We start from the raw sequence: 140,944 nt of genomic DNA on the forward strand, positions 1-140,944 counted from the left end.
GGAGTAGCGCCTGGCCCACAAGGGATGTATGATTGTCCCCTCTGCGGCCGGGAACAGGGGCGAGGAGGAGCAGGAGAGGCTGGGGTGTCCGATGACCCCTTTGCGGGCCTGCGTATATAAACGCATGATAGCATACCATGTACTCCATTGCCTAGAAGTACTGCCTCCCTCCGTACAAGAAGGAATCACCAACTCATAGGGCCCAAAACGACCCGATTCGAACTTCGACCATCGATAACGACCAAAAATTTCTGGTGGCCCTGTATGCCGCTAAATGTGCTAAATTTTTTTCAGTGGTCACATAGAGTACCCATGATTTCAGCACCAATGTCACACAGTTTTTCAATACTAAATTGAATAAATTATTAGAGTATATACTATATATGGGCTTCACAGACCTTCAGTCCCCTGTAACTATCTCTCTTCTCTTTGTCCCCCAAATACACATTTCTATCATTTATCCCCTGCCTACCTATTTCAACAAGTTAAACAAAGACTAAAACATATATCCTCTTTACTGCTATGGTATATTCACTAGAGTGGCTTAAGACTTTTTTTAAGGCAAATGTTCCAATCACAAGCTATTGAACAAAATATACAGAAGCAGTATCTGTTACAGTATTTCAATTTTTTTGAACATCTGTTTCTGCACTAAAGTTCCCCAGTGGGGAAGGCACAACAAACATATTACATATGCACTATGGGGGTGAGGAAATCATTACAATAGTATAGTATATAATAAAAGCATTATCCAGAATCTTACAATTCTCTTTCTTTTCTCTTTCCTTTTTGGGAGAATGTTTTGTTTAATTCCTTTGGGAAACCACAAACACTAATACCAAGCTGCCCAAGATGGCAAGAACATACTTTACAGCCTGAACAGAATTCATTGAAGTATAACATTTGAATTGCAAAAATACATAGAGATCTGTTACCTCCCAATGTACTTGAGCTCTAGATATCTTGCAGGAACACTATACAGTTTAATATCAGTCATTTCCCTTAGCAAAACTGGTACTTACAAAATAATCCCTGCAAACACTCCTGACAGCTCAAACCCAATATCACCTCCAAATGGATTGGCCTCCCCACCAACCAGGGCACCAAGCTTTCCAGTATACCATGCTTGCACCATACCCATTGCTGTGCCAAGGGCACCAAACAGAAAGGCAGCACCAGCTGCAAGCCCAAGGGGTACACGATCCTGGCAGTTCCAAGTCTCTACAACATTGTACGAGCTGTAGGTGCCATGCCGGAAAAGGAAGTGTTCAATGAGGACAACCACCACAAAGATAGAGAGCCAGTAAGACAGCACATTCATAAAGTTCTCCAGTGAGATTGCAAAGGAGTTGGCCCCTGCAATGGAGATGGGCATGTAGATTGCTGTGATAACAAGTGGCCAGATTAATCGAGGGACTTTAGCAATCCAGACTCCGAGCACAGAGATAGACATGCCCATGGAGTAGACATCTAAGTGAGAAGCAAATGAACCAGAAATGAAGGAGTTTAGAAAAACTCACTAATGATATTGTTGCTCACAACACTCAGCACAAGCAAGACCATGCAGAACTTCCCAAAGTTGCCAACCACAGGGTCGAGTACAGCTCCAAGCAGTCCACCCAGCTCGTCAGTATTGAAAGCATTAGCCCAGGCATCATTGGAGGGGGCTTTCCCCGTTGCTACACATCCAATGGCAGCGCCAAGGCACTGAAGGAGCGTCATGGGAAGGACCAGTCCACCATAAGTCCAGATGAAGGTCTTCCAGGCAGGGGTGTCAGCTGGCTGGTAGACATTGTAGTCACTTGCATAAGAGACCCAGCCGGCTGAGAACCCGTAGATGACGCCCATGAACGAGAGAACGTTGGAGGCTTCCGCCTGGCCACTGATTTGTAGTTAACACAAGACTGGACAAAGGGATTAGATGACGCACACTCCCATCGGGACATTGACGAAATGTTTCGCCGAACATCCGAGGACGACAACGTACGCAAAGGCGGTGGGTATCCAGGACCACTTCTCGTAGAGGTGGACATACTTGTAGCCCAGCATCCCAAACGCAAGCGTGAGTATCGCGAGTATAACTACGCCTACTGCACCAGAGATCTTGTCGTCTGCTACAACACGGAGGGTCTGGGCGCCCGCGATGGCGTTCACGGTGCTGTATATCCCTCTGTGTGAACCTCGGCAAAAGGGAGGGGGAAAACAGCGCACCTCCACCCAACACAGGCTATGCACTGCAATAGTGCGACCAGCTTGGCGCCGTGCCATCCCCAGGAGTATCGGGCCGACGTCATCTGGCGGAGTCCGAGTTTCGGGCCAAAGGTGGACATGTATGCCGGAAGGATGGTGGTGAAGACATTGGTGAGGATTATCACGAGCAGACTGTCCCCAAGCCCAAGGGAATACGTTCCGGGGCCAAGCACCCCGACGCCAAACGTGGCGACCGATGTATTCGCCGCAATCCATCTGCGGAAAACCCGAGGTGAGAAGCGGAAGGAACTGAATCGATTGATCGCGCGCGCACATGAAGAAGTTCTCGCTTGGGTCGCCGAACCGCTCGTCCTCGGGCACGTGTTCGATTCCGCGTGCCTCGATCCCGATTTTGCGCTCAAGGATGGCCGTGAGCGCAAGGATGCGGCCCCAGAACGATTTCGTCGCCTCTGGCGTCTCAAGCGTGTTCGAACCGTCTGCGGGACTTGGTAAGAAGGTGTTCGGGAGTGTGGAACCTCCGTTATCTCCGGCGCCACGGGCGGGCACAGATAAGCGGCCCGAAGTCAAGCAGCTCGTCCGGAGGAAACGACGAACGACTCACCCACCCGCTCGTTGCTGTCCTCGCCCACTACCTCCAGCACGACTGCTTGTTTCTCCAAGTCGGCGTTCGCGCTGTCGTTGCCGCTCTTTTCGCTTTTGATGGATGACATCTGCGGTTGTAAGTGGAATCGTCCGGGTAACGGTAAGGGACGAGAAAGCACACACCACAGCACAGAGGCGGCATACTTTATAGCACGGCCACACACGATAAGGGGCATCACATGAGCATCGGTTGCTTCTCGTGGGGCGGAGAAGACGTCGATGACGTGCGGCAGCGTGGGGTAGAGGAGATACGGCTACCGTCGAAGTGGATTCCATGCCAGCTCCATGAGTAATCAAGAGGTGGCAAATTCGGGCGTCCAGCCTACCCGAGATCAAACGTAAATTTGATGGCGGCCGGGACCGACAGTCCTGATTTGGGGCTGCCGGAGCTCAAAAAAGAAGGATATCGTTTGGATCAGCTTGAGGAGCAGACAACATACAAGACATTAGTATTCTAATAGTAACCTTGCACATACTTGGGCCTAAATCACGCATTTGGTTGCTGCAATGGGTTAACTGGTGTGGTGCGCCGGCGAGGCCGACGCGCTGGCACGTGCCTGACGCCGACCGGTTCGCATTTTGATGGCGCGAAGATTGGCGGGTCCAACGTTCGTGATGGCGCGCTGTCCTTAGAGACACCCGCGGGTCGCCTATGCGCAGACGCATTCTAACCCTATCGCACAGCAGATGCTTCGCCTCGACGCCGAGTATAAGATATGTGCATTCATTTCCCAGCACCAACATGGCCGTAACTTCTTCAAGCGCATCCTTCGTCTCCTCAACACGCATCGCGTCGACATCATCGCTGAACACATCCCAGTCGACGACATCAATTTCCACGTCAGCCGCTCCCGCCCCAACCATCTATGTCCCGCAAAAATGTGTATCTGAGCCATTCGGCGGCAGCACTTCCGCGGTAAACGTTTCGTCCTCCTCGGTGTCAGCCGAACTGAAGTCTCCTGGAGGTTGCCGCACCGGAAACATCACCCTGGCTTCTTTCTGCTGCACTCGCGTCGGCAGCACGGGTCCCCCACGACGGGCCGGCCGAGCGTAGGGCGTTGGGTGGTGTGGCGGATCGTGACGGGCTTGGTATGTGCGGCAATATCTATTGCCCTGATATGCTGCATCTATTTTGGCGTCGGGATATTCGGTGTCGTAGGGAAGTGGTGGCGGGGACGGGGAAGAAGGTCGCGGGTGTCGATGACGACGGGAACGGAGGGGGAAAGGAGAAGGGTGGACAATTGAAATATATTCACTGTATTAACGAAACAACGTTATGAACATACTCGTGGGGATGACAAGAGACGCACTTTAGCCTTCCCGGGATGGTCCTTCAGCCACCGCTTCACCACGCTCTCCATCGGACACGACGCACTCTCCACTTTTTTCCCCTTCCCCGCGTCGGCTGCATCGTACATCCGCTGACAGCAAGCGTATAGCGCCCTCACACGCTCCTCGCACTTCTCCGGTGCATATGTGTTCTTGTTCAGACATGTCTGCAAGGCGCAAGCTATGCGTCGTCGTAAGCACTTGGTGTCGTACCGACTCCCGGAAACAGGAAACGCCTACCTTCGGTATGGCAGGGCTGCAACGACGTTAGCTTCATCTCTCATGACCACGGCGAGCTAGACCAGCATACCTCGGGCATCCGCGTCGACTGCGTCAGTAGCCGTGGTCGTGGTCGGGAAGCAAAGGAAGAGGCTGACGTCACTGTTGATTAATCGCACGTGCGGTGTGGAGTTGACGGTTTGATCGGCAGAAGACGGTGAAATCTTACAAGTTACGACTGCCGTTCCTGAATGAATATGCCAAGTAGCATACAGCTTTAGATTTCAATGGGGAAGACTGACAGCTTAGAGCCTGAAAACAGACTAGTGGGGACAGGGACCCTCAATAAGCCGGAGAAGGTCTTGTCTGATTGTAATCAAATTGTAATCTTGCTTGGGTCTATGTACTTGGCATATATATTGTATATGATCACTCGGAGCACTCCTTCTCTAGGCAGTAATTTTCCCTACCAAGCACATACAAAGAAAGTCTTGGAAATGTTATAAAAAGTGGTCCAACAACAGAAGGATTTCTGAATCATGTCGGCCTCTACTGTCTCTGATGAAGCTTCAGTTGCTTCCTCTGTCCTCGGAATCCTAGGCCCAATGCCCAAACCACTCATATATGGGATTCTCATTGCATTGTCTCTGACTGCATTTATCATGGTCTTGATCAGACTGGCTTCCCCAACAAGAAGAAGTGAGGGGCTTAGAATTGCAATAATCAGACTGGAGCTGGCCTACTGGGATCTAATAGAGCTGGGTATTCCTGAAAAGGAGCAAGAGACCCTGAAAGAAGATATCTTTAGGTAAGGCTTTTATATATTTTTGATATGATGCTGATACTATTTTTATGCAGGCTGCAACAAAAAGCCACAAGACTGAGAGGGAAATTAGTCAACTCATGCTATAGCTGTTATGGGATGCTTTGGATCATGTTGAATGGACATTGGATATGGATGATGTGCTGCCAAAAGGAGGTTGATCACCTGAGGATGAAGATAGAGGCAAGTTACCCAGTCAAATCTCAGTCAACCTCTGTTGATTATAGGAAGTGTAGATTCTAGAGGAGCAGCTGTCTGCCAAAAGCCTTAGCATAAGAAAGCCTAGGGTGTTTATCATAGAAGCACTTATTAGGTTTGTAGAAAAATCCTGAATGATTAGAGCTTATTAGCAGCGCAAAAAAATCCCTCGCTTAGGCTTGCTTAAGGCCTCTCAACCAATCAGAGGGCCAGAAAAACGCTAAGCAAGCATTTTTTTGGAGTTGCTAATAAGCTCTATTAGACTGTTTAGATATACTATGCTGTGATTGGCCCAATTCATCTTATAATTGTGGTAGGTTATAATTTTTTTTTCCCCTGATAAATGACCATATCACTGGGATGTTTGCATAATTTTCCTTTATGAACAATTATATAAAAAAGATTAAAATTCTTAAATGATATTTCTTTTCCTTTTTTTCAGGTGATTTGTTTTTTTTGCAATTTTCCTAAACCAAAAATGATATAAACAATTGAGGGCTTTTATATAGTGATTATCAACAAAATGTTGGAGATAGTACCTTCATAGGTCAACAGCATTGAGGTGAAATTCGATGTGAACCAGTGCCTCACCTTCATAAAAATTCTTCAAAATCACTGTAACATTCCTAAACAAGTTTGAAACAAGTTGCTAAAGCCAGTAAGTAACGCAGAATCAAATGGAATCAACCAGCGCGGCGATACGTAATCTACCTCGCGCCATCATCAACACGTGGCGTGGCGCTCTTCTTTTCTTCCTGAGCTTTAATCGGGCCAACCGCCGTCCGTTATGCCTCGCGCACCCTCCCCCAGCGACCACCAAGCTTGCCTGTACTGTCCCACCACTTCTCGCCCGTGGAGACCGCCCAAGCAACAGCCGTGCTATGTCTGTCGATGCAGTGGCAGGCGCGTGAAACGCGACGCATCACCGACGTCGCTTCTTAACACGAGAAGCCCCATTGCGGGCAGGTCGTGTGACGCGGACCATGAGATACGGTTGCCGAGTGCCGATCAGCCCGCATAAAACGCCTGCCCCATGGCCCCGCGTCTGTCTCCACCTTTTCTGCCCTGCCAGCGTGCCTGGAAGAGGAACGAGCCTAACGGCTTTTACGACCGACCATGACCCACGACGAGAAGACCACAAAGACTGTCAACGAAGGAGGGGGAGGGCCGCTGCACTTTGACGAGGCACATAAGCTGGGGAAGGGCGATGAGGCGACGAGGGAGATGATTCGGAATGCGAAGGTGAGCACTTTTTCGGGTTTGCTGTTTCTTTCTGTCGATTGAATCTTCGCGTCCATTGCTCTGCTCTCTGCCTCCCGGGCCCGCGCCGCACGATCCAGCTAACGAGTCATAGGTAGCGACGGATAAAGAGCACGCCATGTCGCTCTTGGACGGGGTCCGGCTGTACCCCAAGGCCATCGCCTGGAGCATCCTCATCTCTACCTGCATCTGCATGGAGGGCTACGACGTCTGCCTCCTCTCAAACTTCTGTGCGTCAAGCCACCGGTCCTTCCCCGTTCCTTTGAACTCATAACCCCAGACGCTTTCCCGCAGTTCAACCAAAAATACGGTGTCCAAGGCGCGGATGGAACATACCAAGTGCCGGCGCGGTGGCAAGCGGGGCTGTCCAACGGTGCAAACGTCGGCGAAATCATTGGGCTCTTCCTTAACGGTTGGGTGTCGGAGCGCTATGGCTACCGTTACACGGTCATGACTTGCCTCGTCGCAATCGCGGCCTTCACCGCGATCTTCTTCACCGCCAAGGACGTCATCGCGCTCCAGGTTGCAGAGATTCTATGTGGGATTCCGTGGGGTGTTTTCCAAACCTGTGGGTGGTCGTTTTTCCGCCCGTTCGGTGCTGACGAATGACAGTGACGATTACATACGCCTCCGAAGTCTGCCCCGTCGCGCTGCGCGGGTACCTCACCACCTATGTCAACTTCTGCTGGGGCATCGGCCAGGTCATCGGCATTGGCGTGATCAAGTCGATGCTCGGGCGGACAGACGAGTGGGCATACCGCATCCCGTATGCTTTGCAGTGGATGTGGCCGTTGCCACTATTTGTCGGTGTATTATTGGCGCCAGAGAGCCCGTGGTGGCTCGTGCGCAAAGGCCGGATGGAGGAGGCGCGGAAGGCTTTGCTGCGGCTAACGAGTGTGGAGAAAGAGACGGACTTCGACGCGGACGAGACACTTGCGATGATGAAGCACACAACACAGTTAGAGGAGAAACTCACGAGCGGGGCGACGTATTGGGACTGCTTCAAAGGGACGGATCTGCGGAGGACCGAGGTGTGTCTACTGTTTCCTTTCCCTTTTCAGCTAATCACTAACGCAGATCGTCTGCATGTGCTGGGCGATGCAAAATCTGGCGGGCAACGCCTTCACCGGGTACTCCACCTACTTCCTGGAGCAGGCTGGGCTCGAGCCGTCTAAGTCATACGACTTCGCGCTCGGGCAATATGGCATCAACTGCGCGGGCGTCTTCGGCGCATGGTTCCTCATGTCGCGCGGCGTCGGCCGGCGCTCGCTCTACCTCTACGGCCTGATGGGCCTGTGCACTATCCTGATGTGTCTCGGGTTTTTGGCGCTCGTGCCGGAGCGACATCGGGACCAGGCGGCGCTGGCGACGGGGAGTTTGATGCTCGTGTGGGCGTTGATATACCAGTGCACTGTGGGCACGGTGTGTTATTCGCTCGTTGGCGAGCTGAGCACGCGGCGACTGTCGATAAAGACGGTTGTGTTGGGCCGGAATCTGTAGTGCGTCTTTCCGCTTATTTTATTCTTCGCGTCGAGTTAATTTGCGTGCAACAGCAACGTCGTGGGCATCATCACCTCCGTGCTGACGCCGTACATGCTGAACCCAACAGCGTGGGACTGGAGCAACTACACCGGCTTCTTCTGGGGCGGGATCTGCTTCTGCTGCATCATATACACGTATTTCCGCGTACCCGAGGTCTGTTCATCGTCGGGCTTGTACGGCGGAACACTGAAAATTCGCGGCAGCCACAAAACCGCACCTTTGCGGAGCTTGACCTGCTGTTCGAGAAGGGCGTGCCCGCACGCCAGTTTGCAAGCACGCGTGTGGACGTGTTTGACGACGCACGCTCGGAGCAGACCGCCGTGGCGGATCGCGATGTCGACGAGAAGCGCGGCGAGGAGAAGGTCGAGGAGAACGAAAAGGTCTGAGAAGTTTATGGCGCAAAACTGCATGAATGGATTGTTTCTGATATCTCTCCGGCTACTGCGGCAACAGTATCCACGATTTATTCTGATCTCCTTCCCGATCAAGACCCGCGCTGTAGAGTTATTTATGATAATTCTCAATGTAAACTGTGCGCCAATCTGCCAATCCATCCGCACCCGGCATTGCACCGATATGAGCGGTCGATTACGCAACTTTGCCCCACCCTTGCCCAGTTGCACAGCATTCAAGTTGTGTTTCTTGCCTTTCCCCCTCATGTCGCCGCCCCCCAAAGCCCTATCCCATGGTCAAAAGCAGAACCCTCCTCAGACAAATTCATAGTTACAGTCATCTGACAAGTCACAAGCTTCAACACACGATAGTAGAGTCAAAATGGTTTCTTATGCACAAATGCAGGAGGGTCCTCCAACATTGTTCAAGAATGTGCAGCACATCTCAGGCGGAAATTTCACGCAAGTTATGGGGAACTATACACAAGTTTTCAGCTCTTCGTCTGCAAAGCTAGTCCCCAACTTTGAAGACCCTGAAAATGGTATAACAAATCATAAAAACTCAAGAACACATTATACTAATGGATTTCATGAGCATTTGACAACATCGAATGGGGATATATTAATCCAGGTCCTGTGCTTGCCAGACTTGACATCCTCCAAAGCTCTAGCAAACAGAATGGCAAGGTCAAAGTAATCAAGACTGGTGAAATGACAAGTATATATGAAAAAAGTAGGAGTAGGACTGGCTGCATAGGACTCAGTCCCATGGAATAGGACTCAATCCTATGGAATAGGACTCAGTCCTATTGATTACAACACTCCGCTGTCAGATATTGATAATTAAATCAATCAACAAATGTTGTCAACAGCAATCAATGATTATATCAGACTCAATACTGATATTATATTACTCTCTAACCATTCTTACCCCTTATCCAAACCCTAACCAAACCCTAACAAGTTATAGCATTGACTCAGCACTTTCCCCAACAGCATATATATACGTTCCTTGCCCCTACCCGAACCCTAACTAACTGAACCCTAACTAACGGAACCCTAACCAACCCTAACCAAACCCTAACCAAACACTAACAAACACATACTAACACTAATTATAACAAAATATTTATTGTTGCAATCAATTTATCATCATACTATGATGGCATTATCATGATATCAAGTGTCATACATTTGATATGCCGCTTCCACACAGGACTGAGTCCTACTAGAATGGGACTGAGTCCTACTCCATAGGATTCCCCCGGTCCTACTCCTACTCTTTGTGCCATTCCTCTGAAATGACTGTCCACCATGAAACTGTATTTCCAAGCTCAGAGAAGTTTACAATTGTACAATATATAGTTGATGACTTTGTGAAGGTATGGCCCCACATGCATAGCATGATTACCGGCTAATATCCCAATCATGATCAGAGGAGAAAATCTGCTGTAGAATATCAGGACATTGGGTAAGGATCTGGTATGCATGCCAAAATAACTTGATATAAGCTTAGCTAACACGTTCTTAAGCATGTAGGTATTAAAACATCAATCCTTATATGTCTTAAAGCTTGCAGTCCTTATCAAAGATACCCACCTTGATCTGTATTTACTGGAAAGCTGGGACCCTGACCAAATTGGGGGAACCTTTATGTTAGATGCCTGCACTCCAGAAATATTTCTGATTTTGAATGAACTTAAACCTGAAATAGAGGATAATATGTGCTCTGTACCAATTCCTGCTACAAAAAATCTCTCTATTTCTGGTCATGGAGCTCTGATGGAAAGTCCCCCCTCTTGGCAGAGGAAGTAGAGACATATATTCATCATGATGTTGCTGTCATATATGTGGTTTTTGGGAATGTCATAGTGCAAAACAATTTCATTAATTTTAGACTAGACAGGCTGGGGCTATGCCCCAGCTTCAAATGTTGTTTCACAATTTTTTGCAGACTGAATATGCCAATTTTATTCATGAGTTTATGAAATATCAAGGTCTACATGCCCTCTATACTAATATTACAGCCAACAACAACATCACAAATAGCCTTAGATTGGACTTGTTTATGGTACTTGATGTAAAATCTTGATTTTACAGCTTTATGTCCCAATTAGACTTTACAGCTTTTCTTACCAAATTAGGGTTTCAACAGCAGTGGTCCCAAAAGTGGAAATGTGGAGTAAATAAATTGCTAAAGCTGATGCCAAACATGTGCATACATTCACACGACATCTGCTTAATATAAGAGTAATCTGTCATTTCATCACAAGACTTTGTCTATCATGGTCATATGGCTCCTTGCTCACTTCCCAATCAATTTGAATGGAGTGAACATGATTCTAAATTCAAACCAACCCTTACTGAAGACAGTTACAATGAGGTAGAAACTCAGAACGTGATTATGAACCTTACTGCTGCGTTACATTACTGTTAATAGAAATTTATAGTACAGCCAGCCAAAGTACAATATCTCGTATATCAATCATAAGTCTAGGTTAAACTTCAGAATTTCCATATAAAAGACTGATTGTAGTCATGTGGATGCAAAGCACATGCCCGAGAACTTGGCAGACGAAGCACTTCGGGGAAGACCGGCCCTACCGGAAGCTGGCTTGGTGTGTTTCTAGGCCACGAGTGTCTACTTTGAACTGAATTACAGGCTATCAAGGGTAATTAGTCCATGATATCCCTGGAATCTGGCCAGAAGAAGACAAAATCGGTTAAATCCATTGTGAAATTAAATGTCTGATGGCCCATCAGCCATTGACCTGTAGCGACGGTAACGGCCGTATTCTTATAGGGATTACGGGTCCAAACTATCCCATAACCATGCTGTCGCAGCGATTCGCTGGATTGCCGACAGCACGGTAATGGGCACCTGTTGACGGGTGCCGTAGACCCGGGGCTATGGCTCTGGGTGGCATCCCTAGCAGTATATAGCTCAGCTATCTAGCAGGCTGACCCTTAGAATTTCTTCTCTTTGGATCCTCCCCTGCTTGCTAGGACCCTGATCTCGGGCCTCTGGGGTTGCCCTTACAATAGAATAAACTCTCTATGGGATTAACTGGAAAAGATTGCCAGGTTCAGCACTGACTCAGGCGCGTAGAACAAGTCCAACTTCCACTCATCACTGTCACTGCCTGTCCCCTCCTTTTTTGTCACTCCTGTGGTCCGCACACCCATCATGCCTTCCGGAGCTGCTCCTGATGCAGATGCTCGGTTGGACTCATTCAAGGCAAAAATCAATAGCCTAACTGACACCAGGGGCAATGCTAGCGTCAGTTGGCTAATGGCAGACCTAGCGGCAGTTGGGCAAAGACAAAGGTTTCTTTGTTTTTAACAAAGCAAAAAAATTGCCTTGCAAACTGCCAGCAAACTGCCATATGCTATCTGCCGCTAGCTTTGCCCCTGGTGTGAGGCCCTTGCTTTTCTCACCACCCAGGCTTCCACTGCTGCTGCTGCTGCTAACACAGCTGGCGCACCCCAACCACCACCACTGAGATGTCAATTCCGACTCTGACTCTGGTTTCAGGCATTTTCAATGCTTTCTTTGGCGACATCAACCTTGCCTCAAAATTGGTCCCCTCCTTCACCTTTAACGATGATAAGAAACGTGGCCATGTGTTCCTGTACACAGTCAAAACCTATGCCCGCCTCATGCCTAAGGCCTCCACGGTCAACAGAGAGGTGAGCAAGGAAAAGCCATACCCTCTCCTGCCCCCACTTCGACTTCTACTCTGACTCCGTCACGGTCTTTGTCCCCAGTTACCCACATCCGTCGCCTCACTACCTGCAAAAAGAAGCTCCTCAAATCATGTTATATCATATTGTCAGGGGAACCTCCCTTTCGGCCCGGAGACGCGCCCGATTCCGGTCCGACTCCGGTTCCGACTCTGGTCCAGCCCTCCATCTCGCCCGCACAATCACCGATCCGTCAATGCCCTCCCGGCGGTCGCCCTGGGACCTCGCCTGCGACGCCGCCCAAGCCTTCTGTGCCCGACAGCGGCAGCTACGGACAAGCAGTATATAGTCAGCTACCTAGCAGGCGGACCCTCAGAGTTTCTTCTCTTTGGATCCTCCCCTGCTAGGTCAGCTTCATTTGTATTCGCTTACCAATGTTCACGCTTTGGATCCTCCCCTGCTAGGACCTTGATCTCAGGCCTCCGGGGTTGCCCTTACAGCAGAAGAAACTCTCTACGGGATCAACCGGACAAGATTGCCAGGTTCGGCGCTGACTCAGGCTCGGAGTACAAGTCCGTTCCGCCCTCGTCATGGACTCACTCGAGGCGAAAATCGATAGCCTAACTGAGGCCCTTGCTTTACTCACCAACCAGGCTTCCGCTGCCGCTGCCGCCGCTAATAATGCTGGCGGACCCCAAACACCTTCGCCGGAGACGTCGATTCCGACTCCGACTCCGGTCCAGGGCGACTCCGAAGCCCTTTTTGGCGACATCAACCTTGCCTCAAAATTGGTCTTGCGACCAAACCCCCCGTTCACCTTCAACGGCGACCGGAAACGTGGCCGCGCGTTCCTCTACGCGGTCCGCACCTACGCCCGCCTTGCCCCTGAGGCCTTCGTGGTCAACGGAGAGGCGAGCGAGGAAAAGGCCGTCCGCTATGCCATGTCGTTCATGGCAGAAGGACCCGCTCAGCAATGGGCGGAGCGCCACGGAAGCAAAGCCCCGTTTCCGTTTCCGTCCTGGGGCTCGTTCGTTTCCGAGTTTCGACTCCGGTTTGTCGAGGAGAACGAGCAAGATCACGCTCTCTCCAAGCTGGAGACTTCCGCCTATCACATGGGCACAAAGGATGTCTACCAGTACACTGACGACTTCGAGGACCTGATGGACCTTGCCGGATTCGAAGACGCGCTGGTCAAGGTGACCAAGTTCCACCACGGACTTGACCCCTTGATCAACAACGGAATCACGTCCTCGAACAACCCCCCGGACCTCCGGGACTACCTTAGCTGGCGCACCCGGGCCTTCCGTCAATACGAGGCCCTGGTCCGGGCCAAGCTGATCAAGTCAGCCGCCCCTAAGACGCCCGGCAGTTTGATTCGGACTCCGTTTCCGGTCAACTGTATCCCGGCTCCGGCCCCTTTCCACCCGGTGGCTCCGGTCGTGCCACCCGCGGCCCGCGCCCCCGCTCCGGCGCCTCCAGCTCCCGTCCCTATGGAATTCGATCCCACCAGGGCTCGGGGTGCCCCTCGCCGCGCCTGCTTCAGCTGTGGCGACCCAAACCATCTCACCCGGGATTGCCCCCTCCCCGCCGATGTCCGCTCGATGGACATCCTCGACGAGGTGATCCAACAACTCGGTGACGAGATGTTAGCGGAGTTGATCGCCCGCTACACAGACACAGCTGCCCTGCCGGAGACGGCAGCGGAGTCGATGGCCGGAGAGGATTTTGTCCCCCGCGACGAGTGACTGGTGTGCCCTCGTTCACGTCTATAAATCGTTTTGCCTCTTTGTATGATGAATGCAGTTCCTTGCCCTACAATGAGCCCGAAACGAAAGACACACCCTCTCCTGCCCCCACCTCGACTCTGTCTCCGACTCCGGCCCGCGACTCCGGTCATCGTCCTTCGCCGCCTCACTGCCTGGGAAAAGAAACTGCCCAAGCAGTACACTGTTGCCGCTGCCCCTGGGGCGAACTCCCTCCACCTCCCGTTGGAGCTAGAGTCCACCACCAGTGCGTTGAACCTCTCGCTCTCTGGGCTTGTCGACTGTGGTGCCACCTCTGACTTCATCGACACGAACTATGTTGCTCGGAATGGCATTCCGGTCCGCACTCTTGATCAGCCGATCCCGGTCTTCAATGTCGACGGCACCCCTAATGACGCCCGGCTCCATCAAACAGATCGCGGACTTGGTCCTGCGCTACAGAGGCCATGCCGAACAAGTTCAACTGGCCGTCACCCATCTTGGCAAGCAAGACCTCATAGGGAATGGCACGGGTATCCGAGGGCATACCCGTACCCATACCCGCACAGCCACCTACCCGCGGATGGTCATACACTGAACGGAAAGTGTTAGCAACAAGGGGGAAAGAAGGCAGGATAAAAAGGCAGAAAAGCACCCGAGTCGAACCGAGAGCCTCGCGAAGGCACAGAAGAATCAACAACCGTGAAAACCAGCTGAGTCATGAAGCCACGGATTTGGCGAGCGCTGACCCGCACCCGTACCCGCACGGGTAAAACCCGCATACCCGCGCGGGTTTGGCCTACCCGTGCTATTGCCTAAGACCTCATCCTGGGGTACTCCTGGTTGCGGAAACACAACCCAGAGATCAATTGGGAAACCAAGGAGGTCAAGATGACACGGTGTCCCCGCAATTGCTCGACCTGCCGCGAGGAGGAATGTGTCAAACGGACCCAGTTGCGGCCACTCCGGTTGCTTCAGAAACGTCTCCGCTCCGGCCCGTTCCCCTCGGCTTGCACTATGGACCTCTCTGGCCCTGAGGACGGAGATGATTCTGATTCCGGTCTCGATTCCGACCTGCCCGATCTGACACCGGACTCGGACTCGGATGACGAAGATGACCAGCTCGAAGATGGTGACCGCATCTTCTACACCTCGTTTCATCCCTCGGAGGAGATACGCGCAGGTAGCACCGTTTCGCAGCGCCTGGCCGAAGCCTTTGCCAGGAACTCCGCCCCTCCGCCCTCCGAGATCCCGGACTGGGCTAAGGAGTTCCAGGACGTCTTAAACAAGGAGTCCTTCGATACGCTCCCAGAACGGAGAGCCTGGGACCACGCCATTGAACTCGTCCCCGACGCTAACACTGCGGGCAATGGAGCATATTCCGCCCTGGAACATGTTGAGAATATTATGAATATTCCAGGCTGTATTCATTCTATTTTCTAGGCTGGAATATGACAGGAATATCCGTGGAATATTCTCAATTTTCTCACCATCTGCCAAGCATATGACAGCCCGGAAAATGTTGGGCAGATCCGTAGAATATTCTCAATCTGCCACATGTTTTCATTCAATATTCCGGCCTGGAATATATCACATGTTCCAGCCTGGAATATTGTGACCAGATTCTGGGACTATCATTGATTGGGATTCTGATTGGGATTCTATGATTAACTCCATTTAAGCAACCACATACTACATTCTTAGTATGTACTTAGGTACCATGAAAATTAACCTAACCACCTCCCAATATGTAACAAATCAAAGCCAAAGCTGCGTGACATGATCATTTGCCCTCCACGCTTCCTATTAACCGCATGCTTCTCGCGCTTTGGCAGACGGGTCCAAAGAAACACTGCTTGGAAGCCATCTCCATCTTTACCCATGGCTGCGCCTGCACCCCGATCAGCCCCGCCACTTGCACGATGAAGGAAGCCCAGAACAAGGTGGCACTCGCGGAACTCGCGAAGACAAGGATTTGTACTGAGCTCGACGACACGTCTGGACAGCAACGCTGGGTGATGAGACACAGCCAGCAGACACCGACTGGCGGCGCGGGCTCCGTTACCGCCGGACATCGCCTGGGTAAGTGCCTCGCGCACACTGTCCGGCACTCTGGCTTTCCCAGCCAGAACTTGGCCGGACTCCGCTGCGCACTAACCACCAGCCCTATTTCGTGCACTTGTTGGGTTGTGGTAAAGGCGTCCGCCAGTTGTGGCAAGCCTCTGGTTCGGACCGGCCGGCCGGAGCCCGTGGGAAATGCCACGCTGGCGTCTTCTCTGCGCCTCCCCACTGTGCATGCGGGCCGGCGGAGGCGGTTGGTGCGGAGTCAGCATGTTTCGAGATGAAAGCGGTAGTTCCGCGATGAAGTAAGGCGACGGGGGAGCACTCAGGCTGGCACGTGAGGTCGACGCGCCAGATGTCGACACTACCGAGCTGGGCAGCGCGTATGGCGGGCTAAATGACGGCGTACGCGTGCGTCAGGCGCGCACACTTTGGGCCCGACCCAAGTTGTGAGTGGCTCTGCGTTCTGCTCGCTCGGCTGTCGCTCACTGGCACCGCTTTCCCAGCTTGCCCGTGGCCGGAAAGAGTGTGCACCGGAGTTAAAGTCGCGTTCTTCGCCTGGGGGTCACGCGAGAAGAGGGTGAGGAGATGATGAGAGACTTGGGGTTGGGCGGGACGGCGATGTTCTCGAGGAGTAGTCCCGAGGGCGACTGGTACAGCACCGCTCAAAGTCGCACCTTGCACCGGACTCTCCACTGTCCCCGGCCACCCTGGGGTCGTCTTCGCGGCTGAGTCCGCTTGCAGCGACGGGCAAGACAGGACACGGCTGTCTTGTCCGCTGCGAGCAAGCTCGTCGGGGATGGCGGAGGCGGGAGAAGTTGGTAAGCGACACGGCGTGCGGGCGTCGGGTTACGGCCCCGAAATACTTGTCGTTGTCGCTTACGCTCACAACCCTGAGCCTTTGCGCTGGCGTTGCCTACTGGCGAGCCCGCCTCGGTTTTGCACTCCGGGTCATCTCAGCGGTAGCGGAGGCTTCGGAGCGCGCGTCAGGTAGGTGTTGCTGAGCGCTGGCTTAGTCTTACTCACTGTTCAAGTTGTTGACAGGCCAAAGGGGAGTGTCGAGTCGCTCCTCATTACTATTGAACTAGGTGAGTCTTGTCATCACTCTTGTATAAGCTACTCACTTACGTGGTAGACCATAACAAGATGCAATGGTTGCTCACTATCCTGAGCGGGCTGACGCTGGCATTGTCCGCTGGCGAGCCTGTCTTGGGTATGGACCGCGAGACCGACTTCAAGTTCTGGTGTTGGCGCGTCAGCAAACTGGTATGTGCTGCTTTACATTTCATTGTCTTGCCCACAATTGTTGACAGGCCCAGGGTAGCGACGCATGGTTCAGTTCTCCGAGATCCGCGCATGCGTGCAGCTGCTGTGCAGCCGCTGTTTTGCGACTGCCCCCAGAAAATACGGCATTGTTGACGACGAGCAGCTGAGCGTGGAGGTGGGGAAGAAGAGAAGAACGTGGGAAAGCAACCGGCGTCGTCGGCGCCGGGACCGGGACCGGGCACGTGCTGCTGATCAACGAGCGCCTCTTTCCTTCCTCCCGCCCCGCAGGACCGCCACGCGCACCACTCTAGCCGTTGAGCAGGATCTGGGCACGTGCTGTGCTCCTCCAACTTTGCTCAACGCCCAGGCAGCGTGCTTCGGACCTGGCATATGTCGCTGACACGCTGTCTTAAGCTTCCCGACCCTCCCACTCTGCCACGTCTCCCCGCCTCAAGCAAGACAGCCGCGACATCTACACTGCAGTGCCCCGCAGGGTGGCCGCCAGTCCTCAAATCGACGCGACTTGAAACGGTACGAACTCTTATAGAAGGCTGTTGTCGTTGCAGAGGCCGCTTGCACCGTTGTCTTGATAGCAGCATCAACCAAGTCGCACTGTGGTCGTTGTTGGAGTTGATTGGCGGTGGCCCGTGGGAGTCTGTCCCCCATTTTGAGTTGCTTTCGGGCCGAGCTCCTGTGGTAGGAAATGTGATCGTCATCGGTCGTGATGAGAGACAGGTCCATCTTTAGGATTAGTGAGCATGTTGGTCTACCGAATTGCACACATAACTTACGTGATTCAAGCATCGTTGGAATTGGAGGCACGTCGTTGTTGCGCATGAGATTAGTAGCAACTGGGGAGGTGATTTGGGATGATGTGGAAGGATCCCTTCTGTAGTTAGTGTATCTGCCTGCATGACATAGATTTTACAGGTTACCTGTGGTCAAGTTTGTTGGTAGAGCTATAAAGGGCTAAAAAGTGAATCAGATGAGGAAATATGTGGAAGCTGAGAAACTTGCTAGAGAAGTTTGAATAGGCCAGGCCGTCTGCAATACATGATCAAGTACTGAGGCAATTGCGGTCGTGCCAAGGCGAGCCCGTATATAACCAGACTGTCGGTCGTGCTGTGGAAAAGCCTCCTACAACCAGCAAGAGCGGTCGTGCTGAGGCAAGTCCATATACAACCAGACTGTCGGTCATGCTGGGGAAAGCCCTCTACAACCAGCAAGGGAGCGGTCGTGCCAAGGCGAGCCCGTATATAACCAGACTGTCGGTCGTGCTGTGGAAAAGCCTCCTACAACCAGCAAGAGCGGTCGTGCTGAGGCCAGTCCATATACAACCAGACTGTCGGTCATGCTGGGGAAAGCCCTCTACAACCAGCAAGGGAGCGGTCGTGCTGAGGCGATCCCGTATATAACCAGACTGTCGGTCGTGCTGTGGAAAGGCCCTCTACAACCAGCAAAAGCGGTCATGCTGAGGCAAGTCCATATACAACCAGACTGTCAGTCATGCTGGGAAACACCCTCTACAACCAGCAAGGAAGCCACAGAAACACTAGAGCATTAAATAAGCATTGGCTATATATATTATCTTACTCACAGTTTATCCTTACTTGCTTGTGCTGAGCCCATCCCGCTGCCAGAGGCATGCGCGGCAGTGGTGCACATGATGACCAGCAGTACACGTGACAGCCAGCAGTCACGTGACAGCCAGCAGATGTGGCTGTGAAGGTGGCGGCTTTGCGGGTGAGTTAGAGTTCCGACAAATGTACACCTCAAGTAAGGGTCAGAACAATAAAAGCAAGCCAGGATAGCATATGTACCTTGCCACTGACAGTACCAGATGTGAGCAGGCTTGTCAGGTTGGGGGTAACTGACAAGTGGTGAGTTTCTTCACCAAACTCCAAAAAATCTGGACAAACCTGAGAGTTGTAGCTGCCAATGTCGCCCAAACCAGCCTAGCAAGTGCTGCTGAATGCAGAAAAAGGCATTTGCAGCACTAACTACTGGTGAGTTTCCTTATCAAAATCAGATAATCTGGGTACTAGTATATCTGACCATGAGAGTCCCGCCAGCCCCAACCAGCCCCGCAAGTGCAGCTGAACCTCTCCAGAGGCAATAAGTGGTGTGTCGTGAAATGATGCCGCTGCAAAGACTGTCAGCAAGCCAATTTGCAAGATGGAATGGTGGTCTTGTGCTTACCAGCCAGAGTCGGAGAACCAGAAGGCAAGGCCTATGGCCCGGGACAGACATGCGGATCCCATTGGGCATCGCGGCATCCATCATCCGCTCTCCCTAGCTTGTTGTCCGGCTCGTGTCAAGGTCGTGGGTGTAGACAGTGTGACCGGCGCTGTGACCCGACGAGTGATTTGTCAGAGTCTTGCTGGGAAGACTCTGACTAAGCATCTCACGTTCAGTCAGGCAAAAAAGTCACTTTTCGCGACTACAAAACCCAGCGCGGTCTGCGCACTCTGCAAGAGCCATGCTTCGAGTCAGTTATGACCTCAAGATTCAAAACGGCTTTGTAGAGCCCACCACCGGACCCAATTTCATTGATTTACGACCAACAACTTGTCTTCAAGTTGTAGCATTGGTTCTGACCCGGCAGTACACGACGGCCCGGGCAGCGCCGCAGCATCATACCCCGCGGCTGCACCAGACCCGCTCCCGCTCCCGCCTCCTGACACAGGGCACCAGCGCTTATCCCTCCAGTGCTGGCAATGATTCATACTGAATCATACACCTAATGCCTCCCCACCTGCACCCCACGGCCATATCCCGGGCTTCCTTGCAGCGCCCACCACCTCCGCCAGAACCGCCCCCGCGATCTTGTGGACTCCGTGGCGTTATCGATCACGCTGAGCACCATCCCGCGGGGCTGCTCGACGACACTCTCGTATGTTATCCCCACGAAAGTGTATGGCCGCCATACACGCCCGTCTCCGGGCCAGCCTCTTCATAGCCCCAAATGTCAACCGGATTAACATTCTCCGGGCCCTACAGCGGTCTCAAAGGTGAACCCGGCGCCAAGGATGCGCACGTGCGGGTTATACTCCGGGCGTCAGAATCCTCGTGCCAGCCTTGAAAAGAGTCAGGGCAAGGTATCCAGCAATCGTTTCCTGACCTTCTAGCGAGTGGTTTCACCATGCGAAAGATGTGAATGTCGCAGAGCCCGCCCTCAGGGCCAAGGAGGCAAGTGTCACAGAGTATTATACAGACGCGACAGCAGGCACAGAACAGATGCGACTCTGTGCCTGCTGTCGCGTCTGATTTCGATGGCACAGGTGCGACACCACAAGGTGTCGCATCTGTTCTGCCCCTATTCATGCTGTTTGCAGCTGCGGAGCTGCTTGGCGACGATTCGGCGCTTGTGACCACCGTGACATCGTCTTTTTCATCCTTCCCTCACCTCCCCCTCTCCCAGCACGAGCGCCGCCGCTCCCGACGCTATGCCGCCCCCCGACTCGCTCTACCTACGACGAGGCCAAGACGAGGCGCCACGCCTTCCACCGGCAAGTCAATCTTTCGACTCTGCAAGGGCCAAATTGGTCAACAAACTGGCCGATAACGACAAGACGACTTACGCGGGAGGGACCGGGCGAGCGGGAGGCATTAGGCGGGTCGGCGCTGACGCGGAGGGCGATTCTGACTGCTAGAATAAGGTCAGTGTGCTCAACGAGCTCCAGGACAAAGAACTAACCTTGTTTCTCGATGTTGAAGCTAACGGGCAGCGGTTTGGCGTCGCTGAAGGAAACGGACAACGGGCTTGGGCTATGGGGAAGGATAACACACGTCTGAGACGAGGTAAGCGCGGTCAACGACGTCCTCGACGATAAATTGACCATTTGTGCAGCGAACGGCCACGGCCTGTCAAAATCTTGGTTCGGGCAACGCCTGGACTGAGGCTGTCCCAGCATTGAATCGAATGGAGACGAGCGCGAGAGCTTCGGTCCGACTAGCGGGAACGTCTGGCGCAAATCTCGACAGCCGAGTTTGCGAAAGAGACTCACTACTCGACAGCTACTGGGCCAAGTCCGTTGCCCGGCCTATTCGGTGCCGCCCGCCTCGCCTCCTGCTTTGGGGGACGCTTCGGCAGCTTCTGCTGGCTTCGACGCAAGCGCGCCTATCTGAGTTGACACCAAAACTCACCCAAACAATCAGCTGCAACGACGGCAGCGGGATCCGGTCTTGAAATCGCAGGAATCAACAATGTGCATAAGCCAACACAAATATGGTTTCGCGACTCACCTGTTTTCCAGATTCGTTCCTGTCGGACTCGATAGCCAACTGAACCAAAAACAACTCACCTTCAGAACACTGAGAACAGGCGGCTCGAATCGAATTCGCTCAGGAGCTGGGGCCGGTAAGTCGACTCGTTCAATCCAGGGAGTTAAGACTCACATTTCTTCAATTGCCATTCTTGCGACGAACGACTATCCGCCCAAGGTCCCGCGATCGCCCAAAGTCCCGATCGACATTCTCGAATCGTCAACGCTGACGGTGTCGTTGTCGAAGGCGACTAATGGAGCGATATGGTCGCTCTCTGAAGCGTGTCAGGAAACAAGTCGCAGTAAGAGAACGACTCACACAGCCCAGTTATCTGAATATGTGCAGTTCTTCTGAGAAGACAGCGGACGCGGATTTCTGGACCAACGGATAGCTAAACAACTGGGTAAGATATTTGCATAGTTGCTTTAACCAGCCGACTGACGCGAATGTGGAGTTTCTGTGGAAGCGGCGCTGCCGAATTGAAGCGCGATCGCAACTTGGTACTTGGGTACGGTCTGTGTTTGTCCTGTTTGTCCAAACGGAGACTTACATGTTTCAGTTTCGCAGGGCTGACTCGGAAGATTGAAGGTCGTTATATCTGGACTTGTATTAGCGCGCTCACCGTTGCAGCTCAAGCTATTGACGACGAGGTAAATGACCAGGTCAAAGTATATGGATTACCAACTTACTGGCCTTCAGTTTCGCTTGAGCAGCGAAAGTCAGCGTGAACACTAACAACGAGCCACACTTGTAGATTTGTTTCCGAGGTCTTCGGCGGCGACAAATGAAGCTATTCGATAACGAGGTAAGTCAGAATTGGAAGTAGATGAATTGCTAACTCACTTACCTTTACTTGCGGGATCAGAGTTCAACGCTAGTCAAGCGCATACACCTTGATATTCTGGCAAACGTGCCGCGTCACTAAGAACAAGGTAAGCCCGATGAATTGAAGGACAACAAACTTACTTGGCTTTAGTGTTGCTTCCGGGCTCGACGTGGAACAGTATTCGCGCTCGACTACAACAAGGTAAGCAGGATGAATAATCAAAGTTAAGAATGACTTATCTTCAGTCAGCTAGAATGGCGGGCATGTTCAGCAGGACAGTATAGTAGAATATATGTCAGTACCCTGCTGTATTAAGTAGAAGAAACAACAAGATATTTGCTCACCTTTTGCGCGTGCCGTCACATACTCGTGACTCGTACCTCTTCCTCTTGTCCTTCATCCCGATTACTTGCGGTGACGGCCTCTTCAACGACCATAGCCTTCCACAAACGGGCATACCCGCCTCAAATTTCGGGACAGCGGGATGTAAGAGAGAAACGGCAATAGGGCAGCGGCGGATCGTGATGAGTCCGGCGACTCCGGCCCAGCACGCCCGTCATCCCTAGCGATCACACTACCACCAGGCTACACTTAACGCTCGACAGCGACTTGGCAACACCTACCACACGCTCTCCGGCCCAAACGGCAGCATTTCGCCGCCACCAGAACTTGTGCCGGCGCCTATCCGGCTTCCCCTTCCCCTCTGGCAACTCACGACAGACTACTGACTACGCCCTGGGCCGGCACGCTGTCCGAATCGTTGCACTGCCCCGGTCCGCCCGGTTTCTTCCAAACGGCTGGGGTCGGCACGCCTTTCGCGGCAGCAACTTGGGAGTGGCCGCCCAGACAACGTTGACGCGTTAGCCCCGACCCACGCCCCCGCTTTCCCCTCGTCTCTGACAATGGCCCGGCTGTGTCGACTGCCAACGCCAGCGACGACGACAAACCCACCGAATCAACCCTGCAAAGCCATCTTGGTCAGCAGGCCGGGCAGCAACGGGCAAATGCCAGTGGCTTACGGGGGGAGGCAGCGCAAACGCGGTTCCTCGGTGTTGAAGGCGACGGGCAGCGATTTGGTGTCGGTGAAGAGAACGGGCATCGGGCAGAGCGGTTGAGGGCTGGAACGAGGTCAATGGGACAAACGACGTTTTGTGTGAAACTGACTATTTCTACAGCAAACGCTGCAGAAAATCTCAGTCCGCGCAATGCCCAAACCGAGACCAGACTCAATAGGTCTGCAACGAGGTCAGTGGGCCCAACGCCGTGGTCAACGCGAAACTGACTATTTCTCGGTGTGCGCAACTCAGAAACTGAGTTTAGTAGGAGAACGCGATGAGGAGGAGTTGTTTGGGGTTTGAAGCAGGTGGGGAACAATGCAGGGTCGGGAGGCGGCTTTGGAACGAGGTAAGCAGGAAAGCTTAATCGACGACGGCGACTCACCTTTAGTGAATCGCGAGCGACGGGCTCGTCTTCGTCGCCAACAACAACAACCGGTTCCATGCAGTCAACAACCACGACACCCTCGTAATCGCATCCAACGACCGGCCCACCTCCGACCTGTAAATCCGCACGCAACGGTATCAGGTTCAACGAGCCAAAATCAGCAACAGCAAGCTCAATCAACAACGAAACTTGCGCTTCAATATCGCGAGCCCGCCTCCTTCGACAACGTCAAAGAGAATCCGTCGCAAGGCCAGGCAGCACTTTTGTTGGCCACTGCAGCTACAACAAGCACGAGTCAGCAGCAAGGTAATCAATCAGCAACTTCAACGCACCTCAGTCAATCGTCTCGCAAGAAGGCATCTGCAAGAATGTGAGTATGGAACGACTTGTCAAGCCCGAGACTGACTAGCACCAGGCTATGAGCCAATATGGACATTTGCGAGCGGCAATTGGCGCGGTTGTTGCGGGACTTGAGTGGTGGTCGTTTCAGGTGAGTCGCTGCAGGACATTTTGATAGGGAGGGTATTGCTCGCTCGAGTCAACGCAACAACAAGGTAAGCACGGACAACAGCAGATGACACTTACTTGCCTTCATGACCGGATGAGCTCTGGAACAAGGTAAGCCTGATAAAGTCAAAGTCGAGGAATGTAGCGCTGACTTACGTGAAGTAGACCGCAAACGCGCAAGTCCGAGAGACGATGCGCGTAAGCTATTGGGTAAGCAGGGTGATGCAGTGGAGCAGACGGAGGTGAACGACGAGGAAGGCAGAAGAAGTAGGAGATAGGAAAATAGAGATTTAGTCGCGAAGTAAATATAACGTTGGGGAACAACGAAGTGGGGAGAGCACTGTGAACGGAGAACCGCCTGAATTTCATGTGAAGGCGAAAAAAGGACATGAAATGTTCAATTTTTACCATGAAATTGAAAATATTATTTTCTTGAGTAGATTCCAAAAATATGGGTGCATGAATTTCATTTGAACTTTGGGTGGAATGGTTAATTTTTCCCCTGAAATTCATACTGGTTTGGGTTGAATTTCACTTTTTCGTGACTACCTGAAATTCATGTGGTATTCTTTCCATAGTGGAGTTGAGAATGAAGTCAAAGTGAAGGGTGTGGGTGGGAAGTAAGGAGAGTTTGCGCGTAATTTGATGTCGACCAGCTTGCTTTTACAGGTCACTCGACCGCGGAAGAGACCACGAGCGTGTTGAAGGCTAATTAGAAGGCGGGACCTGGACACTTGTCAGGTTGTCTCAACAGCAGCCACACTGGACATGGAGCCGTGCTGGAGAGCAAGTTGCGGCGTTCGGCGCCAGCAATTTCGGCCCATGCACGTGCTCAGACGGGCCAGCGCGGAACACATAGGCATTCAGGGCAACTGGGCGTCGCGAGCAGCGTGGCGTGGCATGTGCTGAAGGCCCAAAGCTTCAAGTATTTCGGCAATAGTACCTGCTGGATATATTCTTAAGGACTAGAAATTGTTTGGCAAGTAGATTAACCTGTGTAGTATGCAAATCGTCAATAATATGTCCAGAACTGAAGATACTAGATGATTTTATTGTGGTCGTGTGACTATCCGAGTCTTGCTGTCATCACACTGCCATACTCCCGACTTGGACCAACGTGGCGCTCACTTGGAGCGTGCAGCATGGCAAACGGGATCGTGTTGAAGAAGTTGAGGCAGGACAGCTTGCTGAGGGTGCCGTCAGTGGGCGGTGTGCATAGGCCGGTGAGGTCACCTTTTGCTTCACGAGACCACTATGCTCAGACTGCCCGCCCGCCAGTGTCCCTCGGGCATGTCCGGGGAGGCTCGAACACCATCTCCCAACTCGTTCGGCGCGTCTCGGCGCTTGTCGGCGGGCCGCATCGGCCGGTTGGCGGCGTTGTGGGCAAGACCGGTGAGCGCTGGGCTCAATTCGTGCCCGTTCTGGCTGAGAGTTCAACCACAGGTAGCGCCATTGTGGTGTTCCCCCTCCTGAAGATTGCAAGGCCAGCAGCCCAGCGGCTGCGGCTGCAGACGCCCGCGGCTGGTTGTCTCTCGGCGCGCATGTCAGCACAAGTGCGTGTTTCTGCTGTCTCTGGCTTCTTTTCTGCTAAATCCTTGCTCTTCCAGTCAATGCAACCCGCCATCTGCACAACCTTTCCAAGGCGCGTGTTGAGCTTGAACAAGGGCGGGAAGCGCTGAAGGAGAAGGAGGCTGCGAGGAGGGAACGGGCGGAGGCCCTAGTGAACGAGCTTCAGATCGTGTCAGAGAGGGAAGTTGCGAGAAGGGTCATCCAATCTGTGTTCACAGATGATGACGAGGAGAAGCACCATGTAAAAAGGCAGCAGAGCTTCTTGGTGTGCAAGTCTTGCTCTTCACTCTGTCTTTACTCTGATCACGAATTTGTTCAGTTTTTGAAAGACTCGCTGACGGAGGCTCTTGAAGATGATGTATTTCTTCCTCGAAGTCTACCCAAGGAAGAACCCGCGACGCCGACCCCCATTGTAAACAATACCAGTGCTTAGACCTCCCCTTCTGTCGAGTTCCCGACTAGCGACGATCCAACAACAACTAGCGACAACTCCAATCATACAACTGTTAGGCCCCGTCCCGACAGACCTTCTATGGGCGAATGGGTTGGCACGTGGTGGACCAAAAGTCGTCCGCGGTCCGTCTCAAAGCCCGCCATCCCCCCTCCCCTCGAATCCCCTCCGAAAAGCAACTCATCTGTCGAAACAGACGATTCTACTGTTGGTGCTACTGCCGTTCCACGAGCGCCTACCGCAAACCCTATCAACGGCAACCGCAGAAGGACAGTGCGAAGCGTATTTGGCACATTGAGCTTGTCGATGGGGAGTTCAAGCCGACAAAGTGTTGTATTATCCGACAATGCTTCTATTCATTCCACGGCTTTAGGTGCCAACCCGCCCGCCTCAATGGTGTCACCTCCCTTTTCGCCTGTAATCGCGGCTGCTCCACATTTAACGACAATACTCGATAGTTCAGATGGTACCTCGACAACCGGGGTATCTACGGCATAGACAAGAGAGTCAGATGCTCCTTCTACTCCACTCATTCAAGGCTCCGCAATAAGAGCTGTTGTAAACGCCACTCGTGTCATGACAGCGGAACCATCAAGCAATCTTGTTGACGGCGGACAAGACACAGAGCCGCTCATTGCGAGACTGGCGCTGGAGCTAGTCAGAAATGCTCGTGATGAGGGTCTCGTTTGGCGGGATCCCACAAAGGAACGGCGGGATCGGGAACGACGGGCTGCTACAGAAGTGGATACCTCTGCTGATGGCCCGATCGCAGTTCTCAGTCCACCGCTGACTTCACCTGCAGAGGCAATTCAGTCGGGCGCTGGGCAGTGCGGGAATTGCGAGCCAGGCGGGGTTTCGGGGCAAGACAAGCGGGAGTGGCAAATGGCGGCTGCAATTATGGCCAACGCAGCTAATCCTGCCCCGCTCTTTGCTGGTCTTATGTCTGCCCAAACCCAATCGGCTACTTCTGCGGCAACGGAACAGGCTCCAGAAGGGCACCTTCAGTACCGCTCGAATCAATCATCCCGCAAATGGCAAAACCACCCACACAATATTTTTCCCGGACATACACTCCGCTTACAGCACGCGATTTTCGCTTCTCGATCCCAATTCCGTCTGCTGCTGCTGCACGGTCTGCGCCTACTGCGAACGGGTGGAAGAGCCGTTGACAGATCGATATGGTTTCGTCTATGACATTGCACAGTACGATGTCCTTTTGCTCATACGAGCGAAAGAGTGTGGCTGTGCGCACCAGCTTGCTTCACGGGGGTCAAGATTGCAGACCGTGTTGAGGACGACGATGACGAGATGGAGGACGGGCGGGGCATTGAGATAGTGAGGACGGAATGCGATTGTGGCGGGGAGGACAACGGCTCGTTGAACAGCAACTCGCCGGACAACATGAGTGTCAAATCCAAGACTTCGGCAAAGTCAAAACGACTTTCGATCGTTTCGGCAACGGCAACAACACCCGTGCCGCAACCGAGCTTTGCGATATTAGCTGTAACGGCAGATTCTCCGCGCCATCCATGTGCAGCTACTGTCCGTCGATTGCTTGATGCACTCACAACATTGCATGACGAGCGGCAAACGTTACAAAGACGGGAGTAGGATGTGTTTGTCAAACAGTGTGGCCGGGCATGGGCAACGGCACAGTAGTCAAAGCCGCTGCAACAATTCTTGGACTGGGTACCTCTGACGAGGCGGATGAGCTTGCTCAGACTGAAGGTCTGATCGGATTTGCACAACTGGCCAACCGCGACTCGCCGACTTGTCTCCCAATCCAGAAGTCAACGCGCACGGCTCATCTTGCTTGTGCAGTTCAACAAGGTGCACACCGCAGCGACCGCGCACGCACTCGCCGCAGAGTTTCTGCGTGACCACGGTGTGTGGATGCTGCGGGTGCATTTTGAGGGCAGGGACATCAGGAACGACTACTCGGAGACGATAATTGATAAGTCGGAGCTATCGGAGGATGGCGACTATAGCGACGAGTGCCCGAAAACGGGCGAGGAAATTGAAAGGTTTATCAGCGACGAGGTCGTGAGGCTGGGAAGCAGATCTATCCTCGCTGGACCTAGTTGCGTCTCAATCCCCGTAGATCCAGTCCAACACCAACATGTACTAGTCGCGCACAACGGATCTAGAAATGTGAATGTCACCTGCAGCAGTAGAACCATTGTACTCCAAGCAGATCCACCTCAATTTTGGCCAGCAACAATCTGTGTGTTAAAATAGATAGTGCTCGTTGACAATCCTGAATATGAATATGAGAATCTTCCTTTGATTTGTTTTAGGTTAGTCTTTACAGTATGTACTAGTCAATATGTGGGTGATTATATAGTGGTATATCACGCTTTTATAGAATCCTAATCAGAATCCCAATCAATGATAGTCTCAGAATCTGATCACAATATTCCAGGCTGGAACATGTGATATATTCCAGGCCGGAATACAGAATGAAAACATGAGGCATATTGAGAATATTCCACGGATCTGCCCAACATTTTCCGGGCTGTCATATACATGGCAGATGGTGAGAAAATTGAGAATATTCCACGGATATTCCTGTCATATTCCAGCCTAGAAAATGGAATGAATACACCCTGTAATATTCAGAATATTCTCAACATATTCCAGGGCGGAATATGCTCCATTGCCCGCAGTGTAAGCCCACCAACTGCAAGGTGTACCCCATCTCGCCCCTCGAGCAACGCGAGCTCGACGCGTTCATCGAGGAAGGGCTTTCGACGGGCCGGATTCGCCCCTCTAAGTCTCCGATGGCGTCTCCGGTCTTCTTCGTCAAGAAGAAGGATGGCGGACTCCGCTTCGTCCAGGACTACCGTGCTCTCAACGCGATGACTGTCAAAAACCGGTACCCCCTTCCGCTGATCAACGACCTCATCAACCGGCTCAAAGGCGCTCGTTACTTCACCAAACTCGATGTCCGCTGGGGGTTCAACAACGTCCGGATCAAGGAAGGTGACGAGTGGAAAGCGGCTTTCCGGACTAACCGAGGCCTGTTCGAGCCCTTGGTGATGTATTTCGGCCTGACAAACTCTCCCGTGACGTTCCAAACGATGATGAATGACATTTTCCAGGACCTCATCCTCTCCAGAGACGTCATGATCTACCTTGACAACATCCTGATCGCCCATTCCGACCTCCGGAAACACCGGCAGATTGTTCAGGAGGTCTTGCGGCGACTCCGAGAGCACAAATTGTACCTCTGAGCGGAGAAGTGTGACTTTGAAAAATCGTCAATCGAGTACCTCGGAGTCATCATCTCCCATAACCATGTCGAAATGGACCCCGTCAAGGTCGCAGGCGTCTCCGCTTGGCCGACTCCGGAAAACAAGAAGGACATTCAGCAGTTCCTTGGGTTCGCTAATTTCTACCGCAGGTTCATTCGGGACTTCTCAACCCTCGCGCGCCCTCTTTTCGTGCTCACCAAGAAGGACCAGCAGTGGACTTGGGGCGACGCGGAGGCCTCCGCGTTCCAAGCGATCAAGGACGCGGTCACCTCGGAACCGGTCCTGGTGATTCCGGACGACGCAGGGCCTTTCCGACTTGAGGCGGACAGCTCTGATTATGCGACGGGGGCGGTTCTTTCACAATCCGCCCCGGACGGGAAGTGGCACCCTGTAGCATTCTATTCCAAAAGCTTAAATGATGTCCAACGCAACTACGAAATCCACGACAAGGAGATGCTCGCGATCATCCGCGCACTCGAGGAGTATAGACACTTCCTCGAGGGCGCCGCGCACCCTGTCGAGATTTGGACTGACCATAAGAATTTGGAGTACTTCAGGAAGACGCAGCACCTCAACCGGAGACAGGCCCGGTGGTCTCTGTACCTCTCCCGGTTCGACTTCACGCTGCACCACAAGCCTGGCCGCGATATGGGTCGGCCTGACGCCCTCTCCCGGAGACCCGACCACGGAGTCGATTCCGACAACTCCGATGTCGTCCTTCTGCGGCCTGAACTCTTCCACGTCCGCGCACTCGAGGGCGTTTCCGTTTCCGGTCCCGGCTCTGAACTCCTCCGTGACATCCGTGATGCCCTCTCCGGTGAGCCTGACCTGGAGGAGCCCGTCGCACTAGCGGCCCGGCAACTTCTTAAGGTTCAAGGTCAAGCTCGAGGCCCCCCGCTCCTCACGTTCTGACGAATGGGCCGTCTCCGGCGGTCTTCTCCATTTCCGAGGAAAGATCGTCGTACCAAAAGACAAGGACCTCCGGAGACGCATCATCGAGCTCTGCCATGACACCCGAGTCGCCGGACACGCAGGTCGTTTCAAGACCCTGGAGTTGGTCTCCCGGAACTACTGGTGGCCTCAGATGTCTCGCCATATCGGCCGGTATGTTGCGACCTGTGACTTGTGCTGTCGCACCAAAGCACTCCGGAGACTGCCCCACTGGAGAGCTGCACCCGACGGAAACGCCCCCAGAGCGTTGGCATACCGTCTCCGTCGACTTCATCGTCGAGCTTCCGGAGGCCCATGGGTACGACGCGATCATGGTCGTCGTCGACACCCTTGGGAAGCGTGCCCACTTCTCGGAGTGTCACACCACGGTCGACGCAGTAGGGGCGGCTCGCCTCTACTACCGGAATGTCTGGCGCCATCACGGGACTCCGGAGAAGTACGTCTCCGACCGCGGCTCGCAGTTCATCGCGGACTTCACCCGAGAACTTTGGCGTCTGATCGGCATCAAGCCCGCCACGTCCACCGCGTACCACCCGCAGACAGACGGTCAGACAGAGCGCGTCAACCAGGAGCTGGAGCAGTACTTGCGGATCTTCACCAACTATCAGCAGGACGACTGGGATGAGCTGATTCCGGCTGCGGAGTTTGCCTACAATAACCACGTTCACTCCTCCATGCAACAAGTCCCGTTCATGACGGACTCCGGCCGGCTCCCACGCATGGGCTTCGAACCCGGAGTCCGCTCCGCCATGGAGTCAGTGAATGAGTTCCGCGACTGGATCGCCACTGGTGTTGCCGAAGCAAAGGCCGCGCTCACAAAGGCCAAAGAGGAGTACAAGCGCTACTACGACCGGAGATGCACTCCGTCTCCGGAGTTTAAGGTTGGCAACCGTGTTTGGCTGGATGCCTCTGACATCAGGACGACTCGCCCCTCGGAAAAGTTCTCCCATCGCCGCCTCAGACCGTTCAAGATAGTCGCGGAGATCAGCAAAGGTGCCTACAAGCCCAACCTCCCTCCGCGCTACTTGAAGCTCCACCCGGTCTTCCCCGTCGTCAAGCTCGAGCTCGCCCAGGACGACCCCTTCGACGGACGCCCCGGCTACGACCAGCCCCCTCCGGACCTCGAGGACGGAGTCCCGGAGTGGGAAGTAGAGGAAATCTTGGACGCAAGGGTGAGGTATAAACGGCTGAACTACTTCGTCAGATGGAAAGGCTACGACGCATCACAAGACCAGTGGGTCCGCTTCGACCGTGTCTTCGCCCCGGAGAAAATTGCGGAGTTCTATCGTAAGTACCCTGGCAAGCCACGACACATCGCCTCCGCGACCTTCGACTCGATTCCGTTCCGGTCTATGCGTCGAGACGCCGCATTCAAAGGGGGGGGTGATGTCAGGGGAACCTCCCTTTCGGCCCGGAGACGCGCCCGATTCCGGTCCGATTCCGGTTCCGACTCTGGTCCGGCCCTCCATCTCGCCCGCACAATCACCGATCCGTCAACGCCCTCCCGACGGTCGCCCTGGGACCTCGCCTGCGACGCCGCCCAAGCCTTCTGTGCCCGACAGCGGCAGCTACGGACAAGCAGTATATAGTCAGCTACCTAGCAGGCGGACCCTCAGAGTTTCTTCTCTTTGGATCCTCCCCTGCTAGGTCAGCTTCATTTGTATTCGCTTACCAATGTTCACGCTTTGGATCCTCCCCTGCTAGGACCTTGATCTCAGGCCTCCGGGGTTGCCCTTACACATATATGATAATCATACTTATTGATATTTAGGATTTAGGGAGGGCAATATTATAATCCTAGTATTCAGAATATATTATATATTTTTTCAAAGATACTTATTTAGGGCCCGCACTAAACACCGCTGTCATCACAATAAAAAATGAATACATGTGTAAGTTATTTGATTCATCATCTCCCAATATACTTCAACTCAAGATATCGTGCTGGAACGAAAACAACCCCCGCAAACGCCGCCGCGAGCTCGAACCCGATGTCCCCGCCGAACGGATTCGCCGCCCCGCCGACGAGCGCGCCGATCTTGCCGATATACCACACCTGCGCCATGCCCATCGCCGTGCCGAGCGCGCCGAAGAGGAACGCAGCGCCGGCGGCGATCCCGACGGGCGTGCGGTCCTGCCGGTTCCACGTGTGCGCGACGTCATACGACGCGTACGCCCCGCGCCGGAAGAGGAAGTGCTCGAGGAGGACGACGGTCACAAAAATCGAGAGCCAGTACCCGAGCACGTTCATGAAGTCCTCGAGCGAGGTCGAGAACGAGTCCGCGCCGGCGATGGCGATCGGAATGTAGATCGCGGTGATGACGACGGGCCAGATGAGGCGCGGGATCTTGGCGAGCCAGACGCCGATGACGGAGATGGACATGCCCATCGAGTAGACGTCTACCCGAAGGTGAGGTCGATACGGAGAAAGAAATGGAGCGTACTGATGATGTTGTTTGCGACCACGCTGAGAACTAGTAATACCATGCAGAACTTGCCAAACTTGCCCACGACGGGGACGAGTACTGCCCCGAGTAGGCCACCAAGCTCATTGTTAGTGTAAGCCGTCGCCCAGACGTCGTTTGACGGCGCTTTTCCCGTTGCAACACAGGCGATTGCCGCCCCGAGCCATTCTAGAAGGACTAGAGGGAAGATGAGGCCGGCGTATGTCCATGCGAAGGTCTTCCAGGCCGGTGTCTCGGCGGGCTGGTAGACGTTGTAGTCGCTGGCCAGGGAGACCCACCCGATACAGAACCCGAATATGACACCCATGAAGGACAGCACGTTGGAGGCCTCGGCCTGGCCGCTGCAAACAATCAACTCGTGAGCGCGAAGACAGCAGAATGACGCACGTTCCCATGGGCACGTTCACGAGGTACTTCGCGGAGCATCCCAGGACGATGAAGAAGGTGATGGCGGTGGGTATCCAGGACCACTTTTCGTAGATGTGGACGTATTTATAGCCGAGCATGCCGAGCGCGAGGGTAATTATAGCGATGATGACTACGCCCGCAGCGTCAGAGATCGTCTCATCGGCAACGACACGCAGCGTCTGCGCGCCAGCGATGGAGTTTATGGCACTATAAATCAATCAGTGGGAGAACAGCATTTAGCACAGAAAAGCACCTCCAGCCAACACAGGCAATGCAGTTCAGCAATGCGACAATTTTAGCACCGTGCCAGCCCCACGAGTACCGCGCTGAGGTCATCTGGCGAAGGCCGAGTTTCGGGCCGAAAGTGGCCATGTACGCGGGGAGGATGGCGGTAAAGACATTAGTGAAGAAGATGGCGAGCATGCTGTCGCCGAGTCCGAGGAAGAATATCGCGGGGCCCAGGACTCCGATGCCGAATGTTGACAACACGGTATTTGCCGCTATCCATCTGGGAGCAATTCAGAATATTGAAATGCAAAAAGTTGGTGCAACACACATAAAGAAATTCGCACTCGGGCCGCCAAACCGCTGATCTTCCGGCACCCGTTGTATTCCGCGGGCCTCGATGCCGACTTTGCGCTCAAGCGTGGCGCTGAGCGCAAGGGTGCGGCCCCAGAAGGAAGTCGGGTCAACGGAGGTGGGTGAGGCGTCGAGTGTGTTGAGGTTGTCTGTGTGGACGCGTGAGAATGGAAACGGAGAGTGGTGGGAAATAGAGTGGGCATAAATGGTTAGTCTCCGCAATCTCCGTTTTACGTAGCGCGACAAAAGGCAAAGGGCAGGAACGGTGGCTCCCTAGACCGAGGCTAGTCTGGATGGACCAAACCAGGGACTGTGGACTCCACAGCGCCAAAGCCAACAGAATGCGAGAGAAGGGGGGGAAGGACAACTCACCTATCCTCTCATCGACGCCCTCGACCTCCTGCACACCCGCCTGCTTCTCCAAGTCGGGGCTGGCGCTGTCTTGCCCGCTCTTTCCGCTCTTGATGGACGACATCTTCTCCGTTGCTCGTAAACACGCCGCAGGTAGGACGGGGGAGGGGGGGTAAGGGTGGACGAACGGCACACGACGCGGCCTAGCTCGCAGCGGTTTGGTTTATATTCCGGGCAAAGAGACACAAGCGCGGGGCCGTGATGGATGGGGCCACGCTGTGCGATAAGTGGGCCCATGCGTCGCATGGAGCGAGCGATCCAAGATTAGCATGACAGGCCATGGGGTGGGCTTCCGCTGCTTCGCGAAGAAGAAGCACCGGGGCCATGGTAAGTCGCGACGGGACAAGCGTGTCATTGCGATGGCCAGGGCAAACATCGTGAGGTCCCAGCCAGGGAGGAAAGTGAGCTGGCTGTGAAGAAAGTCGATGACGTGGCGGTCGGGAGATAACGAGCAAAAAAAAAAGTGTGGGAATCGGCCGCTTCGGAGGTATCGGGTCGATTGCTCCGCCCTGATAACTGATCTGATCCGGGATGGGCAGCAAGTCGGCACCGAAAATATCTCTGCTTAGCAGCGGCGAACAGGTATGCGACAGGCATGCGGACGCCCACAACGGCGTCGGCCAACACATTCTGCTCCACGACGTGGGCATGAAAGATGTGTCTGCGAAGGTTCAGTCGCAGCGCCATCGCAACTGCCTTGTTGTCGAGATGGTAGGTGGGTGTGTATTTTTGAAGCGCTCACTAGTTGTTCGCTTCGCGCAAATCATCCAATGTGATCGTTGGCGTTTGAAAGCTTCGGATTTAGCCAAGGATTTAGCTCAGGGTGTTTCAAGCGTCCTAACTCCGAGTTTCATGATGGTGACATTCACCACCCTCCACCGGCACTGAGGCTCTAGATGCAGTACTACTTTGACGATTTGAATAGAAGACAGGCAAACTTGAGGTCTAGCAAGATTCCAAGTTGTTGACAAATTGATGGAGGGAATGCTGACGTCATATCCATTTGATGCTGACACGTCAACCCACTTCTCTCGCCAAACGTCCATGAGCTCGACGTCGGGGCTCAAGATCCCGCTGCTCCTGGCCGTCGCGGCTGGCGCACACGTCACAATGACGCCGCCCAACCCTCCCCCCGCCGAGAAGGACCGGCTGCCCCCGAGCGGGCTTGAGCATGCTGCGCCGCGGCTGTTCCCGCTGCTCCTCAAGGTCGGTCGAGTTGGGCATCTGTGCGTCCATGTACTGCCTCAATCTACTTTGCCAAGTAAATAGCCGGACTCAACGAAACTTCAGGGCTTCTTCTGGACCTGCGGGATAGCGGAGATTGCTCTGCTCGCGGCCGAGCACTTATCCGGCTCTCTATTGTCTGCCGACACAGCAACACAGATACTCCGACGTCTCGACCCTCTAAATGCTTCCGGTAAGCTCTCACTCACCACGCCCTTCCTCATTGGCGCGGCATTCAACCTCCTCGGCTCTGCGCTTCGCCTCCACTGCTACGCCCGATTGCGGCACTTTTTCACCTTCGAGCTGGCGCTGCATCCCGAACAGCATCTTGTAACCAACGGTGTCTACGGGCTGGTGCGCCACCCAAGCTATACTGGCGCGCTCCTATCTGGCGTCGGCGTTGCCCTCTGCACGCTCACGCCCGGTTCATGGGCGGTGGAGTGCCTGTTGGGCCCGAAGCGAGGGGCACTGAGTACTCTTTGGATCTCTGGAATCGGGCTCGCGTGTGTCGGGCTGCGCTCGCGGATGAAGAAGGAGGACCAGATGCTAAAAGATCGATTCGAGAAGGAATGGGATGACTGGGCGCGGAAGGTGCCTTATTGGATAGTCCCCTGCCTTTATTGACGGCCCAGGCTCCCCGAGGCCTTGCTGTACATCGGGAAACTTGAATTTTCAGGTTTCTGAGATTCAAGTTTCGCAAAAAAAAACTCTCGTTCAAGCCAAGCTGATGGCCCTGGAAAGAATTTCATCCGATCAATTCCTAGACTAGAATCGGGTCATGTGCACATTCTCTCCTTTCCTTTTAACCACCACTTCCTCCAAGTCGATGGATTCAGAAGGACGAACACGCTCCACAAGCCCACCGCCACGCCCCTTCAAACGCTCCAGGGACGGCCCCGGGCCGCAACGTCATCCAACACTCTATCTAGATGCGGCTGATCTTTGCGTCATCCGGGTCAAGCAAACACTATTCAAGGTGCTTACAAGTACTAGTCGTTCCTTTTGGGTTGATGTTGACGCCGAGTAGATTCATCGCAGCTTCCTACTAAACATGCAGGCGGTTCCAGAGTTCTCTGTCCTCTTCGAACGCCAGGGCACAACTGACGACGATCCTGTCGACCTTCTAGACGATGCGCCGGAAGACTTTGCGGCTTTGCTGAAATTTGTTTGTCGTGGGTACGCCAAACTTTGAGCCATTTTCCTTCCTCCTTACCCCGGTGCTTCGCTTTCAGTCCCCACCCTCAGTATACCACCCCGCCATTCTCCGAACTAAGCGATGTGTTTGGCATCGGCCGACTTGCAATCAAGTACGACATGCCCGACTGGAAAACCTGGGTGTCCACCGCCATCTATGTCTTCGCTTGTAATCACAAGGATGAACTCACCTCCAGCAACTTCGTCACGTCTTTCGACATCGCACATGGTATCAAGAGCGAACACGTCCAGGGCGCAATTGTCGAGGCATGGCTGCCTCGCCTATCTTCTGGGAATCTTCCCATCGGTCCGGCTCTGAAGGCAGCCGCAAAGCATAACAACCGGCCATTCCTGGCCGCGCTGTACGAAAACGAGCTCAAAAAGTTGTCCGCTGCGCCGCTCGACCAGTGGAGTCTGAGTGGCATGGACAACGTTCATCAGAAACGCATCTTGGCGGGATACTATTCACTCAGCACCAGGTGGACAGCCTTCTCTGCAATGCCGCTCACCGGCAGCCTGCCCATCGCGAAGGCCGCTTGCAGACCGCCGGAGCCTGGACAGCACAGCGCAACATGCCTCTCGAGCTTCACCGCGGCCTGGAACGAGGCGCTTGGAACCGCGGTAGAGGCGTATCCACGGGTGCACCAAATGCGCGAACGTGTCGCGCAACTCCAGAGGACGCTGGAGGAGACGTCCAAGAGCCAGTCGCGGCGCGGCATCTGTCGGTACTCCAAAACGGAGAACGATGCGCTGAGCAAGGAATGTGAAAAGCTGACAAGTTATGAGCGCTATTTCTTTGGTGAGTTTCGAGATGTATGCCTGAAAGATGCTGAGTGCTCTAGCCATGCGTTAAATCTTGCAACTTCTTCCGGACCAATTCCGGACTGTCGAGATTAGCGTTTTCGAGATTTTTGCTATAATGCTCTTAAACAGTGCTGGCCATGAATAAATACCTTTTGAATAAACATTGACTATATATTCTGAATGTTATGGATATAATATGATATCAGTATAGACCTCGAATATTGATATACCTGAATATAATATAACTAGACAGGGCTTCCCAGCTTTGAACTTGAATGTTGCTTAAATAACATGAATTTCTAAATTAAGAACATTGCCGCTGACCATAGAATGGCACACAGATGCTCCATAGCCTTCTTAAATATCTCTTGTTGAGTGCAACCAAAGTCCACTAACATTTGTGATTATTTATCAATTTGTGGGCAATTTGAGAATATTTACTTGTAAAGAACCTTAAGCAAGGGGGGTTCAAGTCTCGAATCATGGATATAGGGCCGGAAAGTTTTTTTCCCGACCCCTGGGGGACCCCCCCCCTCCCCCCTCCTGCCATATCGGATAATATGTTCCTACGATTCGCATCATGTGACCACTGATGTGATCAAAAAGTGGGATAGAAAATTCAATCTTTGTGAAACGTTTTTTTGTAAAATTTTTTATATATGTGTATGTGTATATGTGTATGTATGTACCTGAAACCTTCAAACTGTAAGGGCAACCCGCAGCAGCAGCCACGGAGGTTGCAGGCAAGGTCCCAGGGCCACTGTCGGGAGGGCGTTGACGGATCAGCGATTGTGCAGGCGAGATGGAGGGCTCGACCGGAGTCGGAACCGGAATCGGACCGGAATCGGACACGTCTCCGAGGGGCCGAAAGGGGGCTTTCCCTGATACAAACACACATGGTAGGCCATATCAACTCTTCAATATGTTCACCTCTCATCAATTACCTGTCTATGGACCTATGACAGAGTGGGCTATCCAAGCTCATGGGCCTGAAAGTATATAGATATAAGTATGAGAGTTGTGAACTATAGAAATTGGAGTGTATGCACTATATTTTTAACCCATATAAGGCTAAATCTTTTATATACAAAAAGTTTTTTTACCCCCCTGGGACCCCCCGCCCCCCCTCCCCCTGCCCCATGTGCCTGATAAGGATCTTGAACCCCCTTGACCTTAAGAACAACTAGTAAGTTGTTCACAGTACTGGGTGCAAGGCATGACTTACAGCTCTGCATTTCAATTAGGATTGGTCACATTTTACAGCTTTTCTTACCAATTTAGGACTTTAACAGCAGTGACCCCAAAAATGGAAGTGTGGAGCAAATCAAGTATCAAAAGCTAATGCCAAAATATATAAGAGTAATAATATATTATGATGGGGGATAAGGTAAAGTCTGAACTTTAAAATTGTTTCCTATACTATTTAATAGCAACACTACTGTACTTACTATTTCAATCAATTTAGCATGTTGCAATTATACCCAAATTTTGGAAACCCGGAAATGTTTTTTTTCCCATTTTTTTAAGGATTTTTGGGCAACATTTGATACCATTTTTTTTTAAAAAAAACAGTGATGCAGCTCAATATCTCACTGATTACATGTTGGGCCCACATAAGTAATCAACACAGTCAAGTCATGAAATTTATAATCATCTAACAGTTACATTTTTTTTGGTAATTTCTGTTGGTTTTTTTTTTTTTTTTTTTTTTATTTCCCGTTATTTGGCCTCTACAAACAATGTATGGTAGCCATTATCAATCACCTCCAGAACTACTTTGTCTCTCCTCTCGTGTGTGCTTTCCTTGTCAGGGGAACCTCCCTTTCGGCCCCTCGGAGACGCCTCCGATTCCGGTCCGACTCCGGTTCCGTCTCCGGTCCGGCCCTCCATCTCGCCCGCACAATCACCGATCCGTCAACGCCCTCCCGACGGTCGCCCTGGGACCTCGCCTGCGACGCCGCCCAAGCCTTCTGTGCCCGACAGCGGCAGCTACGGACAAGCAGTATATAGTCAGCTACTGACGAGCCTCCGAGGCTCATCAGTGTTGCTTAGTCAGCATTGATCCGTCGGTCCCGCCTTTCCGGACTCGTTCCTAGTTCCTGTTCCTTTCATTCAGTTCTCTCCTGTATGCTTTAGTATAAAAGGCATGTAGTAGAGTAGCATTTGACCATCATATTCTCTTCCTTCTCTTTCTCTTGAGCTGTTAGCTCTAGTTGCTGTTGGAGCCCTTTGAAGGACTCTGGCATTTTCTTGTCTTTTCTCACTGTTGTGAGAAAGCATGTCATTTGGAGCCCACCGCGAGGGTACTTTAAATCGCATCTGACGCACTCCACTGACAGCTCTACATGCTATCGACACCCACTTGCGTTGATCGCCAATTCTATTGATTCCTTCTCTTGCCATATACATCCGCCAAAGCTGATCTCGACGTCTACGACATCCGCGCATCCCCTCTTCGACACCACCCCATCTGCTTCGCCCCCCGACATATGCAGGCAACCACCTCGCACGACAAATTCGATCTCTTCACGCCCTCTCGGCCCGTTCCAATTCCATCGGTGCTCCTCTGTGGCCTCGCACCACCGTGGTTTTTTTTTGCAACGTCTTGCGCTGGAAATACTGCTCAGCACTCGGCATATTTGCCAAACGAGCACTTACCAAGGATTTTCTCTCGTCTCCATCATCAGCAAAGGAGCCGCACCACGTCAACCTGCTCCCGGCAAGCTCGTCCCACCCCGCCGCATTCGTGTCCCTGTTGCGGCTGGTCAACTCACCCAGTCCTGCACATCTCTCGCCGTCCATTCGCTCGGCTGGGACAACGGCCTCTGTCGTCTCTCCATTTGCGCTACATCCGCACGCACAATTCAGCGCGCCGTGCCCGCCAATAGTTGGACTAGCACTCACCTGGTCTGCGCGGACCCTCGCCCTTCAAAACTCAGTCCCCTCGGCCACTACTCGACCCACTCGAGCTTTGTCGCTCTGCCGAGCCGCTGGGCTGTTATCCATGGTATCTTGCCATTTAGTAAGCGACAGCGCTCGCGGACGGCCCTGTTTTGGACCATAGTCTCAGTTTGGGTTCGTTCTCAATGATCACCACGTACCTTTGTCGTTTCGCCCGCGAAAAGCGCACTACTTGACTGACGAACCCGAGTCCTTGCCGTTCCTTGGCAGCTGTCCATTCCTCGTTCCTCTACTCCTCTGCCGGCCCTCCGTTTCGCATCCAACAACAACGGCGCAGGGGCATTCATTTCATGCACTTAGCCCGCCGTCAAAGCCGCCGAAGACGTTCGCCGCCGCCCTGTGGCAGTCCCGGTGCCAAAGCGGACTGCTTCTGGCCCGTTTCTGCGACTGCAGCCTCAGTATTAGCTCTCTCGTCACTGAGGACCACTCACCTTCGCCGTTCCCGCGCCAATTCGCACCGCCTCCACGATCAGCCCCCTCTCGCTCAATTCCTCGACTCCCTCCTCATTCTCGACTCCCTCCTCATTCTCGACCCCTCTGCACCTCCCGTCGACCTCAGTCGAACATTCTTTCGCTTCCCAGCCGTTCTAGTCGTCGTCTTGGGCACAATTAACCGGGTGCTTGTTGATGACGATGGAAGACAAAAGCAAAAGATGACGCGTGACTGATGCGTGACAACGGTCGCAAATGTCGTCCGAGAACGTCCGAAACACGCCGATTCTGCACCATAAATTATACAATGATTCTGTTCTTCAGACTCCACACACCCAGATTGTCCTCCCATGCTTGTTGCTTCCAGATGCTACAACTTATGGCTTGATTTACAACACTCCCACTACACACTCCACAGTCGACACCTCCGCGGATCTCCACTCGAACGAGCTATACTCTGAACAGCTCCCTCGACACCTGCCATTTCAATCCCACACCCATATCACTTACTTCCCCGCACTCAGTTGCATTTCTCCAACCTTCAACAGTCTTTTGACCGTCCGGCCGCTTTCTCTGATCCGGATCAACCTTCTGATCTGCATTCACACTGTTCGCTGATTCGCAGGCCAATCGATCGCCTGGTCAGACAGTGGTGCAGTTGCTTTAGGACTTCCTCTTTGGATAAGTTTCCAGACTTGATGAAGTCTACCATCCCCTTCTTTGATCTTTTCCCTGAATTTTACTTGCTTCAGCTGTGACTGGGGACAGTCACATTTTCAGTTGGGAGGAGGTGACGAGCCTCCGAGGCTCATCAGTGTTGCTTAGTCAGCATTGATCCGTCGGTCCCGCCTTTCCGGACTCGTTCCTAGTTCCTGTTCCTTTCATTCAGTTCTCTCCTGTATGCTTTAGTATAAAAGGCATGTAGTAGAGTAGCATTTGACCATCATATAAATCGATAGCCTAACTGAGGCCCTTGCTTTACTCACCAACCAGGCTTCCGCTGCCGCTGCCGCCGCTAATAATGCTGGCGGACCCCAAACACCTTCGCCGGAGACGTCGATTCCGACTCCGACTCCGGTCCAGGGCGACTCCGAAGCCCTTTTTGGCGACATCAACCTTGCCTCAAAATTGGTCTTGCGACCAAACCCCCCGTTCACCTTCAACGGCGACCAGAAACGTGGCCGCGCGTTCCTCTACGCGGTCCGCACCTACGCCCGCCTTGCCCCTGAGGCCTTCGTGGTCAACGGAGAGGCGAGCGAGGAAAAGTGCCATGTCGTTCATGGCAGAAGGACCCGCTCAGCAATGGGCGGAGCGCCACGGAAGCAAAGCCCCGTTTCCGTTTCCGTCCTGGGGCTCGTTCGTTTCCGAGTTTCGACTCCGGTTCGTCGAGGAGAATGAGCAAGATCACGCTCTCTCCAAGCTGGAGACTTCCGCCTATCACATGGGTACAAAGGATGTCTACCAGTACACCGACGACTTCGAGGACCTGATGGACCTCGCCGGATTCAAGACGCGCTGGTCAAGGTGACCAAGTTCCGCCACGGACTTGACCCCCTGATCAATAACGGAATCACATCCTCGAACGACCCCCCGGACCTCCGGGATTACCTTAGCTGGCGCACCCGGGCCTTCCGTCAATACGAGGCCCTGGTCCGGGCCAAGCTGATCAAGTCAGCCGCCCCCAAGACGCCTGGCGGTTTGATTCGGACTCCGTTTCCGGTCAACCGCATCCCGGCTCCGGCCCCTTTCCGCCCGGTGGCTCCGGTCGTGCCACCCGCGGCCCGCGCCCCGCTCCGGCGCCTCCAGCTCCCGTCCCTATGGAGTTGGATCGCACCAGGGCTCGGGGTGCCCCTCGTCGCGCCTGCTTCAGGTGCGGCGACCCAAACCATCTCGCCCGGGATTGCCCCCTCCCGCCGATGTCCGCTCAATGGACATCCTCGACGAGGTGATCCAACAACTCGGTGACGAGATGTTAGCGGAGTTGATCGCCCGCTACACGGACACAGCTGCCCTGCCGGAGACGGCAGCGGAGTCGATGGCCGGAGAGGATTTTGCCCCCCCGCGACGAGTGACTGGTGTGCCCTCGTTCGCGTCTATAAATCGTTTTGCCTCTTTGTATGATGAATGCAGTTCCTTGCCCTACAATGAGCCCGAAACGAAAGACACACCCTCTCCTGCCCCCTTCGACTCCGTCTCCGACTCCGCCCGCGACTCCGGTCATCGTCCTCCGCCGCCTCACTGCCTGGGAAAAGAAACTGCCCAAGCAGTACACCGTTGCCGCTGCCCCTGGGGCGAACTCCCTCCACCTCCCGTTAGAGCTCGAGTCCACCACCAGCGCGCTGAAGCTCTCACTCTCTGGGCTTGTCGACTGTGGTGCCACCTCCGACTTCATTGACACGAACTATGTTGCTCGGAATGGCATTCCGGTCCGCACCCTCGATCAGCCGATTCCGGTTTTCAATGTCGATGGCACCCCCAATGACGCTGGCTCCATCAAACAGATCGCGGACTTGGTCCTGCGCTACAAGGGCCATGCCGAACGAGTTCAGCTGGCCGTCACCCATCTTGGCAAGCAAGACCTCATCCTGGGGTATTCCTGGTTGCGGAAACATAACCCAGAGATCAATTGGGAAACCAAGGAGGTCAAGATGACACGGTGCCCCCGCAATTGCTCAACCTGCCGTGAGGAAGAGCGCGTCGAACGGACCGAGTTGCGGCGACTCCGGTCGCTTCAGAAGCGTCTCCGCTCCGGCCCATTCCCCTCGGTCTGCACTATGGACCTCTCTGGCCCTGAGGACGGAGACGATTCCGACTCCGGTCTCGATTCCGACCTGCCTGATCTGACACCGGACTCGGACTCGGATGACGAAGATGACCAACTCGAAGATGGTGACCGCATCTTCTACACCTCGTTCCCAGGTAGCACCGTCTCGCAGCGCCTGGCCGAAGCCTTTGCCAGGAACTCTGCCCCTCCGCCCTCCGAGATCCCGGACTGGGCTAAGGAGTTCCAGGACGTCTTCAACAAGGAGTCCTTCGACACACTACCGGAGCGGAGAGCCTGGGACCATGCCATTGAGCTTGTCCCTGACGCTAAGCCCACCAACTGCAAGGTGTACCCCATCTCGCCCCTCGAGCAACGCGAGCTCGACGCATTCATTGAGGAAGGGCTTTCGACAGGCCGGATTCGCCCCTCCAAGTCTCCGATGGCGTCTCCGGTCTTCTTCGTCAAGAAGAAGGACGGCGGACTCCGCTTCGTCCAGGACTACCGTGCTCTCAACGCGATGACTGTCAAAAACCGGTACCCCCTTCCGCTGATCAACGACCTCATCAACCGGCTCAAAGGCGCTCGTTACTTCACCAAACTCGACGTCCGCTGGGGCTTCAACAACGTCCGGATCAAGGAAGGTGACGAGTGGAAAGCGGCTTTCCGGACTAACCGAGGCCTGTTCGAGCCCTTGGTGATGTATTTCGGCCTGACAAACTCTCCCGTGACGTTCCAAACGATGATGAATGACATTTTCCAGGACCTCATCCTCTCCGGAGACGTCATGATCTACCTTGACGACATCTTGATCGCCCATTCCAACCTCCGGAAACACCGGCAGATTGTCCAGGAGGTCTTACGGCGACTCCGGGAGCACAAGTTGTACCTTCGAGCGGAGAAGTGCGACTTTGAAAAATCGTCAATCGAGTACCTCGGAGTCATCATCTCCCACAACCACGTCGAAATGGACCCCGTCAAGGTTGCAGGCGTCTCCGCTTGGCCGACTCCGGAAAACAAGAAGGACATTCAGCAGTTCCTTGGGTTCGCTAATTTCTACCGCAGGTTCATTCGGGACTTCTCAACCCTCGCGCGCCCTCTTTTCGTGCTCACCAAGAAGGACCAGCAGTGGACTTGGGGCGACGCGGAGGCCTCCGCGTTCCAAGCGATCAAGGACGCGGTCACCTCGGAACCGGTCCTGGTGATTCCGGACGACGCAGGGCCTTTCCGACTTGAGGCGGACAGCTCTGATTATGCGACGGGGGCGGTTCTTTCACAATCTGCCCCGGACGGGAAGTGGCACCCTGTAGCATTCTATTCCAAAAGCTTAAATGATGTCCAGCGCAACTACGAAATCCACGACAAGGAGATGCTCGCGATCATCCGCGCACTCGAGGAGTATAGACACTTCCTCGAGGGCGCCGCACACCCTGTCGAGATTTGGACTGACCATAAGAATTTGGAGTACTTCAGGAAGACGCAGCACCTCAACCGGAGACAGGCCCGGTGGTCTCTGTACCTCTCCCGGTTCGACTTCACGCTGCACCACAAGCCTGGCCGCGATATGGGTCGGCCTGACGCCCTCTCCCGGAGACCCGACCACGGAGTCGATTCCGACAACTCCGATGTCGTCCTTCTGCGGCCTGAACTCTTCCACGTCCGCGCACTCGAGGGCGTTTCCGTTTCCGGTCCCGGCTCTGAACTCCTCCGTGACATCCGTGATGCCCTCTCCGGTGAGCCTGACCTGGAGGAGCCCGTCGCACTAGCGGCCCGGCAACTTCTTAAGGTTCAAGGTCAAGCTCGAGGCCCCCGCTCCTCACGTTCTGACGAATGGGCCGTCTCCGGCGGTCTTCTCCATTTCCGAGGAAAGATCGTCGTACCAAAAGACAAGGACCTCCGGAGACGCATCATCGAGCTCTGCCATGACACCCGAGTCGCCGGACACGCAGGTCGTTTCAAGACCCTGGAGTTGGTCTCCCGGAACTACTGGTGGCCTCAGATGTCTCGCCATATCGGCCGGTATGTTGCGACCTGTGACTTGTGCTGTCGCACCAAAGCACTCCGGAGACTGCCCCACGGAGAGCTGCACCCGACGGAAACGCCCCCAGAGCGTTGGCATACCGTCTCCGTCGACTTCATCGTCGAGCTTCCGGAGGCCCATGGGTACGACGCGATCATGGTCGTCGTCGACACCCTTGGGAAGCGTGCCCACTTCTCGGAGTGTCACACCACGGTCGACGCAGTAGGGGCGGCTCGCCTCTACTACCGGAATGTCTGGCGCCATCACGGGACTCCGGAGAAGTACGTCTCCGACCGCGGCTCGCAGTTCATCGCGGACTTCACCCGAGAACTTTGGCGTCTAATCGGCATCAAGCCCGCCACGTCTACCGCATACCACCCGCAGACAGACGGTCAGACAGAGCGCGTCAACCAGGAGCTGGAGCAGTACTTGCGGATCTTCACCAACTACCAGCAGGACGACTGGGATGAGCTGATTCCGGCCGCGGAGTTCGCCTACAACAACCACGTTCACTCCTCCATGCAGCAGGTCCCCTTCATGACGGACACGGGACGGCTCCCCGCATGGGCTTCGAACCCGGAGTCCGTTCCGCCATGGAGTCAGTGAACGAGTTCCGCGACCGGATCGCCACTGGTGTTGCTGAAGCCAAGGCCCGCTCACTAAGGCCAAAGAGGAGTACAAGCGCTACTACGACCGGAGACGGACTCCGTCTCCGGAGTTTAAGGTTGGCGACCGTGTTTGGCTGGATGCCTCTGACATCAGGACGACTCGCCCCTCGGAAAAGTTCTCCCATCGCCGCCTTGGACTGTTCAAGATAGTCGCGGAGATCAGCAAAGGTGCCTACAAGCTCGACCTCCCTCCGCGCTACTCGAAGCTCCACCCGGTCTTCCCCGTCGTCAAGCTCGAGCTCGCTCAGGACGACCCCTTCGACGGACGCCCCGGCTATGACCAGCCCCCTCCGGACCTCGAGGACGGAGTCCCGGAGTGGGAAGTAGAGGAAATCCTGGACGCAAGGGTGAGGTATAAACGGCTGAACTACTTCGTCAGATGGAAAGGCTACGACGCATCGCACGACCAATGGGTCCGCTTCGACCGCGTCTTCGCCCCGGATAAAATTGCGGAGTTCTATCGTAAGTACCCTGGCAAGCCACGACACATCGCCTCCGCGACCTTCGACTCGATTCCGTTCCGGTCTATGCGTCGGGACGCCGCATTCAAAGGGGGGGGTGATGTCAGGGGAACCTCCCTTTCGGCCCCTCGGAGACGCCTCCGATTCCGGTCCGATTCCGGTCCGACTCCGGTTCCGTCTCCGGTCCGGCCCTCCATCTCGCCCGCACAATCACCGATCCGTCAACGCCCTCCCGACGGTCGCCCTGGGACCTCGCCTGCGACGCCGCCCAAGCCTTCTGTGCCCGACAGCGGCAGCTACGGACAAGCAGTATATAGTCAGCTACCTAACAGGCGGACCCTTAGAGTTTCTTCTCTTTGGATCCTCCCCTGCTAGGTCAGCTTCATTTGTATTCGCTTACCAATGTTCACGCCTTTGGATCCTCCCCTGCTAGGACCTTGATCTCAGGCCTCCGGGGTTGCCCTTACATTCCTTCGGTATCTTGCCCTTCCAGCCAGTGTAGCTCAGGGCGGCGGCATGGAGATGGGTAACATTAGTTATCTCTGTAAAAGATTAGTATGCTATAAAACGGGATGATCACAGGGGAGCCGAGGGTCCTCGCGATGTTATCTGCTCTGTTGACTTCCTGCGTGGCTTGTATCGGGACACCCGGCAGAATGCTCCAGCTATGACAACCCCATGGTCTGTTGGTTAGACCATATTTGCAAACCCTTCTCTGACATGAAATCATTTTGGTTTCCTGTTGCTACACCACCAATTGGCTTATAGCTGATCCGCAGCTGGCCTTTCCAGCTGGCACTGGCTGGCATGACACATGGCAGCAGCCATGTGCCATGAGATGCCAGCTGTGCAGATCCGGCGCGCTGTCACAAATTGCCAGCAACGCACTTTTTCCCTCTTCCCTCTTCCCTCTTCCCTCTTCCCTTGATATTCCAGCCTTATTTTTCAGGGCATTTATAGTATATACTCATACTTTCCAATACACATGCTTTCAAGTACAAGGGCTCCGGCACAGTGTGCCGCAGTCGGAGACCTTGCTTTAGCTGCCGCAACTACTAGTATGAGACGGCAAGATCTTCTTCAAATTGTAACAATTTGGCAGGTCAAACCGACCTGGCGAAATCGGAGGTTGTATCAAACACTACTCAGTTCAAGTTCAACACTGTGCTGCAGTCACGTGCGACACTTGATGCCCATCTGCGGCACGGTCATAGTGCCGTGATTGACCGTAGTGCCGTGAGTCGTGATTGATGCACTTGGACAACGTCAGCAAGTCACGCGTGACTGACCTTCGGCTAACGCACTTTTTTCCTCGACGACTGCTCCCTCAAAACACATCGGACAGCGCACTCATGAATGGATCCTTTCATGCCACTATAACGGGCCGACGCGGGTCAAGCTTTAATTTGACGAGCTATCAAGTCGCGCATTGACAGGATATCGGGACTCGGTACCAGCGTCAATCCTCTCAATAAGTCTTCGAACCGACGTGGCCAAGCGGTTGCTCGGAGCTTTGGACACCTTCAAAAAGCTGCTAAGGCTGTAGCCGCTCCGAAACGTCGGCCTCGCGGACGTGCCATTGGGGCCGAAAGCAGCCAGTGGACAAGTGAAGCCAAGTATATATCTGTATCTTTCCATGTATTTCTCTTACTGACAATATACCAGATGCTCAGGCTCCACCAGCTCCAACCGACAGCATCCCTGCACCCAGCACAGCCCCTGCCAATGGCCTCGTTACCCTTTCGCAAACTGCACTGCTTCAACTTCCGACCCAAACTCTGTTGTCGATGTTCGAGCCTTCAAGTGAGTATCTCACTGGGACTTCAGTTTCCAAAACTCATCTCATACAACACAGAGTATCTCAATCTAAGCAAATATGGGGTACAATTCACCATATTCCAGTAGCCTTCTCAGTACATCAACCACCAGCCCAATATGACTGGTCCGAGTCTTTCCTCACTGCCAGCGACAGCAACCAACAACATTTGACACTTCTTCCCTCAACAGCATCTCACTGCTGGGACAGTCCCGGGCCAGTATTCCCACCACGCTATGATCACTACGACACCACTCTCCGCTCCCCCGTTCCTTCCCTCAAGTCGTGACATGGTGCCGGCAGCTTCAGACAAATATGGCGAATACGATTTTGACGACAAAACGATCAACATGTTTTTGCGCAACTAGATGCCAATTCATCATCAACTACCTCGAATGAGCTGGCGGTCTCCAGAAATGCACTGGAGTTGCCGACGATGAAGCTCCCATCATTGCCGTCTCCATCTCCTCCACCAAGACTAGTCCCCGGGCCGAGCACCAACAGCAGCGCCAGCTGTGAACCAGACTTGGTTTCGACTTCCAGCCAAAATGCAATTCACGATGTCTTCCAACTCGTTGTCAGCGGCGCGATTCGCTTGAAGAGTGGGATATTTGAGAATGGTCAGGTGTTTATGCCAGGAGAGTTTGCCCAGCACGATGTGGCTGAGTTCCAAAGGCGGTATGGAAAGTTGGTGCAGTACCTTAAGTAAGTATTAGCTTTGGTCGTGTAGCTAGCTAAATTAAATAAGTGTCGCACCTGGATGCAGTGCCGCACTTCAGGCCTTGGGTGTCGCACTTGGAGGTGCCGCTGTGAGTGTCAGGGATGAAATGTCCCAGGTCAAAACTGGCGCCTCTGGGAATATTGTTGGAATTCCGCCCGCGCATGTGATAGTCCGTATTTGGAGTGTGGAGCAAAAGGACGCCTGACAGCGGGTGTCAAGCGTGATCCGTGCAAGGTCACACATGGTTACCTCTCCCTTCCAAAGCCATGTTGTCGCCACCCAGCCAGCATGCTCTTCCTCGCCGGCTGGGCCACAATATTGACAACACTTGCGTCGACCCCGAATTCCGGCCACCGACTCGGACACGTCGCCAGACAAGCTCAAATCGGCGAACGTTCCGCTGAGAGTCGGCCACAGCCACGACGCCGCCGATTCAAGGCCGATTCCTCACTGACTGCACCGCGTCTCCGCCGCCAATCCTGCCGTTGGCCCACCTCAGCTGCGGATTCATCCCACATCCCGGGACGAGTTCTCAGGCTGCTCCCTGTGTTTGTTTCCTGTTTTCTCTCCAGCACCAAAAAAACCGCCCTTTCCTCTCCTCCCAAACCATGGGGAGGACTCCGAGGATCACGCCAGCTTGTTGGAGGATGTGGGAGACCGCCGATTCCTGGCGGTTGTGCGTGCGTGCCTGTTTGACACTTATTTCTTCCACTAACCATGCCCTCCAGTGACTACATTCACTCATCTCGTGTGAAACACTGGTATTTAATCGCTTGTACACGGCTATTCCCCGCTGACTGACGCTTGTAGCACCATCTAAACGTCCTGCGCACGGTGCATCGTTTACACAACCCTTGGACTCATCGCACAATGTATAGCCCGGCATTACCTTCCGATTGCACCAGCCAACCAATCCTCTTCCCAAACACCTCACGACATGCGACAAAGACAAATGCGTCCCCGATTTGACAATCTCCTCAACAAACCCTCTGGCCAGTGTGTCCGCCACCATTGCGACCGCGCGAAACGACACTTAATTGCGGGTAGAGACAAAGGCTGGGCAGATGCGCGGAGTGGGAATTCGTGTAGCTCGGAAGCTAAGGAGTGAATATATATGTGGTTTTTTTTTTTTTTACAAATTCCGTGAGCTGCGGGTGGAAGCGGGTGACTGCGGCATGCCCTAATCCGCCACGAATTCGTCGCTGTTGCCTGGCCAAACTGCCGCCGAATGTTTCGCTCAGTTTGGCGGCGAGGCGGGCAGGGACGACGTCGGGGCAGGGTATGTACTCATCGTTTATCTCATCATTCTCGATCATCCCGTGGCTCGGCTTCCCCCTAAGTTTTCTATTGCACCCAAAACGGGTTCTCACATGCAAGGGCGGAATTTCTACAACTCTCTGGGAAGGCAGATGACAAAGCTTCAAGCTGATGCTCACACGTGTTGCTCGCGAACGCCACTGAGAGCACTCGCTGTCCAACTCCATCTCCATCGGCAAATTCCGCCACGCTGCATCAAAGTTAAACTGACCCGACTGAGGGCCAGTTAGGTGACAAACAGAGGTGCAACGAGGGTGAGCGCACACGAGCGCGAGGCATTAGGTGAGGTTTTACACCTCACGAGTGTATCACAAGCGAAGAAATGGATTCACAGGCAAACGACACGTTGTTTACAATTTATTTGTATGACACTATACCTCGCGTTGTTGACATCTATTTGTTTTTTGTGTTTACACTTGTTAGGGTTCTTTTTGCACATACGGGACCTAGCTAAAGCAAGGTAATTTTGGTGCCAGAATGGGACAGAAAACCTCTACCCTTAACACGCCAAAATCTCGACATCAGGGCACGTTGTGTCAGATTTGATCATATTGCTGTTTACGTAACAGCTGAAATTTTGGTCTGTAAACCATTAATAACCAGAAAATGCCATTACCAAGGGTTGCAGATATGGTCTATTGCATAACATTTCTGTTTTTTTTTAAATCGGAAAGTGGTGGGGCACAGGTGGGAGGGTGCACATGACATCTGATAGTGATAGTGATAATGTCACAATTGTGGAGATATTATCAAATGCACTAGCTAGTTATTGGTTTATTTTATATAATTCAATTAAAATTTGAGCTTACTGTTGTGGTTGTTGTTATGTACAATATTGTAGAGTTACTGATAGTAGCAGAGAATCAGCAGCCTGACCTGATGACAGCTAGGGAGGCAGCAGCATTAGAGTGGCAGTGCTTCTGGCATAAGGAAGAAAGGTCTTGGTAGGTGAAGGTAGTGGGGTGCCCATGCCATGCCACCCTCTAATTACAGGCAAAGATATGGATGAGCAAACAAAGTTGATTATCTAAGTGACTCAAAAAGGTATTGTCTACAGTCAACACACTTAGCCTGACAGATTATGTAAGGGTCCCAAAAAGGAATTGTCTACAGTACACACACTCAGCCAGATGAAACTAATTATGTAAGAGTCTCAAAAGGTATTGTCTATAGCCAACATCTACTCTGTAGCCAAACCTCTGTGTAGCCAAACCAGAGGTTTGGCAATGAATAAATTATATTACTATATAAAAATATTCCACCATCCCAAATTTTCTATGCCTATGACAGGGAGAACTCTCAGGATGCCACATTAAATTTGGCTATTAGCTCAATTGCACTTTGCTACCATATGTGTTATATTATGGTCACAGGCCTGCAAAATAGATCAAAATACTTCAGTATTCTCTATATTCAAGCATACATTGTCTGATATATGCTTATCAACAACAAAAAACACAGTCCCAACTTGTATTATTACCAGGGAATGGTGGAAGCTAGGTGTAGCAGATGATGCTGTAGCATTTTATTCAATTCAGCACCCAAAATGGATGTGACATCGGCACTGAAATAAAAACATACGGTGTCTGGCAGCCTCAAGTGTGCCTGCTGAAAATTTGGTGAGCCGTACTGCTAACGACTCATTATCTATATTAGGAAACACCACCTGAGTTGCTGGCAGGGGGAAAATATTGCGCCAAGTTAATAAGTTTTTGTTCCGGAAAGTGTGGCAGGTGTCAAACCCTGGATTCAAAAACCCTTTTTCTTTGCCCTTTAAACCTTTTATTTTGGCCCTGGTTGATAAGATAAGACAAGGAGGAGATAAGATGGACGATAAGATGGTGATTGGATCATCAGATGTCGATGCTGATGTTGATTGACAGCGTGGAGTTGGACATGAGGCAAACAGCACGTAAAGGCATGGCTAAAGTATGACGTCATTGCCTCTCATATTAGGCATGGTAAACACATGGTAGTAGTATATATAAGTAGAGTAGATTCCGTCTTGTACCCCAGTCTTCAAATTGCATCATCTTTACGATATCTTTTCATGGTGCTTCTGGCTTGCCTTCACTGGCCAACTGGCATCCTCTGAATTGGTGTTGTTTGTGACAGCAGGAAATGTATACTTATTGCAAAGTTGTGAAGCTTAATATATGTGACTGTAAGGGCAACCTCGCGGGGCTCGAAATCAGAGTCCTGAGCAGAGGGGGAATCCTTAGTGAAACTACTACAACAGGAAGGGACGCTACAGACTCACCTGAGCAGAGGGGGAATCCTTAGAGAACAAGCCAAGGAGCCCTCTGCTCAGGTGCACTACTATATACTAGTGACCGGAGTAATGATAGAGTGACTGCATAGCGACGAACGACGCATGGGAGAAGTCAGGTGTCGTTAATGGACCCTAGGTGAGTGTCGAGTAGCCCTCGAAGCTCCGGAGAGGCAGGTTTGGGACCATGATGCCAAGGGAAGAGCCCAGGCATCCTTAGAAGGCCCAGGAAGGGCTTCGGGGGGTCCAGACTGCCTCTGGGCGTCTCCGCTTGTGACCATGACCGTGACAACCGGAATCGGAATCGGAATCGATTCCGGGTGTGTGACCGTGACGTGACGGCCGGAAACGGAGAGGGGGGGCATAGAGCGGAGAGGGAAGGAGTCGGTCTAGCCCAAGGGCTGGGGAGTGTCGGGAAGGACCAATGGGAATGGCGGCCAGCCATGACCACTGGAGGGTAGCGACAGGAGGGTCACTCGGAGACGTCCCCGGATGTCTCCAGAGAGGTGGAGGTGTGAGGGCATGCAGCCTGGGGCGCTGCAGTAGGTACGAGCCTTAACGGCAGTAGGCCTCGCCCAAAGGAAGACCCGATGACGGGGGCCGTGGTGGCGGAGTGGGGGGCGGAGCCATGGCGGGGCTCAGCCATCCGAACGTAAGCCCAAACACTGACATAGGTTGGGGACACCCAAGAGGTCCAACGGGTAGAGGTTGCAGGGAGACCTCGATGAGCGACAGCCCAGAGAGGCTATAAGGCCATAGGCTCGAGGTCTCAGAGGAAAGTGGTGCGTCCAGATCCGGAGAGGTCTCCGATGGCATTAGTGATCCCTGATGGTGACTCCGGAGAGACTCCCAGAAAGGGGTGGCCATGGGAGCCGGAGGTTGGGGACCACTGGATGCGGGATGTGGTGGGATAAGTGGAGGAGGAGCGTCAGGGTGCAGGAATACAGAGACTCGGGTGGAGACACGGAGACGCAAGTGGAGACACGGAGACGTGAGCGGAGACGCGGCGCTTGATGGGATCAAGTGACGGCATCAGGGTTTCCCCTGACATTGAGCATCAATATTGGCCACATTTACTACTACAACTGCAACTTCAGCTTGGTGTTTCTTTTCGGTGGCCTTTGCTTGGTGCCGATCTGCTGCCTTCTTATGATTCGTTATGCAAAGCTGTTGTGCTTCAGCGGCTATTCATATACTAGCAATCATTATAGAGAGGCTTCAGGAGTGTGAACTTAGTGGAAGGACACGTTGCAGCTGCAAAATATCATGCGTTGTCTCCTCACATTCATGCTACTCTCTTCTCGACATAACAGGCCTGCAATGCCCCAAATGACAGTTGTGTTGCACTAAGCACTGAGCACATAGAGCCTTAGGCTCAAGCAAGATATGGTATAGAAACAATAAGTGTCCTGCTAAGAGCCTAACACTTTTTAGCTAGTCCCACCTTGCAAGCTAACACATTGCTTAGAATCCACTATTAGTAAAACCAGCTCCGGATGTGGTACCATCCAAGAGCAAAAGTGCATACCAAACTCCATCTAGAGCTACAGGAAGGAAGGCTATGAATAGTGAGTGAGGTTATAATATCTGTATTTACTGTCTAACTTTTATGAGAAGTAAACTAAGCTGACCATGCTGAGACCTATATTCCTGGGTATGAACTATTTTAGCACTCTCCCATAATTAGTAGGTATCTAACTGTCCATGCTAGGTCTAAGGAGTGGTACCTGTAGATAATGCTAAGCATGTTCAACTTAATTCCAAGCTGAAGATTTTAGAAAATTAGATTAACTTTCAACAAGTTAGAGATGAAACCACTTATAAATATATATTGTAAGTATACTTCCAAAGTAGTCAACATCTTAGCTATGAAAATGGCTACATCACTAGTTTGTCTCAAGTCTCCTCTCTAAAGGCTCTTTCTAACCGTCCCAGTCTACCGTCCCCTAGTCCAACATCCCTAGATTTAATATCTCCTTAAGTTTGTTGGCTGGTAGCAGTGACTCTAGATTAGTAAAGGGAAGAGTTCAATATATAGGCATGGGTTAGAAGTTAAAGGTGGCTCAGTAGATAGTCCTGCACAAGGCTCTCTTAAAGGTAGGGAGAATGTTGGATCCAGAGGTAGCTTAATCTAGGCATGCTAGATCCTTATATAGTTCAAATTGTCCACTTTGTAATTTTAAACCAACATTTACCTAGCTTAGGGTTTTGGTAGGTCCTGCTAACATAGCAAAATATGCTTGTTACAGATCCTTACACTCCTAGCAGGCAGGCCCTTAGAGTTTCTTCTCTTTAAATCCTCCCTCTGGGGTTGCCCCTATACAAACCACCCTGACACACTGTTTATTCAAGGCGATCTTACCATCACTTCCAAAAAAAAAAAAAAACTAGGTGATTTTGAGAGCCATAACAATAGAAGAGCATATATTACAGCAGTATAAAAAAAAATTCAAGAGCATCCCCATCTTGCAAACACCTATGCTCATCTTAGGAAATTGGATCAGGCATTGATGTTAGAAGAATAGGTAGCAAATCTATAAGTTGAAAAGTTTGGATGGCCTGATTCTATATGTAGACCTGGAGACTTTCATAAGCTGATTGAGCATTTGTGCCATTTTGTAGTCAGTGGCAATGTTCTTTGAAATACTATATATGCCTTTGAAAAAAAAACTTAATTGAAGTAGCAATAAATGGGAATATACCAGGGTGTAAAGAATCATCCTCTGCATTTTGGTAAATACTAGTACCATTTTCCACTGTAAAGAATATTACCAAAAATGGTAGTGGCCAATTGTTATGTGGAAATGTTAACATCGAATAAAATAGGCTAGCAATGTCATCGTGATTTCATATATCATGATCCACGCATCACCGTCACACGTCATTGATCCCTTGCCGCAAACGCCCATGTCGACACAGCCAGCGCGCTGACTGAGCGGCGTAACAGTATGCTCGTAACCAGGTGTTCACGGGTAAACGGCGCCTTACCCATCCTCTTCTGGGCGGGCCACCCAACGGTGCGCCCATTCACTCTTCCTAGACGGCTAATCGGCCGCGGGTATATAAGGACGACGCTCGTTGGCAAGTGGGAATCCACAAACAGACACCTTTGGAATGGCAGCAAAATCACTGTTAACGCCTGTGGCGCTCGGAAGCACCACGCTCCGGAACCGTATCGGAATGAGCGCGCTGACGCGGAGCAGGGCCAGCGGGACCGTACCAAACGACGTTATGCGGGAGTACTACGTGCAGCGTGCGCGGGGCGGGGCGGGCCTGATCATCTCCGAGGGCGTGCTCATCACTCAGCAAGGGTGCGTTGCCGCCTCCTTGATTGCTCATTCGTTAATGCAGGGTCCAGCACTGAGTGGCCCGAGGCGCCCGGCATCTGGTCGCAGGCGCAGATCGATGGGTGGAAGAACATCGTTGACGCGGTACATGCGGAGGGGAGCAAGATATATGCGCAGGTCTGTGGTATCATTGGAAAAACGGAAGAGCGAGCTGATACTAGGCAGCTCTGGCATCTTGGCCGACTAAACCATCCAGCCGCGCCAGAGCAAATCGCTGCAGGTGTTCCTGTCTATGGGCCGTCTGCGATTATGGCGCGCGGCGGGCGGTTCCGACATATCCCAGGCGTCAAGGACTATGTCGTGGTAAGTCGTGGTCAAACCAACTCCATTCGGGGTTGATTGCCGCCTAGCCCACAGAGCTACCGGACCCTAAGACAATCATTGCGTTGTACAAGCAGGCGGCTCTGAATGCCAAAGCCGCGGGTTTCGATGGTGTCGAGAGTGCGTCTTTCATCGTTTTTCAGCAGTCTACTGACAAGCTGGTAGTGCACGGCGCAAATGGCTACCTCATCCACCAGTTCCTCGACTCCAGCGCCAACCAGCGCACCGACTCATACGGTGGATCCCCCAAGAACCGCACCCGCTTCGCCTTGGAGGCTGTCGCTGCTGCACAAGAAGTGTTTGGCGCTGACGTGTCCATCAAGCTGAGTCCTACGGGCGGAAACAACGACTTGGGCATGCCGCTGCCGGAGACGGTCGCGACGTTTGGCCACCTCCTGCAGCAGCTCGAGGCGCTCCCGACGAAGCTCGCCTATGTCGCGTTCATGCGGTACAACCCGCTCCACGACCCGATATACCCCGATGCGGACGGAAAAACTCGTGCGACGCAGTTCGATGTCATCACGACGTTCAAGCCCTACCTCAAGCAGACGCCGCTGTGGGCCAACTCGGCGCTCTCACTCGAGGAGGCGCTGGCCTACGTTGCTGATGGCACCGCGGCGGGTGTATTCTTCGGACTGAACTGGATCGCGCACCCGGACTTGGTCAAGCGCATCGAGCACGGGAAGCCGCTTGATAACCAGATCGACTTTGCACATTTGTATGGCGCGGAGGGCGTTGATCCCGCGCTGGGGTACACCGATTATAAAACAGCAGCGTATTAGATGTCTTAAATTTAGAGTTCACTTTTGAAACAAATCATTGTTTTAGATTTCCTTCTCTTGGATGGTGCAGCGACCGATGTGGGACAAATCAGTGAGACGGAGCGGGGCCAGTACAACTCGCCCTAGTCCCACTGTGATGGTTAAATATACACTCCCGGGCAGGCGCGGTATATCGACAATCGGCGCACCGATATGTTGATTCTCTCTCTCTCTCTCTCTCTCTATATATATATATATATAATATTTCTCTAGGTTGTGCAAACCTGTTTGAGCATTGATATTGAGTCTAAATTGAGAATATATGTATATAAAAAAAAGAAGATTCCGAGAAACATGCTTCGCGCAAGCGGGCTGGGGAGTGCGGTCGGCGGGCTGGGTGTTTGTCTGATGGACGTTTTGTTTTGATCTACCTCAAATGAACAGTGTTTTTGAAAAGCCTTCAATCTGCGTTGCTAAGTAGCACAACTCTAAAACGTTGGGATCATGCTGCCATGCGACAGTTCATACTAGTAGTAAGGTAGCAGTATGTTAACGTTCAGAGAATCAACACAAAAAAAATCGTAGGATAAAACACTCAATCCACCCACGTAGTTCTCTCCCAGTTCACCTCCGCGCGCGGCTTGTAGCGCTCTCCCCTAACCCCCTCCGCCTCCATGCGCGTCTTGACGCTGCGGTGCACCTTGACGCCCCACGCCTTCTGCTTTGGGATGAAGCGCGGGCGGCCCCAGTTGAACCCAAAGAACGTGACCCAGTTGTTGTCCCCGCGCTGGTAGCGCTGGCGCAGCGGGAGGAGCTCGAGGATCCACCAGAACCAGGCCAAGGACAGCTGGTCGTAGACGGGCGTGAGCGCGTCGACGAGGTCGTGCTCTTCCTCTGACTTAGAGAGGGAGGCGTCCTGGAGGATGGCCTCGTGGGCGGGGAGTGCGGCGGTGCGTACATCGAGGACACGTGCGTCCGCGGGGAGGGATAAAGGCGGCGGGCGCGGCTTGACGAACGGGTAGAGCGAGTCGGGGTCAAGCCCGATGCTGCGCAGTCCCTCCGTGTCGAACATGATACCGCTGTCCGTCTTGAAGCACTCCCGGATCATCCACCGCAGCGGGATCCGCGCGAGGTTGTGGGTCGTCTCGTTCGAGACAGAACCGCCGCCGATGTCTGGTGTGAATGTTTGAGCAAACAATCACTGTGACACGAAAGTGACCTACCGCAGTGGCACCCGGCGAACCAGACCTCCTCGATGTCGGTCGGCAGCGAGCGGTCGCGCGCATACTTGTGCTCGAGCATCTTATGCGACATCTTCTTCGTCGGCTTGCGGCTCGGATGGCTGCTACCGTTACTGCCGCTACCGTTGGCTGCGCCCGCAGCCGGCGCAAGATCGCTGGGGCTGATCCCGAGGTTCTGCTCGTCCGCTTTAGGACGGTTCCAAAGGTTGACCTTGAACTTGACGCGCCGCTCGTCGAGCGCCATCGCGTGCCGGAAAGTGCGCACAATCGTGTTGGACGTTGTGAACGGCAGTCGACGGGGAATCAGGCCCACAGAATTGACGGTGTCCCAAACGCCGAGGAACTCAATGTCGACATCGTTCGAGAAGGCCTATCTCCAGCTTAGTCAAGGATGTAAGACTGCCGCGCTAGCGGCGCACCTTCTTGAATGCATTCGACTGCTTCCACCCGACCTCGTCCGTGCGCGTGAACATCTTGTACGCGAAGGGGATCTGCTGGTGGTTCGAAGCAGGCAGTAGACCGACTTTGTGCAGCATTCCCGCAAGACTAGTCAGTTCGTTAGCCTCTAAGCAATGGATCTAAGGCAGGCGCCGACTCGCCTCCGGGCAATGTATGCTCCGCGGGAAAACCCAAAGATGCAAATGCGATCGCCCGCGGTGTCTGCAAAGCGTAAGCCAACTTGAACGGGCGGTAGAGCGCAAATGAAGCGCACAGTTCTGCATGAGGAACTCGTATCCCCCCATTACATGCGCATCGAGGTTCCACGCAATCGCCTCGTCGACGAACTTGTTTACACGGCTCCACATGGGGTCGGCGATCTCGGGCGTGGTATACGTGCCGATGCCCGCCTGGTAGTAGACCATCTGCTGCGAGCGGTCCGCCTTGGGCAGCATGGAGAAGAGCTGCACGATATTCGAGTTGTCGGAGTCGAACTGGTCGCCTGTGCCGTCGAAGCAGAGCACGAGCGTCCGGAAGGGGTGCGAGGGCGGGATGACCCTGGGGGTGGGCCCAGAGGCGGGGAACTCGGAGGACAGCGGGGTGCCGGTCGAGGGAAGACCCGCAGTTGGCGGTGGTGAGACAACTTGGGTGGGGAGAGTAGGGTCGATGGCGGACGGCTTGGTCGCCGGGAGGCTGGTCCCGATGACGGACCCGGCGGGCGTCCCCACAATCGTTGCCTCCGTCGCGCTGCGCTCGTGTGTTGGTTGGTCCATGGATAGCAGGGGCGTGGGGGAAGGTAGGAGGAAAGGCACCGCCCGGATTGGCGGAGGCCATATGTATAGCGGCTGCCCAGCATTAGCGCCGCCCAGCGCGCGTGACCTCCAAGCCTGCTGCCAATCGCTCGTCAATCGCGGACGAATAGGGAATAGGCGATGCGTATCACATTAAGCCTGGAAGCCTGCCCAATCTCTTCTCTTCTCTTCTCCACCCGGTCGCCGCGTCCTCCAATCGCCGCTCTCCCCGCTCGTTTCGTGTCCAGTCGTTTGCGAGGTGGCTTCTTCTGCGCCCTTGTCCCGCATTCGGACAAGGACACGGACCGCCGGCGGTATTGACAAGCGCGTTGTTCGCGCGTCGCCTACATACTTGTGATTTGCGACGTCGCTGATTCGCTGGACTGGACTGACGGGATGATGGAAGTTCGGGACAGGCGCGTCACCGTCCGTGACATCGACGATGATGCGGTTTATCCGCGAATCAGTGATCACCGATGGGTGACGTGGTGTGACGCGTGCCAGCGAAGCTTGGCTCTGCACCATCACCCGCTGCAAAACTGGCGCCGGCGGGTCCGGCGCTGGGTGCCCGCTCTCTTGGGCTCCGACGCGACACACACCATTGGAAGGGATGACGCGTGCGTATGGACGTGACAGTGGCCGGCCGGGAAGATTCGCCCTGTCAGGCACGAGACTGGCAGCGGCGTCGACTGTTCGCCTCTTTTCCGGCGCCGGTAAGTCGCTGGTCACTTTCCCAGACCCTCCGTCCTTCCCAAACATAGAATCGCGCCTCGCCACGCCTGTCGCCTGTCACCCTCCCTTCCGCCCTTCATACTGGTCATGTGCACCTTACATCCGCCCCGTCACCGCATCATCGCGCGTGCCATTCGCCATTCCTGGCTGACGGGGTGCTTGCCTTGGAAGGCACGTCGTGACATGGTCTAGCCCGCGTCGGCTCGCGCTCCCGCGAATCCGAAGACATTGTATAAAAACGCCATTCTCCGTCGTTTTCCCGGACCCTCTACCTCCACCGTCTCCCAGCCAGCAGACGACCATGACAACGCCGCCCCCCCCCACCCACCATCACACCTCTCCAAGCCTTCTCGCTCGGCGCTGACTCGGTTTACCTCTCTCGCCGGGGCTTACCCAAGGCGCCAGACGGTCACTACGACTGGGAGAACCAGTACGCCCCGGGGAACTCGCCCTCCGCACATGCAGGTGTGACCAACATCGTCAACGCTGCCGCCACTCTCGAGAAGAAGGGCAACATCGTTCCCCCTCCGGCTGTCGTCGCTGCCTTCGTCGAGCAGGCGCTCCACCCTAATGATATCGACGACCGTAAAGGCGCTGTACGCCCCTCCACTATTCCCTCTCCCGTTTATGATACTGACCCGCCGCAGTTCCAAGGCGGCCTTGACATCCTCTCGCGGCTCCCGCCCAACACCGAGCTCACAAAAGACCTCTCGGACAAAGCCATCGGGCTGCTCTACAACAACATCCCTCATGTGCGTTGCCCATCCGTTTGTTCCACCTACATTCATCCCTTTCCAGCCCCGTGCCGCGCTACTTGGCCAGGCGCACTCCTTCCGCCAGGCCGACGGTGGTGGGAACAACCTGCAGATCCCGGACCTGGGCCGGGCCGGGACGCCATATGCCCGAAGTGTACAGGGAAAGTGGTGCTACGCGCCGACGTCGCTGCCCGACCCCGGTGTCGTGTTCGACGCGCTCTTCAAGTCCCGCGGGCGCAAAGACCACCCGAACGGCAACTCGAGCTTCACTTTCGCGTTTGCGACGCTCGTCACGCATTCCCTTTTCCGCTCGGACCCGAAGGACTGGAATATCAACGCGACGTCGTCCTATCTTGACTTGAGCCCGCTCTACGGCATCAGTGCGTCTTCCTCTTCCCCATCAGATGCCTTGGCTAATGTCTTAAAGACCAAGAAACACAGGATCTAGTCAGAGACAAGGACGCTGGCCGCGGCCTGCTGTACCCCGACGTCTTCTCAGAAGAGCGCCTCATCTTCCTTCCACCCGCGCCGAGCGCCTTGCTCGTCATCCTTAACAGGAACCACAACGTGCGTTTCTCTCAACGCAAGAGAAGTCGATGGCTGATTGACGTTAGTACATCGCCGAGATGCTCCTGAAGATCAACGAGCGCGGCCGCTGGAGCGATCCCCCGCCAGAAGACGCCGCGAAGCGTGCGAAACAGGACGAGGAGATTTTCCAGACGGCCCGCCTTGTCAAGTGCGCTGTTTCTGACTATGTTGTCACTCTCTATGCTAACTCCTGGCTTGTATGTAGCTGCGGGCACTTCATGGGCTTGATTATGTCGGACTACGTTGCGGGTTTCCTTGGGCTGTCCGAGGGCAATGCATGGAGCATGAATGCGTTCGACCCGATCAAGGAGGGAGGCGTTGAAGTCGGCCGTGGGGAGGGCAACCACTGCAGCGTCGAGTTCAACGTGCTCTACCGCGTGCGTCCCTCTATCTCGGCAATGGGTGTGATATTGATGATGGTTTGTAGTGGCACCCCACGCTTTCTGCGGCAGACCAGAAGTGGACCGAAGACGCATTCAACCGCACGTTCAACAACAAGCCGTTCGACCAGATCACGATGACCGACTTCTTCACCCAGTTCGGCCGCGCGTTCGCCTCCGTGAGCCCTGATCCGCGCAAGCGTACCTTCGGCGGGTAAGAACGCCCCCAAACCCGTTCACATCATCCTGATTCGCACCCACAGCCTCACTCGTGGCCCGGATGGCCGCTTTGCCGACGACGACATCGCCAAGATCCTGCAAGACGCAACGGAACACCCGGCCGGCTCGTACGGCGCGCGTGGCACGCCTGAGGTGCTGCGTGTGATCGAAATCATGGGGCTTGAACAGGCGCGCCAGTGGGGCGTCTGCACCATGAACGAGTTCCGGCAGTTCCTCGGGCTCAAAGCCTTCGAAGACTTCGAGGAGTGGAGCTCTGACCCCGGCGTCGTGGCCGCGGCACGACAGTTGTACGGGCATATAGATAACCTGGAGCTTTATACCGGGTTGCAGTGCGAGGACCTCATGCCGCTTTCCCCGGGCCTGCGCTTCCATGCCGGATACACCATGACGCGGGCCGTGCTTGCGGATGCCATTTCGCTCATCCGTGGTGATCGGTTCTACACTACCGACTTCACGCGTGCGTTTGCTGTCCGTTGTATGCGCTTATCTGACCGCGTTGTGCAGCCGCCAACCTCACGAACTGGGGATACCAGGATTGTCTCCGGGATCCGCATAACGGTGGCTTCGGCGGCGAAAGTAACTTGCTAGTAACTGATCTAAGGCGTGGCTCTAACGTTAATCTTAGTGCCGAAACTCCTGATGCGCCATCTCCCGCGGCACTATCCCTATGTAAGCAGCCTGACCAGCCTCTCGCTATCAACTCACGTGTGCAGAACTCTGTCTACGGCTGCTTCCCCTTCTTCACCCCGCAGAAGATGCAGGACAGCCTCACGAAGCAGGGTATCGCCTCGCAGTACACGTACACCCGCCCCGTCGCAACTCCTGTGCCCGTCGTGCTCAACGACTTCACGGCGATCAAATATGTCTTCGACGACCCGCGCCGCTTCCCGAATGTTTACGACATGAGCGGCCTTGGTAACGGTTATGGGTTCATGCTGACGTTCGACACGCCCTCTAAGCACGACCCCGACCACGCGCTTGCCGCACATGCTGTCTTCCCTGACGCCAATTCACTCAAAGAGCACAGCCTGTGGTACCGCGACACGGTCGTCCAGCTGATCAACGACCGCTCGATGCGCATCGACGGGGTCAAGGGCAACTTCGTGGACATCGTCAAGAACGTGATTAATGTTGCGGGGGTGCACTGGGCGACGGATAAGCTGTGTGGCCTGCCCTTGAAGACCCCGCAAAACCCCAGCGGGCTGTATACTGAGCAGGAGATCTACGATATGTTCAGCACCCTGGTCAGTTCCTCTTTTACTCGCTAGGTTGACAGGTTTAAATCCCTTCTAGTTTGCGCTGTCATTCCTCGATATCGGAGACAACGAGCACGGCTTCTCGCTGCGCTACACCGCCTTCCAGTCGGGCGGTGTCCTCCAAGCACTCATTGCGAAGACTATCCTTGAAGTCGCACCGCAAAGCGCGCCGAGCCGCATCGTCGGCTTCCTCGGCAACGTTTCCAAGTTCCTCTGGTCGCCTGCTGACAAGCCCTACTACCCCTTCCTCAGCCGCCTCGCGGAAAGCGGCCGGCCGCTCAACGAACTCGTGGCCATGGTCGTCGGCCTCGCGATTGGCTCGTCCGTCAACTTCGCGCAGGCGGCGGTGCACGTGCTCGACTTCTACCTGGACGAGGAGCGCGCGGCAGAGAAGGCGCAGATCGTCGCTCTGATTAACAAGACGGACGCCAAATCGACCGAGCTGCTGTACGGCTATGTGCGCGAGGCGATGCGGCTGAACCCCCAGTTCACGGGCCTCTGGCGCGATGTGGTTGTTGCGACGGACATCCCGCAGGGTGCGGGTAAGCCGCCGATCAAGGTGAAGGCCGGCGACCGCCTGTGGGCGAGCTTCCGCAATGCCCATATCGACGTGAGTCCATAAATCCCTCATACTTCCCTGCTAAGCTCCACACCAGCCCACGGACTTCCCGAACCCCACCGCCGTGGACCCCACGCGGCCAAAATCGTCGTACCACCTTGTCGGCGCGGGCTTCCACTCCTGCCTCGGGCAGCAGCTCGCGGAGACGACGATTGCGGAGATCCTCAAGGTCGTGTTCCGCTTGCCCGGTGTCCGCCGCGCGCCAGGCGACATGGGCCGCCTCGCGGGCTTCCGCAGCGTCATCGATGAGACCGAAACGAACGTGTATCTGACGCCGTATGGCGGGACGAGCCCGTGGCCTGGGGAGATGTACATCCAGGTGCGTTGTTTTCTGTGTTCTCGCGTGGTGAGGTAACTGATGGGATTGTTTGTAGTGGGACGACCAGCTCGCGAATGGCCACTAGGTGTTGCCGTGAACGCATATTTCTTTCTGCATCCCGTTGTTATCATGATCATGTTATTCTTAGCTCTGAATCTAATTCGTCTGTGGCAGCTCTGCTTCTGAGACGTAGTTTAAGATGAGATTGAAAGAAGTGGTTTACACTGAATGGCTCCAAGGTCTAGATCTTGTCGCAAAGTTATTTTCCCCTATAGGGCCTTGTGCCTTCCAATTATGGATACAATTATGAAATCTCCATACTCATATCCATATCATAATCATAGGCTTTGCCATAATCATATCATACTCATAATCATTGATTATAGGGCCCGGGCCGGCCCTGTTCCTGACATAAACCTTTTATTTTGGCCCTGTTTGATAAGATAAGACACGGAGGAGATAAGATGGACGATAAGATGGTGATTGGATCATCAGATGTCGATGCTGATGTTGATTGACAGCGTGGAGTTGGACATGAGGCAAACAGCACGTAAAGGCATGGCTAAAGTATGACGTCATTGCCTCTCGTATTAAGCATGGTAAACACATGGTAGTAGTGTATATAAGTAGAGTAGATTTAGATCTACTCTACCCCAGTCTTCGAATTGCATCACCTTTACGATATCTTTTCACAGTGCTTCTTGCTTGCCTTCAAGTTCACTGGCCAACTGGCATCCTCTGAATTGGTGTTGTTTGTGACATGGCAGGCTATATCAATTCTTGAATATGTTCACCTCCCAATGAGGCTCTCATGAATTAGGGCCTGTGAGAGGGTGACTCGTGAGCTATCCAAGCTCTATATATATAAGTAGGAGGGTTGTGAACTATGGAAATTAGAGTATACACACTATATTTTCAGTGTCTTTACACCCATATAAGGCTCAAATCTTTCATATGTAAAAAGTTTTTTTACCCCCTGGGGACCCCTCCTGCCCCATGTGCCTGATAAGAATCTTAAAGCCTTGCGCCAAATTTCTAACAAATCAGTTTTGCAGATCTGCAAGCACTGTAATCTCGATGTCACATGCTCCACGATCAAGGTCTTTGATTTATTAGAAATCTGGGGCACTGATTTGGACCCCAATCTCTGCTATATAAGTCCAGCTTTAGGTGGCCGTTTTGGCCTGAAACCCCGATCTGATGACCTTGGCATAATGTAATTATAATCATATTTATTCATAATCATATTTTTATGGATGATTATGGAGGAGGCATATTATAATCAATAATCATATTCAATTAATTATACTCAGAATATAAATCTGTGTCAGGGGAACCTCCCAGGGATCGCCCAAGAGACCTCTTTGGCTGGCGGCCCTTTGGCCTGCTGTGGAAGTACTGGCTTGTGCAGTGTTCGCCAGAAGAACGGTTGATATGTCCGGGATTGGGGGAGCACCAATGAAAGGATTTCGGAGAGAAAAGAGTGGAAGAATTCGTGAAAGCGTGAAAGCAAAAGTGAAGGTAAAATCGCAGAAACTCGTTCCGGTCGTGAAGCTCTGCTCGGGGGCTCGGGGACTCGAAAGGCGCAAGAATCTGGTGGTCGGGGGCTCGGTGTTCACGAGCAACTTGCCCTCGGTGGAGCAATCTCGGCACTGGTTGCGAACTCGGTGGTGGTTGGGGTGTGAGGAGTTCTATTAAATGATGATGTAGACTACAAACAAATAGCCACATCAAATATTGATGATGGGCGTCCTAAAGCGGAAACTGCCTCATAAGGAAAAGCTACGTAAGGGACATTCCACACTTCCACACTGCTGATTCCAATTCCGTGTCAGGGGAACCTCCCTTTCGGCCCCTCGGAGACGATTCCGATTCCGGTCCGACTCCGGTTCCGACTCCGGCGATCGCATCACCGCCTCCGTCAGGCGCATCGCCGCCCCCGCCTGGCGATCCCCCTGGGACCTGGCCTGCGACATGGCGCAGGCATACTGCACGGAGCAACGATCAACCTTGGCGCGTCAAGAGCACAGTATATAGTTCCGCTACCTAGCAGGCGGACCCTTAGAGTTTCTTCTCTTTGGATCCTCCCCTGCTAGGTCAGCCTCACTTGTATTTGCTTACTTCTATTCACTCTTTGGATCCTCCCCTGCTAGGACCTTGATCTCAGGCCTCCGGGGTTGCCCTTACAGCAGAAGAAACTCTCTACGGGATCAACCGGACAAGATTGCCAGGTTCGGCGCTGACTCAGGCTCGGAGTCCGAGTCCACTCCGCCCTCGCCACCGCCCCTGCCACTTGTCCCCTCCTCCTCTGCCACTCCTGTCGTCCCCGCACCTGTCATGCCTTCCGGAGCTACTCCTGACGCTGACACTCGGCTGGATGCACTCAAGGCGAAAATCGACCGCCTAACTGAGGCCCTTACTCTCCTCACCACCCAGGCTTCCGCTGCCGCTGCCGCCGCTAATACTGCTGGCGGACCGCAAACACCACCACCGGAGACGTCGATTCCGACTCCGACTCCGGTTCAGGGCGATTCCGAGGCCCTCTTTGGCGACATCAACCTCGCCTCAAAATTGGTTTTACGACCAAACCCCCCGTTCACCTTTAACGGCGATCGGAAACGGCGGCGCGTTCCTCTACGCGGTCCGCACCTACGCCCGCCTTGCCCCTGAGGCCTTCGTGGTCAATGGAGAGGCGAGCGAGGAAAAGGCCGTCCGCTATGCCATGTCGTTTATGGCAGAAGGACCTGCTCAGCAATGGGCGGAGCGCCACGGAAGCAAAGCCCCGTTTCCGTTTCCGTCCTGGGGCTCGTTCGTTCCGAGTTTTGACTCCGGTTCGTCGAGGAGAATGAGCAAGATCACGCTCTCTCCAAACTGGAGACTTCCGCCTATCACATGGGCACCAAGGATGTCTACCAGTACACCGACGACTTCGAGGACCTGATGGACCTCACCGGATTCGAAGACACGTTGGTCAAGGTGACCAAGTTCCGCCACGGACTTGATCCCCTGATCAACAACGGAATCACGTCCTCGAATGACCCCCCCGGACCTCCGGGACTATCTTAGCTGGCGCACCCGGGCCTTCCGTCAATACGAGGCCCTGGTCCGGGCCAAGCTGATCAAGTCAGCCGCCCCCAAGACGCCTGGCGGTTTGATTCGGACTCCGTTTCCGGTCAACCGCGTCCCGGCTCCGGCTCCCTTCCACCCGGTGGCTCCGGTCGTGCCACCCGCGGCCTGCGCCCCCGCTCCGGCGCCTCCAGCTCCCGTCCCCATGGAGTTGGATCGCACTAGGGCTCGGGGTGCCCCTCGTCGCGCCTGCTTCAGGTGCGGCGACCCAAACCATCTCGCCCGAGATTGCCCCCTCCCCGCGGATGTCCGCTCAATGGACATCCTCGACGAGGTGATCCAACAACTCGGTGACGAGATGTTAGCGGAGTTGATCGCCCGCTACTCGGACACAGCTGCGCTGCCGGAAACAGCCCGGAGTCGATGGCCGGAGAGGATTTTGTCCCCGCGACGAGTGACTGGTGTGCCCTCGTTCGCGTCCGTAAATCGTTTCGCTTGTTTGTATGACGAATCAATTCCTTTGCCCTACAACGAGCCTGAAATAAAAGACATACCCTCCCCCGCCCCCGTTTCGACTCCGTCTCCGACTCCGCCCACGACTCCGGTCATCGTCCTTCGCCGCCTCACTGCCTGGGAAAAGAAATTGCCCAAGCAGTACACTGTCGCTGCTTCCCCTGGAGTGAACTCCCTCCACCTCCCGTTGGAGCTAGAGTCCACTACCAGCGCTTAAGCTCTCGCTCTCTGGCCTGGTTGACTGTGGTGCCACCTCCGACTTTATCGACACGAACTATGTCGCTCGGAATGGCATTCCGGTCCGCACCCTGGCGCAACCGATTCCGGTCTTTAACGTTGATGGCACTCCGAACGACGCTGGCTCCATCAACCAGATCGCGGACTTGGTCTTACGCTACAAAGGCCATTCTGAGCGTGTTCAACTCGCCGTCACTCATCTTGGTAAACAAGACCTTATTCTGGGGTACTCCTGGCTGCGGAAGCATAACCCGGAAATCAATTGGGAAACCAAGGAGGTCAAGATGACACGGTGCCCCCGCGGCTGCTCCACTTGCCGCGAGGAAGAACGCGTTGAACGGACTGAGCTACGGCGACTCCGGCTGCTCCAGAAGCGACTCCGCTCCGGCCCGTTCCCCTCGGTCTGCGCCATGGACCTCTCTGGGCCTGACGACGGAGACGATTCCGTCTCCGGTGACGACTCCGCCCTGCCTGATCTGATGCCGGACTCCAACGACGATGAAGACGATGGTCAGCTTGAAGATGGTGACCGCATCTTCTACACCTCGTTCCGCCCCTCGGAGGAGATACGCGCTGGCAGTACTGTCTCACAGCGCCTGGCCGAAGCCTTCGCCAGGAACTCCGCCCCTCCGCCCTCCGAGATCCCGGACTGGGCTAAGGAGTTTCAGGGACGTCTTCAACAAGGAGTCCTTCGACACGCTACCGGAGCGGAGAGCCTGGGACCACGCCATTGAACTCGTCCCCGACGCTAAGCCCACCAACTGCAAGGTGTACCCCATCTCGCCCCTCGAGCAACGCGAGCTCGACGCATTCATTGAGGAAGGGCTTTCGACGGGCCGGATTCGCCCCTCCAAGTCTCCGATGGCGTCTCCGGTCTTCTTCGTCAAGAAGAAGGACGGCGGACTCCTTCGTCCAGGACTACCGTGCTCTCAACGCGATGACTGTCAAAAACCGGTACCCCCTTCCGCTGATCAACGACCTCATCAACCGGCTCAAAGGCGCTCGTTACTTCACCAAACTCGACGTCCGTTGGGGCTTCAACAACGTCCGGATCAAGGAAGGTGACGAGTGGAAAGCGGCTTTCCGGACTAACCGAGGCCTGTTCGAGCCCTTGGTGATGTATTTCGGCCTGACAAACTCTCCCGCGACGTTCCAAACGATGATGAATGACATTTTCCAGGACCTCATCCTCTCCGGAGACGTCATGATCTACCTTGACGACATCCTGATCGCCCATTCCGACCTCCGGAAACACCGGCAGATCGTTCAGGAGGTCTTGCGGCGACTCCGAGAGCACAAGTTGTACCTCCGAGCGGAGAAGTGCGACTTTGAAAAATCGTCAATCGAGTACCTCGGAGTCATCATCTCCCACAACCACGTCGAAATGGACCCCGTCAAGGTCGCAGGCGTCTCCGCTTGGCCGACTCCGGAAAACAAGAAGGACATTCAGCAGTTCCTTGGGTTCGCTAATTTCTACCGCAGGTTCATTCGGGACTTCTCGACCCTTGCGCGCCCTCTTTTCGTGCTCACCAAGAAGGACCAGCAATGGACTTGGGGCGACGCGGAGGCCTCCCGCGTTCCAAGCGATCAAGGACGCAGTCACCTCGGAACCGGTCCTGGCGATTCCGGACGACGCACGGCCTTTCCGACTTGAGGCGGACAGCTCTGATTATGCGACGGGGCGGTTCTTTCACAATCCGCCCCGGACGGGAAGTGGCACCCTGTAGCATTCTATTCCAAAAGCTTAAATGATGTCCAACGCAACTACGAAATCCACGACAAGGAGATGCTCGCGATCATCCGCGCACTCGAGGAGTATAGACACTTCCTCGAGGGCGCCGCGCATCCCGTCGAGATTTGGACTGACCATAAGAATCTGGAGTACTTCAGGAAGACGCAGCACCTCAACCGGAGACAGGCCCGCTGGTCCCTCTACCTCTCCCGGTTCGACTTCACGCTGCACCACAAGCCTGGCCGCGACATGGGCCGACCTGACGCCCTCTCTCAGAGACCCGACCACGGAATCGATTCCGACAACTCCCGACGTCGTCCTTCTGCGGCCCGAACTCTTCCATGTCCGCGCTCTCGAAGGTGTTTCCGTTTCCGGCCCTGGTTCTGAACTCCTTCGCGACATCCGCGATGCCCTCTCCGGTGAGCCTGACTTAGAGGAGCCCGTCGCACTAGCGGCCCGGCAACTCCTAAAGGTCCAAGGTCAAGCTCGAGGCCCCCGCTCCTCGCGCTCCGACGAGTGGGCTGTCTCCGGTGGTCTTCTTCACTTTCGTGGGAAGATTGTCGTACCTAAGGATAAGGACCTCCGGAGACGCATCATCGAGCTCTGCCACGACACTCGAGTTGCCGGACACGCTGGTCGCTTCAAGACCTTGGAGTTGGTCTCCCGGAACTACTGGTGGCCTCAGATGTCTCGCCATATTGGCCGGTACGTCGCGACCTGTGACTTGTGCTGTCGCACCAAAGCACTCCGGAGACTGCCCCACGGAGAGCTGCACCCGACGGAAACGCCCCCAGAGCGTTGGCATACCGTCTCCGTCGACTTCATCGTCGAGCTTCCGGAGGCCCATGGGTACGACGCGATCATGGTCGTCGTCGACACCCTTGGGAAGCGTGCCCACTTCTCGGAGTGTCACACCACGGTCGACGCAGTAGGGGCGGCTCGCCTCTACTACCGGAATGTCTGGCGCCATCACGGGACTCCGGAGAAGTACGTCTCCGACCGCGGCTCGCAGTTCATCGCGGACTTCACCCGAGAACTCTGGCGTCTAATCGGCATCAAGCCTGCCACGTCCACCGCGTACCACCCGCAGACAGACGGTCAAACAGAGCGCGTCAACCAGGAGCTGGAGCAGTACCTGCGGATCTTTACCAACTATCAGCAGGACGACTGGGATGAGCTGATTCCGGCCGCAGAATTCGCCTACAACAACCACGTTCACTCCTCCACGCAACAAGTCCCCTTCATGACGGACACGGGACGACTCCCGCGCATGGGCTTCGAACCCGGAGTCCGTTCCGCTATGGAGTCCGTGAACGAGTTCCGCGACCGGATTGCCACTGGTATTGCCGAAGCTAAGGCCGCGCTCACTAAGGCCAAAGAGGAGTACAAGCGCTACTACGACCGGAGATGCACTCCGTCTCCGGAGTTTAAGGTTGGCAACCGTGTTTGGCTGGATGCCTCTGACATCAGGACGACTCGCCCCTCGGAGAAGTTCTCCCACCGCCGCCTCAGACCGTTCAAGATAGTCGCGGAGATCAGCAAAGGTGCCTACAAGCTCGACCTCCCTCCGCGCTACTCGAAGCTCCACCCGGTCTTCCCCGTCGTCAAGCTCGAGCTCGCCCAAGACGACCCCTTCGACGGACGCCCCGGCTACGACCAGCCCCCTCCGGACCTCGCACCCGTAGCTGTAAGATTTAGCCTAGCCTCCAAAGTGCACCCAGGATATCCATTGTCTAGCCCACTAGCTACACTCAGCCTGGGTGCACCTAGCTATTTAGCCTAATCCCATGCAGAAAGTCCCTCAATCAATAGCATCAATGATGGAACAAATGGTTATCTAATACATATCATTTAATATTTATGCATATATAATACTTTAAACTCCTTTTCTTCAGGCCGATGATCCGGTATATAGTTGGGAAAGCCTATATCAATAACAATCCTAATTTGGACAAAAATGATGTATCATGATATAGCCATCAAAAGTACTGATGGCAATCAAAAATGGTTCCACAATAAAATCATTACTTTAAAGGGTGTGTTACCATCAGTCACAAGGTACCAGATAAAGCATGATAATATATTTTCTATAAAAACAATTCTTTGGCCTAGAAAGGAGTACTAGGCTAAATAACTGGGTATATACAGCCTCCTGGCTGTAGCTAGGGGGCTAGGCAATGCATTTCCTAAGTACACCTACTGGTTTTAGCCTAAATACTACCACTACGGCTCGACCTCGAGGACGGAGTCCCGGAGTGGGAAGTAGAGGAAATCCTGGACGCAAGGGTGAGGTATAAACGGCTGAATTACTTCGTCAGATGGAAAGGCTACGACGCGTCGCACGACCAGTGGGTCCGCTTCGACCGCGTCTTCGCCCCGGAGAAAATCGCGGAGTTCTATCGTAAGTACCCTGGCAAACCACGGCACATCGCCTCTGCAACCTTCGACTCGATTCCATTCCGGTCTATGCGTCGGGACGCCGCATTCAAAGGGGGGGGTGATGTCAGGGGAACCTCCCTTTCGGCCCCTCGGAGACGATTCCGATTCCGGTCCGACTCCGGTTCCGACTCCGGCGATCGCATCACCGCCTCCGTCAGGCGCATCGCCGCCCCCGCCTGGCGATCCCCCTGGGACCTGGCCTGCGACATGGCGCAGGCATACTGCACGGAGCAACGATCAACCTTGGCGCGTCAAGAGCACAGTATATAGTTCCGCTACCTAGCAGGCGGACCCTTAGAGTTTCTTCTCTTTGGATCCTCCCCTGCTAGGTCAGCCTCACTTGTATTTGCTTACTTCTATTCACTCTTTGGATCCTCCCCTGCTAGGACCTTGATCTCAGGCCTCCGGGGTTGCCCTTACATTCCGGTCCAATTCCAATTCCGGTGATCATATTAGGTGCATCACCACCCCACCCTGGAGATCCCCCGGGGACCTGGCCTACAACATGGTGCAGGCATACTGCTCAGATCAATGACCACACTTGGTGTGTCAAGAGCGCAGTACATAGTTCAGGCTGTCAGCTACCGCAGGCAGACCCTTAGAGTTTCTTCTCTTTGGATCCTCCCTGCTAGCTCAGCTTCTTTTGTATTTGCTTACAATTATTCACCCTTTGGATCCTCTGTTGGGACCTTGATCTTAGGCCTCTGGGGGTTGCCCTTACAATCTGGCATAATATGATTGTGGACAGCACTACAGGGCCCCACAAAAAAGCAAAACCATTTCAAGTTTTGGGACAAAGTGAGGATTTTATCATTGTGTTTCACAGATAAAATACCATAAATTTCATTTAGGCAAATAATCTATTACATTATCAATACAAGCAGCATTATCATGATTTCCCTTCTTGGAAAATTAATTTAAAAAAATTGATAAGTTTTGTAACTATGTACCTTTTTCTTTTTGAATTTGTTCAGCAACCAATATTTTTAAACCATCTTTCAGGAGCCGGTTTCACAGGAAACACCGGAGTGAATACATTAAGCCGCGACCTTGATGAAGATGAAGTCCATCACTCCCGGCCCGATTTCCACACGGATATTTACCGGCGAGATTCTCACGTTATCGATATCAACGTTGCTTACCGACACCATGTCCATTCCATCTACTGCCCGCCATTATAGCGTCCAAAAGGTACATTTGGAGTTTAACATGGTCCTTTCTTACTCGCTTGTAGGCAGGTTCGCTTGATGGACTGAAGCTCGTCGAAGCGCCGGTTCCGAAACTGAAATCGACGGAGGTCCTGGTCAAAGTGAAAGCCGTCTCTCTCCAGGTATGTCGTCGCGCTGCATCATGGCAGAGGACTTGATCTTGTTGAACAGTATCGCGACCTCCTCGTTGTGAATGGATACTATCCACCCCCGTGCGCTGCGCGATTGAGCGCTTGTCATCGACTAAGATCCGTCCCAGGATAGCCGAGAATGTCGTTCCCTGCTCAGACATGGCCGGCGAGGTCGTCGCGGTGGGCGAGGACGTCACAAAGTGGAAGGCCGGCGATCGTGTGGCGAACAACTTCTTCTTGGACCTCATCTACCCCGACGGAATGACCCCAGCGGTGTCGAGCAGCGCAGCAGGTGGTGCGGCCCACGGCGTCTTGACCGAATACCGCGCGTTCCCAGCCCATGTGAGTAAGCGCCGGCGCTCCGGGTGGCGATTAGGCTGATCGATTTCCCGAGGCACTCGTGGAGATCCCCGGCCATTTGTCGTGGGAAGAAGCGGCGACCCTGCCCTGCGCGGCCCTTACCGCCTATAACGCGCTAGTCTATGGCTACGAGCGCATCAAGGCCGGGGATACAGTGCTTATCCAAGGGACGGGCGGAGTATCAATGTGCGTCTTTGCCTATAATAATTCGGCAATTGCTAATTGCCCGTGCTTCCGAAGCTTCGCGTTGCAGTTCGCCGTGGCCTCCGGCGCCACGGCTATCGTTTTGTCCTCATCTGACGAGAAACTCGCGGCGGTGACCAAGCTCGGCGCAAAACATGTTTTGAACTACAAGACGACCCCGGACTGGGAGCAGGACGTTCTCAAGCTCACGGGCGGGCGTGGGGTCGATCGCGTCATCGAGGTCGTGGGCAACGCAACCCTCGCCAAATCGATTGCCGCCGTCAGGATGGGTGGCAGCATCGATATCATTGGGTTGCTTGGAGGCGTGGTGCGTGTTTGTTCCAGTATTTGGTATTTGCTCATACTGCACCCTAGGGGAACGTGACGCCACCGGACATCATCGGCCCGAGCCTCTGGAAGCAGCTCAAATTCCGCGGGATCTACGTTGGCGCGGTCTCGCAGTGAGTTTCGCAGGTTTGTTTCGATCTGCAGTGCTGATTTCCCATAGATTCGAAGACATGAACCGCGTTTTTGTCGCCAATCCGGAGACCACCCGTCCTATCGTGGACAAGGTGTTTGCGTTTGATGACGCAAACGATGCCTTCTCCTATCTAAATAGTCAGAAGCACGTGGGGAAAGTGGTTATCCGTGTGAACCAGTAGGGCATTACACGTTGTTCCTCGGTAACCTGTCATACCGAGGAACAACGTCGGATGTCTGGCCTTTTGTATATCAGTCAAAGTTCTGTTTGTTTCCTGGATAACTTGAACGTGACTTGGCCACTGGAGCCAGGAGTTGACGGTCCGAAAGGAAGAGATCTCTCAGTCTCTTCTGTGTCACGGAGATGACGATCGCGGCATGCCGTCCATCATCGCCACGTCACACGGCTATGGCAACAGCCTCTGGACTATCAAAATTTTGACGTCGGAACATTGATGCGGTGTGATCAGGGACCCCAGCTACCTACATCTTAGCCTGTAACACTTGTGTACGAAGATGCCCAAAACCAAGCTACGTATGTGGACCACCCTCAATATATTGTTCTTAGCCTGTTTAGCCCCAGAAGACTGGTTCCATAAGAAAGTCGAGTACTACTGGCTATTCAACTGGAATGACGTTCAGATTGCAAAGGAGATTGAGCTGGATATGGTCAAGGAACTTCAGCTTGATTGTGAAAAGTATAGTGTGAGGTGAGTAAGAGATGTGAACTTGGAGAACACCTGAGACTAAGTCTTCAACAGCTACAAAAGTGTCTCTCGCACGCAATAAACTACAACTACTGAACGTCCGCAACGAGAGGCAGCTGGGCTGGGGGATGAGTTTAAAGCACTTGTCCGAAGCATTCGTGTATCTTACCCTCATATGGGTGCTCGCACACTTGTCGTCACACTCCGTCGTGAACATAAAGTCAAGGTTGCTGAGTACGTATTCTGATTGTGGATAATTACAGGTCTAACCAGACTTGAAGGCGTACCATTCTGGCATATCTGCATGAATTTGAGCCAGCTGCAGTCAAATCACGCAAACATCGTGCTAAATTTGTCCGTGGACGGTTTTATAGTGCTGGACCTCGCGAGATTGTTAGCTTCGACCAACATGATAAGTGGCGGTACTATGGTCTATTTCTTCATCTGGGTCTTGATCCCTTCACTGGCGAGTTTCTTTGGGTCAAGATATGGTGGACAAATCGCAACCCAGTCCTAATTACAAGCTATTATCTTGAGGCTATGCGAAAGGATAGAGGTACTGTTAATTCTTGATGTTATCGAAACTTATCTTCTCTTTAGGTGTTCCACTCCTCACTTTTAGTGATCCAGGACGGGAGAATAATGGCATTGCCAATGTGCACTCAACAATTCGCCAGCGTCTTGATCCGTCACTTGAAGGAACGGTTCAGCACAAGTGGTTTTTTGACAAAATGAACATCAAATCTGAGATTGGCTGGTCTATAATACGACAAAATTTTGCTCCAGGATTCGAGTCACTTATGAACCAAGGTGAAGCGTTGGGATATATCGATTTCAAGACACCGACTCCAGTTGAAACGTATGATTGTCTACATTTTGAATACGTCTAATATCTGCTTATTATAGATATCTCTTTCGATGGCTTGCTATTCCTTGGCTGCAGGCAGAGCTCAATGCTTGGGTTGACCGATTCAATAACAGTCCTCGTCGCTCAAACCGACACAAAAATTTTACCACAGGGAATTCCGAGTCAGATTCATCGAAACCCTGAACGATTCAATGCAAGGAACTATATGGTATGACTACTTCTTGATTTCGAGTTATTGACCTATGATGCAAATAGGTTCATGTTCCTGGGGAACTGTTTGATGAGATGGAACAAATCTGGTCCCCTCCCACTCATCCTGTCTTCCAGTTAACCTGCCCTCCATTCGAAGACTTTGTTCGCCCATTTTATGAGGCACTGGGCTCACCTATTGTTTCGACTACTACATTCTGGCCAACATTCAATGCACTGAAAACTCAGTTTAACCGAGTTGGGCAACCTGTACACCAGCAGTTTCGAACAGCCTTTGAGTCAGGGCAACAGGTCTTCGAGCAAAATATTGAGTTGGAGGGTGAAATTAACGACGAGCTCGATGATGGAATGTCGGATGATCTTTTGTTTAGTGATGGGGAAGGAAACAGTGAGGAGGAAACGGAAAACCTGCTAACTCAGTTATTTACTGATGACGAAGACGATATGTAACGAGGTAGTCTAAAGTTTAGCACCAGTCACCTTGAAATCAAAAGTGTGACCAAATTGTGACATTCTGAGTTCTGTGCTCACAACAACAGAGAAGAGGTTTTAAGGCCCAGCTTGCATTATCTTCGTTCAAGTACGTGGTTGAGTGCTCATGAAGTTCATTCCTTTCATCTTACATGATATTTAGACTCAGTGGTAGCGTTACACGCTGGATTCCAAGCTAAAGAAGCTGATTATAGTCCAGCTTCTCAATGACAGATTCTGTCAGATGCGACCGTGGCTCTCAGTGCAAAGGTCCTGGTCATGGGAACTATCCTCCAGATACACCAATCCGACAACTCAAAGCAAATGGTCCTATGTTGTGCCCATCCTGTTACGTCTATTATAAGCAAAAAAGCCAGATGTTACGTGACTCGCAAGGTATGTGATAGTTTCCAAGTAGTGTTTCTTGTATTGACCTCACACATAGTGGCAAAAACCTATACTGCTAAGACTAGCAGCATAAGCACCCAGAAAACAACACAGAGCAATTCAATTTCGACCTCTTTCCGTGTTCCGCAATTGGGTCCTCAGCGCAATACCAATATCTATACTCAAACCAATGCAGCTCAAAGAAATGGTGCGCTCTAGATCATAGTATTGATTAGGAGCTAAATTTACCATAGAGCCAGTAATTGTACGAGCAATGGGTCAGGGTGGGATGGCGCCTCCACCTGATCCATTACGTGCACGAACCAACACAAACACTTCAAGCTCAATCGGACCTGTTGTCGCATCGGCTAATGGTTATAATGCCGCACATGCTAAGTATGAGGAAGATCTTGCCTTTTACCGCAATGCTGCAGTCGAAAAACATTCGTGTATGGTTGGCGCAGTTAACTTTACACTAGCAAGCCTCCCTGCTCGGTCAAATAAGCATCAGAAAATTGGGGTACATCCGACTTATAACTGTGATCAGTTGCTCACATTGCCTAGATTGTATCTCAAGTCGTTCCGAACATCTACGTTCATTCTACTGGGCAACAACTTTTAAACCAAGGTCTTGCAGCAATACGCCCAATGTACAATGACGAGATTGCATCGTACAATTTTAGAAGCCAAACTGTCTTCCCCCTGGACGATACCGACATCACTATTTGCGACAAAAATCGAGCACCTCTCGGCTTGACAGAAAGTGGTGTCATTGCGAGAAACTACTTTCAACTTAACAAGGATGGAACACGTGGTCGATTCAAGCCCAACGCGGCCCCTGCTCAAGTTCTCTTGCTTGTAAAGCCAGTGTGGTTCCGTAAGTTTACGCAATGGAAGAGCCGGAATGAGATTGCGATGAATGATGAAGAGGAGGAGGATATCCACGAATCTCATCGGGAACCAATGACAGAGGTAAGTTATCTGTTGAATAATAAAATAATTGTTGTGCTCTAATTTTATGATAGACGAGCTCCCTTGAACCCAATGATCTTCCGACCACCCCATTTACCAATGCTCAATCAGCATCGAATGTTGCTCATGTCTTTGAATCAAGCACTCATCCAACGGCTACAAATCGCGATACCGATCCTCTTTCAAGCCATAACTCTCAGAGCAATACCCACACCACGTATAATTTCCAAGATTTGGATACGAATGCTCTTCGAATTGCATTATCCAACCAACATGCACCGACAATGAAGGAAGCATCAAGTCTTGGTAAGATATCCATATTGACCACAAACCTGTTCACATTTCTTTAGTTGGTGATCGCTACATTCACGTTACTCTTCGGGACTTGGTGAAGGAATTCACGCTTCAGCAGCTTATCGATATTTCGGAAAATGATCGATTGGCGATATTTTCACCACCCAGAACGGGAATTATGAAGCTCGACTTATCAACATTCTCGGCTGGTACCTTCAAGCGTGCCTACTATGGCGATATTTGTTCGCCCACTGCAACAATTCCGATTTGTGCCAAACAGACATTTTTTATTGGCGATGATGGGTTAGAGAAGACGCATAAAAGCAAAGACCAGATGGTCAATCTAACTAAGGAGTGTTTGTTGCTCGCTTGGGCTGGGGCGTTGAATAGCATGGCCCATGGTGTTATGCATTCAGCATTACGAAACAAGCCAGACAACTTCAAGACACGTCTTCCCATCCCAAAGGTCAATTTTGTCGGAGCTGCACTCTGCATCGAACAGGGGGAGCAAGAGCGAGCAAAGATTTATCTTGTGGAGGAGCGCATCAAAGGTGTTTTCTATAAATTCATTCATAATGGTTCCGCCCAGATTCGCCGTGACAGATTTGCGCATACGGCTCAACTCCATGTTGCACTATACCTTTCGTTCTGTCAACATGCGCAGTATGTTTATACTGATAAAACAGCCTTTGTAAGCGACTATCAAGGTACGTATTCTCGATTATATATTTTTCAAGTTCTAACTACTTATATATAAGGGGGCTTCATAAGCTACGACTCGGATTTGGTTCTTCTCACTGATCCTCAGATAATGACACATCCGTATCTCTGCTCTCACCTTACTCAACGATTGCTGATAGAAACATAGTTCTCTTGGACGTATTTTTGCTGAAGGGAACATTCACTCCAGTTTTCTCGCATTCCCCGAAGAGCATAAATGCAATGAATTTTGTGAAGATTTTGGCCTAACTCCCTTCACTGCATTGGAGTAATTTACAATTCTGAACGCAACAGTATTACTTATATTTACTTTTATTTTCACAATACAAGTAATACTTTATGGCAATTCATAACAAGTACAACGCTTACTTCTCTGCTCTACGTTTGGCGGTATGAGCAGCCTAAAAAAACTTGAGAATATATTACATTCAAAGTAGTCAAATACGTCATGAGTGATTCGAGGCGGTCATTGGGAGTAATAATCCGTGCGGCAGTCATGAGATTTGCAATATCGTGGTTCGATGCCGCAAGTTCCTCAGGAGTCCACATTTTCCGCATGGCCTGTACACCTTTTGTTGTGACTTGCACGGATGTACCAAATCGTGTGAAGCCTTTGGTGTCCTTGCTCTGAAGGGTTCCATGATGGTCAATCTTGCCTCGCCAGTATAGCTCAGCAAGTCCATTAGCCCTATATCATAATTAGTACAACCAGTCAAAAGCAAAAAAAAAAAATACCGAGCGAAATCAACTCCAATCTTGAACTTGCCCCAAACAAATTCACCACCTTGTGTCTTCTCGTGATCGCCCTCCTCTGCCGTTGGGAAACACCACCGCTTCCTCCCATCTACAATACGCTCAATACCTTCCCACCACAGTCCAAATGCAATCTCGATTGCATCTTTGTCCATATGTTGGTAGTTTGCGAATTCCTTGATGGTGAGAGTCAGAGAGTTGGCAAAAGGTCGTTGCTTAGATTCGCCATCGAGTTTATCGGCAAAAGATAGTACTCCATTCCTGAATCGAACATTAGAATGTATATTGAATTATGAGAGAACGTACGCATCAGCAAATTCTTGAAGCTTATTGAGTCCACCGGGATTGATCATACAAAGACGCTGGTAGTATAGTGCTGCAATCAAGGGATATGCGTCAACAACCTTCTCCGCACTATTTATCGTTAGTGATGTTTGTGCACATGATTTTAGGACTCACAGTCCTTCAACGTGAGAAGCTGCTGCTTCAGTTAGCATTTTCCGATGAGCATATGACCCTAGAGTTGTCTTGGGATCTTGTGCGTTATGCCAGCCTGCTGCGAACATGTGGCCATAAATCTTCAGTTTTTTCGTCCGTGCCTCCATGCTTATGTGCTGCCTTCAAAACGATAAGATCAGTATATAGATCAAAAGAGAAGTTACCGCATTATTGAGAATCTTGTATTGAATCTCAGGAAGACGCATGAGAGTTTCGAGAGGCTCTTGAATATGACGGCGAGTTTCGACAGGAAAATCTGTCCATGGACTAGAAGCCAATAGAGTAAGCTTGAGAGACCAAATAGAAAAGAAGAGCGCACGTTATACGAACAGCGAGTATAAGTTCAGTCGGATTGTCAATATTGAATCCAAGATGGAGCCCAGTCTCTGTAATCCAGACGAAGCCGGGGCCATGTTCGTCAATATCACATCGCTCTAAGGGTGCTCCTTTCTCCTGCTGACGCTTCTCTAGTTTTGCAAAGAACTCTTCATCAGCAGAAAGGAAATGAAGATGAATTTCGTCCATAGGCAATCCAGTAAGAAGTGAGATTGCCTATTAGGCAAAGAATTCAGATACTCCAGTGAGAAATTGAACACACAGACCTGTTTGAGCAGCTGGATATGATCCTCTTTCGAGCGCTGATTTGCTTGCTCACGAATCTTCTCTACCTCAGCCATTGCCTCCTTCAAAGCTGCAGCTATTATCGCATCTCGTTCCTGTTTCAACTTCTCTTCCTTCTCGTGTAGCTCTTTAGCGGCTCGCTCTGCTTCAAGCTGCTGTCGTTGGTTTTTCTCGCGCTGCCGTTGCTTGAATGCTTGACGATTGTCTTTATTTCTCCTCTAGATAAGCTGTGATTAGTGGAAGCTATGCCCCATTACAAGCAAAAACCTTCTGAGCATCAGAGGGAGCAGAGCTGGATGTGGTTGCATCCATGGTTAATGACAAGTCTTGTGAGAGCGGTCACATCAACAAGGCACTCCAACACTTTCTACCCTTTCTCCCTTCCTTTCTACATATCCTTGGTGCAGAGGACCCATTTTTGCATGTGGTCACTGTCCCAAGAAGACTATGAGGACCCACCGTTGTGTGTGGTCGCTTAGTACCCTTTTTCTATAATTTTCTGGCCTTTTATACATATCCTTGATGTGGAGGACCCATCTTTGTATGTGGTCGCTACACCAAGAAGACTATGAGGACCCACCTCCAGTGTGTGGTCGCATGGTGTTTCTCCTACCATAGTTATCCAATGGGCTCTTTCTGTTTGTAGCGACACACTCTGCTCCAAATCTCTTCCCTACACTCACCCTCTCCTGCTCTATCATCATCCTCACTGGACATCTCTCCTATCCTCTCATTTATACCCTCCTCATATGTCCATACCCTCTCCCTTCCACTCCCTGTGCAGTAGACAGTGAAATTATGCATCGCTGGCAAGGTCACGTGACCAGGGCAAGGGTTTGAGAGACAGTCTCGATGAATTCAATGCTCTTGCCAACTCTTGCTCATATTACTCTGCCCTTTCCACACTCTGCAACACCCACAAGACATATATAATCTCTCAGTCTAAAAGCTTTACAGGTTTGTATATAGAGAGGTCTACTGAGAGACAGAAAGGCAAGTGCGCTCATTTGATCTAGTTTCTGGGGTCCAAATTGATGGCCGATCAGCTATCAAGCCTCGGACATCAAAAATCCGGACAGTCCAGAGGCTGTTGCCATACACGGCATATGTGCACGTTTTTTCTTCCCATCATCATTGAGGGGGCGACGTAGGCGTCGCCGCTCTCAGACGTCGCTTCTTTTATCTTCCTTTCACCCATCTTGACGACTAGTAAGCCATGGGCGGTGTTCTCGCGCGACTCTCTCCACCCAGCTTCCAGCCTGCTCGCGACATTCCCGACCAAACCGGAAAGGTGTGTCTTCACCGCTTGCTGGCTTGCTTTGCCTCTGACTTGTCCCAGGTCATCCTCGTCACCGGGGGAAACACCGGCATCGGCTACGAGACTGTGAAGCAGCTGTTGCTCAAGAACGCGACCGTCTACCTCGCCGCGCGCTCGCCCGAGAAGGCCGCCATCGCCATCGCGCAGCTCAAGGCCGAGACGAATGGGAAGGAGGCGGTTTTCCTCCAGCTCGACCTCGCAGACCTGCCCAGCGTGAAAAAGGCGGCCGAGGCGTTCTTGGCCCAAGAGGAAAAGCTCGATGTCCTGATTAACAACGCGTGCGTGGTTGTCGCGGAGCCTCTGGCAATTTTACTAACGACGACGATAGGGGGGTCATGGTCTGCCCGCCGGGCGAATTGACCAAGCAGGGGTATGATATGCGTGCGTCCCCGTCTCTCAATCAGGGTGTATGCTCACCAGTGACCAGAATTCGGCACGAATGTCATTGGACACTACCTCTTTACGACTCTCCTGCTGCCGGCGCTGCGCAAGGCCGCAACGGACACCGTCCCGGCGCGCGCCCTCCAGGTCTCGTCGGCTGGCCATGCATTCGCTGCTGGCCGCGGCATTGATTTCACCACGATGAAAGGCTCCGCAGAGCGCGACACGTGGATCAAGGCGAAGGGGAGCTTTATGGGCCCATGGTGCGTTCCCATGTCGCGGATACTGTGTTGTTTGTTGACCCCACCAGGCGTCTCTACGGACAGAGCAAACTCGGGAACATCTACATCGCGAATTACTTCGCTAAGACCTACCCGGATTTCCTCGTTTCGTGCTCCTTGCATCCCGGCTCGATCAAAAGCGACCTCCAACGGTGCGTCGTCCTGACTTTCTTCACGTATCTATATTTACCATTCGCTAGTCATATGGGTTGGCTGCGGACCATGACCGATGGCCTGCTGTATCCTACTCCGTGCGCTCTTATTTCCCTGCGTTTTGCCCCTCTAACTATCTTTTCTGCAGATTTGGCGCCCTAACTCAGCTTTGGGGCGCGACGGTCGCTACGCCGGGGCAGATCACCGGCCAGGTTCGTGTTCTACAACAATATCCTTGCCCGAGTCTAATGTTTCCCGAACTAGTATCTGGTTCCGTGGGGCAGCGTGGGCAAGCCTGACAAACGCGCGACGGATACCAAGATGGAGGAGGAGATGATCGCGTTTGTGAAGGAGGCCGTGAAGGAATATGTATGATGCACTCAGAGAGTAGTATTTGTTCGTAGGTTGTGAAAGAATGGGCTCCGATGGGGGGCAATGCTGTTGGAACTCATCTGCCCTTGTGCTTATGCTTTGAATCTCAGTTGGGTTAATTCTGCTGCGGCGACGGCAATGGGAAGGCATCGACACGGGAAGTCGGCTCTTCCGGCAGTTCATAGTGTTCTGCTAGTAAGTCGTCAGCATATATAATTACAAGTCAAACTAGTCCGATTACTCACCATCGACCGTCCCGTTGCGTCTCGCCTCGGCCAGCCGTTCGCCCTTCTTCCACAGACTCTCACGCCATTGAGGTACGGCAAACGCATCGTGCTGCCAGTGGGTCACTCCGTGATAGCGAGTGTTGATCGGTACGACCACGAGGCGGACGTCGTGGGTTGATGTTGGTGTCGGGGGCGGGTGCCAGTGGCTGGGATACAGGGTGTAGGTGGGCCGGAGGATGAGGAGCAGGATAAGCGAGGGGCAGGACTCGAGGATTGAGTCGAGGGCGGGCGTGCCGGGAGAAGAGGTCAGTAAGAGGTGCGATAGTCGGGGAAGTTGTCCGAGCGCACTCCAAGTAACATTTTTGAGCGGCCCTACGGCCCATACGTACAACGGGATGCTGCGGGAAAAGAGGTACAGGTGTGTCAGAGAGGGAAACCGCGTGCTGAGAGTAGATTGGTCGAAGCTGAGGACGTGCGGCGGTGCATATAACTTTAAGAGACGCGGGAGTGGGGCATTGAGGGCGGCTTTTAGTGTTGTGTAGAGGTTGGAGAGGTTGGGGAATGACTCGCATATATGGTTGCGCTCGTCCTCCGAAATTGTGGGCGACAGGAATACATTATGAACCAGAGCGCTGAATGAAGCGGGGTCGCGCTGCGCGATGAGCGACTTTATTTCGTGTGTGGAGTGCCAGTAGATCACATCAGCGACGCTGTCTTGATCTTCAGTGACCAAGATGGTCTCATAGAGGATGGGCTCCAGCCTCGATGATCGTCAGGCCAGTCAAGGTACCAATGACGTTCGCGGGCCCGGGGTCGCTACGCACCAATGTTTTACCCGCCGAGCAACACGCAGAAGCGGCGGGATGCTTCCGCGCCACTGCCACGCCACCATTTCGAAGATAGTCCGCTCGAGTTCGGGGGGCAGCCGTGGCGACATCGACGTTGTAGACAAGCGCGGTGCCACGTGGAGGTTGATTGCCGCTCGAGTCACTGTGACTGTCATGTCACGGCTATCACCCCTCTTTGCTCTCGCCTCCCATCATCGATGACTGCAATACACGACCTGCCGGTGGAGATCCTGGCGACGGTGCTGGGCCATCTACATCCTCGAAGACTCATCCTTTGCCGCCTAGTCCGTGTTTTCCTGCTGCTTCTTGTGATGCCAACCCCTGAGCGAACGATTGTAGGTATCGCGCCTCTGGAATGAACTGGCAGAGAACACGCCCAAGCTGAAGTACAGCGCTGAGCTGTGGCGCGATGGGCTGCTTCCTGGCAATACTGGGGCCGCCAATCTCAACGAATGCCTCGCGGATTTGGTGGCGCGTCGCGAGGCTTGGCGCCAAGTGCAAGAGACCGCGAAACGCGTTGTCAAGATGCAGCCACCAGATGCGTGTCGCGCGCACGAGCTTGGCGGCGGAGTGTTCGTGCTGCAGGAAACGTTGGGCAAACTGAATGTTCTGCGCCTCTCCAAGCTCCACACAGCGAATGATAGCAACGTTGACGACGCGTTGAAGACGTGCGAGCTGGGCATTTCGATGGAAAACTTCCAGGACTTTGCGCTCGATGCGGGACAGGACTTGCTTGCGATCTTCTCGGTCAACGACGACGCCACGGGTGTACTGGCCTTGCGCAAGCTGTCTGACCCTCTGGTAGCACATCATTTGGCGAGCCAGCCGGAGATCTACTTTATCTGCGCTGCGGACCACGCCACCTACATGACAATGCAAGTTTTGGACGATGTCGTGGCGATATACCTCCATTCTGGTTGGCGCCTGTTGCTTTTCGACTGGCAGAAAGGGAAAGAAGTACTCTCGCTGGACTTCGCCGGCGACCCTGAATACGCGCCATGGGAAGTGTCGGACTGCTATATGCTCGCCCCGCGGCTGATGTTATTCGTCGGCAAGGGCTGCACGACCAGGGGCGATCATACTCATAACGGGTCATTGCGACTGTATCTCATTTCTGACTCCCTCGAGCCTGCGGAGGTCAAGGTCGAGCTTTTTGCGTCACTGCATTTGCCATTGCTGTCGAATGTGTACTGCTCGCTGACGCAGGTGACAATTCAAGCCGGGCCGTATATTTCCCATCCGCCGCCCGATGCGCCGTACTACCAGGCGAACGATCGCAGAATCATATCCTTCGTCATGCGATACGAGCCGGGCGATTGGGTCCGGCTTTTTCTCCATATTCGGACCGTGTTGGCACTGCTGGATGAGTACCGGCAAAAGCGGGAGGTTATTGAGCATGAATGGGAAGGGTGGGGCCCACAGCATACGAGGATGCTGCGCGGACTGCGCAATTGGTCTCCCCGGTATGTCTTCATCCTCAAGGTCATTGATGACCGTTCACATTTGCATAGCCACGTCCACGGTGAATGCCTCATTTTGCCCACCCCCGCGCACGACTGTCGCGGCCTTCGCTTTCTCGACTTCAATGTACACGTTCCGCCTGGAACCGCTGTCTCTGAGGAAGATCGGTTCTGGGGCGCCGACGATCCAGGCTTCATGCCGCACGTGCTTGAAGTGGACGACGCGCCTACTGTTCGCGATCCTCGTGATCGCGAGCCGCTGGCTGACCTGGACGTGCTGCACAGTGGCGCGAGTAACCTCCAGATTACCATTGTCGTGAGCGTGCCTGCGCCGAGGGACGACCCGGGGCCGGGGAGCGATGTCGAAGAGGACGATGAGGAGGATTCCGAAGGGAAAGTGGATGGCCCAGGTAGTGAAGAAGGCCAGACAGCGGCCGACGTAGATTCTTCGCCGCCCAGCTCGCCTAACGCGATGGACGAATACGCGGGGCTGTTCCAGCATCCGGTCCGAACGACCCTGCCGTATCGCGAGGTACAGCGTGTCATTTCAAAAGAGGACGCAGAGGACGATGAAGGGGGTGAAGAGTACGAGATGTTCCTGATGGATGAGCGGAACATCATTGCGGTGGATGGCCAGGTCAGTTGCGTTGATATTAAGAGGAAAACGAGGTACTCAAAAACTCTGTGCAGAGCCACGGCCAGGAAATCGTGGTGCTGAAGATGTGCTAACCGGTCGGTTTGAATACAGTAAGTGCAAGTTTGTGTAAATTCGGAAATCATGAGCGCAAATCAATATTAAATTAGAAATGTTAAGAATGGGTATGGGGATTATTTTTTTTTCGCGACGTCATAACGAAAGAGAACGCATTGAGAGTAAAAAACGCCATGACTTTTACACTTAGGGTTACAGGCTTACAGCCGATAAGTACGTGACTCCCTGATCATCGATAAGTATAAGCAAAGGACGTGACTCCTGATCACATCATCACACGTGTGACTGCTAACAGTGACATCACTAACAGTGACATCGATCTCGCTGTTTTCTTCCTCCACGACAATGACGAAACCGACGCCACTGGACGCTCCAAAGACCAAGTTCGAAGTCGAGCAGCAGCTAGGGTCAGGCTAGGGTGCCAAGCTGGCAGGCTTTCTATGTGAAATTCTGAGCGGGATCGACAATGCCACTGTCCACATGGCGATGGATGGGCGCCCCCTGGGCGGCCCGTCTTCCTTCCCTCTCTCATCATGCTCACACTCACCCCCGGTCTCTCGTTCCTCCTCCGCTCCTCACCGATCCTTTCCCTTCCTTTCCTCACCGGTGCCCTCCTGGCGCGCCTCGGCCTCCCGCGATGGTTGAGCCTCAGTGTTGGGCTGCTGACCCTCCCGGCCCTGGTAGCCTTCCTCGTTGTCCGGCGCGACTGGCGCAACCAACGCGCTGCCACCGCGCTTGGCGCTCGACTCATCCCCGTCGTCCGTGGCCGCTCCATAGCGAGTATCGACATCCTGAAGCAGATGCGGTACAACCGCAAGTATGGCTACCCTGGTGCGTCTTGGCTGTTAGCGTATGGTCTGGGCTGATGATGTTTGACCAGCGGACGGCCTACGCGAGGCCATCGACGAGCTGGGGCCCACAGTTAACTTCAGGGTGTTGTGGATGGCGACGAATTTGACAACGGCGCCGGAGCACATCAAGCTCATTCTTGCGACCGACTTTAACAACTACGTGAAGGGTGTGGTGTCTACTTCCGCCGGAGACTGGTTACTGATCATGTGGGAAAGGGGAGAGGTTCCGCTATGGGATGCGTGGCGTACTCGGGGTGAGTTGTTCTGATATCGTCGTCTGCCCCTAGTTGACCCTTGACTTAGACCGGTGTCTTCAACTCCGATGGTGGGTTGCCCCTCTCTCTCATTCTAGATGCCACGGCTCATGCAGCAACGCAGGAGATATGTGGAAATTCCATCGTCAAATAACTCGGGTGGGTTTCCGAGTCGTGGTATCCGTATGTGAAGCTTACCCTCCCAAAGCCATTCTTCAGCCGCGACCGCATCAGCCACTTCGACCTCTTCGACCGCCATGCAGACGATGTTGTTTCGCTTTTAAAACGGCGGACTCGAGAGGGGTATTCGGTAGATTTCCAGGTGCGTCATGCCTCCCTCTTTCGCAACAGTCTCATAAACGTCGTCAGGACCTCATTGGCCGCTTCACGATGGACTCCGCCTCCGAATTCCTCTTTGACTCGTGTATCCACTCTCTCAAAGCACACATCCCCTACCCACACAACATACCTGCCTCTTCCCTCCCGCCCCCACCGAGCGACCCGACGGCACTCGCCGCAACGCGCTTCACCGACGCATTCACCGAGGCGATGCTCCGCATCAGCGAGCGCGAGGTGCTTGGACGCATTTGGCCCCTTTTCGAAATAATGGGGGACAAGACCAAGCCCGCGATGAAGGTCATCAGCGAGTACTTGGACCCAGTCATCGCCGCTGCGGTGGAGAAAAAACGGTTAGGGAAGGTGCAAGACCAGACGGAAGAGGACCGGGATGGGATGAGTTTGCTGACAGAGATGTTGGAGCAGACGGACGGTGAGTTTGGGTTATGCAAACCTGAACATGGATTGAACGCAGGCAGATCCGCAGGTGTTGAAGGATGAGATGTGCGCCAATCATCTGCCCCACCTTTGGCCATTAACTGATTCATTTCTAGGCTGAATATGTTGCTAGGTACAAATCCCCTGGGGGAGTTTGTCCACCGCTAACGCTTACTAGCCGGACGCGATACTACCATGCATACTCTCACCGTCTGCGTCTACTTGTGCGTATTTCGCTCATACCTGTTTCCGCAGCTGATATCTATCTAGCTTCACAATGTACCCCGACATCTATCGCCGTGCGCGGGAGGAAATGCTTGCACAAGTAGGGCCCACCCGTCGGCCCACCTACGAGGACATCAAGGAGATGAAGTTCCTCCGGGCGGTACTCAACGGTACAGTGACCAGACTCCCGTGTCCGAAGTCTGACGTGTTGACAGAGACGATGCGCCTGTATCCCTCTGTCCCATTTAACATCCGGTAAGCTATATCTCCCCGGTCAACGAAAGCTGACGCCTCTTCCCAGCGAGAACGTCGAGGCAACGACCTGGCCCTCGCCGGACCCAGCTGACCCGCGTCCGCTATACGTTCCGGCTGGCTCAAAGTATGGGGCTTCTATCGCCTAGCCTTGCAACTGACTTGTTTTCTCAGACTCGCTTACTCCGTCTTTATCATGCACCGTCGCAAGGACCTCTGGGGAGCCGACGGTCTGCATCCCGCCATTTGTTTAGCATCTACTGATTGGTGTGTAGCTGAGGAGTTTGACCCCGATCGCTTCCTCGACGACCGCGTGAAGAATACCATCCTCAAGAACACATTCCAGTTCCTCCCGTGCGTGCCTTCCCTTGCTTGCCGTCCGCTTCCTTGACATCCCGCCCAGGTTCAATGCGGGCCCGCGGATCTGCCTCGGCCAGCAGTTCGCGTATAACGAGATGGCGTTCATGCTCGTGCGCTTCATGCAGGCGTTCGCCGCGGTTGCGCTCGACGAGAGCGCGTTTGCGCCCGGTGCGCTGCCCCCGGACGTGTGGAAGTCGTGTGCTGGCCGGAAGGGCATGGAGCGGTTCCGCCCGAAACTGCATATGACGATGTCAACGCAGGATGGGCTGTGGATCAATGTTACGGAGGCAACCTGATAATACTATGAACTAAAAAGGATACAGATTCTTCTAGCCTATGAGGTGGTTCAAATTGGGAAGTCCCTGTCGCTTTCCCGGTCGGCGCCGGCTGTGATCAATCATCTTTTTTCCGCAATTCTGATGCTACAGCACTGAGTGTCAGCTGTCAGCTCGTCGTCAAGAACGGGCTCAAGACTTGTAACCTCGTCTTGACCACCATGAAGGGCCTGAAGGCAGTAAGAAACGGTGAGTTGCCTATTGTGCCACTACCGGCCGAGTATCACACTCGGTGTCACAGTTCTCCGTCTACGGCTCTTGCGACGATCGAGAGCGGCCTCCGATTCAGAGTCTACAGCCTCGGGACCGAGGACAACTGAAAGCTTCGAAATCCTCCCCACAACCGACAACACCCCGTACATCTATGTGCTCCCGCCCGATGTTCTCAGACAGATTTTCCTCTACACGTATGGTGATGGACACACAGACACGTACATCACCATACCTCCCCGCGAGCGGTACTCATATTTTGAGTGCACACACGTGTGTGTCACCTGGCGTCAGCTGGCGCTCGAAACACCACTGCTCTGGTCACGTATTAACTTCAGTACGGCCAAATGGACCCAACAGTGTCTCCACCGGGCCCAGGGTGCTCCGCTTATCGTGGAGGCCATTCTTTGGCGCGATGACCCCTATTCGATATATTTGGAAAGCCGTGTCGTCGTTGTGCTGGAGGAATGTCGAGAGCGCATCACCGCGATTGACCTTATATTCCTGTCCCCATTAAAACCGTCCGCGGACATGCTACGAGCGCTCAGCAACGGATTCCCGCGTCTCCTCCACTTCAATTTCGCTGTGGCAGATAATGCCAGTAAAAACATTTCTGTGCCAGCAAATGGCCTCTATCCACAACTGCGCTCGCTCTGTCTTTCCACTTCTGTTCCTCAAATCCTCCGGCTCACGTCGGCGAACCTTGCGATGCTTGACCTGACGGTAAACGTTGCCGATCAAGCACTGCTGAACGTCTTTTCCACTCTCCCTGACCTCGTCACACTCAAGCTCAAGCTCGGAAGACGATTTATGCCAGTGCCAGCTCCACCGGCCTTTGAAGAGACAACTGTCCTCCCCCGCTTGCGCTTCCTGTCCGTCACCGACTTTACGGACAGATACGCCATCGATATCTGCAGCCACCGGCTTCTCGGTGCGCTCGCGCTACCCGCTCTTGAGCGTTGCACACTTAACCTTTGGTGCATGCGGCCGGGGAACCAGCGCCTGCGAGCATTACTTGACACGGTCCTCGAACACCACTTCCCACCAGGCGGCAGAGGACACACCAAACTGCGGCTCCAGCGCGAAGATCATGTATCCGGTCACACCTGCGCAGGTGTTAAAAAAGGGGCACATGTCGACCTCAGCTTCTACTTCCCGGTGTCAGGGGAACCCCCGCTTCGGCCTCCTTCGGACCCTCCGAACGCATCCGAGGCGCATCCGACCGGCGCCCCCTCGGACGCTCCGACCCACCCCGACCATCGTCCATGGCCTCCTTCGCCCGCACAATCACCGATCCGTCAAGACCCTCCCAACGATCACCTTGGGACAGAGCCTGCGACGCCGCTCAGGCCTTCTGCACTCTACGTCGGCAGTTACGGACGACCAGTATATAGTTGGCGCCCTAGCAGGCGGACCCTTAGAGTTTCTTCTCTTTGGATCCTCCCCTGCTAGGTCGGTCCCTCCGTGTATTTCCCGTAGTCTTATTCACTCTTTGGATCCTCCCCTGCTAGGCTTTCGTCGGAGTCTCCAGGGTTGCCCTTACAGCAGAAGAAACTCTCTACGGGATTAACCGGTCAAGATTGCCAGGTTTGGTGCTGACTCAGGCTCGGAGTACGAGTCCGTACCCCCCTCGTCACCGCCCCTGCCACTTGACCCCTCCTCCTCTGCTCTTGTCGTCTTTACGCCCGCTATGTCTACCGGAGCTGCTCCGGACGCTGACGCGCGCATGGACGCACTTGAGGCGAAACTAGACAACCTCACCAATATCCTCACCCACCTTGCTTCCCAGGCTTCTGCTGCCGCACCACCTCCGGCAGCTCCCGAACCGCCTTCGGCATCTCCGAATGCCCCCGATGCGGATGCGTTATTTGGTGACATTACTGTCGCCTCAAAACTGGTCTTACGACCAAACCCCCCGTTTGCGTTTAACGGAGATCGCAAACGCGGGCCGCCTTCCTATACGCGGTCAAAACCTACGCTCGGCTTGCCCCGGAGGCCTTCGTGGTTAACGGAGAGCCGAGTGAAGAAAAGGCCGTCCGCTACGCCATGTCCTATATGGCGGAGGGACCTGCTCAGCAATGGGCAGAGCGTCATGGGAGCAAAAACCCTTCCCCTTCCCTCGGTGGAGCCAGTTCCTCTCCGAGGTTTCGCCTTCGGTTCGTTGAGGAGAACGAACAGGACCCTCGCTCGCTAAGTTGGAAAGCGCGGGTTATCACATGGGAACGCGGGATGTCTACGGATATACCGACAACTCGAGGACTTGATGGACCTCGCTGGTTTTCAAGACGCGTTGGTTAAGGTAACCAAGTACCGCCACGGACTTGACCCCTTGATCAACAACGGCATCACCTCTTCGAACGACCCCCAGACCTCCGTGACTATCTGGGCTGGCGCACTCGGGCTTTCCGACAATATGAAGCCCTGGTGCGGCGAAGCTCATTAAGGGAACGGCTACCCCGCGGACCGCCGGGAGCTCCCGCGGCGCCTTCCCCATCACTCGTTCGGCAACTCCGTTCCCCATCCGCCCGGTGGCCACACCTGCGCCACCGGCCCGCGCCCCGTCCCGGTACCTCCGGCTCCCGTCCCTATGGAGTTGGATCGTACTAGGGCTCGGGGGCCCCTCGTCGAGCCTGCTTCAGATGCGGCGACCCCAATCACTTGGCTCGGGACTGTCCGCTCCCCGCCGATGTTCGCCATATGGACATCCTCGACGAGGTGATCCAGCAACTTGGCGATGAGATGCTGGGAGAGCTACTTTGCGCGGTTGTCCGACACCGCGGCCTTAGCAGAGGCGCATTCGGAGGCTCCGGCAGAGGATTTTGTCCCCTGCGACGAGTGACTGGTGTGCCCTCGTTCGCGTCCATAAATCGTTTCACTTGTTTGTATGATGAATCAACTCCCTTGCCTTACAACGAGCCTGAAACGAAAGACGCCCCCTGCCCCCCTCCAAGCCCCCGTTCGGATTCGCCGACTTGCCTGGGAGAAAAAGCTACCTGGCAGCTATACCATCTCTGCCGCTCCTGGGGTTAACTCGCTCCACCTTCCTCTTGAGCTTGAGTCCACTGCGAACGCGCTCAAGCCTCTCCCTCTCAGGTCTGGTCGACTGCGGAGCCACCGGACTTTATCGACACAGAATACGTCAACCGAAACAACGTGCCAGTCCGAAATCTCTCAGTACCCATACCGGTCTACAATGTCGACGGCACCCCCAATGATGCTGGGTCTATTCGCCAAATCGCGGACCTGGTCCTACGATACAACGGACACTTCGAACGCGTTCAGCTGGCTGTAACCCACCTTGGGAAACAGGACTTGATACTCACCTCAGGCTACCCCCCCCCTAGACCTGTTAGGGTTAAATACCCCCCCCTGACTTCTAACCTAAGAGGTTCCCCTGGATGGGTTCAACCCACAGGCTATGGCTGTTTCCATCACCATGGGTGTCTCCACCCCCTGTCACATCACACCAGCTGTTTGGTGCCTGTGGTTCACCGATTCTGGGCAAATAGTATTAAATTCATTTTAAGCTGTATACTCGTGGGAAAATTATAAAAAAATTATGTGAATGGTCAGACTAGTCTAGGGAAATATATTATGGTAATTAGGGGACGGGAAAAGGACTTTGAATAGTATGTGGGGGTATGGTATATAGGGGGGTATAGGGCTCTGGGCTCTGGGCTGGGGGGTCTAGATGACTATAGAGTGACCAGCATAGGTAGATAGAAAGATATTCTCTGCTATATAATAGTATCTAGGGCAAGGAAAAAAACTACAAGTATGTGGGTTGGCTTGCAGGGCTTCTATACATGATATCATATTAGATATTTATGCAAAAGAATAATAGAAAAGGATGAAGAGAATAAGTCTGAGTCTATAAAGTAAGTAGTCTAGACAGGTGAAAGGATATTCTCTGGTATATGAGGCTATCTAGGGCAAGGAAAAACACCAAAGGTAGGTCTCTATTTTTATATATTTCTTTGGGATAAAAATAGTAAAAAGAGGGAGAAAGGGGAGGCAAAAGAAAAAGGTCCTAAGGGAGAGTCGAACCTGAAGTGATAGCATCACCGGACCGGAGAATAGAACCAATTCGGTCAACAAAGCATTATGCTGGGCACAGCTAGAGGATCCGAGTCTGCCTCCCGGTCGACCGCATCAAATAATAAAAAAAAAGGTCTGCAGGCCCTTGTTGCCCACAGTCAGTGCCCTTATATCACGCTATGCAGCCAACAAGGTATCCTATGAAGGTCCAGAAACTACTGACTACACCGGGTACAGATGCCGAGCGTCGGCACACATGCCGCGCCATGCCGACGGCATGTTCAACCTGGGCAACACCCAAGGCTTGATTGGGTACACCCGAACGCCTCCTTTGAACCCCCCCGTGGTGTACCCAATCATGCCTGACGGGACAGGTCCGGGTGTATCCACCCATCAATGTGGGATCACCCCGGAACGCCCAACCGAAGCAGAGGGCATCACCCATATGTGATGGGATCACCCGGACGGTTTCCGGGCAGCGCCCATGGGTGATCCCATCATCAGGGCATGTGGTCATGCCCACACCTGCCCAAAAAGGCAAGGTAGCACCCCCCGCAGGTGGCTACACCCAGCGTGCTTCCCGACAGGGCATGTGGAGCACCCGCCCACCGTGGGTCCTCCCCTCGGAACCTGCCGGGTACACCCACGTGCCTCTCGGTCAGGCGGATGGGCATGCCCACGTGCCTCCCTAGCACACGCCAACGCGCCTCACGCGTTTGACGCGCCAACACCTATCTAGTTCCCCAGACTCACCATATACCAACCCGCGCTCACATTCTCACCCATTTGACGCGTATTGACGCGTCGCTCACTTGCCATACCCTTGTCAACATGCGCTCACGTGCTTACGTGTTCGACGCGTGTTGTTGACGCGTCCACCATCCTTGTCAACATGCACGCTCACGTGCTCACGCGTTTGACGCGTGTTGACGCGTCGCTCAGTGTATGTATCATCCATTTGACGCGTCGCTCACGCGACATGCGCGATCACGTGCTCACGGGCTTACGTGTTCGACGCGTCCACCATCCTTGTCAACATGCACGCTCACGTGCTCACGCGTTTGACGCGTCATTCGCCCCCCAACAGGCCTCAATTTATCTATTTCCACACACTTAGTATATATCATCGTAGTCAGCCTGCGCGCTCACGTGCTTTGACACGTCACTTAACTATTTCCACAAACTTAACTATTTCCACAAACAAAGTACACACACGCGCCCTCACGTGCTTACGCGTTTGACGCGTCACTTAACGCGCGCCTGACCATGAGGTCACAGAAAACAATGGCATTCTTCGACGTAATACTCGTGCAGATATACAATAAGGCGCGTCCAAATACACATGATATGATACATGACAAACTACGATACACTACGATAACTGTGGAATGTCCCTCAACAAAAACAAGGCAAGCTGTCGCTGAGATTGCGTTAGCGCAGGCTTGAACCCCTCCATGGCCACCCATTCGTTGTTCATGCGGAACTGTGTCACGCGATGGCGAGGATGCACGTCGTCGTTGGTCATGTCGTACGGCTGGAGTCCGCTGGCGTAAAAGGTCCCGGAGATCTGGTTCTCCGACAAGTAATACCGGCAAGGCAGGTTCGCAATCTTGGTGAACTCCGCCTCCGTATCACTCGTCTGCCGGGTGGGCTTGGCCTGGCGCTTGGCCGGAGGCTCTGTCGTCGGATCTTCCGCCTCTTGGTCCGCGCGCTCCTCCGTGTCCTCGCGTCGGTGCTTGAGGCCTGCGGATGCTGCTGGCTCCGGCTCCTTGCGCGGTGGTCCGGGTGCCGCTGCGCGCCGGGCGGTGCCGCACCTGCGACAGAAGACTTGACCTGAGCGGACTTATTCGCGGTGGTGGTTGTCGAAGGGTTGCGTTTGCGCTGGGCTTTGGCTTGCCTGCGCGCTTCCTTTTCGAGCTCCGCCTGGCGTTTTCGCTCGTCCTCCTCGAGTTGCTTCAGGTACTTGTTTGATGACCTAGCGCAAGACAAAACTGTGCCGTCGGAGCACACGACAATGGGGACATCACTAGCATCAGCCAATTTTTTTTTCGTCTGTGAATGAGGAAAATTAGCCCACGTACAATTGCCAAGTAAGGGAAAACATACCCTCAGTCCACGATTCCACGTAAGGCGCGCTTTCTATAGGCTCCCGGTCAGGATCTTCCTCGTAGCCGTCTTTGACGAGGTAAGCGTGGCGCATTGCTTCCCAAATGCGCTTCAGAGACATGGTCGGAGCATCGTCAGTGGCAAGGGGAGCGGCATTGGTCTCATCATCATCCTGCTCCTCGTCGTCGTCGTCGTCGTCGTCGTCGTCGTCATGCTGAGGCGCTTTGCCTTTGCCCTTCTTCTTATTCCGCATTCGGTTCGGCTCAAAGCCATGGCCCGGGAAGGAGGCCCTTGCAATACTCGGGCCAGTTGACCCAGCGCAAGTGGTTCGTTGTCGCGAAGTCCGCCCATTGCTTCCATTGAGCCTTGTTGAACTTGACGCGCAGGACGCTAAGTGGCGTGTGATCGCGATAATGAAGAACGATATCTGCTTTACCGTCAGTAATTGCCAAGATCCAACAAGAAATACCACATACAAACACAGTTAAGGGAGTAATTTCCTAGTTGTCGGCGGATGAGGTCACGGGTGGACTCTCCCTTGCGACGGTCGTCCACGATGATAAGGTTGCCGGGTTCGTTGGTGGCATTCGCTTCCTGGGCGAGATCATTCTCGGCACTCCTGGGCAACGTCAGTGGAGGCGAAGGAGGAAAGGAGAAGCACTAACTTGAGAATGACAACTAATTGAGCCGCAATCTTGCTAAGCTCCTCGGCATAATTCTCCTTGGCCGCGGTAAACAGCTTGCCACCTCCGAAGATGGCATATTGGCGCTGAGGGGCAAGGAAATCGTAGCCCCCGATGTCCACCATGAATCCCGCGGTCTCGAGAGCTTGGGCTTCGCTAAGAACCTTTGTCTATGTGAAAGTCAATACCAATAGAAAGAACCGGGACGGCTGTGTCGAACCTGCGAGTTCAAGGAACGGACCGCCTTCATCATTGCGTTGGCATGCGTGCCTTTTTTGCGGTGTGCGGTGTCCTCGAGCAGGACTTGAAGATAGTGGTCGAGTTGTTCTTGAAAAAGGTCGCGGCGCGACAGGGTCATTGCGTTGGTCTTCTGGGAGCGTTGCAATTCGCTCGTCGTATCCAGTCCGACAGGCGACCTGCCATTCCTTGACCGTCACTATTATGACAGGTTATTACCAATCCATGAACAAAACCTGAAGAAAACTCACTATCACCCAGGGAAGTGCAAACGACACCAAAACTGCCATGCGTTCCAAGTGCTGGTGGAGCGGGAGAGTTTGGTCATGATGCCCGCCTTTTGAGTCAAGGTGGCCACATTGCAGTTGAATTGTTTGGCAATGGCCTTGATCTCCTCGAAGAGCTTAGAGCTCAGTTGCTTGACGGCCTCGACGGCCTCATCAGGCGGGGGACCGGACTTGACGCGGGCACCTTTCTCCTCGTCCGAGTCGATGTCCCCCGTATCCTCGTCCGTAACCTCGTCATCTTCCTCATCATCCTCGCGCGAGGCAGCGTGTTGCATGAATTTGCTGACGGGAGAGGCAGCGGCAGCGGACTGGGGACGTGGCTGACGCGCACCAGCTGGCTGTGGTTTGCGACGCGGCTTGTGCATGCCGGGCTCGGGCACACTGTCCTCGAGATAGTCCGCGTAATCCTGCTCTTCCATCTCGTCGTCATCGATGGGAACGCGATCCTCCCGCTTCGCCAAAGTGTTGCGGTGGATCTTGGCAGCGGCTTCACGAGCGCGCACCACGGTGAAGTCTTCGTCGCGGTCACTGTCATCGTCGTCCTCGTACGTGTCGGGCAGGCGGTAGCTCTTGGTCTTGACACGTTTAGCGCGTTTAGATGGCGCGTCGTCGTCCGAGTCGGACTCGTTGGCGTCAACGAGGAAGGGGTTGGACTTGCGGTGCGAAGGACCAGCGATTGGCGAGGAGCGGAGACGCGAAGGCCCAGCGATTGGCGAGGAGGGGGGGAAGCGACTTGTGGTGCGAAGGCCCAGCGACCGGCGAGGAGGGGAAATCAAGCTCTTGCAAAGGGGACGGCGAAGAACCGTAGTCGGGAGCCTGCACAGGAGGTTTTGTCGGGGTCGTCAACGAGCCAGAAGGAAGAGCAGAGGAGGTCGGACCGGAGGCACGACGAGGAGAGCGCTGAAGGGGCGACAATAGCTAAGAAATATTAATTCAGGCATGGTATAAAGATTAGATCAACTGACCATCGCTTTCAAGTTCAGTAGAGGGTGGGTGCGACGCGACGGGTACCGCGGGAGGCCGCGCCACGGGGCCGCAGGCTCGGCTGGAAGCGATGCAGCAGTGGGCGAGGCCGGCGAGGCCAGCGGGTCACGGGCCGCTGGCTCGGCTGGCACCGTTTGCGGTGCTGGCGAGGCCGCGGGTTCACGGGCAGTTGCATCGGGTGGCACGTTCGCCAGCACGGGTGACGGGCTCTCGTGGCACCTCGGTCACTGCAGGCGATGGTGAACGAGGTGGAGTTTCGGGCTGTGGGTTACATCAGACTGATATGGTGGAGAGGAAGTCAACGCGGGACGCACAGCTGGCTTCTTTTTGGGCTTGCGGCTAATGCGTGGCGGGTCGGGGATAGGCTGGGGCGGCCCCTTGGACGCTGGCGCGCCCGGTGTTGCGATTCGAGCGGCGGAGCATGGTGTGGAGAAATAGCTGAGTTAGAGGAAAGACTACGGGTCGCTTTTAAACTGAACGCGCTGCCCGACAATGCGTCGACGCGCTTGGAGTGGCTCAGACGTCCAAAAACTAGCGTGTTAAAGAGTTGACTACTGTCTGTTTACGTCTCTCCACGACAAGGCAACAATGGGCTGGTGCTTTGACCGCAGGCTTAGCGGCGGGGATGCTGAGAAAGTGAGCTGCGAAGAGGCGCGTCAGTCAGACGGGCGAGGTTGGCGGACGGGACGCACCAGAGACAAGCCGAGGGAGAGTTGGAGGTGGGCTGGGAGTCGTGGGAGGGGGGGTGTCCCAAATAGGAAGGTAGGAAAGCGAGAGAAGGAGGGAGTGACCACCAGTCACGGAGGTCGATCGCCTGGGAGAGTGATTCGGCTTTACGATGGGCGATCAATGCGATCGTAAAGCCGAATCACTCTCCCTCGCAGGCGATCGACCTCCGTGACGGTGGCGTGGGAATACGTCACCTCTCCTTCTCCACCTTTTGCTCCTTCCCGATTGGGCCCCCCCTCCCCGTTTTTTCCCGCCCGACGCCAGCACTGCCCGCGACCGACCGACCGACAGTCCCGCCAGCACGCAGGGTGCGTCGACGCCTGCGCCCGCCGCCACGCCCACTAACCTTTTCTAGTCTGGTCCGCGCCAACGCTATCGCGAACACCACGTCCGCCAGCAGCGTGTCCTCGCCGCCCGTTCTGGTGAGTTCCTCTCTGACATCGTGGCTTCTTTCGCTGACCTCCGCCTCACTTCTATCGACAGCAAGCCTCTACACTTCTTCTGTCTCCCTGACACGTCACCCTCTTTACCACCCCATTTTTCTTGTACGTCCTTGTGTTCTTCTCGTGTCCGTTACTGACGCTCCGCTCTACATTCAGCCGGTGTCGAAGAACGACGTAGCTCGTCCAACACAAGTCGCCGTCTCGGATCTGCACGCATCTGGTGAGTCATAACCCACAGCGCCGTGCCTGCTCTCATTTTTCTTTCAGCTTCCTTTGCCCAAACTTGCGAATGGCCTCAGAACTCTTTGTAGAGGATGGCCAGGTTACGAACCTCTGGGACGAGGAATGTGCTAGCTACACCCCTTCCGTACTCGTCGTCAATAGAGAGCCCTTATTCCTTCCTGAACCCCCATCGGAACCCGAACCCGAATTCGAATACGACTCTGATCCTGAATCTAAGTCTCCATCTCCCACTGATGCTGAACTCCCGTCTCCGTCTCCAAACGATGCTGAACTCCCGTCTCCGTCTCCAAACGATGCTGAACTCCCGTCTCCGTCGGCGCCCGTAAGGCCATTTTCGCAGAGCAAGAAGGACCGACCCAAGCGCAAGTCCACCAGAGCGCTAATGAGATTCTTCGATACTGAGGCTATTGCTACTGACGACGAAACGGACGATCTACTGGGCGACATACCATGGGAAGATCATCGTTTCATCAACGACGATGAGGAAGACGACAAAGCCATGAATGTTGACGAGAACGAAGACGATCTCGAGGATGCAATGGATGTCGACGACAACGAAGACGATCTCGATGAAGAGGGGTCCACGCCCGAAGAGATTGCGGCCCGCTATGACAGAAGAGCGCGGACCGAGAGACTTTTCGAGCAAATCCTTCGCGGTACCCAGAAACGCGCCAACGACATACCCTGGTGGGAAAAGCAAGCCATCCCTCGCGGACCCCCCATTCCTCCGCCTGGATCTCCCCCGTTCTATGCAATCCGAGTCCGACGCGGAGGCGAAATTCCGCTCGTGCTCTATCTCATGGTACAACCGCACATAGTAGTCAGCGCGGGTACATGGGGGCTGGGCTCGGGCCTTGCTTTTGTCGAAACCAGAAGCGTCGACCGAAGGGTGGAAGATTGGCTTGCGAATCGCCAGGGGAGACACGCGGAGTATGTTGTCCCTGCGCCCATCCAAACTCTGGTGGAGACAATACGAAAATGGACTCAGGCCTATCGCTGGGGTGGCCGCAATTTGCTACACCCGGTTCCAGTATCGCCATTCCTTCAACGGCTGATGCTAGTTCCACCTAACGACCCGCAATATCTCGATCCCTTTTCCACGGGTGAGAGATGGATTCGTATAACGGGTAACCAGCTTTACGAGGGCGACCTGGCTTTTGTCGAAAGATTCGATTCTGGCGACAGCGAGCAGTACGCCTATGTCGTGCCTCGATTGCCGTTCACGAAGAAAGACACCAAGAGAAAGCGTCCTTTACCTCGGTTATTCGACAGATTTCTAACTGTGGATCGACTCAGGGCGAAGTTCGAGGTTCGCAACCTAATATGCTATATTGGCCATCGAGAATTTGGCATTGCAGCTTGCTTCGGCGGACTGGAGCGGATCCAACTCCGGGATACCCCATTCACCATGGATTCCCAAGACCGCAACGCTATACCGACTGAGGCCGAATTGGACCTCTTTCGCCAATCCCTCGGCCGCGAGTTTGATGTACCCATCAACACGTATACTCTAGCTCTGCACGAAGGCGACAGAGTTGTTGTTGTTCCCCGAGGCAGTAATGCTGTAACGGGTCATATCGTCCGACTCTCGTCTTTGAATGTCGGGGGCAAGCTTATTCCTAGCGCGTTGCTGCTACCCAACTACGATGGAACGACCTGGCTCAATCCAGATTCGCCAGCACTCGAGTTTGCTGTCGCCTACCCTTTGTCTCAACTCCGGTTACATTTACTGGCCTACCAACGACGCGTTTATATTGGAGACAGGGTCAAAATTGTGGGCGGAAACTCTATGCCCGGTTACACTGGCCGTGTCTGCGAGGTTCACGCCGACCATGTAGCCGTCGCCATGTTGGAGAAAGAGGTGAAGCCCGCAAAGAAGCCCGTTCCACAACCGACAAAGTCGCCGCAACTGAACGAGAGTCAAGGCGAGCCCCAGAACAACGAGGCGAAAGACAAGGAAAACAAAAGCAAAGAACTCGACCCGACTATTGCTATCGACGTGCCCCTGCGCTACATCATGCTCGATTTCCAGCTGGCGGATGTGGTTCGAATAGTGCGAGGTCGATACAAGGGTCTGGTTGGTTTCATCGTCGACATTCAGCGAGGAGGTTGGGTGGGCATCCAACCGGTTAGTATAATGCTTTTCGTTCCTTTCCTACCTGACATTTAGTAGGGAGAGTTTCATGATGGCGTCTTCTCCTTTGCTGAGCAAAGTGACCAACCCCCGCTGTATCGCGCACCCAATCCCGACCTCCCGGAGCACGATGAGCTCAAGCTCCAGCTGGGCCAGGTTCTCACCGAGGATCGAAGGAAGAAGGAAGGATATTTTAAGGGGCGACAACGTTGCGATGACTTTCGATCCATGGGTCTTCGAATCCCAACGAACTTCATCGTCTTCGAGAATTGGAAGGACGCTCCAATGCAGCTCCAATCTCCCGACCACCAATACTGGGCTGATGTGGAGCGTAAGCGCAAGGCTTCTCGAGAGGAGACACACGATTCCGAGGACTGGACGAACGGGATGGAGGTCATGATAACGGGCAACCACTGGTACAAGGCCCGTTATGGAACCATCCTGAATCGACATTGGCGAACAACACGGCCCGACCCGGGTCTTTATCAACAGCCAGACTATACGCAATTGACCTTCCAGGTCGCACTAGAGGCCAGCAATACGGTTGTCTCAATTCCATATGCCAATCTGGTCGAGCGATAGTATGGCCCAATCAACCTAGGTGTTTTCATTGTCTCATTAATCCTTTTGAGGCATTGGGAAGCCCAAATCGCGTACCAAACGCGTCCTTTAGCGAGTGAGTTTCCTGTGGACAGTCTATTGAGGGTTTGGGCCTGACTACGGACTCAGAGCGGTCCAAAACCGCGGCAGACACCGCCATTAAGCAAGTTATTGTGGCGGAACGGACCATAGCCTTACTGGACAAACAAAGCACTACAAAAACAACCCGGTTGGGCCGCCTTGACTTGTCCCTTGCTCAGCGCCAGGAACTGCAAGATGAGATCGAGGATACCCAAGCAGCCTTGAAGAGGGAGAAGGTCAAACGCGACAAACTAATGCGTCAGCTGGGAGCCTCCGAACTGGCCGCGCTTGCCACGATGGAGCATCGCGACTACTACACCCACAAATTCGCCTTGGCTACTATCCGGGCGTCTTTTGCATCGCATAACTGCCAAAAAGATGGAGCATGATCAGCTGGAACGATCGGTCAGACGTTCAACGAGCAGTTCGTCTATCCCTTATCTAATCAAGATACTGTACTGATTAATCACCCAGCTGACAAGAAAAACCAACATGCCTCCGCTGCAATTAAAAAGCGCGAGCCTACCATCAAGCGGCTGGTCAAGCAGTATAACGAGGAGGTGGCTCATATTGAGAAGTTGGTCGCAAAAAAGAAGGTGCCCCGGAAGACCGTCACACCCCACCGCATCAAGGAAGACCACATCTTCGACCTCAACATCGACGACACGATCTGGATCGACGTCGGCTTGACGGAGGAGGATGGGGTTGATGTTCCTGAAGCGTTGTTGAACGCAGAGTTACGTGTCCTCATCCGCATGTTACTGCAGAAGGAACGAGCCCAGGAGGAGCTGCATCGCTTGCAGCGTGAACACAGACATCTACGGGTCCATCTGGCGACTGAGTGGGAAGCCGTAGGGGTGACACTAGCGGCGACTCGAGACCCCGCCATTCGGTACCAACTGGAGCGTCAACGTGACAAACTGCTTGAGCTCCATGTTGTGTGGAAGGAGTCTCTGGATGCAGTGAGTCTCCCCCCCGATGTTCCGGTTTGGGGTCCATCTGCGACAGAGTTGTCCCTGGCGAGGGTGGCACGGGTGGTACCAAGGTGGCGAAGCGCTCAGGATGGTGACGAGTCCGACGTCTGTAGTGACGATGGGGCCCCGGACGAGGATGAAGATCCTGCGTTGATTGGTATTCTCAGTGTTATGGAACAAGGGGACATTGTAGACAATGTAGATGTAGATGATGATGATGTATTTATGTAAATGCAGATTCTTCTTTCGTTTTTGTACTTATGGCCTGCTGGGCGACGAGTGACGCGTCAAAGGCGCGTGGTAACGCGTCGAACCCGTGAGCCACGTGATCGCGCATGTCGCGTGAGCGACGCGTCAAATGGATGATACATACACTGAGCGACGCGTCAACACGCCGTCAACGCGTGAGCACGTGGCGTGCATGTTGACAAGGATGGTGGACGCGCGTCAACACGCGTCGAACACGTAAGCACGTGAGCGCATGTTGACAAGGGTATGGCAAGTGAGGCGGACGCGTCAATACACGTCAAATGGGTGAGAATGTGAGCGCGGGTTGGTATATGGTGAGTCTGGGGAACTAGATAGGTGTTGGCGCGTCAAACGCGTGAGGCGCGTTGGCGTGTGCTAGGGAGGCACGTGGGCATGCCCATCCGCCTGACCGAGAGGCACGTTGGTGTACCCGGCAGGTTCCGAGGGGAGGACCCACGGTGGGCGGGTGCTCCACATGCCCTGTCGGGAAGCACGCTGGGTGTAGCCACCTGCGGGGGGTGCTACCTTGCCTTTTTGGGCAGGTGTGGGCATGACCACATGCCCTGATGATGGGATCACCCATGGGCGCTGCCCGGAAACCGTCCGGGTGATCCCATCACATATGGGTGATGCCCTCTGCTTCGGTTGGGCGTTCCGGGGTGATCCCACATTGATGGGTGGATACACCCGGACCTGTCCCGTCAGGCATGATTGGGTACACCACGGGGGGGTTCAAAGGAGGCGTTCGGGTGTACCCAATCAAGCCTTGGGTGTTGCCCAGGTTGAACATGCCGTCGGCATGGCGCGGCATGTGTGCCGACGCTCGGCATCTGTACCCGGTGTAGTCAGTAGTTTCTGGACCTTCATAGGATACCTTGTTGGCTGCATAGCGTGATATAAGGGCACTGACTGTGGGCAACAAGGGCCTGCAGACCTTTTTTTTTATTATTTGATGCGGTCGACCGGGAGGCAGACTCGGATCCTCTAGCTGTGCCCAGCATAATGCTTTGTTGACCGAATTGGTTCTATTCTCCGGTCCGGTGATGCTATCACTTCAGGTTCGACTCTGCCTGAGGACCTTTTTCTTTTGCCTCCCCTTTCTCCCTCTTTTTACTATTTTTATCCCAAAGAAATATATAAAAATAGAGACCTACCTTTGGTGTTTTTCCTTGCCCTAGATAGCCTCATATACCAGAGAATATCCTTTCACCTGTCTAGACTACTTACTTTATAGACTCAGACTTATTCTCTTCATCCTTTTCTATTATTCTTTTGCATAAATATCTAATATGATATCATGTATAGAAGCCCTGCAAGCCAACCCACATACTTGTAGTTTTTTTCCTTGCCCTAGATACTATTATATAGCAGAGAATATCTTTCTATCTACCTATGCTGGTCACTCTATAGTCATCTAGACCCCCCCAGCCCAGAGCCCAGAGCCCTATACCCCCCTATATACCATACCCCCACATACTATTCAAAGTCCTTTTCCCGTCCCCTAATTACCATAATATATTTCCCTAGACTAGTCTGACCATTCACATAATTTTTTTATAATTTTCCCACGAGTATACAGCTTAAAATGAATTTAATACTATTTGCCCAGAATCGGTGAACCACAGGCACCAAACAGCTGGTGTGATGTGACAGGGGGTGGAGACACCCATGGTGATGGAAACAGCCATAGCCTGTGGGTTGAACCCATCCAGGGGAACCTCTTAGGTTAGAAGTCAGGGGGGGGTATTTAACCCTAACAGGTCTAGGGGGGGGGTAGCCTGAGGTGTGATACTCGGGTACTCCTGGCTCAAAAGGCATAACCCCGAGATCAACTGGGAAACAAAGGAGGTGAAAATGAGCCGCTGCCCCCGAAGCTGCTCCACCTGCCGCGACGAGGAACGGACCGAGCGCTGAGGTTCGCCGCCTCCGACTCCTTAAATCGCGCTTGCTTGCGGGCGCCTTCCCCACCGTTTGCGCTATCGATATCGCTGGCCCAGACAATGCCGACGACGAACTCGGAGCTCCTTCGGACCCTCCGGAGCGCTCACCAGACCTTGACGACGACGAGCATCTTGAAGACGGCGACCGCATCTTCTACACCTCCTTTCGCCCAATCGAGGAGATTCGCGCTGGGAGCACCGTGTCCCAACGCCTTGCAGAGGCCTTCGCCCGTAACTCGGCCCCCCCGCCTTCGGAGATTCCGGACTGGGCCAAGGAGTTCCAAGACGTCTTTGACAAGGAGTCCTTCGACACGTTACCAGAGCGGAGGGCTTGGGACCACGCTATCGAACTCGTTCCCGACGCGAAGCCCGCTAATTGCAAGGTGTATCCGATCTCCCCCCTTGAACAGCGCGAACTTGACGAGTTCATCGAGGAGGGACTTGCCACAGGCCGTATCCGCCCTTCGAAATCTCCGATGGCTTCCCCCGTCTTCTTCGTTAAGAAAAAGGACGGAGGACTTCGGTTTGTCCAGGACTACCGCGCCCTCAACGCAATGACGATTAAGAACCGGTACCCCCTCCCGTTGATTAATGACCTTATCAACAGGCTTAAGGGCGCCCGTTACTTCACCAAACTCGACGTTCGCTGGGGCTTTAATAACGTCCGGATTAAAGAAGGAGACGAGTGGAAGGCGGCCTTTCGGACCAACCGAGGGTTGTTCGAACCTTTGGTGATGTATTTTGGCCTGACGAACTCCCCGCGACTTTCCAAACGATGATGAATGACATTTTCCAGGATCTCATTCTCTCAGGAGACGTCATGATCTACCTCGACGATATCCTTATCGCGCATTCGGACCTCCGTAAGCACCGCGAGATCGTCCGCGAAGTCCTTCGGCGACTCCGAATGCACAAGCTGTACCTTCGCAAGGAGAAGTGTGACTTCGAGAAATCGTCAATCGAGTACCTGGGGGTTATCATCTCTCACAACCACGTCGAAATGGATCCCGTTAAGGTTGCCGGAGTCTCCGCATGGCCTCCGCCCGAGAACAAGAAGGACGTCCAGCAGTTCCTGGGGTTCGCTAATTTCTACCGCAGGTTCATTCGGGATTTCTCGGCCCTAGCGCAACCCCTCTTCGCTCACCAAGAAAGACCAGAAATGGGCCTGGGGAGACGCCGAAGCCGCCGCCTTTCAAGCTATCAAAGACGCGGTCGTCTCAGAGCCCGTCTTAGCGATCCCGGACGACTCTCGGCCTTTCCGACTTGAAGCAGACAGCTCAGATTATGCGACGGGGGCGGTTCTTTCACAACAATCCGCCCCGGACGGGAAGTGGCACCCTGTAGCGTTCTATTCCAAAAGCTTAAATGATGTCCAGCGCAACTACGAGATTCACGACAAGGAGATGCTCGCGATCATCCGCGCACTCGAGGAGTATCGGCATTTCCTTGAGGGCGCCGCGCATCCGGTCGAGATCTGGACTGACCATAAGAATTTGGAGTATTTCCGAAAGGCACAGCACCTTAATCGTCGGCAAGCCCGATGGTCGTTGTACCTTTCTAGGTTTGACTTTACGCTGCACCACGTCCCAGGTCGCCAGATGGGCCGTCCCGATGCTCTCTCCCGCCGGCCTGATCACGGCATCTCCGAAGACAACTCGGATGTCACCCTCCTACGCCCCGAACTGTTCCATGTTCGCTTGAGGCCGTCACCGTCTCTGGGCCTGGCTCCGAACTTGTCCGCGACATCAAGGAAGCGCTATCCGGTGAGCCTGACCTAGAGGAGCCTGTCGCGCTTGTGGCCCGGCAACTCTTGAAGGTCCGAGGTCAAGTTCGGGGCCCCCGCTCATCACGTTCGGACGAGTGGGCCGTCTTGGGCGATCTCTTGTACTTCCGCGGCAAGGTCGTAGTCCCCAAAGACAAGGACCTAAGGAGGCGCATCATCGAGCTCTGCCACGATACGCGAGTCGCCGGACATGCCGGGCGGTTCAAGACCTTAGAGTTGGTTTCGCGCAACTACTGGTGGCCGCAGATGTCTCGCCATATCGGGCGCTACGTCGCGACCTGCGACTTATGCTGCCGCACGAAGGCCCTCCGAAGGCTTCCGCATGGAGAGCTGCATCCAACCGAAGTCCCCCCCGAGCGCTGGCACACCGTCACTGTGGACTTCATCGTCGAGCTCCCCGAGGCCCATGGGTATGACGCGGTTATGGTAGTGGTTGACGCCCTCGGGAAACGCGCTCACTTCACCGAATGCCATACGACAATAGACGCGGTCGGAGCTGCCCGCTTGTACTATTGGAACGTCTGGAGGCACCACGGAACCCCCGAGAAGTACATTTCGGACCGTGGCTCGCAGTTCATCGCTGACTTCACGCGCGAACTCTGGCGCTTAATTGGCGTCAAACCAGCTACCTCCACGGCTTACCACCCGCAAACCGACGGACAAACCGAGCGCATCAACCAAGAGCTCGAGCAGTACATCCGGATCTTCACCAACTACCAACAAGACGACTGGGACGAGCTTATCCCTGCCGCTGAGTTCGCCTATAACAACCACGTTCACTCCTCCACTCAACAGGTACCCTTTATGACTGACACTGGTCGGCTCCCCGAATGGGTTTCGAGCCAGGCGCCCGCTCAGAGTTGGAGTCGGTGAACGAGTTTTCGCGATCGGATAGCAAACGGCGTCTCCGAGGCAAAGGCCGCGCTCGTTAAAGCCAAAGACGAGTATAAACGGTACTACGATCGGAAACGTTCGGACGCTCCGAATATTCAAGTTGGTGATAAGGTTTGGTTGGACGCCTCTGACATTAGAACGACTCGGCCCTCCGAGAAGTTCTCCCACAAGCGCCTTGGACCGTTCAAGGTGCTCGCAGAGGTTAGCAAAGGTGCCTACAAGCTAGACCTCCCCGCGTTACTCCAAGCTCCACCCCGTCTTCCCCGTTGTTAAGCTCGAGCCCGCTCAGGACGACCCCCTTCGATGGACGACCCGGCTACGACGAACCGCCCCCGAACTAGAGGACGGAGTTCCCGAATGGGAAGTCGAGGAAATCTTGGATGCCAGGATAAGGTATAAGCGTCTTAACTATTTCGTCAGGTGGAAAGGCTACGATGCTTCACACGACTCGTGGGTTCGGTTCGACCGTGTCTTTGCGCCAGACAAGATTGCGGACTTCTATCGGAGATACCCGGGTAAACCACGGCACATCGCCTCAGCAACCTTCAACTCGCTGCCCTTCCGATATATGCGTCGGGACGCCCGCATTCAAAAGGGGGGGTGATGTCAGGGGAACCCCCGCTTCGGCCTCCTTCGGACCCCTCGAACGCATCCGAGGCGCATCCGACCGGCGCCCCTCGGACGCTCCGACCCACCCCGACCATCGTCCATGGCCTCCTTCGCCTGCACAATCACCGATCCGTCAAGACCCTCCCAACGATCACCTTGGGACAGAGCCTGCGACGCCGCTCAGGCCTTCTGCACTCTACGTCGGCAGTTACGGACGACCAGTATATAGTTGGCGCCCTAGCAGGCGGACCCTTAGAGTTTCTTCTCTTTGGATCCTCCCCTGCTAGGTCGGTCCCTCCGTGTATTTCCCGTAGTCTTATTCACTCTTTGGATCCTCCCCTGCTAGGCTTTCGTCGGAGTCTCCAGGGTTGCCCTTACACCCGGCCAAAGATAAATCTGCGCAGGAGCTTATTTTGGCATGGCACCTCGATGCACTTACTGATGACTTGGCTCTGATCGCCTTCTTCGGCAGCTGTTCGATGAAACGGGCTGAGCGTTGTGCAGAAGCCAAGCCGACAGCGCTCCAGCTCACACTCGCCAACATCGATACACTTTTCCTCCATAACTGGATGCCTATGGCTGGCAAGTCTGCCCCCTGGAGGGCGCTCTTCGCTGGGCTAAACAATCTTCGGACGCTCGTGCTTATCGGTGGCAATCGTAATAAATGGGGCCAATCGGTGCTGCCGCTCAGCATCGCGTGGGCTCGAATCCGTGTATGCAAAATCAAGAAAGATGTTTTTCGCTTCCATGAGCCGTGGGGGTATCATGAGCTGGATAGTACATATGGTGCCAGTATGTGGGATCGGACTGTGGAGGAAGCTTTTTGCAGATATATAGCAAGAAGCAAGGTTGTCTGGGAACTAAAATTTTAGCTGCATGTAATGACAGGTGCAAGGGGTTTCCAACATCTGAAAATTGGATATACCATTGAATAGTATTGTCCAAGGGGGGAGGTCAAGATTCTTATCAGGCACATGGGGGGGTCCTGGGGATAAAAAAACTTGTTATACATGAAAGATTTGAGCCTTATATGGGTGTAAAGACACTGAAAATATAGTGTCTACACTCTAATTTCTATAGTTCACAACCACATTACTCTTATATAAGGCAGATGTCGTGTGAATGTATGCACATGCTTGGCATTAGCTTTTAACACTTGATTTGCTCCAGACTTCCACTTTTGCAAGGGGGTCCCAAGATCCTTACCATGGACATGGGGTAGGGGGGGGGGGGTCCCAGGGGGTGGTGAAAAAAACTTTTGCTATACAAAAGTTTGGGGGGGGTTCTGAAAAGCTGTAAAATATGACCAATCCTAATTGGGATGCAGAGCTGTAAGTCATGTCTTGCACCCAGTACTGTGAACAACTTACAAGTTGTTCTTAAGGTTATTTACAAGTAAATATTCTCAAATTGCCCACAAATTGAGAAATAATTACAAATGTTAGTGACTTGTGTTGCACTGACAAGCTTTCTCACTGGTGTGAGAAAGAACAAGAAAAGCAAGAGCCCTTCAAACTGCTCTAACTGCAACCAAAGGCTACAGCACAACCAGAGAGGGAGAAGAAGAGGAAAGACTTTGAACTGTGGGGGAAACTCTGCTGGGAAACTATATGATATGATGTGGAAACTAAACTAGAGACAGGCTTATATACACTACTAACTAGGAGCTAGGAGAAGGAACAGGAACAGGAACTATAAGGAACCATATAGGAACTAAGGAACACATAAAGGGAGAGATCAGGAACAACTACCAAATATGAACAAACAAACACAAACAAGCAACAACAAGCTGAAGGCTTGTCATCCCCTCCCAACTGAAAATGTGACCGTCCCTGGTCACTCACAAGGAGGTGGAGCAGAGAAGGGAGACTTGGTGGAGGTTCATGGAAGATAGTCTAATTTTCTGAAGCCATCAAGTCGGTGCCAAGGGGGGTTCAAAGTTCGAATCACGGATATAGGGTCGGAAAGTTTTTTTCCGACCCCCCCGGGACCCCCCCCTCCCCCCCTCCTGCCATATATAGTAATATATTCTCACGATCAGCGTCATGTGACCACTGATGCGATCAAAAAGTGGGATAAAAAATTCAATCTTTGTGAAACTTTTTTTTGTAAAAAATTTATACATGTGTATGTGTATATGTGTAGGTATGTATGTACCTAGAGCCTTCCAACACACACATGGCAGGCCATATCAACACTCCAACATGTTCACCTCTCATCAATTACCTGATGCATGGGCCTCTGACGGAGTGGGCTATCCAAGTGCATGGGCCTGAAAGTATATAGATATAAGTAATGAGAGTGCTGAACTATAGAAATTAGAAGGTATACACTATATTTTCAGTGTCTTTATACCCATATAAGGCCCAAATCTTTTATATACAAAAAGTTTTTTTTACCCCCCAGGGACCCCCCCCCCTCCCCCTACCCCATGTGCCTGATAAGGATCTTGAACCCCCCTTGGTCGGTGCGAAAGAAGTTGCCTGTCACGTGGTCGGACAGTCACGTGTCACCCACGATAAGCGTCGGAAGTGGGGTTCGAGGACCTGCAGTGTGGCAGGTTGACAACCAGAATCCCATACATCAGTTGGCTGTTCATTTGTTGGGCAGTCCGACAGAAATGGTGGGAAGCGAGCTGGACAGAGTGGTGGAGAGGCCGGATCGGGAGTTTTTATGTGCATAAGGGAAGCATTCTGCGGTCGCAGAGAGGCCGACACGGTTTGCTGAGGAGATGTCGGAAAGGAGGATGTTGAGTAGCAGATGATATCGGGAGCTGTTGCCAGGTTTGCCGTCATTGTGCTAAGACTGTAACTCGCCGTTCGTGCAAGTGTTTGCAGTAGAAGGGTGGCCGGACGTTCGGGGGCCTTGTCCGAGGCACTCGTGGCAGAATCCGCGCGAAGATCGGCCTTCGGGCGGCGGTGATCGGTGATCGCCGGCGATAGGGCTGTGCACTCCTTTGCTTCCGCCCTCATCTCCTCTCCTGCTCGTTCGCCGCCATACGGGCCTGCAGCACGCGCTGCTCGATGGCGATCACTTCAAGACGCCGTTCGTCGCCCAGGGACGACGATTCGAGGAGGGGAACTCGGTTGGGAGTGGCGGATTGGGGAAAGACGTCGACCACAAGCTGTGGGGCGTTTGTGGCTTCCGCGTGCCATCTCAGGACGCGTTGGCGCAGGTAGGGGAGTCGTGGGTCGCGAGGTGGGTACCGACCGTTCGGTAAAGTCACTTTTCCTTCGCTGTTGCGGCTGACCAGTCCGTTTTGTAGGTCTTTGCCAATCTGCGGGCAGACGCGAATGAAGTGTGTCGCGTTGCCACAATACGAGCAGCCGGGCGGGCGCAGGACGATTGTAGGGCTGGGGACCGCGTGGAGGAAGGTCTGGACGGCAGGCGGGGCGGTCGGTTCGCGCATTTGGCTGGCGAGGAGGGCGACAAGTTGGTTAACCGAGGTGAGTAGTGATTTCAAGTCGGTTTCGAGTTGGCTGGCTGATTGCGGCTGTTTAGGACCTTGCGAGCGCTCAGAAAGGAGCTGGGGAGCTGGCGGGGGCTCTGGCAGCGAAGACGACCCCGCGATAGGGTGCTGTAAGTAATTATTCAGCTAATACTTACACCTGTTTCTAACAGTTTTTAAAAACCAGCCTGTTTATAAACAGTTTTTAAAACAAATGTTAGAATACCTCGTCATCAATATCATCATCAAACACTGCCGCCGGGGTCGCCTTTTCTTTGCCCTTTCCACCTATGACCCCGCTCCCTACCGCCTTCTCTGCACCAGCAACAGGTGCATCACTGAGAAGATCACGGAAGAATGCGTCGCTGATGTCCGCAGAGTCCTCCGCTTCAAATCGCGTCGACTCAAAGCTTGGAAGCAAGGCAATATCAGCCAAGACGTCTGACGCCAAGCTGCGGGTGTTGAGAGCGTGGAGACCCGCTGCGACAGCATCATTTACTCCGTCCTCGGAAACCCTGATGTTCGGAGAAGGCTCGTTCTCTGCTGAGAGATCAATGACTGGTAGGTCTGACCCCGACCCACTTGCAACAGGCGGCAGTGCTGGCTCTACCGCCTCAGCAGTTGCGAATGCTGCCTTGACTGAACGCCAATTGAGGTGTGGCTGGACTGCCGGTTTGCGCTCTCCATCCCGGCGACAAACCTCCTGCCGCACTTGGGTGAGTGCGACGGTGGTCTTAGCATCTTGGCGATTGCGGTCCTTAGTCGACAGCTTGGTGAAGACCGATACTGTTCGCTCCTCGGGCATTGAGGTGGGCATTATGGAAAAGATTTTGAGGGCAATATACTAGGACTCATTAGTTAACATCTCGGAAATGTGCCGCTACTCACCGCTAAAACAGATGCATCCGCATCATCAAGGAGTGCACGCCAATAGAGATAGGCACGCGTCCATGCGGCATTGCGTCGGTTAAAGGGAGCCCGCTGTCGGGTGAAGGCCTCCAGCTGTGACCGCAGTGCAGCAATAACTGCCTTGCGGTCAGCGTATGGTGAGAAAACCTTCGATGACTTAAGGTTTGGCCGAGCCTTGAGCTCCGCCTTGAGCTGATTGACAAGGAAGGTGCCCACAGCCGCATACGCAGGCATCTTCCGACGCAAATCAGCATCGCCATCCTCCGCTGCCTGGTTGCCCGGCGTGGCTGATGATGACTCTGTAGGAGAGCTGACAAGTAGATTGCCGGAGGATCGTTTGAGGACCGTACTCGTGACATACTCTGTGTGCTACATTAGCTATTGGACAAACTATGCAATATGCGCGCTGAGTGCTTACGTGGATCAAGGAAAAAGCCAGCCAGATACGCGTCGGTGCTCCCGATAAGCTGCTGGTATCGAGCATTGACGATGCGCCGAATGGCATCCATGACATCGTCAGGAATGGCCAAGGCATTCTCTGCGAAATTGTCCTGCAAAACGGCAGTAATAGCGACGTAGAACTTCCACACGTCACCCAGCGTGGTCATCGAGCCCTCGAGACATTGGATAGCGCGTGCGATGGGCTCAAGAATGGTGACAAGCTGCTCCAAGTTGAGCTTGAAGGCGTTGTACAATGGTACCTTCCGGAAGAAGCCCAGCTTTGACTGTTCCTGTTGGTCACCATAAGCGTTGAGAAAGAATCAGTATCCTCGGCTTACCTCGGAGCCTTCTGCACGAACAACGCCGAGACGGATAAGTTCGTGAATGGCGGGAAGATTACGGAGAAGAGCGTAACCAGACCAATACATCGTACCAAAGCGGGTTTTGCCTACAGTGACCAGTCCTTTCGTGATGTCCATGATGACACGAAGGGCCTTGAGATGAGTGCCAGCATAGGTGGACGTCGAAAAAAAACCGATAACGGTCCTCATCTTCTCGATACCCTAGCAATAAACATGAACTTGAATATAGTGCAATAGAATGAGAGCAGATGTCGTACCTCTTCAAAATGAGCCAACTTACAGATATCTTTTACCAGGTTCGAGAGGTGATGAGGTGCGTCAGCGAGAGCGATGATCGTTGGATACTTCTCCGCGATAAGCTCACGGGCAACGCGAGTGTTCCCCGCGTCGTCGGACACCAGAGCGGCGAATTGAAGCGGGCCAATGTCATCGATAACCTGAACAACAATCAGCGAAGAAATTGTGAAAGATAGCAGTTTCATACACCGAGAAGAATGTCCTTGATATGCTCACCCGTGTGTGAATCGCCGGATGACTCGTCGGCAAGCATAAGGAAGGATTCGCGCAGCTTTGGCGTAGTAACATGGCCGCTGTATATTGACTGTCCGAAAACAGTGGCCCCGTCATATGACATGGTGAGGTTGCCGATTGTGCGGAGGCGCGTGGAGTTCTTCATCGTAATCTTTGCTGCCTCACGATGGACATAGTCGGCCATCGTTGTCGATGAGAAGAGGCCGTGGTAAGGGTTCAGATGCTTCACCAGCTTCTTGAACGAATTCTCGTCTACGTGGCGCAGAGCGCGCCCAGTAACAGCCAGGAACTCGAGCAGATACAGGTTTGCCTTTTTCTGGAACTTGGCAATGGCCTTTTTCCGTTCGTCCTCCCCCAGGCCGCGAAATGGATCGAAGTAGGGGTTTTTCGACATGCCCGCCTTGGCCTCGTTTTCGTCCTTGGCTGTGGCGTTACCCCCATCATCGTCGCTGCTCGAAACGTCATTGGAGAGCGCGTTTTTCGCGTTGGCCACCGCCGCCATATTTCGCTGTTCTGCTGAGAAGTATGGACATTTGGCGGCATGAGGGAAGACCCGTCCGGCCTGGCGAGGCTCAGCCCAACTCTCGTGACAGCCTGGGCCGGCGCAGCGAAAGCGCTTGTAGGGCTTGCCGGTTTTGGGATTAAGTGACTTCGTTTCGCAGGGGATGGTTAGTTCCTCGAGAGTTGGGTCTGCGGCCCGCCCGCGCTTGCTCCGTTGTGGTGGGGGGATGTCGATAAGGTCGTCGAAGGGGTGATTAATCTAGTCTTCAGGTAAGCAGGATGGGTAACAGGGAGCAATGACGCACCGAGCCTTGACGGGTGAGCTTTGCTGCAGCTTCAGCAACCATCTCCCGTTGTTGTTTGTCGTTCTCCGTATCCAACCGCTGACGTTTGTCAACATTCTCCTCATCCTCGTCTTCCTCCATCCGCTGCCTTGCGGCCGTACTTTTTCGTTTACGCTTCTAAACGGACATTAGTGTAGGCTTAGGATCCGGAGAAGGGACACACCTGCGCACCACACCGCTCTATTGCATCCTGTGCCGCGGCGGTCAGGTCATCCACCCATTTGATGAGAACGACGTTCTGTCCCGCTGGCCCTGTGATGTACTGTCGCAAGACCACAGTGACTGCCTCGAGCCCGGGGCCGCGGGACTGGAACTCGATCAGCTTTCCATCCACGCGACTGCCAAATGACCACTCGAGATCTTGATTGACGACACTTTTCTCACAGCCCAGCTCCATAACTGCCTCCTGCCGAAGCTCGTGGCTTGAGAAGTCATGTGCAGTGCCGAGGGGAATTGACGATGGAAGACTTTTGAGGAGGGCAGCGAGGTTGCGGATCTCGGGGCCATAGTGGAGTGCTCCGAGTAGTGCAGCAGTGATGGGTGGTTGGCGAGCACCAGTTCGCGCTTTCGCGCCGGACTTCCCTCGGGATGTCGACATGGGAGGGAAAGAAAAAAGAAGCACTTGGGCTGTGCTGATGCTGTGCTGATGTGATGTCATCTGACACGTGCCTGTTTATAAACACCCCCCACCCTAATTAATTAAAAACTAACACCGTTTATAAAAACATGTTTTTAACTGGTTTACAAACCAGCTTAACTTACAGCACCCTACCCCGCGAGCACGAATCTTGCCGCGTCGTTGACAAGCTTTCTCACTGGTGTGAGAAAGAACAAGAAAAGCAAGAGCCCTTCAAACTGCTCTAACTGCAACCAAAGGCTACAGCACAACCAGAGAGGGAGAAGAAGAAGGAAGACTTTGAACTCTGAGGGAAACTCTGCTGGGGGGAAACTATATGATATGATCTGGAAACTAACTAATGAACAGGCTTTTATAGACTACTAACTAGGAGCTAGGAGAGAGGAACCAGGAACTAGGAGAAAGGAACAGGAACTACAGAAACTACAGAAAGGAGCAGGAACACAGGGAGAGAAATCACAATGAAACACTCAACTAAGCCCACTACCGGATATGGATGCTGACTAAGCTCCCGATCACGTGACTCTCGTGACGAGGCTCGTCATCTCCTCCCAACTGAAAATGTGACTGTCCCCGGTCACTCACAGGGACAAGGAAAACTTGAAAAAGCAGGGAGAGCTGAACGGGTGGATATAGCCAAGGAGAATGCTCAGTTGCGTGGATTAGGAATAGATGAGGGTGGGGGAACATGTCAGTCACGTGCAACGCGAGACAAGTACGTCGTAGCGGGTGTTGGTCGATGAATGAGAAGCGAGTGATGATCACAATCAACAGTTGTGCAAAAATTTTCTTGGTTCGCATGTGCGTCATTCTGAGCAGATTTGGACATCGGTTGCTGTTGCGGGTCGAGACAAGTCATCGTTGTAATGTCGAAATTGTCTTCATTCGTTATCATGTAAGGCGCATCACGCGTTACCGCGTGATCGTTGCTAGAAGGGGTCGAAAGGGAGGAAGGAGGGTACGAGATGTTGTTGGTATCTAGCAAGATCGTTGCGGCATCTAGGGAGGCATGGGCTGCTATTGGTGCAACGGAGGTGGTTGCTGGATGTTCGGGCGGCGCGGAAGCTTTCGGGATCGGGAGATCGGAGTGCGGGCGGTGATCGGGCACGGTCGGCGATGCGGTAAGCGAGGCTGTGCTGACAGGTTTTGCTTCCGCCCACATCCTCTTCTCTGTCTGTCTCGCTGCCATATGGGCCAGCAGCAGCACGCGCTGCTCGGCGGCAATCGACTCGAGACGCTGCTCGTCGCTCGCTATGAAGGGCTGGGAGCTGGGAAGTTGGATGGGAGAGGAGCAGTGGGGAAATACTTCGACAACGAGCTGTGGGGCGGTCGTGGCTTCCGCGTGCCATTTCAAGAAGCGCTGGCGCAAGTAAGGGAGTGCTGAGTCGCGAGGCGGGTACCTGCCATTCGTTAGGGTCACCTTGCCTTCGCTATTGCGACTAACAAGTCCATTTTTCAGGTCTTCGACGATCTGGGGGCCGGCGCGGATGAAATGCGCCGCGTTGCTGCAATACGAGCAGCCGGGTGGCCGCTGGACAGGCGGGGGGCTTGGGATGAAGTGGAGGAATGTTTGGACAGGTGGTTGGGCGGCGGGCTCGCGCGCTTGGTTGCCGAGGAGGGCGACAAGCTGTTTAACCAAGGTGAGCAACGATTTCAGCTCTGTTTCGACTTGTGTGTCGAACTGCAGCTTCTCAGGACTTGTCGCGCGCTCAGAAGCGAGGTTGGGAGGCAGCAGCGGCTCTGGCAGCGAAGGCGACCCCGCCAGCACGAATTTTGCGGCATCATATATGTCCTTCGCGTCGTATGGGTCGTCTAGGTGGATATTTGGCCGCAGGATTTGAAGCCGTTGCTTCACGGCGGCTTGCAGCGAAGCAGGTTGGAGCGCACGAAGTAACGCGCGACTTTGTTCAGTCTCGGAGAGGCGGTTTTTGGCGGTTAGGAACTGGGAAATGCGAGCGAACGTCCGATAGAACATGGCGAGGTCGTTTTCGGAGTGGATTCCGGCTTGAGCCGTTGAATGGAGGTGAGTTTCCCAATCTTTTAGTGTGTAAAGATTGTCCTCATCGTTGCCTGCGTAGAGCTTTCGGACCGCAGTCTTGAAGTCGTTGTAGGTGGCTGCGGTGTCGCCGAACTCGTCGATGCCCTCGACGAGTTCTTGATCATCGACTAACAGGTACCGTGCGCAAGCTTTCTTGCGCTGTTGTTCATCACTAATCTGCGCCAGATCGAGTAGGTATTCGACATCCGCGAAGTAGCGCCGGAGCTGTGTGGGCTTCGAAGAGTCGAATGTCGGTGCGGTCAAGGCGCCGCGTGCAGGCATTGGGATGGGAGCGGGAGCGGGAGCGGAGGTTGTTGCCATGATGGGAAGTGAAGCGAGACGTGAAGTGCGAGGCGCGAGGAGCAAGGTGGTGTCGGAGAGGAGAGGAGGTCGGAGGGGTGCGCTGAAGCAGGGGTCGAAGCGGAGAGGGAGGGAGTTGGGGTCTGTAAATCAGGTACGGCTGTAGTAGAGGAGTAATAGATTGATTTTTGAGATGTTTACGTAGCTGTGCTGTGGGCCAAGAGGCGCGTTGGATGCAATTTTGAAGTACCCTCGCGGTGGGCTCCAAATGACATGCTTTCTCACAACAGTGAGAAAAGACAGGAAAATGCCAGAGTCCTTCAAAGGGCTCCAACAGCAACTAGAGCTAACAGCTCAAGAGAAAGAGAAGGAAGAGAATATAATAAACCAAACTACTCTACTACATGCCTTTTTATACTAAAAGCATACAGGAGAGAACTCAATACCAGGAACAGGAACTAGGAACAAGTCCGGAAAGGCGGGACCGACGGATCAATGCTGACTAATCAGCCTGATGAGCCTCGGCGGCTCGTCACCTCCTCCCAACTGAAAATGTGACTGTCCCCAGTCACTAACTGAAACAAGTAAACAATTCAGAACAGAGATCAAGGAAGGGGATGGTAGACTTCATCAAGTCTGGAAACTTATCCAAAGAGGAAGTCCCAAAGCAACTGCACCACTGCCTGACCAGGCGATCGATTGGCCTGCGAATCAGCGAACAGTGCGAATGCAGATCAGAAGGTTGATCCGGATCGGAGGAAGTGGCCGGACGGTCAAAAGACTGTTGAAGGTTGGAGAAATGCAGCTGAGTGCAGGGAAGTAAGCGATATGGCTGTGGGATTGAAATGGCAGGTGTCGAGGGAGCTGTTCAGAGTATGGCTCGTTCGAGTGGAGATCCGCGGAGGTGTCGACTGTGGAGTGTGGAGTGCAAGTGTTATAAATCAAGGCATAAATTGTAGCATCTGGAAGCAATGAGCAGTGGCATTGAGCACTGGAGGAGAATCTGGGTGTGTGGAGTCTGAGGAAGGGAATGGATAATTTGTGGTGCAGAATCGGCGTGTTTCGGACGTTCTCGGACGTCATTTGCGACCGTCGTCACGCATCAGTCACGCGTCATCTTTTGCTTTCGTCTTCCATCTTCGTCGCTGTACGCGGACAAGCACCCGGATAATCGCGCTGAAGACGACCACGAGAGCGGCTGGGAAGCGATACTGGGGTGGATGGGAGGTCCAGAGGGGCCAGGATCGAGTAGGACGTGGAGGAATGGAGCGAGAGGGGCTGATCGTGGAGGCGGTGCGATTTGGCGCGGGAACGACGAAGGTGAGTGGTCCTCCGTGATCAGGGAGCTAATACTGAGGATGGAGTCGTAGAAACGGGCCACAAGCAGTCCGCTTTGGCGTTGGGGACCGCGCTGGAGCTACACAAAACGTCTTGGGCGGTTTTGTCGGCGGGCTAAGTGGGTGAGACAATGCCCCGGCCGCCGTTGTTCTCAGACGCGAAACGGGGCGCTGGCAGAGGAGTGTAGGAACGGGGAAGGGACAAATGCCAAAGAATGGCAAGGCTTCGCGTTTGTCGGCAAAGCGGTGCGCTTTTCGCGCGGGAAACGACTAAGGTGCGTGTTGGTTGTTGACAAAAGGGAACTGAGACTCTGGAGCCAAAAACAGGGCCGTTCGCGAGCCCGGTTGCTCAAACGGCGGTAGATGCGATGGATGGCGGCCTATCGGCTCGGAAGAGGGCAGGGGCTCGGGCTGGTCGAGTAGGGGAAGAGGGGACAGAGTTTTGAACGATGACGGACCGCGCAGACCGGGTGAGTCCTAGTCCAACGATTGGCGGTCTCGCGCTGACATGTGTGTGGATGTGGCGCGAATGGAGACACAAGCGAGTGACCGTTGGGCTGGCCCAGTTGTTGTTGTTGCCATAGGACCGAACGACGCGAGTGTGGCGGAGTGGAGACATGGGCAAAGGTGGTAGCGTTTGTGGGCAGTCTTGCCAAACGAGCAGATGGCGAGGGACGTGGTACGTGCTTGTTCAATGCTTATGGCTGGTGCTGACCCTAGTTTTTGGATGCGAGCGCGCAGCCGCAGGCTATCCAGGGGTCAGGAGTTTGCAGGCGGAAGCGGCAGTGTGCAGTTTCGGATGGACTAGCGTTGCGGTGAAGGGTGTCGTAAAGCGTAAGCTGTTGTGCTTGCAGGAGCATGTGGGTGGATGGAGGAAATGAAGTGGTCGGATGAAAGGCGGATAAATAGCTATGGTCGATAGTTCAATATGACCATGAATGAATCAAGTATGTTGAGCTGTCAGCTGTGGAGTGTCGGATGCAGTTTGAAGAAACCCTCGCGGTGGGCTCCAAAATGACAAGCTTTCTCACTGGTGTGAGAAAGAACAAGAAAAGCAAGAGCCCTTCAAACTGCTCTAACTGCAACCAAAGGCTACAGCACAACCAGAGAGGGAGAAGAAGAAGGAAGACTTTGAACTCTGAGGGAAACTCTGCTGGGGGAAACTATATGATATGATCTGGAAACTAACTAATGAACAGGCTTTTATAGACTACTAACTAGGAGCTAGGAGAGAGGAACCAGGAACTAGGAGAAAGGAACAGGAACTACAGAAACTACAGAAAGGAGCAGGAACACAGGGAGAGAAATCACAATGAAACACTCAACTAAGCCCACTACCGGATATGGATGCTGACTAAGCTCCCGATCACGTGACTCTCGTGACGAGGCTCGTCATCGTAGACGTCCTTCAAGTCATACGGGTCGTCTCGGTGGATGTTGGGCCGCAATATTTGAAGCCGTTGCTTCACAGAGGCTTGAAGCGAAGCGGGTTGGAGCGCGCGAACGAAAGCGCGACTCCGTTCGGTCTCGGAGAGGCGGTTTTTGGAGGTGAGGAATAGGGAGATGCGAGCGAAGGTCCGATAGAATGTGGCGAGGTCGTTTTCGGAGTGTATTCCGACTTGAGAAGTCGAATGCAGGTGAGTTTCCCAATCTTTCAGGGTGTACAGATTGTCCTCATCGTTTCCGGCGTAGAGCTGGCGGACGGCATGCTTAAAGTCGTCGTAGGTGGCTGCTGTGTCGACAAACTCGTCAATTCCTTCGACGAGTTCTTGGTCCGCCACCGATAGGTATCGTGCGCAAGCTTTCTTCTGTTGTTGTGCATCACTAATCTGCGCCAGCTCCAGAAGATACTCGACATCCGCGAAGTAGCGCCGCAGCTCGGAGGGCTTTGAAGAGTCGAATGTTGGTGCGGTCAAGGCGCCGCGCGCGGGCATCGGGATGGGAGCTGGAGCGAAGGCTGTTGACATGATAGGTGCCGGGATGGGAAGCGAAGTCAGGCGCGGGTCGTGAGGTGCAAAATGCGAGGCAGGGTCGGAGAGGGGTGAACGGAAGCAGGGGAGTCGAAGCGGAGAGGGAGTCAGGGTCTATTAAGGGAGTCGGGGGTCCGTAAACCAGGTACGGCTGTAGTAGAGGAGTAATAGATCGATTTTTGGAGACTTTTACGTAGCTGTGCTGTGGGCCAAGAGGTGCGTCGGATGCAATTTTGAAGTACCCTCGCGGTGGGCTCCAAAATGACATGCTTTCTCACACCAGTGAGAAAAGACAAGAAAAATGCTAGAGTCCTTCAAAGGGCTCCAACAGCAACTAGAGCTAACAGCTCAAGAGAAAGAGAAGGAGAAGGAGAGGAATATAATAATCCAAACTACTCTACTACATGCCTTTTATACTAAAGCATACAGGAGGGAACTGAATGAAAGGAACAGGAACTAGGAACTGAGGAACATAACTGCAAGAGGAGCCCGGAAAGACGGCATATCCGGATCAATGCTGACTAAGCACGGCTGATGAGCCTCGGCGGCTCGTCAGCACTCAACATATACTAACAAGAGATATTTAAAAAGGCTATGGGGCATCGGTGTGCCATTCTATAGTTAGCAACAATGTTCTTAATTTGGAAATTCATGTTATTTAAGCAACATTCAAGTTCAAAGCTGGGGCGTAGCCCCAGCCCTGTCTAGTACTTATATATACTTTCAGGCCTATGAGCTTAAATAGTGTCATGTCTGTGCATCCGTCAAGCGCCGTGGCCTGCAGGCTGGTCACAGCCCACTGGGCTCCGGCCCGATCTGATCTGATCTGGTGTGTACTCTGTATGTCTTTCGCCTCGTTACTTTCATCTCTGTATATCCTTATACTTGTTATTTTCCATATGCACTTCATACCTTGTGCTTACTTATGGTCTTCCCTTTCTACTCACTATTAGTATTTAAACAGCTAAAAGTAGCTATGGTACTTTAGCTTGATTATAAATATTACTTGCACTCCTCCTCTGTGTGGAGCAACTCTGATAACTCTCTTCTCTTCTCTTGTCCTTCAACCTCTGCTCCGGTCCTGTTGGCCTTGTGTTCATTTGTGTTAGGCAGCTACTGGCTTGTTACCTATAGTGGAAACTCTCCCTGTTCTGCACAGCACTTGACAGATAGCTCACCCTCTCACAAGCCTATCTTCAGGTAATTCATCGGAGGTGAAGATATTAAAGAGTTGATATGGCCTGCCATATGTGTTTGAAGGTTCCAGGTATATACATACACATACACATACACATACACATACAGATACACATACACAGACACCTACATATGTATAAATTTTAATTTTTTTTACACAAAAAGTTGCCACTTTTTGATCATATCAGTAGTCACATGACACTAATTATGGGAACATATTACCCTATATGGCACGAGGGGGAGGTCCCCAGAGGGCCGGAAAGCTTTTTCCACTTTCTGAACCTGTATCCATGATTTGAAAGTTGAACCTGTCACGGATAAGACCCGGCCCGTCCGCTCCGGTGCTGGTGTCGGGCCATTGCGGGCCCGTAACACGCAGCACGTGATGACGGGGAACATGCGCCCCAGTAGGAGGAACGCACACGTGGGAAGCACGTGACCGAGAACGACGTGTCGAGCCGTCGCCGAGCCCAATTCGACACCAGGGGACTGGGGAGGAGTGCTAGGAGGTCAGGAGTAGCGCCTGGCCCGCAAGGGATGTGCGATCGTCCCCTCTGCGGCCAGGAACGGGAGCGAGGAGGAGGAGGAGAGGCCAGGGTGTCCGATCACCCCCTTTGCGGGCCCGCGTATATAAGGCGCGATAGTGTACCCTGTACTCTATCGCTTAGATCGTCTGAAGAACTACCTTACTCCGTGCGAGGAGACGCTATCGACTCATCGGGCCCGACACGACCCGATTCGAACCATCGACCACCGACTACGACAAGGGACCGAGTTCACGGGCCCTTTCGGTTTCGATCTACACCGCCCGCCGTACTTGCGGGCCCGACTATTCGTCTGTTCTGTTCCGGGCCGCGCGTTCTTAGGAGGAGTCCTTGCACGGGCCGACCCACAGTCTGACAGAATCTAAGCGATCCCCTACACCCGCAACAGAATGGACACTACCACCGTCATCGCACTCCCGGCGTGGGCTACGATAGTGGCTATCGTCATCGCCTCCCTTGCCTACCTATACGGACGCACCCTCGAAGCCCAGCCCGTGGTCTTCAACCGCGTCCTCTACGGGAGAGAGGAGCCCGCCCTGAAGTGGGGCACCCCTAGGCGGGTCTCCCTGGACGAACACCATCGGCACATGGAACACGCTTGCCCGGCCCATGGTGCCAGGCCCGCCGCAAAGCGCCCGACGCCTCAACAACTCACCGCCCCTCCCCGCGTACGGCCGAACCCCCGATCCGAATCGTCTCGGACCGCCCCGGGCCACCGGCACACTCTGCCTGATGAAATGGGACACACCTCCCTCCGCACGAAGGCCCTGGGGGCCGTTCTTATCTCTCTCGTAATCTGCTCTACTTAATCTGTGGCGGGGCCTCTGTCCCCTAATAATAAATCTCTTTCTTCACCTATCACACAACGGACGAGCGCAAGACGAATCAATCAATTACAGACAGCAAAAAATACAAAAAAAGGGGAAAATACGCAGACAAAAACACGATACGGTCCGAACCACCACGGGGGCGCCCTACGGGAGAGGGCCGACTTGACAAGGCGCGCGAACGATGACAGCAAACGAAAGGACGGGGATACCCTAACGCCGAGGCCCGAGTAGACGGGGAACCCCGGCCGATTCCGCGAAGAACGACCAACGAGTCGCCGAAGCCTAATCCAGGTCCATCATGTCGAAGCTCAGGCCGTCCTGACGGCACACATTCGCATACACCTCTCGTTCAGCGGCCCGACGCTCTAAACCCTCCGGCGTTTCCCAGAATCCCGACCTCTCTCCCTCAGACCGGTGGATAGCCAGGAGGATGGCGCCCAGATAGCGGCATACGTTGGCAACGTCCCGCGATGCTGTCAGGGACTCCAGCGAGTTCACCAACCGGAGGTCTGCGTCCAGGGAACGCATCGACGACAACTCCGCGAGGGCGCGGGTCCGAGCATCCGGGAAGCCCCCGTCGGCCGAATGAACCGCCGATTATTGCAACAACAGCACGCCCAACGGCGACAAGCGCTGATCGGCGGGCACCGACAGGTCCCCATGCAACCGGCGAGACTCGGCAATAGCCCGATCTAAGTCCCACTCTCTCCCGAACCATAGGGGGACTCGAGGGAACGAAGGCACCTGGAAACCCATGGTGGGATAAGAAGGAGGGTGGGTCTTACCCGCAGGAACGGATGGCCGAGACGATGCCTCTCCTAACGAGCGATCCGCGACAGGGGAGGCCAGCCGGCGGAAAGTGGGGCGAGGCCTCGGCGGGGGCCGACTTGACGATGGTGGGGGAGACGGCGAGCGGGTGCGAACTCGTTTTCGCACGGGGGACGGGGAGGAGTCCCGAGAAGACGCTGACGAAAGGACGACCGGGGCGGCGGCGACGGCCCGACCGTCGGGGTCGGGCTCCGCCCGAACCGATCCTCGTTTGAACGGGGCAAATAAGAGAACAAGAAGGATCGGTACGGAACCGATGCGGACAGCCCGACTAGATCGGCGAAGCGGGGATCGGGACGTAGCAGCGCAAACTCGCCATCCTCGACTTGACGCTCCCAAAATTCGAAGGAAAACTCGCGCAGATCCGCGGAACGAGCCTTGTACGCATCTGCAAAAGACTGCCAACGCAGACAGGCACGATGGAGCGGGCTGCACGCGTCACAAGCCCGACGCACGGGACCAGGGAGTTTCTGGGGAGAACTATCTGGGACGCCCCACACGGTGCACAAACGATCATGAGCGATGCAATACTCGCAGCGAGGGGAAAGGGATCGGATCACTGTTCCCGCTTGACGAGGGGGCTCCCCCCGGAAAAGCGCCAGCTGTCCAGTAGATTCGAGCCGAGGGGCCAAGGGGGTGCCGAAATCCCGTTGCAACGGGGCAGGCGACACGGCTGGGGAGAAGGAAGGGTCGAGGGCATCCGTAGCCGACTCGTGTTCAGAGGCATCGATCCCCGCCGAAGACAAACGACGAGGGCCGGCGATCACCTCCACATCCGAATCCGAACCCGAGTCGGAAGGTAGGAAAAGTAGGGTCGAAACCGGCGGGGCACCATCCCGTTCCACGTCGACCTCCATCGAAGACGAAGACCGCGCCCGAACCACCGGAGCAGGGGGAACGCGCTTCATGACCAGGGCCGTCGACTCGGAACCCTCCGGATCACTCTCGGGGCTCGGGAATTGATCATCCAACCAGGCCGCCAACGGGAGGAAGCTGAACGAAACACCCGCTTCCGCCTCATCCAACGAGGGGCCGCCCTAGAAGGCAAACTCCTCCCGAGGATCAGGCAAGGAAACTACCCGAACGAAGGACGACCACCGGTCGGCATGGAGGAACGGCGGCACGAGAGATGGAGGGAGAGGGCCCAGTAGTCAGGCCAGCGTATCAGGCCGAGCTACGTCCTCTCCGGGAAACACGCGAAAAGCGGCCACGTGGGCTAAGACGAGGAATCGGTCTGAGACGAAGGAGGGGAGGCCGACAGAGGCGGCGCAAGACAAGGCGTGAAGGATGAGGCGCTGAACGGAGCCAGTCAGCACACGGCCGAAAGCACACAGAGAGGGAGACATACCACCCAACGCCACAGACGGGGAAAAAACAAATCACTGGGAGAAGCAGCGTCGGCAGCGAGGAGGGGCGCAAGAAGGCCACGGCCCAGTTGTCCAAACAAGGGGCGAACATCCTGAAGAGAGCCGTCCTCGCGACGCCAGACGAAGGAGGAGGGGAACGCATCAAATAGAACACCGAAATAGAGGTGATGAGGCCCGAAGACAAGCGGCTGCCACAGACCGGCCTTCATTAGGCGGTCGAATTCGCCCTGCCATAAGATTCGGCGGGAAGACGACGGCAGCGGGGGCGCTGCAGGGGGGACTGGGGGAGCGGGAGCTTGATGTGAACAGACTACGGGGGCCAACCGAGGGAGCAGCTTGGAGGAATAGTCGCCGGCTTGAGACGGGGGCAAGTCCTCCAACGGGCGGAGGGGCTCGAACGACTCCCGGTACGACGGGTCTCGCCCTTGCGCGATGGGCCAGGAAGCAGGAAACTCGACGAGAGACATAGAGGCGAAACGGACGAACAGACGACCAGGCTCCGAGGATGGGGGAACCATCTGAGAGCCGAGAGGGGGGTAATAACCCAGAGCGGTACAAGTTGGGGGACGACATGAAGAGGATTAGAAGGAGAAGCCCCGGCTTATATGGGGGAACGAACACGTTCTATATCGAACTCGACCGAGGCGCGCAGCACAGCCTACTCGCAAGCAATACGAACAAAGGACGCGCAACTGAATTGAAAAACACCTACGCTATACCGCACGTGACCGCGGTGAAACACTTGATGGACAGGAAGAATCGATCTGCGGACGCCACGAGGCGACAGAAGCCGCGGGAGATTAAAATGCGCAGCCAAAGCTTAGCTTAAGCTTATGGGCTGGATGGAATTTGTGATTGGAAGGACGAGCTAGAGTCAAAATTAAACCCGAGAAACCGGGGCGACCGAGCCACGCCGACTCGAGACGAGTCGTTCCTAGGGAGGGGGTGATGTCACGGATAAGACCCGGCCCGTCCGCTCCGGCGCTGGTGTCGGGCCATTGCGGGCCTGTAACACGCAGCACGTGACGACGGGGAACATGCGCCCCAGTAGGAGGAACGCACACGTGGGAAGCACGTGACCGAAAGCAACGCGTCGAGCCGTCGCCGAGCCCAACTCGACACCAGGGGACTGGGGAGGAGTGCTAGGAGGTCAGGAGTAGCGCCTGGCCCGCAAGGGATGTGCGATCGTCCCCTCTGCGGCCAGGAACGGGAGCGAGGAGGAGGAGGAGAGGCCAGGGTGTCCGATCACCCCCTTTGCGGGCCCGCGTATATAAGGCGCGATAGTGTACCCTGTACTCTATCGCTTAGATCGTCTGAAGAACTACCTTACTCCGTGCGAGGAGACGCTATCGACTCATCGGGCCCGACACGACCCGATTCGAACCATCGACCACCGACTACGACAAGGGACCGAGTTCACGGGCCCTTTCGGTTTCGATCTACACCGCCCGCCATACTTGCGGGCCCGACTATTCGTCTGTTCTGTTCCGGGCGCGCGTTCTTAGGAGGAGTCCTTGCACGGCCCGACCCGCAGTCTGACAGAACCTTGGTGTTGTCAGGGCATCTGCAATGGGGTGTTACTACTGAAAAAACAGATATACTGTTAATGGCCTTCTGAGACCCTCCGTTACTATATTGGGTAATATGTTCCACAATTGGATAAGATATGGTATTGCATGACCTGATTATATGATCAAAGTAGTGATAAAACCTATGTTTATAGTCATATTTATTAGAGTCCTTATACTTTTGAGGAACATAGAGGGATTTAAGCCCATTTGCCAACAACTCCGCATCCTAACACAGGTCGTTTCTCAAGCGTCAGTTCTCCTTCCGTCTCTCCTACTTTTCGTTACCGACCCCTCACACCTACACGCCTCCATGACATCGAAGAAGAAAGCGAACCTGTTCCTACGCAGTGGCATGCTTTTAGCAGGCCTTTCAGCCCTGTTCAAGGTTGCTCCGGAAACGGAAACAATTCCGGTCAAGGTCAACAACCCCCCAATTCCACTCCGACTCTTAGTCGCAAGCCCGAGTCCATTCTTGACTTCGCCTACTAGTCGATCTACAACTCCTCCTGGTTTCCCTGGCGGACCTGGTGGTGTGTGGACCTGGTGGCCCTGGTGGATCTGGAAATCCATTCTGGGGTCCTCCAGAAGGTGGGGGTGGCGGAGGAGGCGGAGGTAGAGGTGGTGGACCACCTGGTGGAGGTGGTGGTGCCAGAGTCCCTCAAGCTGGCTCTCTGGGCCGTGATCTTCAACACGCTCCTGTCTCCTGTTTTGCTGCTCGTCCTCTGCCTGCTCTACGAAGCCACATCCTTAGGAAGCTTGGATTCAGGTCAAGCACAGTTGGACTTCAAGTGGACTTGCCCGCAATATCTCTCCTTGCTTCGAGCCATCCAAGTGCGCAAGTTCTGCGCACTCTGCAAGCCACCCACACTTCTTCAAGCACACCAGCAAGTGGTGAATCCAAAGCAATTATCCTGTCAAAATTCACCCCTCCTGCTGCAAACTCACTGCTACTTTCCCCACATGCCGACACCATATTTTGTCCTATCACCACCTCACTCCCACCCCATCCAATTCCACATTTGACCACACCCATATCCATGCAGTTGGGCAATGCTCTTCAAGCGATGGTGTCCGCCAAACACAAACACGAATGGGTGGGAAATCAACTGCTGCCAATATGTATAGTATCATTGAATAAATTTGTCATTATATACCTCTGTACAAGCCTGAATATGAGTAGCGCTGCATTACACAAAAGTCTATTCTGGTGTCAGGGGATGAGGGTCCAGGTGCCTAGTTAATACCAAAGCCGGGGCAACAGCCCCACAGCCAACTACTTAAGTACAGGGCTATCTGCGCACGGACCAGTCACGTGATCAGTCACAACTATCACATCACATGCTCCCCTTACACCAACCCCTCCTCAAGATCCGTCGCCTCGACGGATAGGCGGAGTGTAGGGTTCTGCGAACTCGTATTCGGGATCGCCAGGGAAATAGAGGTTGTCGCCTATGACACGCGATGACTGCGCAGGTACGCCCCCTCATCGGGCAGTCTGCCGGTTATGCGGCCGGTTTCCAGCTCATTGATTCTTGCACAGAAACCCTTTGTTTCTGTGCAAGAATCAGTGAGCTATAAATTGCCACTTTCAATAGCATGGAAACTAGTGCTGATAGGCGTAGTTTCCATGGCCATTTCAGGTTAGAAGAGAGAAGGGGTTTTGTTGGTACTGATTTTTGTACATGTTTGTCCAAATTCAGAGTAGGTTTCTGCTCAATTAAAACTTTGCATTTAAGTCGGCCTAATTCTACTTTAGATTGGTCTAAAATCAATCACAGTTTCTGTTCGAGCTGATATTTTGCTTTTTCCGGTGTGAAGCGCGTGATAGTGTCGGGCGCAGTAGGGGGGAAGGTTTCGGCAAGTGGTATGGAAGTGTGGGCTGCAGCAATGACGGCAGGGGTAGGGGCCGGGATCGTTGGAAGAACCCAGCGACTGCTGTCCCAGACACCATGGAATGTAGGACCAGGGGAAGGGGGAGCAGGGGGTGGAGCAGGCGTACCATACTCAAGACGGTCGGTGAGGCAAGTAATTTCGCTCTGCAGAAGCAGGCAGTACGAATACAGGTCAACAGGGACGCCGGGAGTCGTCATTGGAGGAGAGAAGGCAAGCACAGTAGGGTGAGGACGAATATAGGAGATAGAGAGGATCAACTGGGGCTAGAAGAGTGCCAGAGTCGATATAGAGGCTTTGGTATGCTGTCAGGGGATGAGGGTCCAGGTGCCTAGTTGATACCAAAGCTGGGGGAACAGCCCCACGGCCAACTACTTAAGTACAGGGCTATCTGCGCATGGACCAGTCACGTGATCAGTCACAGCTGTCACATCACATGCTCCCCTTACATCTGGGCCCAGAATCTATTCTGGTGGTGTTACTGGATCCCTGAGCACATTATGCTCTCAGAAGCAGTTCTGGGCCCAAATGAGTTTTGGACAACTGGGTGACCTGGTCCATCCAGTGTAAATAAGACCTCAAATTTTTATTATGGATAACTTGATAAGATATTATATCTCCAAATCTGCAACATATTTCCCTACAGAAAGATTATTTTTTACTATACCTATTGACATGGGAAAAATGTGACATGGCATGGGTTGATGCAGAGGTCATGACAATCAGTGCAAGATTCAGTGTGTATAAGCACAAACTTGAATCAGTTTGTGAAGAATCTCTGAGAAGCACATACACTGCCGGAGTTTGGGAATAAATGGGGCCTGTTTCAATCAATTATACACCTACAATCCATGTACTAAAAAAAGAATTTTTTATACCTCTATTTGCACCAAAAGAAAATGTTCACTTATATGATATATATCAGGGCCCTGGAGCATGTAAGTGAATCCTTTTGAGGTGTAAATGGAGATTTTTTTTAAAATTTTATATAATTGATCGAGACGGGCGCCGTTTGTTTCCGAGCTCCCACAGTGATATCGCTGATGGCCGCGATGTGATGCCCGTTCATCCGCCGTCATCCATTTGCATTATAAAAGCAAAGCGTCACAGTCACACGCCAAGCGCCTCCTCATTTTTCCCGTCATGCCAGGCCTCCTCGCACTCCCCCCCGAACTCCTCGAGGCAGCCTTCCTGCTACTGCCCCTGCGCGGGCTCATGGCAGTGTCCGCCACCAGTCGTTTCTTCCACGCGTTCCTCTTGTCATCGCCCGCGCTACAGTTCCGCTGGCACGCGCTCTGCTTCAAAGTGGGCGAGGAATACGCACACGGCGTACCCTTTGCGGAGCGGCTGGCGAGGCTGGTTCAGCGGGAGCGGCGGTGGCTCAATTTTCAACCGCTACACACTGCCACGCTCGACGCAAAGGGACTGGACCCTGGCGGCGCGTCGTTTGGGATGACGACAGCAGGAGTGGTTCGCATCCACGGGTGGCTCGGGGAAGCGCAAGAAGTGCGTTGGACAAGCACAAGGCTCGCATCGGAGGTTGGCGCGGGGGAGCAGAAGCTTGACGGGCAAGGGTTGCTTGCTCACTGTTCATCGGAGAGCGACGACTTGATGGTCTTTCTTGAATGGTACGTGGCTGTGACTTTGTGCTCTTTTTGGTTGTTAACATTCGCATTCGCAGTACGCCGGCATCTTCGGGGAACCTCTCAATGCGTGTCCGGTTTCTCCAGCTGTCGACAGGTCGTCCCCACCCTGCGGCCGCAGAGCCAACATGTGAATTCCTGGAGTACTTCCGGACAACCCCGCACTTTCACGACAGTGAACTCCCAACGGCGCTGGCAATCGCAGGCAACGTGCTTGCGGCTATAGTTCCTCATGACGAGGAGGACTCTGATATCGAGCCGGCGTTGCTATTCGTCTTTAACTGGAAGACGGGCGATTACCTTATGGTGCGTGTCGATCTAGACTGTGCTGGCGGTTCTAACCACAATTTAACAGCGCCCTTACCGGTGCCCAAGCGCTACCGTGGCCTTCCTTAGCCCCGATACACTTCTCGTCGCCCACCTCCCCTGGAACCGTCTCGACGCGCTGCGCATCCCCGCGTCTGGCGGAAATGCAACTCGCGTGGCCAGCTTCATGCTCCCGGAGCTGAAGAGCGAAATGGACATGGGCGAGGAAGACTCGTTCGTGCTCTGTCCGACGAGTGACGGCGCCGACGGTCTGATCCTGCTGACGTACCTCGTTGATCATGTGCCCGACCGCGCATACCAGCCGACCGCGCTACTCCGCCGTGCAGCCCTGCTCGAACTTGTCGACAGTGCCGAATCGAACGGCCCCGCACGTACCTTTTCCCCGCGCGACTGGCTCCCGCAGGCCGCATGCTGGCTCGACTCATGCCTCGATGTGATACGCCTCGCGGACTCGGGCCAGCGGGTGCCGGTTTACGCGAATCACACAGTCGCGGTTCTCGACGCGAACCCGTGGACTGTGGAGCTCGTGCGCCGAGCAGCGGAGGCGGAATCCGGGGACGCAGACGGAAACGGCCAGCCAATGTGGCGCAGGCTCGGCATCCGGCCCGGTGTGATGGCGGACGGGACGCTGCGCACTGAGGGCGGGGCTTCGCTGCGGCTCGTGCGGCCCGGCGTGGGACCTGGGAAGATCGATGGGTTTCGCGCATTTGTGGACCCGCCCGCGCAGTTGGAGCTGGGATACGTCGTGATCACCGCGCCGACCTTGGAGGTGTCTCCGTTCTTGCATCTGAATAGTGTGGCCGCGGTTGTTGGTGATATTTCGCAGTTGGACACTGCGCGGGTGCTGTACTTTGGCTGAACTGGAGTACATTGTGTCATATTTCATTCCAGTATAGAGGGGTCATGTGTTACTTGGACAACAGAGACTCATGTTCAACAGTAGCCATTCATGATCAAAGCTCTGAACATGTACATGGTAGTATATTTCTCATGTGGATTTACCAAAGCTTGTGCCTAATCTTTGGTTATAGTATGTCTCCCATAATTTCAATTTCACAAGTGGGGAACATATACACTCCAGTCTACGTCAACAAATGTCTTATAGGGCAGTGCACGAAGCGTTGTAAAGGGCAAGACCAGGAGGAACAGCCGACCCGTGGCGTAGAAAATGCCGCCTATGCTGAGGAAGGCATTTCCCAGCGTGTCGCTGGGGAAGAAGTTCACAACATTGGAGAACGCATCGAGCGCAGTTAGACAAACAAGGATGGCAGGTGGGGCAACTATGGCAAGTGTTGCGGCACGCCATAGCCAGCTCTCAAAAGGCGTGGGAAACGCATTGCCCCACGCAGCGAGGTGAATAGCGCCGAAGAGAACGGCACAGAGAAATTCGCAAGCCATCGCAAGTGTGTAAGAGGCATCAGAGATGTCGGCCGTTGCAGCGCACCAGAAAGCGGGGACGCTAGTGACGCCGGTTGCTCCCGGCGCAAATTCGTCGTCGGAGCAGACGCCGGTGAAGAGAATCAGCAACTGTGTGACGCGCGACACGTACGGCGGAACACGCGGCTCTGCGGGCCGGGGGGAGTGGATGACGATCGGGTCGCGGACGTCGAGCGGCTTCCCCCACCAGAGCAGCCACGTAAACGCGTTGATAGTCGCAAACGCAAGTGTGGCAACTTCCAGCTCGGACAGCGGGAGATTCTGCACCCGGCGGGCGATGCACTGCGCCACAAACCACAGCCCCTGACATAGTGCAATGCCTTTCGAGAAGAGATCGCCTTTGCTTTTGTCTTTGAGTGTGGCAGTCGATACAGATTGGATCCCGATGAGAAGATCGGGATTGGCGGAAATTTGGGCACAAGTTACGATGGGGTGGCCATCATCATCGATAAAGCCACCCATGCCGATGAAAAAGCCGTGTGCCAGAGAGACATCGTATTCTTGAAGTCATTAGCTAATCATGCGAGTGCTACTGTTGTGACGCACTTTCAGCGAAAGACCGCGCCATCCACAGCTGTCTCCCCGCGAATCCGACGATGAGTTCTGGGGCAAGCAGCGCCGCGAACATGAGCTTCAGACGCTGTTTTAGCGGCCCAAGCGTGTCCCGGAGGTGCCATATCAGCCAGTTCCACTGCCCGGCACTCTTCTCTGGCTCTTTGGGACTTGGAGCGGGGACATTTGGGTGTACAGACACCCAGATGCACGCGACGACGGTTACGAGGCAGCCCCAGACGATGTCAAACATGCGCCGGCACCCATTGAGCTCGGTGCACTGGCTGGCGCCTGTATCGGGGGCGCGCGAGGCGAGGGAGGAGAGGGCGAGAAGAAGGAACATCGCCGAAGCCTCGTTGCCGCCACTGACATTAGCGCTGGCTGACAGCGGGCCCCGGGAATGATTGATTTGGGGTGAGATTGGGCTATGTCTGGGCGCTAATCACGGACCGATTCTCTCTCTCTTTATATTCCTCCACGAGAAAGCCCAGCGAAGATGGCGTCCACTGCAAATTTTGATACACGCCTGGGGACGAGGACCGCTCCTTTGACAACGCTGACAGTGGACACAGGTCCTCGTGCGACAATATTATGGTCGGTCAAGTCGACAAGCGCCAAAATGAGACCGTGAATCAGCGTGGTCGGTCGATATACAAGAGCCAATCCACGCATCGAGCCCCTACGCCAGGCCGCTTGGATTTCCGTCGGCTACCGCGCTGGATGCGCAATGCAGTGATCGCCCAAGGTGCCAAGGCCCTTTGATGGCAGAGGCCTCTGGGGCCCTTGGCCAGGGCCCTTGTGCTCCTGGCCGCCAGACTCGAGGGCCTTGCAAGGCCCTTGTGATTGGATCGTGATCGCATCATTCTGTATAATTTGCATCACAACTGTCAACAGCATGTCAATCCAATACAAGTCCGTCATCTCAGATCATAAAATTTTCTCGCTTCTGCTTATTTCAACCACTGCTTATGTGACAATGTCCTGCTATCCTGTGACACAGGGAGGGCTCAGGCAGTACTTCTACCACCGAGGAGCTTGGCCAACAAGGACCAGTACCATAGTTAGCCACTATGCCTCAGGTCATAGAAATGCATCTAGACTGTCCATCAAAAATCGATGATGACAATCAAAAGGGCCCTAAGGGCCTCCTGGAAAGAGGCCTCTGGCCCTTCCAAGGCCCCTGGGTTCCTGCCGCTAGCCAAAGAGGCCTCTTGGGCAATCACTGGCGCAATGTGCATTGCGGTATGTACGTGAGCGCCGAGTCGACCGGTTGATCGGCTTTCGGAGTGACACCGTGACAGATGATTATCCAGGAGCAAAATCAAATGTCTTGCCTTTATTGGTAAAATTTTGATGGTAGCCTCCGCTGCACAATTCACAAGCACTTCGGGAGTTCAGGGATAAATGGCGCCCGTTTTGATTGATTATATGACTAAAATCAATGTACCAAATAATAATAATTTTTTTATACCTCTATTGGGTGACTTCCCATAAGGGAATTGAAAATGTTTTTGAATAAAAAAGCCCCTTTGCCGACATGCCAGCGGTCCCATCAGGACCCCATTGGACTGGAAGCCTCCTTTTGGCCTCCAATAAACCTCAAAAGTCATTAGATTTATTTAGAGGGTCAGAACTGTCAGGCTTTGGGTTAGGCTTCTCCTATGAAAGTGCCCGGAACAGAACAGACAGATCGTCGGGCCTGCAAGCAGAGCGAGCGGGGTAGATTTGAACCAAAAGGCCCATTAACTCGGTCCCTGGTTGTTGTGGGTGGTGACGCGCTTGCTCACGGAGTGAACAAGAACTAAAAAGGCAAGTGCTATCAAAAAGCTCTGATAAGACTTATGCACTTAGCAGCCAAACTCTCAACCCTTAAGGGACTTAAGCAAAGAGAACTCAGAGGGAGAACAGAGAGGAAACAGAGAGGCAGGCAGCAGAGAGAGATCAACAGGATGATGATTTTGAACTACTAAAAACAGAGGCTTATATAGACTAAAAGAACTAGGAGCTAGGAGCTCATATTAAGGAACAAGTCAAGAGAGAAACAGAAAGGAGCAGGAACAGACAAGGCAAATGAAAAACTAAGAGAAACTAAGGCTACTACCGGATATGGCTGCTGACTAAGCGGAGCGGTCACATGACAGGCGTGACGAGCAAGGCTCGTCACCTCCTCCCAACTGAAAAAATGACCGTCCGCGGTCATCAGAGTGGATATGATGGATGGTGGGAAAGTAAAAGTAGTGTGGGAAAGTGGAGGAAGTTGGAGTTAATCCGAGTCGGAGTCCAAGTCGAGTTCGATAGGCCACTGGGGGATGTCGCCAGCTGACAGGTTGTCCCAGTCCAGGGACCGCGGAACATATGTCGGAGAGTTGGCACTGAAGAAGGGTTGGCAGCCTTCGTTGGCGTGGTAAGCACCTGGGCAGAAGATGCAGGTGTCCGAAGTTGCATTACTATCGGCTGGCAAGAGGTCCGGAAGCGAAGCCGTGGATAGTGCAGGGGAAGGAGACCCGTGGGTAGCCGTGATGCGGAAGCCCTGTTGATGTCCGCTCTGATCGCGAAGTCATCAAGGAAGGTGTCGCTACTGGCAGGAGGCGTTGTGGCACGAGTACGCAAGGCAAGCTTTGCCCTGTGAGCTGCCAAAATAGCTGCGGCTTCGTCGGGGTGGGCGTCGTAATACTGGACCATGCGGCTTTGAATAGTGGGGCCGCGGATGTGTTTGGGGAAGTAGCGGCCACCCGGGAGCTTGTAGCGGCCGTTGGCATCAAGCTCGACATAGCCGATGTCAAGCTGGACTCGACTGGTGCGGCATTCAGGCTTGCCGTGGCCAGGAAGACCACAGTAGGGGCAGGTCAGAGTTCGGGGCTGTCGGCCGGCGCCAGGTGGTGTGGAATCAGGCACAACTCGGGCCGGGAGGCGGGCTTGGCGCATGGACTGAAGGTGTTCAAGTTCGGCAGCCACTTGTGCGCATAGGTTCGGGTCTTCCGCAAGCTGTTGCGCAATGGAGCGGCAATCGCGGGAGCGCTGGCGGAAGCGGGCGGTGATGGTGGAAGGACGTGGGGAATAGAAGCGAGGCATCGTGGCAGCAGCGTGAGTTCGTGTCAGAGTCGTGGCAGCGTCGTGGGTCAGCGTCGTGGGTCGGCGTCGTGGTTGGGCAACAGCAGCAGCAGCGTGAGGTTCAGCAGCGTGGGGGTCGTAAAACTGTGTATTACTTTCAGGGTCAGAGTATTTATTGCAACAAGGTATTGGATTGTCCGCTGAGGGGTGCATCAGTCAGTCGTGGGAAGTCGTGCTAAATTGCGCAAATTTCAAAGGTCTTCATCAGGATCACTCATTGCGGTGTCCTCCAGCTCTCTCAAGCGAGCCGTGGAGATATCCAGGAAGTCCTCAAGGGGTGGAAGAGGGATGGCCGATCTAGGGAAATAAGGAATCACGCGGAAGGCGGCAGTTGGCCGATCAAATACCGCTCCATCCAATTCGGCAAGGATGTAAGCGCCGCCGCGATTGCGTGAAATCACGAGCAGCGGGCCCATGTAACGATCACGCATCTTTAGTCCAATCGACTTGTCAATTGCTGAATTTTTCATTAAAACCAGTGAGCCGGGCTTAAAGTCGTAGGTTGTGTATTGTGGCAGCGTGATCACGCTCAAATCGTCGCGCATCCTCCAGTCTAGCTTCAAACACGCGGGAGTGCAACTCGGCTAGCTGTTCTCGGCGCTTCTGTAGCGTGATTGCACGCCTGGCGATCAGGGCAGTGGTGGAGAGGGTCGATGTAGGGGGAGGAACAAGGTATGACGCTTCCGTGATGTCGAGGGGCAGTAGGGGATGGGTGCCAGTAACGGCGAAGTACGGTGAGCAACCCATGCGGCGTCGCACTGTGCATCGTTCAGCCCAGAAGACACTGTAGGCCGACATTGCCCAGCGCTTCTCCTCACCATCGGCGGCTTTGAACAGTGCTTCGCGGACATCGAAATGAGCACGTTCGACCAAGCCGTTGGCGCGTGAGTTGTAGCCGGAGATTCGGATATGTCGTATGTGGTATTTGCTTTCCAGATGTGTCAATGCTTTGACGAAAGGCGTGCCGTTGTCGGTAACTATCTCTAGGAGTGTGCCCCAGCGGCACAGAATGTCTTGGAAAATCCAATCGGCGATCGCGGCTGCCGATTCGCGCCGCAACATGCGGAACTCGGGGTAGTTCGTCAGCGCGCAGCGCGCCTGAACGATGTAAGCGAAGCCGTTGCTTCGCGGCATGTGCATAGTGTCGATGTGAATGCGGGAGAAGATGGGCGGAGGCGCGGAGACCGTTGGAGGGATGAGCAGTCGCTGCGTCTTGCGGATTTGGCACAAATGGCATGTCTTTACATACCAATTGATGTCGTTGGCCATATGTGGCCACCAGAAGCGCTCGGCAACAAGCGCGCGAGTCGCGTGGAAGCCCTTGTGGCCAATGTCGTCGTGGGCGGATTGCAGTATATAGAGCCGGCGCTCGGTCGGAACCACCTGCTTGTGGTTTCCGTGAGCATCCTTGCGCCAGAGTTGGTTGTTGTGCACAAAGAACTCAACAGAGTACTTCATGAAGGCGTCGTATTGGGCGTCCGTGATGTCGCGTGGTCGTTTGAGGGCTGTGTGCCACCAGCGGACCCATTCAAGGCGTGCATCGGCGACACGGGCCGATTCAGAGCGCGGGATCTGGTCGTAAGCCAGTAGGGCTCCAACCATTTCCGTGTACAAACGTTTGTACACGGTTATAACCGTTTTTATTTTCATTTAGTTTACCATGGTATGTAAATAGTAAATAAATGAAAACAAATGGTTTAAATGGTTATTCCCTGATAACAATAGCAGACATGCTCATAAGTATGTTACTACCAGGTATATATCTGGCTACCAAATACATACTAGTGTAGGACATACCTTCCACATAAATATAGATAGTTGTTGCATTTGTAGGCTTCTTCTTGAAGGAATCCATCACATGATCTGGTATCAAATAAGCCAAAGACAATGAATCTTGCCCTACATGCCCATCTAGAACAGTATTACAAGTGAGAAAATGCCATCTGTCAGTTGAATAAACCTTATAAACTCAAGTATGTACCATAAAATTGTTGATCATTTTATATTATTATATTACCATTTTTAACTGTTTTTAAATGGTAATAAACGTTTACTAAACGTTTTCTTACCATTTCCGTTTAGTTTACCTGGAGGTGTAAATGAAAACTAAATAGTTGGAGCCCTATAAGCCAGCGCAGGCGGCGGATCAGCCGGGTTCGGTACCGCTTCCGCGGCGAACGTTGCAACGAGCTGCTGTGGACGTTGGGCATACGGTGAGTCGTTCACCATGTGCATAAAGCCGTAGACTTGGTCTACCCAGTCGTCGAAGTCGTCTGGGGGTTCCGGTTCGTCGTGGGGCTGCGCAGGGCGTCGGGAGAGGCCATCTGGGCCGTGGTGGTCGCCAGGGACGTGTACGAGGGTGAAATGGAACGCGAGGATTGAGATAATCCACCGGTTGATGCTTGCGGTCGGTTCCAAGTCGGGGTTTGCAAGCATACCCTTTATATAGCGGGCGTCGACTTCAACAACCAGATTTCTGAGGCCTACCAGGTACAATTTGCAGGCGCGGAGTGTTCGAAACAAGCCATATATTTCCAACTTAGCTTGGGAAAATCGCGCCTCGCGCTCGTTCAGCGTAATCGAGCCGAAGCGCGAGTAAAATCGGCGTGTAAGGTTATCGGGGTCACATTGGGCAAGCAAGAAGCCAATTGCGATGTAGGAGGTGTCGACCGACAGGATAATCGGCGGTGCATCCGGGGAGTAATCGAGGGGTCGGAGAGCAGGGGAGTGAATGAGTGCGAGCTTGAGGTCGTCTTGTGCGGCGAGCTGCGCAGGGCCAAAGTTGAATGGGACACCCTTTCGAGTCAGTTCAACCAGAGCGTGCGCGCGGTGGCTGAAGTTCTTGATGAACATTCGGCACACACCTACCGTTCCCAGGAAAGCGCGCACATCCGAGAGGTTCTTACAGGGTCCCCAATTCACAATTTTCTCAACACGAGACCTATCGGGAATTCGACCGCGGGGCGTGCAAACGTGGCCAACAACAGTAAATTCTTCGGCGCAAAGTACTAACTTT

General features: G+C 53.8%; 16 protein-coding genes across 16 annotated transcripts; 11 read left to right on the forward strand and 5 right to left on the reverse strand.

Annotated features, from left to right (window-relative positions):
* Window positions 1-6,538: 6,538 nt before the first annotated feature.
* On the forward strand, window positions 6,539-8,610 carry MIND_00575600 (MFS general substrate transporter; the record flags this gene model as incomplete). The annotated part of the gene is made up of 7 exons (XM_037362518.1): window positions 6,539-6,664; window positions 6,777-6,912; window positions 6,963-7,250; window positions 7,295-7,713; window positions 7,760-8,181; window positions 8,236-8,377; window positions 8,428-8,610. 7 exons carry the CDS (start codon window positions 6,539-6,541, stop codon window positions 8,608-8,610), a joined length of 1,716 nt encoding a protein of 571 aa, XP_037220439.1.
* Window positions 8,611-25,665: 17,055 nt separating this feature from the next.
* MIND_00575700 (TBC-domain-containing protein) lies at window positions 25,666-26,413 on the forward strand (the record flags this gene model as incomplete). The annotated part of the gene is made up of 4 exons (XM_037362519.1): window positions 25,666-25,803; window positions 25,859-25,964; window positions 26,019-26,245; window positions 26,300-26,413. 4 exons carry the CDS (start codon window positions 25,666-25,668, stop codon window positions 26,411-26,413), a joined length of 585 nt encoding a protein of 194 aa, XP_037220440.1.
* A 99-nt stretch (window positions 26,414-26,512) lies between these two features.
* MIND_00575800 (GTPase activating rab protein) lies at window positions 26,513-28,042 on the forward strand (the record flags this gene model as incomplete). The annotated part of the gene is made up of 3 exons (XM_037362520.1): window positions 26,513-26,897; window positions 26,943-27,563; window positions 27,636-28,042. The coding sequence occupies 3 exons, from the start codon at window positions 26,513-26,515 to the stop codon at window positions 28,040-28,042; spliced, it is 1,413 nt and encodes a 470-aa protein (XP_037220441.1).
* A 4,503-nt stretch (window positions 28,043-32,545) lies between these two features.
* Window positions 32,546-34,659, reverse strand: MIND_00575900 (Cytosine-purine permease; the record flags this gene model as incomplete). Its single annotated transcript, XM_037362521.1, has 6 exons — window positions 34,461-34,659; window positions 34,066-34,237; window positions 33,763-34,017; window positions 33,489-33,716; window positions 33,081-33,442; window positions 32,546-33,036 (listed from the first exon to the last, which is right to left on the reverse strand). Exons 1-6 carry the CDS (start codon window positions 34,561-34,563, stop codon window positions 32,546-32,548), a joined length of 1,611 nt encoding a protein of 536 aa, XP_037220442.1. The 5' UTR covers window positions 34,564-34,659.
* Window positions 34,660-35,543: 884 nt separating this feature from the next.
* Window positions 35,544-37,770, forward strand: MIND_00576000 (Protein-S-isoprenylcysteine O-methyltransferase; the record flags this gene model as incomplete). The annotated part of the gene is made up of 6 exons (XM_037362522.1): window positions 35,544-35,705; window positions 35,790-36,314; window positions 36,493-36,699; window positions 36,751-36,899; window positions 36,956-37,716; window positions 37,760-37,770. The coding sequence occupies 6 exons, from the start codon at window positions 35,544-35,546 to the stop codon at window positions 37,768-37,770; spliced, it is 1,815 nt and encodes a 604-aa protein (XP_037220443.1).
* Window positions 37,771-56,261: 18,491 nt separating this feature from the next.
* MIND_00576100 (Oxidored-FMN domain-containing protein) lies at window positions 56,262-57,597 on the forward strand (the record flags this gene model as incomplete). The annotated part of the gene is made up of 5 exons (XM_037362523.1): window positions 56,262-56,458; window positions 56,506-56,611; window positions 56,660-56,797; window positions 56,845-56,935; window positions 56,981-57,597. The coding sequence occupies 5 exons, from the start codon at window positions 56,262-56,264 to the stop codon at window positions 57,595-57,597; spliced, it is 1,149 nt and encodes a 382-aa protein (XP_037220444.1).
* Window positions 57,598-58,171: 574 nt separating this feature from the next.
* On the reverse strand, window positions 58,172-60,805 carry MIND_00576200 (DUF2235 domain-containing protein; the record flags this gene model as incomplete). The annotated part of the gene is made up of 7 exons (XM_037362524.1): window positions 58,172-58,749; window positions 58,800-59,187; window positions 59,237-59,363; window positions 59,417-59,477; window positions 59,530-60,145; window positions 60,199-60,390; window positions 60,440-60,805. The coding sequence occupies 7 exons, from the start codon at window positions 60,803-60,805 to the stop codon at window positions 58,172-58,174; spliced, it is 2,328 nt and encodes a 775-aa protein (XP_037220445.1).
* Window positions 60,806-73,975: 13,170 nt separating this feature from the next.
* On the forward strand, window positions 73,976-75,466 carry MIND_00576400 (Alcohol dehydrogenase superfamily protein; the record flags this gene model as incomplete). The annotated part of the gene is made up of 8 exons (XM_037362525.1): window positions 73,976-74,113; window positions 74,157-74,252; window positions 74,302-74,342; window positions 74,390-74,603; window positions 74,656-74,807; window positions 74,862-75,132; window positions 75,180-75,265; window positions 75,313-75,466. 8 exons carry the CDS (start codon window positions 73,976-73,978, stop codon window positions 75,464-75,466), a joined length of 1,152 nt encoding a protein of 383 aa, XP_037220446.1.
* A 7,535-nt stretch (window positions 75,467-83,001) lies between these two features.
* On the forward strand, window positions 83,002-84,293 carry MIND_00576500 (Short-chain dehydrogenase/reductase family protein; the record flags this gene model as incomplete). Its single annotated transcript, XM_037362526.1, has 8 exons — window positions 83,002-83,076; window positions 83,125-83,381; window positions 83,432-83,484; window positions 83,531-83,747; window positions 83,795-83,917; window positions 83,966-84,016; window positions 84,067-84,130; window positions 84,183-84,293. 8 exons carry the CDS (start codon window positions 83,002-83,004, stop codon window positions 84,291-84,293), a joined length of 951 nt encoding a protein of 316 aa, XP_037220447.1.
* Window positions 84,294-84,405: 112 nt separating this feature from the next.
* Window positions 84,406-85,454, reverse strand: MIND_00576600 (uncharacterized protein; the record flags this gene model as incomplete). The annotated part of the gene is made up of 3 exons (XM_037362527.1): window positions 84,406-84,482; window positions 84,536-85,278; window positions 85,342-85,454. The coding sequence occupies 3 exons, from the start codon at window positions 85,452-85,454 to the stop codon at window positions 84,406-84,408; spliced, it is 933 nt and encodes a 310-aa protein (XP_037220448.1).
* A 108-nt stretch (window positions 85,455-85,562) lies between these two features.
* Window positions 85,563-87,554, forward strand: MIND_00576700 (F-box domain-containing protein; the record flags this gene model as incomplete). The annotated part of the gene is made up of 3 exons (XM_037362528.1): window positions 85,563-85,649; window positions 85,705-87,462; window positions 87,516-87,554. 3 exons carry the CDS (start codon window positions 85,563-85,565, stop codon window positions 87,552-87,554), a joined length of 1,884 nt encoding a protein of 627 aa, XP_037220449.1.
* A 516-nt stretch (window positions 87,555-88,070) lies between these two features.
* On the forward strand, window positions 88,071-90,549 carry MIND_00576800 (Cytochrome P450 monooxygenase; the record flags this gene model as incomplete). Its single annotated transcript, XM_037362529.1, has 16 exons — window positions 88,071-88,368; window positions 88,418-88,555; window positions 88,605-88,642; window positions 88,692-88,713; window positions 88,767-88,801; window positions 88,851-88,964; window positions 89,012-89,411; window positions 89,458-89,482; window positions 89,533-89,549; window positions 89,595-89,640; window positions 89,687-89,811; window positions 89,857-89,896; window positions 89,943-90,020; window positions 90,068-90,123; window positions 90,169-90,247; window positions 90,297-90,549. 16 exons carry the CDS (start codon window positions 88,071-88,073, stop codon window positions 90,547-90,549), a joined length of 1,764 nt encoding a protein of 587 aa, XP_037220450.1.
* A 21,883-nt stretch (window positions 90,550-112,432) lies between these two features.
* On the forward strand, window positions 112,433-113,458 carry MIND_00576900 (uncharacterized protein; the record flags this gene model as incomplete). The annotated part of the gene is made up of 5 exons (XM_037362530.1): window positions 112,573-112,595; window positions 112,755-113,028; window positions 113,078-113,258; window positions 113,314-113,391; window positions 113,448-113,458. The coding sequence occupies 5 exons, from the start codon at window positions 112,573-112,575 to the stop codon at window positions 113,456-113,458; spliced, it is 567 nt and encodes a 188-aa protein (XP_037220451.1).
* A 19-nt stretch (window positions 113,459-113,477) lies between these two features.
* On the reverse strand, window positions 113,478-116,946 carry MIND_00577000 (DUF659 domain-containing protein; the record flags this gene model as incomplete). The annotated part of the gene is made up of 8 exons (XM_037362531.1): window positions 113,478-114,104; window positions 114,149-114,531; window positions 114,588-114,900; window positions 114,949-115,173; window positions 115,230-115,409; window positions 115,457-116,263; window positions 116,310-116,465; window positions 116,512-116,946. The coding sequence occupies 8 exons, from the start codon at window positions 116,944-116,946 to the stop codon at window positions 113,478-113,480; spliced, it is 3,126 nt and encodes a 1,041-aa protein (XP_037220452.1).
* Window positions 116,947-131,989: 15,043 nt separating this feature from the next.
* Window positions 131,990-133,687, forward strand: MIND_00577100 (uncharacterized protein; the record flags this gene model as incomplete). The annotated part of the gene is made up of 3 exons (XM_037362532.1): window positions 131,990-132,486; window positions 132,540-132,807; window positions 132,857-133,687. Exons 1-3 carry the CDS (start codon window positions 132,002-132,004, stop codon window positions 133,685-133,687), a joined length of 1,584 nt encoding a protein of 527 aa, XP_037220453.1. The 5' UTR covers window positions 131,990-132,001.
* Window positions 133,688-133,881: 194 nt separating this feature from the next.
* On the reverse strand, window positions 133,882-135,199 carry MIND_00577200 (uncharacterized protein; the record flags this gene model as incomplete). The annotated part of the gene is made up of 2 exons (XM_037362533.1): window positions 134,812-135,199; window positions 133,882-134,765 (listed from the first exon to the last, which is right to left on the reverse strand). The coding sequence occupies exons 1-2, from the start codon at window positions 135,158-135,160 to the stop codon at window positions 133,882-133,884; spliced, it is 1,233 nt and encodes a 410-aa protein (XP_037220454.1). The 5' UTR covers window positions 135,161-135,199.
* Window positions 135,200-140,944: the final 5,745 nt, after the last annotated feature.

This window comes from Mycena indigotica (genome assembly GCF_014461135.1).
Source record: "Mycena indigotica strain 171206Taipei chromosome Unknown Mind.scaff0005, whole genome shotgun sequence".
In the NCBI taxonomy this organism is placed as follows: domain Eukaryota; kingdom Fungi; phylum Basidiomycota; class Agaricomycetes; order Agaricales; family Mycenaceae; genus Mycena; species Mycena indigotica.